General features: G+C 54.5%; 4 protein-coding genes, 3 long non-coding RNA genes and 1 other non-coding gene across 17 annotated transcripts in view; 4 read left to right on the top strand and 4 right to left on the bottom strand.

Moving 5' to 3' along the window:
- The window catches only part of ARSI (arylsulfatase family member I), a 19,524-nt gene extending 6,504 nt beyond the window's left edge, over positions 1-13,020 (top strand). The window contains exons 2-3 of one of the 2 annotated variants that reach the window (XM_060146477.1): positions 6,266-6,544; positions 10,795-13,020. In XM_060146477.1, coding sequence (XP_060002460.1) covers positions 10,913-12,199 — 1,287 coding nt within the window. In that variant the 5' untranslated portion in view covers positions 6,266-6,544; positions 10,795-10,912 and the 3' untranslated portion in view covers positions 12,200-13,020. Of the gene's footprint in view, positions 1-5,683; positions 6,545-10,794 lie in introns of those variants that run through there. The other variant, XM_060146476.1, reaches the window with a different exon arrangement.
- Positions 13,021-39,690: 26,670 nt separating this feature from the next.
- On the top strand, positions 39,691-85,609 carry CAMK2A (calcium/calmodulin dependent protein kinase II alpha). 9 transcript variants are annotated; one of them, XR_009539632.1, is made up of 20 exons: positions 40,999-41,053; positions 44,230-44,289; positions 44,969-45,007; positions 51,013-51,067; positions 51,956-52,021; positions 52,134-52,206; positions 55,385-55,487; positions 56,825-56,908; positions 57,053-57,147; positions 58,211-58,333; positions 58,934-59,017; positions 60,555-60,597; positions 63,167-63,207; positions 67,912-67,944; positions 68,909-68,957; positions 75,475-75,550; positions 78,159-78,253; positions 82,000-82,228; positions 82,491-84,351; positions 84,448-85,609. XR_009539632.1 is itself a non-coding variant. In XM_060143991.1 (19 exons), exons 1-19 carry the CDS (start codon positions 41,014-41,016, stop codon positions 82,492-82,494), a joined length of 1,392 nt encoding a protein of 463 aa, XP_059999974.1. In that variant the 5' UTR covers positions 40,999-41,013; the 3' UTR covers positions 82,495-85,609. The 9 variants fall into 9 exon arrangements, 5 of the variants coding, with proteins under 5 accessions (XP_059999979.1, XP_059999974.1, XP_059999976.1 ...); XR_009539631.1 differs by having other exon boundaries at positions 82,491-84,596; positions 84,929-85,609; XR_009539633.1 differs by lacking the exons at positions 82,491-84,351; positions 84,448-85,609 and adding an exon at positions 75,815-75,960 and having other exon boundaries at positions 40,850-41,053; positions 82,000-82,035.
- Positions 41,453-44,407, bottom strand: LOC132517214 (uncharacterized). Its single transcript, XR_009539636.1, has 3 exons — positions 44,211-44,407; positions 43,677-43,840; positions 41,453-41,977 (listed from the first exon to the last, which is right to left on the bottom strand). It is a non-coding gene; the product is annotated as an uncharacterized LOC132517214 (long non-coding RNA).
- LOC132517213 (uncharacterized) lies at positions 63,215-66,063 on the top strand. The gene is made up of 2 exons (XR_009539635.1): positions 63,215-64,581; positions 65,434-66,063. It is a non-coding gene; the product is annotated as an uncharacterized LOC132517213 (long non-coding RNA).
- A 6,792-nt stretch (positions 85,610-92,401) lies between the features above and the next one.
- LOC132517211 (uncharacterized) lies at positions 92,402-102,685 on the top strand. The gene is made up of 3 exons (XR_009539630.1): positions 92,402-92,480; positions 96,498-96,649; positions 102,501-102,685. It is a non-coding gene; the product is annotated as an uncharacterized LOC132517211 (long non-coding RNA).
- On the bottom strand, positions 92,865-113,179 carry SLC6A7 (solute carrier family 6 member 7). The gene is made up of 14 exons (XM_060143990.1): positions 113,058-113,179; positions 108,206-108,389; positions 106,382-106,513; positions 106,012-106,246; positions 104,200-104,338; positions 102,517-102,651; positions 101,503-101,606; positions 101,256-101,380; positions 100,453-100,565; positions 100,000-100,131; positions 99,412-99,511; positions 99,120-99,220; positions 98,405-98,572; positions 92,865-94,666 (listed from the first exon to the last, which is right to left on the bottom strand). Exons 1-14 carry the CDS (start codon positions 113,088-113,090, stop codon positions 94,457-94,459), a joined length of 1,911 nt encoding a protein of 636 aa, XP_059999973.1. The 5' UTR covers positions 113,091-113,179; the 3' UTR covers positions 92,865-94,456.
- LOC132518945 (U1 spliceosomal RNA) lies at positions 96,495-96,657 on the bottom strand. The gene has a single exon (XR_009540058.1). It is a non-coding gene; the product is annotated as a U1 spliceosomal RNA (small nuclear RNA).
- Positions 113,180-119,308: 6,129 nt separating the features above from the next.
- On the bottom strand, positions 119,309-134,271 carry CDX1 (caudal type homeobox 1). The gene is made up of 3 exons (XM_060146475.1): positions 133,839-134,271; positions 120,072-120,217; positions 119,309-119,515 (listed from the first exon to the last, which is right to left on the bottom strand). Exons 1-3 carry the CDS (start codon positions 134,269-134,271, stop codon positions 119,309-119,311), a joined length of 786 nt encoding a protein of 261 aa, XP_060002458.1.
- Between the last annotated feature and the right edge of the window lie 4,683 nt (positions 134,272-138,954).

The following is a 138,954-nucleotide window of genomic DNA, read 5'->3' as shown; positions in this document are numbered from 1 at the left end:
TTATGCACCAGGCACTGTGCTAAGAGTTTCACTTGCCTTGTCTGCTGTGATCCTGACAACAACCTTATGAGGTGGGTACTATTATTATCTCCATTTTACAAGTAAGAAAACTGGGGTACCAAGAGGTTAACTCAGATAACTAAGTCACACAGCTAGCAAATGGCAGAGCTGGGCTGGAACACAGGCAATCTGGTTCCGACGTCTCACATTTAACCCGAACACTCTTGCCATCTCTGAACCTGCAAGGAACTTGGAGCCCTGGGGTGGGCGGGGGTGGGGTGGGGGTGGGTGGCAGTGCTGGTGCGCAGCCTGCCATTCTCTCTTTTAGGAGCCCCTCCATTTATCTGGATCTCAGTGGCCCCCACTCTCCATCTGATTCTCTGAGATTTCACCTCTTTCTTTGAAAGTCCCATCTGATGTGTGTGTGTGTGTGTGTGTGTGTGCGCGCGCACATATCTGCATGTGTGTGTATGTGTGAGAAAGAGAGAAACTTCAGCTGACCAGTGAGGACAGAAGCCTCTGGACATCAAAGTGGGCAGAGCCTCAGGTAGATGGATGGATGGGCTGGAGGCAAGCCTGGGACACGTTAGGCTAATTCTGCCCAAGGCTGGCAGAGGCCACAGCGGGAACTTCTGAGAAGGCGGAGAACAAGTCCTTTCATATGGCCTCCCTCTAGCGAGCTGGCCTTGAGGTGGGGCCGGGGTCGGGTGGGTGGAGGGTGGATGGTGTGCGGAGAGGGGAGGCTGCAGTCAGGCTGGGCAAACAGATTGGGCAGTGGCTGTGAGCACAGAGCGCCCATTGTGTATCCAGAGCTCTGCTTTCAATAATCTACTCGGAAGAATGTTTCATTGAGCGCCAGAGAAAGGAGCCATTGAAATGCCCAGGGCCAGAGCCCAGTGAAGGGTTAAAGGCAAGGGGCTTTGGGTGCCTGGGCTCTTGCCACTCCAGGCTCAGATGTCTGATATGGGATTCTGACAGACAAGGGGCACTCAGCGAGACCACCAAGAGGGCCTGGAAGCAAGGGTCAGGGGAATGTGTGTCTCCCCTGGAAATGCTAAAGGGGCTGCCCCAGCATCAAGGAGGAAAGCACTTTTCCTCCCAGAACCATTTTGCCCAAATACAGCGATATCCAGCAAGAACCGGGCCTCAGCCTGCCCACTGGGGAGAATGGCTCACCTCGGCAGGCCAGTCTCTACCTGGACTTCTTACATGCACCCTTAACTGGGACCCTGGCAATACATTCTCCATAGGGCAGCCATCCTGGCTTTCTTAAACACTTCTGACCTTACCATTAATCATTAATTAATTATAATGAATGATGCACTAGTCAAGAGCGTGGGGGTTAAGGCGAGAACCAGGGGTTACTAGACGAGGTGAACAAGGGCACCTGTGGAATATTCTCTTGTGGGAGGTCTTTGCTCTTCCATAGGAGGATACAGCCCACCTGTGAGAAAGGGAATTTCTGTGCTCCCACTTGGCATGCTGCTTTCCCAAGTGCCACTTACCCTTTCAAGCTACAGAGGCTTACGGGGCTTGAAGTTCAGGGAACATAATGCTGGCATCTGAGGGCAGTGAGGAGGAGGTAGGAGGTGGATGAGCTAGACCTGTCCCTGGGGAGCATGCTCTATGGTTGCTGAGCCTGACCTCCAGCATCACAGCTGTGCAGGATCCTCCTCGCCACCCCAGAAGCACTGCAGAAGGTACTGCCTCCTGAGCCTGCAAATTCTGGGAGGATGTTCTACAATGGAAGCTGAGCTTACACCATGAACTTGTCATAGTAACCATTTTGGATAGAAAAAATAGTTGATGCCTTCCCCAGTTTTCTTCAAAAGAGGATCCCGAACAGGATTTAAACTCTGGAGGGCGACCCGTCACTCATTTCTATGCTGGGTTGTGATCTGGTGATGCCCTTGGTTCTGTTCGGGTAGATATGGCTCTTTGCTTCTGCATCAAATGGCCCCAAACTCCCAGGCTTTGGGAACTCATCAGTCTGATTTTATGTTTATTCTTTTGTTTCTCCCTAATGTTTTCACTATGAAACTGTATTACTATAAAACAGGCAGGTGCCTCATGCCACCTTCTTATGTATTCCCTCTGAGCTGCTTCCAATATTCTTGGGCTGGCAAATGAAATCATTAGGCTTATAAGAATTGTATATGAAGTAAGAGTCAGTAGGCTTGGAGTGAGGAAGGCCTGAGGAGCTCTACTCTAGGTTAAGGGATTGAACTCTGTGACATTTTTGTCTGTCCAGAGGCCTATGTTTTCTTGTAGCTCCTTGATTTGGTCCAGCATAGACAAATTGACTTCCAGAGGACGACAACATGCATGATCTGTACATAAGATCTTTGCCAACGTCAATTAAGTCAGAAGGAAATAATAACTGTACTAAGATAATTTTACTTCAAAGACGGCCAAACATAACTTACACAGCTGCACACCTACACACCTACACAAGTACACACACACCTACGCACACACAGCCCCCTACACAAATACACACACACATACCACGCACAGCAATGAAAGACAAAGGCACAAAAAAGACTCCCCTGCGTTTCACTTTTATATCTCTGTGTCCTAAAAAAATTGTCTGGGAATAAATAATTAGAATCATAACGTTTTCAAGTTGGAAAGAACTTTCAAAGTCCTTTAGCTTTGCTCCCCATTTTAGTTCAGGAATCTCTCCTATTACCTCCGGGACAGACGGGCACTTTTTCCCCTTCTTGCATAGTTCCAGTAATGAGGAACTCAGTGCTTTTTGAAGCCTGATTTCATCAATGGAAATCTCCAACAGCAAGTAACAACACCAACCCCTGCCACATCTGATCTGCATTTCGTGTGCATGTGTTAAGCTTCTAGTAGGGTTTTCATGTAGGTGTCCTTTGGGGGTTATGGCGTATGTGTGCACCTATGGGAATGGGGGGGTGGAACTTCCCTGTGGATGTTCCTGCTGTCAATCATCTTGGAATCATCTTGGATCCTGAGATAGAAACTGCAAAGGCTGGTTTAGCTGGAGAAGGGACTTCTCTTTCTCTGAGCCTTACTTCTTGGGTCTGAACTGAAGACATCTTGGAGTTCTTGCGATCTACCTGGATGGGGTAGGGCTGATGGACATTGTCCCAGGGAAGAGGACAGGTAGGCACACGGTAGAGAACACAAAGGGAAGATGAGCGAGCCACATTCTGAAAGTGGCATGACCTGGATTCACATTACTCTGTGTGTTTATTTCCCGCTTTGTCATCCCTAAGCCTTTGGAAATGTCTGGCTTCAATGTTGCACCCTGGCCCAGTTGTGTAATGGCATTAAAGGAAGAGTTGAGGGTCAGAGTTTATTTCCCTAGAACATTAGAGGCGGGGGGGGGGGCGGGGAATGGAGCTCTCAGAAGCCACTGTGGGTTTCAGTGATTACTGAGGGACTCTTCAAAGAAATGTGAATATTGGGGAACAAGAGTCCACCCACTCTTCTCCACATGGTGATTCACCCATCACTGCCATCCTTTTATTAAGCAAGCTGCCAGGTTTCCTACACAAGTAATCCCTTAAATTGGCCTGAAATCTGTTTCCCACTAACTTTCACCCACAGGACTCAGTCTTTTCTCTCAGAAGCACAGAGAACAATCATCATAACCACTGACATTCATCAAGTGCTTACTATGTGCTGGGCACTTACTGAGCACTGTGTTGTGTCTCATTTATATTATCACCCCATTTTACAGATGAAGAAATTGAGGCTGAGGGAGGCAAAATAATTTGGCCAAGGCCTGACCTCAAATAAGTGCCAGGATTTGAACTCAAGCAGTCTGATGTCAGAGCCCACGGTCTTGAACTCTCAGAAAGTCTGCTTGTCTTGTCCCTGTGGCAGCTCCACAGAGATCTACAGCCCGTGGGCTGGCCTTCCTGGACCTATTTCTTCAAGTCTGAATCCCCACCCCAACCCCCTCGCTGTTTCTCCTTGTGCCATTTCTCAGGAGGAACTTGGTCAGTTCCTCCTGACCAAGGTCTGGGACAGACAATGCGAAGAATACAAAACCCAAGTCCATCTGACCTCCTGTGACCTGTCCCACTTTGACACCCTGGACAGCCTCAGGCTGAAGCCTCCGGAAGCACCATTTTAGCTGCATTCCCCGCAGGAGGCTGTATTTTTCCTGTCCATCTTCAACATTTCTTCTGCCGGAACAACAGGCTCAGTTTTCCCTTCTGATAAATCTGGTCATCCTAAATCTGGGGCTTTGAGCAAACAGGAGTGGCCAGCCCCACGCAGCCCTCATTTCGAAATGCAGATTCACTTGGGCTGCTATTTTGGAGGTCTGGTTTCTTTCCCCACACACAGTGGTTTTAAAGAAAAGGGAAGGGAACACGGCAGAATATTGGCAGGGGAAAGATGCTGGGAGAGAAGACCCACCTGGGCAGTCTTTGTGTTTCAAAGTTCCCAAAACACGGGCTCTTGGAGAAGCTCTGTGAAAAAGAGGGTCCTCAGTCACATAAAATTGGGAAATACAGTTTTAGCAACCCCTACTTTTGGAGATGAGCATATTAAAGATTGAAGTTCCGGGAGTAAAAAGCCTAACTAGTTTTGTTTAATTCAGTTTTCCCACTAAAAAAATACAGCCTCGTTAAAAATCTGGAAAACAATGATGCAGAGTGGAAGTTGCAAACAGGCGCCCGATGGCCTAAAATATTCCACATATAGGTTTGATTTGGCCTATACAGGGCTTCAATTTACTTTAAATTAGTTACTAGCTCTTAACAATTGGAATATTTCTCATAATAATCTGTATTTGGGTGTTCTCGGGAAAATCAGAAGATCTGGAAACACGGGTCCACATTCTTTCATGAAAACAGTCAGCTGGACACGAGGCTGAGGTCTTTTGCTCCATGCAGTCCCTGCCTTCCTCGGCCAACACGGTGGCCCCTCTGCTTTACTCATTTGTGATACTTGCCTGGCCCAGGAGTTCCCCAACCTTGCTTTCCCTGCTGTGGAGATTTCCCTGGGTGGGTGTTGGCCTGGGCGACCTCTGAGGCCCATTCATCTATCCATCCCTGCAATACGTACTGATCGAGCTTCTGGAGCCTGTGGAGAACAAGATGTATACAACAGCTTCTGTCCTCGGGATTCTAGGGCTGCCAGTCTAAGATTCAAGCTGTCAATTGAAGAACGAGGAGGGGGAGGGGTTGGGGAGAGAGGTAAGCCCCCGGCAAGGCCAGAACCTACTTCTGGTGCTTGCCAAAGTCGGTGCTTGCCAAGTCGTCCCTACTCTCCATTGCTGTCTCTACTGCCACTCAGCCAGCCGCTGTTAGCCCCAAGAGGGAAGAAGCCACCAACTTGCTCGTGATTTAGACGAGTTCCCGGCCATCTCAGGGCCTCAGTTTCACCAGCTGTAGAATGACCGGCTTGGCATAGAAAATTATGCGCCTCCCTTCCAGGACTGGCACTCAGAGAAGCTAAGACTCCACGATCGAGGAATGTCCGACCGGGCCATTCCAGAGCTGTTCCATCGAATTCCGCGCAGCCCCCTCCCTCCTCTCCCCAGTCTGGGCCAGGGCGGAGGCTGGAGCCAGAGGGCCCAGCCGACCCGGGCTTCCCGCCCAGGGGCGGGGCCTCCGCTGGACGCCCCGCCCCTCTACCTGGGGCTCGGCCCCGGCAGATGTTACAACTTTTTCGCATTCTCTCCCGCGGTGTCCCCCACAGACCCGCCCAGCCCGTGCTTCCTCCCCCTTCCCCGCTGGGGTCCTGCCCACCACCCTACGGAGCCGACAGTTCTCCGGTCTCCGGGCGGGGCGAGAGGCTGGGCCAGGGGCTGGAGGGTCGGGAGGAGGAGAAAGGGAAAGCAGAGGCGAGAGAAATTAGGAGACGGGAGAAATCGAGGGCTAGAAGGAAGAGGGGAGTCAGAGGATGGTGGAGAGCACTTTTTGGAAGCCGCCACACCAAGTCTCAGGCTGGCCTGGCTGAACTGGGGGAGAGGGAGCACGGGCGGCGCAGAGCTGGCGCTCAGGCAGCGGGAGGCAGCTCGGCGCGGGCCTGACCTCCCCAGAGCGCCCCGCTGCGGCCGCGCAGGTCCGGCCTCATAGTCCAGACAGTCGCGGACTGGCCGCTGGGCCTCCCCTGGGGACGCTGAGCGCTCTCGCGGTGTCCGGGCGGGCTGGCCGGAGGGCGTGCGGGCCGTGCGCCCTGGGCGCGCGAGGCGGTGAGGCCCTGGGAGCCCTGCGCGCCGGGACGCACGGGCCGGCATGGCGATGCACGCCCTCACCGGCTTCTCTCTGGTCAGCCTGCTCAGCTTCGGCTACCTGTCCTGGGACTGGGCCAAGCCGAGCCTAGTGGCTGACGCGCCCGCGGAGGCCGGCGATCAGCCCTCGGCCGCTCCACGCCAGCCTCCCCACATCATCTTCATCCTCACCGACGACCAGGGCTACCACGACGTGGGCTACCATGGCTCAGATATCGAAACCCCTACGTTGGACCGGCTGGCAGCCGAGGGTGTCAAGTTGGAGAATTATTATATCCAGCCCATCTGCACGCCTTCGCGGAGCCAACTTCTCACGGGCAGGTAGGCATGGCCCAAGCCACTGATGCTGGTGGTTCAAGCCCCAAATAAACCCAACTGTAGGTTTCACTTGTACGACATTACCCCCACCGGGAAGCTCGGGCTCACAGCCAGTTCTGACCCCAATTGGCTGTGATCATTTGTAAGTCCTTTGCCCTTCATGGGCCTCAGTTTCCCTACTGTACGCTGAATGGGTTGGATCATCTTTGGGGTCTTCTCCCCCTGATGTTCTAGGACATTCAAACTCCACGCCATGTGAAGGAGACATCTGGTCATCTCTTTGTTAGAGGGACATGGCAGCCTCTGACACTTAGCATTGAGTACTTCTTCAATTTACACACCCTGAGACTCTGAGCAAATCACTTAACTCCTCCAAGCCTCAGTTTTCTTGTCCATAAAATGGGGTGAACAGTTTTAAATCTTGGAAAGGAGTGGTGAGGATGAAACCAGTTGCATATAGCCTGCTTGGCTATCAATAAATGGCAGCCTCTATGTCACTGGAGGGATTAGGGTCCCCAAATTGTTTGATGACAACATTGGGAGGAAGCCAAGGAGTTGATAGGTGGAGGAGAAAGACACACACAGGATGCAGTGACCTGTGTAGCCTTAGGCTAGTCACTTCATTTCTCAAAGCCTCTGTTTTTTCATCTGCAAAATCCTCCCAAGTTGGCTGGGGGCCCCAAGGAGACGTGCTGCTTTCTCCATAAGGAGTTGTCCACAGGCAAGGTGGTAGGATTACAGGATTAAAAGAGCAGGGAAACAGGAGGCGTGTGTGTGTGTGTGTGTGTGTGTGTGTGTGTGTGTGTGTGTGTGTGTAGAAGGCAAAACGCTGGCCACTTAGGAGAAAACCCTTTGGCACGGCTGAAGCTAATCCTTGGATGGGGCATGCTTTCTCCCAAGTTCTACCCAAAAGCCTCTAGTGTGATCTCAGACACCAGAGCCATAGTCTCCCTGTTTCCTGGATGGGAGACGCTGAGGCACAGAATCAGGGAGGGCCAAACTCGATGCCTGAGCCAAACTTCGGGGTCTGTAGGAGAGAGGACTGAGAGGCCAGGTGCTTTAGAGGGGCCCTGGAGCTGGGAGTCAAAAGGGATGCCTTTTCTTTCTTCCGTCTGCTGCTCAGCATTGAGCTCTAGGAACTGGGAAAGAGAACAGGAAAGAGGAAGGGACACCAGTGTAAGTGTTGAGGGTTGGAGGCTGATGGTAAAGACCAAGTGTTGACCAGCCTCCAGAAGAGGGAGGAGGAATCTGCATTCCTGAGAGCTGTGCACATGTTTGCATTTCTCTCCGAGAGATGACTTTTGGTTTAAGCAGGGGAATGAACAGCATGCAGGGCAGTGTTCCAGCCCCCCCAGCACTTCCCCACCCCCCCGGATCTGCAAAGTTAGCTGAGCGTGGCTGGGCAGCGTCTGCCCTCCGCCCCCTGCAGCTGGCCCCATCTGACTGATGCTGACTACTCTCATTAGTGTTTGTTAGTGCGTCCAGTTGTGTTTGGTAAAGCTGGAGAGACCGTTTCCTGCATTACTCACTTGTAGACAGGCTGTGGTGACTTAGCTGGCCCACTCACTTTATGAACCAATGTTCATGGCGCCCAGCCCCTATGAAGAGAGGCTCGCTGTGACTCAGGGGCCTAGGGTACTTCCTGTATCAAATCTAATCGTTCATTAGCTTGACTGAGGTCTGCAGAGGCCACGTCACTGAGAGATTTTGAGCATGAATCTCAGAGATCTGAGCTCAAGGCCCAGCTCCACTGCTTGCCAGCTGTCTGAACTTGGGCCCGTTGCTGCACTTTTGGGAGTCTCAGTTTTGTCACCTGTAGAATGGAGCTAATAGCAGTCTTCACTGTAGGTTTCTTATGCAAGGTAAGTGAAATAGTGTGTGCGGCATATAGTGTTAAAAATGGCAGTAGTGGGTCTTCCCTGGTGGCGCAGTGGTTAAGAATCCGCCTGCCGATGCAGGGGACACGGGTTCGAGCCGTGGTCCAGGAAGATTCCACAACTAAGCCCATGAGCCACAACTACTGAGCCCGTGTGCCACAACTACTGACGCCCTCCCACCTAGGGCCTGTGCTCCGCAACAAGAGAAGCCACTGCAACGAGAAGCCCACGCACCGCAACAAAGAGTAGCCCCCGCTCGCCATAACTAGAAAAAGCCCATGTGCAGCAAAGAAGACCCAACACAGCCATAAATAAATAAATAAATGGCAGTAGTCGCTAATGATAGCTAACAACCAAAACAGCTTTTTTTTTTGCGGTCACTTTTGGAGAGGGGCACAATTCAACTCACCCCAGCAGTGAAGCAACGGGGCCAACAGGATCCAACTTTTTTTTTTTTTTAATTTATTTTATTATTTTATTTTTTGGCTGCGTTGGCTCTTCGCTGCTGCGCGTGGGCTTTCTCTGGTTGCGGCGAGCGAGGGCTACGCTTCGTTGCAGTGCGCGGGCTTCTCACTGTGGTGGCTTCTCTTGTTGCGGAGCACAGGTTCTAGGCGCGGGGTCTTCGGTAGTTGTGGCGCGGGGGCTTCAGTAGCTGTGGCTCGTGGGCTCTAGAGCACAGGCTCAGTAGTTGTGGCGCACGGGCTTCGTTGCCCCGCGGCATGTGGAATCTTCCTGGACCAGAGCTCAAACCCATGTCCCCTGCGTTGGCAGGCGGATTCTTAACCACTGTGCCACCAGGGAAGCCCAGCAAAACAGCTTTAAAATAAGGAAACCAAAACAGAAAAACCCATCCCAGTGCCTGGCTTAAAGTTGTCAGGAATTTAGGTCTGGGCTTGACTTTGATGCCTGGGAGTGAGGAAAACGTGTGGGGTTCTAATACACGTGTGAAGTTCCAGGCTTCTTATTTAGTTTGGGACTTGTAAGACTTGAGTAAAGGCAAGACACCCTAAGCAGATCACATGGGTGCCTTGACCACAGAAGGAAAGGGATATGAATGAATAAACGAGGAATGCAGAGTCCTGCTAACCATTTGCTCCTGCCTCAGGGTGTTAGCCTGTGTGAGTGACCTGGATCTAGGGGCCACGTAAACTTGTGGGCAGACACATGAGAACTGGTCTCATAAAATTTGGGAACTAGAAGGTTTTTAGAGGTGTCCCATTCCAACCAACTAACTCCTACACATGACAAACTGAGGCCTCAGTGGGGGAAGAGAAGTGGCAGCCTAGTTTGCCAGAAGAGGGTCTGTGCTTGGACTCTGATTGGATTTATGTTCAAGTCCTGGCTCTGCTCCTGACCACTGAGTGACCTTGGGCAAGGTCTTTCCCCTCCTCTGGACCTTAGTTTCTTTTTAAGTTGAGGTGAATAAACTAGAAAATGACTTGGGTCCCTTCTGGCTCTAAAATCCTTTGAGGGCCATTCTTCATTCATTCATTTCGTAATTGAGTGTCCTTGAAACATCACCTGAATGCTAGGAATGCAAGGATGAGTAAGGGACAGTCTCATTAAATATCATCGGGCCCAAGAGCATGTACAGATGACTGAGTAGAATCCTACGGCCAAGTTGGACCAATGAAGATTTGTACTAAATGCTGTGGGAACCCAGAAGCAAAAGTGACTCATTCTTTGAGTGAGAAACTTTACAGTGAGGGTAGCATTTGGGCTGGGCGTTTAAGAGTGAATAGGAGTTTTCTTGGGAGTGTAAGACTTGCTCTAGGCCCCATAGCAAGTTAGTGGCTTAGAGTGTAGGGACTCTGAAACCTGGAGTCAGACTGCTGGGGATACAAATCCCAACTCCAGTTACTAATTGTGTGAATCACTGGACAAATGACTTAATTTACTGAGCCTCAGTTTTCTTATTTGGGAGACGGGAATAATAATAACGATAGGCACCCCCTAGGTTACGGTGAGGATTTAGTGAGATAATTCCTATAAAGGGCTTGGCACAATGCTGAGCATACAGCAAGTGCTTGGTGTCAGCTTTTATTATTGTTGTTGCTATGATTAGCCTGGGTTCAACTCTTAACTCCCCAACTTCCTAGCTGTGTGATACTGCACGGGTGGCTTAACCATTCTGAGCTTTTTCCTCCTCATCTGTAAGATGACAATGAGACCTGCTTCAGCTGATTTTGAGGATTCAATGAGATAATGCATTTGAAGTGCTTGGCACATTTGATAACACCTACTGGTTACTGTTACTTTGCTTACTGGTAGCGCTTGGGTCAGAGCCTACCTCAGGGTGAGTGTTGGGGGTTGGGTGGCCAGAGCAGTGGTTTCTGGCTCACTGGTGCCTTCTGTGTCCTCCCCTCTTCCCACCAGATACCAGATCCACACAGGACTGCAGCATTCCATCATCCGCCCTCGGCAGCCCAACTGCCTGCCCCTGGACCAGGTAACACTGCCCCAGAAGCTGCAGGAGCTGGGTTACTCTACCCACATGGTGGGCAAGTGGCACCTGGGCTTCTACCGGAAGGAGTGCCTGCCCACCCGCCGGGGCTTTGACACCTTTCTGGGCTCTCTCACAGGCAACGTGGACTACTACACCTATGACAACTGCGACGGCCCGGGGGTGTGCGGCTTTGACCTGCACGAGGGCGAGAGTGTGGCCTGGGGGCTCAGCGGCCAGTACTCCACTCTGCTCTATGCCCAGCGCGTCAGCCACATCCTAGCCAGCCACAGCCCCCGGCGGCCTCTCTTCCTCTATGTGGCCTTCCAGGCGGTCCACACACCCCTGCAGTCCCCTCGCGAGTACCTGTACCGCTACCGCACCATGGGCAACGTGGCCCGGCGGAAGTATGCGGCCATGGTGACCTGCATGGATGAGGCCGTGCGCAATATCACCTGGGCCCTCAAGCGCTATGGTTTCTACGACAACAGTGTCATCATCTTCTCCAGTGACAATGGTGGCCAGACCTTCTCGGGGGGCAGCAACTGGCCACTGCGAGGACGCAAGGGCACTTACTGGGAAGGGGGCGTGCGGGGCCTGGGCTTCGTCCACAGCCCCCTGCTCAAGCGAAAGCGATGGACAAGCCGGGCACTCGTGCACATCACTGACTGGTACCCGACCCTGGTGGGTCTGGCGGGTGGCACCGCCTCGGCAGCCGACGGGCTGGACGGCTATGATGCGTGGCCAGCCATCAGCGAGGGCCGGGCCTCGCCACGCACGGAGATCCTGCACAACATTGACCCGCTCTACAACCACGCCCGGCATGGCTCCCTGGAGGGTGGCTTCGGCATCTGGAACACTGCCGTGCAGGCCGCCATCCGTGTGGGCGAGTGGAAGCTGCTGACGGGAGACCCGGGCTACGGCGACTGGATCCCACCCCAGACGCTGGCTGCCTTCCCCGGCAGCTGGTGGAACCTGGAGCGGATGGCCAGCGCCCGCCAGGCTGTGTGGCTCTTCAACATCAGTGCTGACCCCTACGAACGGGAGGACCTCGCTGGCCAGCGGCCGGATGTGGTCCGAGCCCTGCTGGCCCGCTTGGCGGACTATAACCGCACAGCCATCCCCGTGCGCTACCCAGCTGAGAATCCCCGAGCCCATCCTGACTTTAATGGGGGTGCTTGGGGGCCCTGGGCCAGTGATGAGGAAGAAGATGAAGAAGAGGAGGAAAGCAGGGCTCGAAGCCTCTCCCGAGGGCACCGTAAGAAAAAATGCAAGATTTGCAAGCTGCGATCCTTTTTCCGTAAACTCAACACCAGACTGATGTCCCACCGGATCTGATGGGAGGAGGTGAGGTCCTTCCCCGCGCAAGCCTGGCCCTGGTCCTCACCAGCGAGGGGCCCCAGGTCACGTCCTCATCTGCAGGGAAATGGAGGGCGTCGAGCCCCTCATTTGAAGGGTGGGGAGCTCGGTTTAGGAGTCGGGAGAGAATCAACTAGACTGGGATCCCTGGGTCCCAGTCCCACCTCTCCGTTGACTTGCTCTGTGACCTCGAGTGACCTGCATGAGCTCTCTGGGCCTCAGTTTCCTCATCTGGAGAATGAGCTCTAAGAGCTTTGTCGCTCTGTGGTGTGGACCTGGTACCTGGGGCTGTGGTGGAGTTCCCATCAACTTTGTGACCTCCTAGCGCACTTAAGGCCTTGCTCTTGAACCCTGGACCTCTGTGGTACTTCTTGGGTGAGGGACCACCTGGAGGCAGCTCCAGGCCTGGACCTCAGCCGAGGCGTGGTGATGCGGCTGCTCTCTGAAGGGACCTGGGGGTGACCTTCCTGGATCTTCACGTGGCCGGGGCTAGTCCTGGGAACAGACTCGTGGTGGGAGCAGTGGTGGTGAGCTCGTCTTCCTGGGAAGGAAGGGGAGGACTGGGCATGGCTATTAGCTCCTGCAGGATCAAGCTATGAAAAGAGCCGTGCACCCACACTCAGGACATCTGGGTTCTACTCTGACCTTCGGCCCAGTCCTTTTCCCCTGGGCCTCGATTTCCCCACCTGCAATGGGAGTGCTAGCCCTGGCTCTGCCTACCTCACAGGCCTGTAGAGGACTGGCCGAGGTAATGGTTGTGGAGGAACCCGTGAACTTGATTAAAGCGCAGTAACACGGAAGCGAGGGCTGCAGTGCGGTTGCGAGCTCATGTGGGTGTGTGCACGTGCGTCCTGGGCCAGGCGTGAGCTCACTGTTGGTCCAGGGAATGGGAGAGGAGGTGGGCGCCCTGGGCAGGGGCAGAACGTATGGGACTTGGTCACAGAGCCACTGTGGGGCCTCAGCAAATCTCAGGTCCGCTCCGGGCCTCACTGTCCCTGTGTACAGTGGACAAGCTGAGAGCCCTCCCCCTAGGTGTTCTGGGCGCCCCTAGGTGTGTGAGTGTTGGGGGACACAGGCTGGGCGGTGGGGAGAAGAGGCACGGGGGTCTCGGGGCTCGCTGGCTGTGTAGCGGGCCTCTATCCGCACACTGCGTTCTGCATATCTCCCTTCAGCTTCCAGTCGGTGCAGCGTGTGTAGGCGAAAGCCCTGCTGTGAATTTTGAAAATAGTTATTTTTGTCTCTGGCAAAGGAGGCCTGTTAGGACTCGTCAGCATGTGGATGAGCGGGACGGGTGGGGTGGGTGCGGTGCAGTGAGGGGGCTTCGAGAATTGGTTACAGAGCTGCATCCCTCCTGCAGAGGTTGCTGAGCCCAGGAGGGAGGGGCCGGCCTGGGGCTGCGGGGTGGAGGTGACCGTCCATGTCCTGGGGCCCTTCCTCCCGGCCCTGCTCTCTTTACCTCTTAGGGCCTCCCCCCAGCTGGAACCCTTCTCTGTCTCCAGGATGTTGATGCCTGGGTCATGATGGGGCAGGGGCAGGACCAGCTGGGGCCTCTGGGTTCCGGCCACCCCCAGTTCTTCTGCCTGCTCTGGAGGGAAACTCTGAAGTCCCAGGTCTGGCATACCCCAGGGATGGGTTATCCATGGTCTGCCCATGACCCAAGATATTCCAGCTCTGCCGGGTCCTTGTCCCAGCTGCGTGGGCTGGCCCTTCCGGAGTGGCTTGGATTCAGGGCTCCCCTGCCGCTCCAGGCTTACACCAGTTGAGTGGAGGCCTCTCCCGTGTGTGCTGAGTTGTCCCTGCCCAAGGTGGCCCAGCCTCCAGCTCCAGCCCTGCTTCTCTTCCTGGGTCTCTGCCTTTTGGGGCCACAAGTGCAGGACCATAAAAGGCCAGTTTCCGCTCTTCCCTAGGCACCAAGGCCTACCCCCTGTGGCCGATCTGGCCCCCAACATGGAGAGTCCAGCTGGGGCTGGGGGCTAGGGGCTGGTGCCTGCTCCCCATGCCCTGAGAAGGAGGCTTGATCTTATCTTAAACCCAACCTAGAGCTCATCTGCCTGAGTCCTGCCTAACCCAGAACCCAGCTAACAGCCCAGGAGCCCCACTCAAGCTTCAGTCTGTAACCCCATCCACAGCCCAGCAGTCCCCAAGCCTGCCTAACTGGGGCACCGGCAGCTGGCCGGGGCCTGGGATTCGTTGCCCAGGATGAGGGGCAACTCAGGGCTCAGGGCGTTGTGGCGAGAGACTCAGCCTGCTTGCTGTGGCATCTGCTCTGCCCAGCAATTAGCATGGCCCCTGACCCCCTTCTTCCCACCCCCTCTGGCTCCTGCTTTCCCCCCAGCCAGGGCACCTGGGTCTGGACTCTGTGTCAGGCCCCTGAATGGCATCTCCAGGCAGATGCTTGCACCGCCTATGGTGAGGAAGGATGGAAGGAAGGGCAGGACAGAGGCAGCTCTGGCCCCTTAGGGGAGAGGAGCCTGGAGATGCCAGACAGGCCCCCTCTTTCCCCCTTGGCTGATCTGCCAGCCAGATAGGTTAGAGCCAGGGGCGGCCCTGTCGGAGTTGGGCCCTGTCTGTGGGGCCCTGGGCAGGGATGACCAGTCCCCTAGGAGCCAGGAGAGAGCCCTAACCTGGCTGGAGGAGCAGGGCTCTGGGCCCCACCCTGGGCCTTGGCACTATTTCCTCTTCTTGGTAGGTGCCTTTGGGTACCTTGGGACCTAGGCAAGTAGCCCCGAGTTCAGGAAAGAGCGGGGCAGGGAGGGCAAGGGAAGGAGCGCTGCTGGGGGAGTCAGGCATTCTGGCTTGTCATCCTGACTGCCCCGGACTTGTGCGACTGCAGGAGGGCAGCTTCCTCTCTCTGGGCCTCAGTCCCCTGTCTGTAAGGGGCCTGGGCCAAGTGGAGTCCAAGGAACACAGGGTAGGGTGCTGCAGTCAAACAAACCTTATATTGGTTAAGTCCCGCCACATCTCTGCAAAACGGGAGATGATTGTACCTCTCTCACGGACATTTGTTATGAGGTATAAATAGTGCAATATGTAAAGTGCTTAGCACAGGGCTTGGCTCTGAAGTGGAAAGAACTATTTTTCACGTCCTTGGAGTCAGTGAAGGAACATCTTGTCTTTACATTTCTCAGGAAGGAATGGAGGCCCCGCTGGGAAAAAGACCTGCCGTACACACTGACAGCCAATGGCAGGACTTGAACTTGGGTCCTTGAGCTGAAGATTGTGCCATGCAGACATGGGCCCAGTAGCTGTGGTTCTCTGTCCCTTGGCTCCCTGTGTCCCTCTCCCCTGCAAGGAGTGCCACGTATGTGGGACACCTCAGGGGGCTGAGCTGCTCCCTGACCCCTGGCTCCTCTCCCTTCTGAGTGCGAGGCTGGCATGACTTACTGCAAGTAATGAACCAAATCACTCTCCACCTAGACCCTCTGCAGAATCATTTCTCTCTTGGCCCACTTTCCACCGATTCTGCCCCCATGCTCACTGCCCTTAATGGGACAGGCCTCATGGGGACCGTGCAGATGGCACGTGTTCTGTGGTGCCTACCCAGACCCTGCCGGACCCTGAGGCACTCGGGCGTGTGTGTGAGCACACGTGGAGGCTGTGCAAGGTGGGATTTGAGTCGGGTGTCACCCCCTGCTGTGGCTCAGGAACTTGGCCCTGGTCCCCGTTTGTCCCTCTCCAGCTCCATGGGGTACAGCCTGTGTTCCGGTTCCCTGTCCTAGCGTGTCAGAGCCAAGCTCAGTGCCCTCCAGGGCTCCCGCCCCTGGCCACCAGCAAGTGGCAGGCAGGCCTGCTCTTGAGTACGGCACGCAAATTGCAGCTGGGGGCACACGTGCTGGCTCTCCTGCTGCCACATCCCCGGGAAGTGGGGAGTCTGGCAGAAACAGTCCCCCTGCTGCAATCAGCAGCTCGTGCTCTCAGCGCCACCGAGGCAGGGCTGGCTCCTTGCTGCCCGCTGCCACCGGGCACAGCTGCCAGCTTCTCGGGCTCAGGGGAGGCAGTGAATTAGCGGTTGTGCCTCCTTGGCAGGGCAACAGTTACAGTCAGGTTGGGGGTGCCTGTCTGAGGCAGTGCCCACACCCCTGTGCTAGGCTCTCGAAGGTTCGGAGGGGTGTGTGTGTGTGTGTGTGTGTGTGTGTGTGTGTGTGTGTAAGAGGGTTGCCAAAGAGACCTTTTCCTCTTCTCCCTTCTCTTCCTCCCTCTCCATCCTCTCCGGGCATCTCGACACCATCAGGATCCTACAGCCTGGGTCCTGCCCATCCCCCCAGGACCGTGTGCACAGGATCCAGGCCAGCACCGGAAGGGAGAGAAGGATGACTGAGACTGAGAGAAGGAGAGGAGGGAGATAGAAACAAGAAAGGGGATGAAAAGGAATAGGAAGGATAGGGACACCTGAGAAGGAAGAGCTCAAGGGAAGGAAAGGAGGGGTGAGGAGAGGGGAGAGGATGAGGCCAGCTCCAAACCAAGCAGAACTATCACCTCCTTTATTCAGAACATTAGATTCCCATTAATACAGCCTCAGGGCACAGTTGCCTTTTGTCTCATTTGTTAATTTCTAAAGCACCATTAGGTTGACACCTGACAAGCTGAGGCCTTGTGACCCCTGCCTTCTAGCCCCAGTCCTTTGTTCTATGGGAATTCTGCAAACCAGGCCAGGGCAAGGTGATGTTCAAACCATGAGCTCAACTCCAGTGGGGACTCAGAGAATGGTACCCAAAGTGCTGGGACTTGAAGATAGTGATGTGTACTTGCATGATTCAGAGAGAGCAGTGTGAAGACGGAGGGACTTTTCAGTCCCTTAATAAGAATAATTTCCCATCTATTGAGCATTTACAGTGTGTCAGACACGGTGCTCATCTCATTTAATCCTGAGAACAGCCCTGGAGCTACGGAATGTTTTACTCTATTTTGCTGATTAAGAAATTGAGACACAGGGAAGCTAGGATACCCATCCCAAATCACACAGCCTATAGGTCATGGAGTCACTCTAACCACTGCAGAACGCTGCCTCTTCTCTCCTCTGGGCAATGATGCAAGTGGTGACTGAGGACTGTTCCAGTGCTTTCGTGTGTGGTAGCCATCCCCTCCTGGCGACAGGCTAGAGGGTCTGGGACATGGAGGTGGTGGTGCAGCCCTTCCTCCAGTTGTGCGCATTCGCCTCTGGCCTCTAGCGGTATTCTGTGCCCTGCCCGCTGCCCACCGGCTGTGCGGCCCCCCGAGCAAAGGCTTCTCTTCTCTGCCTCTGAATTGCAACGTTGGTGGCAGAAGCAGGAAGCATATTGTGCGCAGAAACAAAACTGAGTGGTTTTTCCCTTTTGTGAAGGTGGTAATGGTGCAATTAGTGGCTAAGCCATTACTCCCTCCTCCCTGGCTCTCCTCCCCTCCTTCCCCTCTGCCTCCCTCCTATTTCTCTCCTGGGAAGAAATGGCTGCATCAGAGTCAACTCCATCTTTCTCTCCCACTCCCAGCTCTCAGGAAGAGGGGCAGAACTGTGGGGGGGTGTACCCAGATTTCTCCAGGGGCTCCTGGACCTAGGGTAGTGAGTCAGGGATCTGCTGGGGTTGGGGATGACCAACAAGCAGACAATGTGTCCAGCAAGTGAGGTGACCGGTAAGGCAATTTGGAGGTTCAGAATGGGTGGGTTAGAAACCCAGAGGGTTTGGATCCTGGATCCTTTTATCCTGTGCTCATTGTGGGCAAGTGCTGGCATGAGACCTCAGCCTGGTGGGCTGTGAAGTGAGCTTGAATGGAGGAGGTGGGTGTGAGGGTCTGAGATTCTGAGTTCAAGCTAGAGCGATGGGGGTGGTCACGGTCTCACTTTAGACCTTCCTTCTCCTCTTCTAGAAACTAAAAAGAGGCCTCACAGTTACATACTCCCCAAAGGCCTCTACAGCCCTCAGCCTGTTCTATCTTCACAGCCTTCCTCTGCAGTGGCAACTTTGTTCTGTTTTGTAGAAAAGGAGCTAGAGGCTCAGAGAGGGGCTGTGACTTTCTCAGCGTCACACAGTTAATATATGTTAGGACTGGAATTGAATTCAGATCTTTAAACGCCAGTCCTTTTCCTTCTTACCCCCCCGGGCCTTGGGGTGAGATCTTGGGGCCATAGATACGGTTATTGCCCTGAAGAGTTGAAGTTGGCCAGGAAAGTGCCCACAAAATTTGGGAATGAGGATTTTAGGGCAGGTCCACGGCCACTCCCCTCCAAGCCAGGCCATGCTCCCCTCCCCACTGCCGCCTCCACCTCTTTCACCTTGACTTGAAGCACAAGCAGAAACTGGGACATGAGCCCCAGGAGATCAGATCTCCATGGCCCCTCTGGCGGCCTGGGGTAACGGAGTGGTTATGGAAGAGACCTCAGGAGGGGACCAATTGTCATGGCTGAGAGGGGTTGGGGTGAGCAGGCAGCCAGGGATATTCCCTCCAGAATCCTGATAGCTTCTGTGCACTTCCCCCTAGCTAGGGTCCCAGTGTGATGGACAAGGTGGCAAAGAACAGAGAGAGAAAGAGAGAGAGAGAGCAAAATAAGAAAGACAGAGGAAGAGGCAAAAAAAAAAAAATTAGAGGGGAGCAGAGAGATAGTTACAGAGGTTACGGTGATCCACTGAGAGAGAGAGATCCCAATGAATTAGCCATCGTTTCCCTGTAAACCTTAGAACCTGGCTGTTGCCAGGGCAACGGGGCAATACCTGTCTCTCCAGAGGAGATGAAGTTGCCAGGGTAACTGCATCCTGTCTTTCCGGGGGACCATCCCAGAATGTGGCACCCACCAGCCGTTACCATGGCAACTGCCTTTTTGCCCCATTTAATCCCATCTTGTCTGTTACAAGGGCCCCACAGTTGGAAGTGGGGGAGGTGGGAAGATTGAAGATTACTTGTGGACTAAGTTTGTTCTCCTTCCCCTCCTCCAACCCCTCCCTTGGTCCATCACCTCGGGGGTGCTGGGTCCGCCCACCCCCGGGTCCACACAGGCCTGCAGTACTGTGTGCAGTAGGGCCAGGGCGCCAGGGAGCAGGTTTTGAAGTGGAAGGCAGGCAGGTGTTGGGGAGGCAGTTACCGGGGCAACGGGAACAGGGCGTTTCGGAGGTGGTTGCCATGGGGACCTGAATGCTGACGAAGACTCGCGAGGCTGTGAGCAGCCACAGTGCTCTGCTCAGAAGCCCCGGGCTCGTCAGTCAAGCCGGTTCTCAGTTTGCACTTGGCAGCACGGGCAGGCGAGTGGCCCCTAGTTCCGGGAACAGAGCAGTGGCATCCCAGTCCTGGTCCTCCAGCCCCAAGCCTCGCCTGCCCACCCAGCGCCAGGATGGCCACCATCACCTGCACCCGCTTCACGGAAGAGTACCAGCTCTTCGAGGAACTGGGAAAGTGAGTTGCACCTCAGAGAGTCCTGGAGGGCTCAGGGAGTCAGTGTCACGGGTGGGGGTGTGCACCTGCAGTGCTTCCAGTGCACACACAGGGAGGAAGGCTGCATGTGTTTGGGGGCACTTGTACATGCAGAGTGCCTAGAGCCAGGTGCGGGCATGTTTGCCAAGATGAGCCAAGGCCAGCCCGGCGAGTGTGTGCGTAGAGGTGAAGGGTTGACAGTGCATGGCAGTGTCTGTGCGTGTACACACACACACACATACACACACAAATGCACATGACCTGGGCACACACAGATTCTTAGAAACAGGATTAAAAAGGGATCTTCCCAGTCAGCTGAGTCTAAGGCTGAATCCCCTGTTGAGTTTCTCTTGAGGTGGCCATCTCCCTCAACTTGGTTACTTCTGGTGACAGAGAGCTCACCACCTCCCAGGTAGTTCCTCCTGCCTTTAGGCACCTACAGCAGCTGTGCAGAGTGGCCAACTTCTCCCTGTAAGCACATCCCCTCCCCACCTCCCCCCTGCCAGCTCCTGCCAGGGGTGAGGGCAACGATACAGCAGGGGTTAATAACGGAGCCACTGGTGAGGCTTCCTAGGTGTTGGGAGGAGGGGAGGGGATGAGGGGAGGGACAATCAGGCGAGCAGTGGGGGGACACTGCTGTTGCAGGGGCTAGTGATGTGAGGGTGCACCAGCTCTGGTCTCTTGGCAAAGTTGTCCAGCCCCAGAGCTCGTTTCCTGCCTCTGATGACTGGTGTAGAGAGAAGGGTGGGAGGATGTAGGGGGTGGAGAGCCCTTTGGGGTAGCCCGATAGATTGTGGAGTGTCAGGGAAGCGTTCCCGGATGCCGCCAGCTAAGTCTGGATCCATGGTAGGGGTACAGTTTAGAGGCAGAGTTTTCCCCGTGGGCAGAGCAGCTCCAGTGCCCTGGGTGGTCCCCACTGTAGCAGCAGGAGTGCAGGGGAGAGGGGCCTTGTGAGCAGGTATGTGCTGCTGTGAGGTCTGGATGTGCACACACAGGGGTGTGCTTTGTTGTGTGTTGCTGCGTGAGGACTGACTCTGGGGTACACTTGCATGCACTGAAAAGGTGTGCATGTGTTCACATGTGTGTGTACCGGAAGGGAGGTGCTGGTGTGTGCTTCATGTGTAAGGCCTAAAAATGCAAGTGTGCCCTGCAGGGGTGGGTGGATGCAAGTGGCACAAGCAGGTCCATTGGCTGGTTTGCAGGGGAATGAAGGTGTGTACATGCGTCACTGTGTGTACACATGTATGGCCGGTCAGAGCTGTATGCACATCAGCTGTGCGTAAATATATGTCTGTGTAAGGATGCACACGTGGGACTTGGGCTCACTGGTGTTCCTGTGAGGTCTGGACCTGCACGTCTGTGAGGAACAGGGGGGCATGTCCACGGGAAGGTTTATGTGTGTGCGTGTGAGGCCTGGGCCCATGGGCTCGGGTGGGAGTGTGGGTGTTGAAGGCGTGTGTGAGCTCAGGCTGGTGTCTGCATATATGTGGGAGGTGGGCCTGTGGCTGTGTACAAGTAGGCTGCCCGCACACACACACACACACACACACACACATGCACTCACACACACACACACACACTCACACAGTTGCACACCAGGCTATCCTGATACCTACAGGCACACACCAGCTCCCTCATACAGACAACACACCCATGTGCAGATGTGTGCTCACTCCTGTCTGCAGACTTCCTGTCTTTCTGAGTGTGTTTTTGTGCTGGGGATGTGGGGGTCTGGACAGCAGGAACGAAACGTTTGGGGCTGCTCTGGAGGACCGAGGCTGTCTGCTGCACTTGTGCAGGGCCCCCTTCTCAGCTGGGTTCTGGCACCCACGGAACCAAGGATTCCCTGATCAGCTGGGAGCTGCCTTTCAGGGTGCGAGCACGCCTCGGTTTCGGGAGGACTGCGTCACAGAGTGCAGTGAGATGGAGTTGAGACATGACTCAGGCGCTCAAAGTGAAAATAAAAGTGATGTTTTGCCCCAAGAGGAGATGGATATCATGCAGACTGGGTGCTGTGGGGGTGACTTGTCAGGGAGAGCCTGCGTGAGCCTTCTCAGCCCCGCTGTCTGCTGGGGCGCTTGGAGGGATTGGGGCAAGGGCAGAATTTCAGGGGACAGGGAGCCCTTTCGTGGCCATGGCAGGAAAACTGAGGGTGGCAGGCATGGCCAGGCCTAATCTGATCAATTTCAGACCTTTTCCTTCCACAACCATCAGCGCTCTTAACCTTTTTAAGGTCACATATTCCTCCAGGTATATGATGAAAGTCTAAGTCTACCTTCCCTAGAAAAACACACAAACTTACGAAATGGTCCAGGCAATGTCAGGACTTGCAGGACATCGGAAAGGCTAAGGATGGGCCTGAGGTTCAGGATGCTTGTATCCGAAAAAAAAAGGAGATGAGGCTCTACACCTCTAATGCCTGGATCTAAAAGGCCTGGGCGCATCACCGAGGAGACAGGGCTTTCATGCTCTGTATGCAGCTTCAGTCCAAGTGCCTAGGGGGACAGGAAGTGGCAGTGCCCACAAGGTCTGGACCTCACCACCCATAGCGCTGTGACCCTGGGCGGGCTATAGCACCTCTTTCCCCCCACCTGTAACCTGGAGATAAAAAAGCGCTGGGAGGATGAAATGAGATGGTTCTCAGAAAGACATAGTGACAAGCCTGGCACACTGGGGTCATTGTTGCCCTCAGACGAACAGGCTGAAGCTGACCTGCCACGTCTTTACCTTTTGTCTGGGGTTTGCCCAGCTTGGCAGAGGGGGCTGGCCAAGCCCTGCCCCCCACCCCCACCCCCAGGCTGGCAGGGATATGCAACAGCTCCTGTTCTGTGGGGATAAGCGGCGAAGGTGCCTGCAGGGCCCATCCTTCAATTGGTGACCCAAGGTCCCTGTCAGCCGGGACACTGCTGTTACCACCCAGAAACCGAGCCCCCATTCTGGGAGCCCACGTCAGATCACTGGCACGGTGACTGCCTGAGGCAGCTGGGCTGGCCCTCCAAGGGGACGTGGGGGTCTTTGGACCTCCTTCTGAAGGGCCCTGGCTGCCCAGCTGGAGAGGAGGACACGTGCCTCTCGAGGGCTTCCTGGCACCCTGCCCAGTGAGGCCTGGCTCCTGCCTGCAGGCCTTTGAACAGCTCGTGGGAGGGCTGGCAGTCCCTCCCCCGCCTGGTGGGCAGCCAGTTGAGGGGCCGTGGGCTGGAATCAGGGCCCTGGGGCCTCTTGATGCCACTAGACGAAGGTCGCACTGCAGCATATGATTCACGTAAGCCAGGAACTTGATTCCAGTCTCCCTAGAGGGTTGAGGTGGGGCTGTCTCTTGGGACCCGGAGACTAGCTCACTCCCTCCTCCCTTGACCCCAATCCTCCTTCCTCCCATGGGAGAGAGAAATGGAAGCCCAGACCTTAGGAGCACAGATGCCTGTTTGGAGGCAAAAGGCAGGCTGCGGCGCCGCCAGCTGCAGGGTCAGAGTGGGCCCGGGCAGTGGGACCAGAGCTCCCCCGCAGACCCAGCCTGCTCGAAGACCAAGATCAGGGGAAGGGGTTGGGTTCCAAGAGGTGGAGAGGAGGATGCCTCCACCGGCCTTTGACACGCTCTGGGCTTTGGATCCCACTCCCAGGAGAGGTTAGTTAGAGAGGCAGAATTACCCTGCAGCCCGTGCAATCACTGGGCTGCACAGAAAGAGGCTCAGGAGGGGATTTTACTTGAGAAAGGGGTGCGGGAGGAGGGAGGGAGGCTGGAGAGCTTGCAACCCACTCTTTCCTCTCTAGAAACAGGGGCCTGAAACTGACTTAAGGACGGTGTTGGGGCTGGGGAGGGGCTGCAGGCGCCAGCAAGTTTGCCCCAAGGAGTGGGGAGAGCTAGCTCCAGAGCCCCCCCAACCCCTCTTACCTCCATGGCTTTGTATCATGAATGGGGCTTAGGCTGGGATGATCAGTGGGGGACACTGGGGACCAGAGGCAGCTCCCTGCGCTGGGCGGGGGTCGGTGGGGGCGAGCCCAGGGTCCTGGGTGCTTAGGTTCTCTCTTGGGACACAAGCTCTAACATCTGCAAAATGTGTTTAGCAATCCCGCCCTTCCCTGGCAGAGCTGTTAGGAGGTTCGATGGTGTAATATTGGAGAGGGAGAAAATACATGGGCATCGATGTACTCCCCCCACCAAAGACCGGTATTGTGCTTTTATTTCGCTTCTAATAACCTCTCACCTTCACAGCATTTTGGGGCCGGTGTGACACTTCTCCACCCATTAGCTCTGAGGGAGGCAGAGAACTTACACGCCCATCTTACAGATGAGGAGACTGAGGCTTGAGAAGGTGGAATGACCAGTTCAGCAGACTGGTGGCAGCTCTCAGGCTTGGGTTTGGGTCTCCAGCACCCTGCATGTGGGGGGAGGGTTGATGAGAGGGGCCGCTTCTGGTGCCCTGTCTGGGGAACACTTCCAGGGAAGAGGGGTGTGGCCTTGTGGGTGAGGGAACTCTGAACTGTCACTTATATATGTCCAATCATGATTCTCCTTCCAATTTGAGGCACCACCCTGGGTGGATTCCTTGTCCTTGGTGTACCTCAGCTTTACCATCTGTGAAATGGGGATCAGAACACTTCTGCAGATGCTGAAATGTGCCGTTAGAGCTGCTACCCTCTTTAGCCTCCGTCTGTGGAAGGCACCCTTGAGGAATTTCAGGCTTCCAGAACACCAGAGCTGGGAGGACCATAGACACTGTCTCTCACAAGCATCAACGGTGGAGCCAACGCCCAGGGAGAGGTGGTTTGCCCAAGGCCACAGGGAGAGGCAGAAGCAGGGCCTGGTAGGGGACCAGATGGTGTGCAGGGGCCAGAGGCCAAGGATGGGAAGTTGGGGGGCAGGTGGGAAGGGGACAGCCTTTCCTCCCTCCTCCTCCGAGCCAGCAGAGCGGAAGGCACGCACATGTTCTGGTGCATGCCGCAGGCCTCCGCCTCCACATAGCCTGAGACACACTGACACTGCCGAGCTTCCCTCCTGCCTGCCTGCCTCCCTGCACAAGCGCGCGGTGACTGCTGCCAGCACCCCTGCAGTCTTGGGCCCCGGTCCTCTCAGTGGAGTGATGGCAGAGCCTTGGAATGCAGCGCCTGCATCCTGTTGCTAGTGCACGAACACACACACACACACACACACACACACACACACACACACACACACGGGTGCATGTGGACATGCAAGTACACAAACACACTAGCTCCAACAGGGCATCGAGCAAGAGTCTTACCTCCCAGTGCAGGGAGAGCAAGATGATGTTGGCTAGGCTTCTGGGCTGTCTCTCTCTCTCTCTCTCTCTCTCTCTGCCCTTGCCTCTCGTCCTTCCCTGTGTCTCTCTGGTCTCTGTTTCTTTCTCTCCCCTTCCTTCTTTTTTGTGCTGGTCCCTTGGCCACAGTCCACCCCTCCTGCACGCATGTTGCCCGTGTCACGGTCTCTTCCGAGCCTCTCTCTGGCACAGTAGGAAGCCTCCCTCCCCAGGCCAGCCTGATGCAGCCCCCCGAGCATGTCACAGCCTGCTGACATCCAGCCCAGGCACTAGATCTAGGTCCTCGTGGGGCTTAGCTGCCCACCAAGGCGTCAGGTGGGCCTGTAAGGCCGGTGGGACTTTCTGTGCTGGAAAACGCTGACAGCCTTGGTGTCTTGGCATCACATAAAAGGAGGAACACTTCTGTGACTCTTGCATCCACGCAACAAGTATTTCCTGACAACAGACTCTGTTCCCAGCCCCAGGCTGAGCCCAGCAGATACCACATGCCAGACTTATGTCATCTCTGCCCCTTTGGGGCTTATGGATTAGTGAGAATCTGACATTAATTAAATCACTTCAGATATTATTATTTAAATGCAGCTGGTTAAGGGCTCTGAGCACAAACATGGGGCTACGAGCTGCAAAGAGACCTCAACTAGTTGGAATGAGGGAGGTATCAGGGAAGGCTCCCCTGAGGAGGTGACACTGGGGAGCTGGAAGCTGAATAAGAGTCAGTCAGAGGGAAGAGGGTGGAATAGTGTTCCTCAGAGTGGGAACAGCACAGGCAAAGGCTTTGAGGTGTATATTTTGATGGAGCATGTCAGCCCCAGGGAGGTTGGTGGACCTACTCTTCTTAGGCCTGCTCAACTTGCCTCCAACTTTTGGATGCCTGGGTACTAAAAGGAATATTAAAAACCTATAGAATGTCTAGAAGAGGGGGCCTAGGCAGGGTGGCCAAGGTCTGGAAGCCAAATTAAGTGAGAGAGGGCTGAGAAGCTGGGGGAATTTAGCAGGGAGAAAAGACCCCTCGGGGGTGTGTCCTCTCCCCTCATCTCTGCAGGGACATCATGTGGCCCCAGAGATGAGACAAGGCTGCTCTGTATGGCCCTGGAGGGCAGAGCAGGACCAAACGTGTAGAGTAACAAGGAGGTGGGTTTCAGCTCAACGTAAGGAAGAACTTTCCAATGGGCAGAACTGCCCTTCTACCGCCCAGACGGACATGGCCTTGGGAGATAGTGAGCACCCTGCTAGCAGAGATATGCATGCACTTCCACAGCCCTCTTCTCACCCCGTGCCTCCAGTTCCCTCCTGCCCTGCATCCCTGTCCTCGCCTGGTGAGATGCCGTGCTGCAAGCACGAAGTGGGCGACGGTTTCGGGGCCAGAATAGCCTCAGTTCTGCACAGAATACCAAAATGAAGAGTGCTCCCTTGTCTTAGGGACGGGGAAATAAGGCCCAGAGAGGGTCAGGGCCTTGCCTGAGGTCACACCAGCCAGTGACACTTGAGGTTTGGGTGCTCCAGCCTCCTTCCAGTCCAGTGCTTGGCTTTTTACCCCTTGGAACCTCTCTCTCTGAAGCTCTGAAAGTCTTTGCTGTGTACGTGTCGATGGAGCCAGGCCAGGAGGCCCTTGGAGCCTGGGGAGAAAGCAGACCCTCAGCCTTTTTCCTGCTTTGCCTGCTCTGATCCTGTCACCAAGCTCTGTGGAGATATATATATATATATATATATATATATATATATATATATATATATATATTTACACAGCAGGTTCTTATTAGTTATCCATTTTATACATATTAGTGTATATATGTCAATCCCAATCTCCCAATTCATCACACCACCACCTGTGGATTTTTTTTTTTTTTTTTTTTTTTTTTTTTTGCGGTCCGCGGGCCTCTCACTGCTGTGGCCTCTCCCGTTGCGGAGCACAGGCTCCGGACACGCAGGCTCAGCGGCCATGGCTCACGGGCCCAGCCGCTCCGTGGCATGTGGGATCTTCCCAGACCGGGGCACGAACCCGTGTCCCCTGCATCGGCAGGCGGACTCTCAACCACTGCGCCACCAGGGAAGCCGGATTTTTTTTTTTTTTTCCTTTTTGTAACCCATTCAAGAAAACCCAGGCATAGCCCAAACAAGGAATATGTTGGAATTTTTGTTGGTTCAATGTTCCCTGCAGCAAAGAGACTCTTCTGGTTCCCAGGCCTTCTGTGTCCCCCACAAGACTTCTGCTGGGTTGGCGCACGGCAGGCCTGGGGGGGTGTGCAGGATAGCTTGAAGACACTCTGTCCCTGCAGGATCTTTTGGAGTCTGGAAGTGGGCGGCTGCAGCGGCTTGGGGAGGGATGTGTGGTTAAAGAAAAAGGTCCTAGGATTTTCTGGCTCTCAAATGCTAGTTTGCGGAGTTTAGGGCAGAACTGCCATGCTGAGCTGGGGAGAAGAGAGAGAAAAAGAAGTGGAAGGGGTCCTGAGCTGCCAGCCCCTACCATCTCAGCTTTATTTGCTGTCTGGTGACCTGCATAGCTGTGTTTTGTTTGTTTGTTCTTAAGAAATGACACTATTGGGCTTCCCTTGTGGCGCAGTGGTTGAGAGCCCGCCTGCCGATGCAGGGGACACGGGTTCGTGCCGCGGTCCGGGAGGATCCCACATGCCGCGGAGCAACTGGGCCCGTGAGCCATGGCCGCTGAGCCTGCGCGTCCAGAGCCTGTGCTCCGCAATGGGAGAGGCCACAGCAGTGAGAGGCCCGCGAACCCAAAAAAAAAAAAAAAAAAAAAGATGATACTATTGCTTCAAACGAAAAAAATAAAGAGGGCTTAAAAATGATCAACAGTTGATTTCACAGATGGGTAAACTGAGGTCCCCCCAAAAGTGAAGGGAATTGCTTAAAGTATGTAGAGGTGGGTGTTTTGGAAACCAAGATGTTCATTTCATTTCTGAACAAATCTGATCCCAGATTTTTAACTGTTTGAGGAATCTAGGAGCCTTCAGAGAATCTCATATGAGCCACAGTCACCCCTGAAAACACACACTCACTCCAACACACAGAATGTTGTATAATATTTCCCACAGATCCCCCCACCCTAACGCCCATCTATGGACCCCAAGTTAGGGCCCTCTGATCCGAGAGTATGGGGTATTGGAAAGAGCAAAAGACGATGAGTCAGGAGTCCTGGGTTCAAGGTCTTGGCCTCAGTTTTTTTATCTGTAGAATGGGGAGAGAATGGATCTCAATGGCAAGATACTATTGCAGCTTCCAATGTAGCCACATGTGGCCCACGCTCTGACCCCTGCGGTGGAGCTGCTCTGGTGGCCAACCCCAGCTCTGTCCCTTCCCCCAGCCATTCAAACTCCATCTGCTCTGGGTTCCGTGCCCCCAGGGCTTGCTCTTTGCCAAGTGATCAGATCAGCTAACCTGGGCTGTAAGTTACTGACCACCAAGAGGTATTGGAAGCTAATCCTCTCACAGATAACAGGTCCGTATACATTTGAGCAGGAACGTTCCTTTTTTTTTTTTTTTGGCCACGTGATGCACCATGTGGCATTTGGGATCTTAGTTGCACAGCTAGGGATTGAACCTGTGCCCCCTGCATTAGGAGCACAGAATCTTACTACCGGACCACCAGGGAAGTCCCGAGCAGGAACTTTCTGAAGTCACCCCAGCTTGTCTCAGAGAGGTAGAATGCTTAGGTATATTAACCCAGAGTGGGGAGATCTGGGGGAGGAGAGTGGACTTTGATTAAGAGGTGCCTATCACATAGCATCCAGGCAAGATGGTGAGTAGCTAGAAATTTGGGACTAGCATTCTGAAGAGAGGAGGGGCGGTATAGAAGAAGATTTCAACCTTGGGTGATAGTCAGTGGTTTTCATCATTTTGGGGGGGACGGGTGTCAGAGAATCCTCTGTCAAGCTAATGAAAAATATACATCCTCTGCCCAGAACAATGCACAGACATAGAATAAATTTGTTCAAGTTTTAGGTGTGTTCGTGAACGCCCAGAGCCTCCCCAGAAATCCCAGCTGATGGTCCTGGGTAGAAGGGATGGAGGGGGAAGAGGTAAGAATGGGTGGAGAGCGAGCAGGGAGCAGCAATGCTATGGGGAGGAGGGATGAAGAAGTGAAAGCACTGTCAGCAAGTGGCGGGGGCTGTCCAGGGAGAGTGTGGCAGAAAGAAGAGGGAAGCTAGGTCTCAAAGCTGGGTGGTGAGTGGGGCAATCAGGCAGATCAATCAGGTCTAGTGGGGGATGCCGGGGCTGGCAGGGGGCTGGGGGGACGGGCCTGGCACAACTTTTCTTCCAGGGAGTCCGGAGGTGGGAACCAGATTGTGGTGGGTTCATGGAGTGTGGGAGGTGGGAAGAGGAGGCGGTGGATGTCGGACACTTGTTCTGGAAGTTTGGCAGCAACAAAGGGAGGAAGGAAGTGGCCCAGGTTGCTGGGTCGAGAGAAACACTCTTGCTTTTTTTTCAATTTTTTAAGTTTGGGAGAAGGAAGGTTGTTTATTGTTGCAGAATGTGGGAGACCTGGGTGTGTTTGAGGAAGCAGCCAATGAAGGGAAGACCCTAGAGATTGTCAGGACTCCTGCTCATCAGACCCCCAAGGAGGGCAGAGTGGAGAGGGGGTTCGGTGACTGAAGCCCCGTAAGCAGTGTCCCCGTCTGCTGACACCCACAGGCAAATGCCGTGGGCTCTGGGAGGCTCCGGCATAAAGGAGGGGAGGGTTCCTTTAGGGGAAGTTGGCAGTAACCAGTCTTGGGTATCAGGAACCTCTTCTTATCACTACGTAGCAGACACTTCTCACAGCTGGCCCAGGAGGAAATGGGGCTGGGGCTCCTCATCTCCATTTTTCAAATGGAAGTATAAGCAAGTTGGCAGCCAAGGACCCAGGCCTCCTGAGTCCCCATCTAATGTTCCTGGTGCCGCCTCTGCAGCCATGTCAGCATTTTGGGGTGTTTTAGGCCAGAGAGGGTGATGAGCCTGCTGTGGGTGGCAGCCAGCAGCTCCCAGGACACTCTGCTTACCAGGCAGCTGAGAAGCAATCTCCCAGTGCGACTCTTGCTTCTCACGGCCCATTAGCACGTCCGCACATTCTCAGCCACACTGGACCCACTATCACGGCAACCTCCCCATCCGTCAGTCGGAGACCCAGGTGCGGCCTCCCTGCCTGCTCATATCCAGGGACAGGCTGCTGGGCCCTGGGGAGCACCCCACCCCCTCACCATGGCCTCCCCACACCTCCTGTCCTGGCTTGCTCCTTCCCCGAGCTTGGCAGACAAGGTCCAATTTGCCTCTGATGATGCTGGCTGTTCTCATCACTTCGGAGATCATGATGCCTATAAAAGGTGTTGTTTCTTGAGCATTTACTATACTCCAGGGACTGGGCTAAACCCACTGCATACCTTACTCTCTCACTGGATCCTTGAAACAGCTGCTCAGGGTGGGTACTATTCTCACTTACATTTTACAGGGGAGGAAATAGTCTTACCAAGGTTAAATAACTTGCTGGTAAGAGGCTGAACCACGATTTGAACTCTGGTTTGCCTGGTTCAGGAGCGCCTGTTCTTATCCACATAAAACCTCACTATCCAATATGGTGTTCACTAGCCACTTATAATGATTTAAATGAAATAAAATTAAAAATTCAGTGCTTCAGTCCCACTAGCCACACTTCAAATGCTCTATAGCCATATGAGGCTAGTGCCTGTCACAATGGACAACACAGAGTATTTCCATCATCACAGAAAGTTCTGTTGGACAGCTCGCTACAGAATATTGAAGGTGGAAAGGCCTGTGTACCTTTTAGCCCCACGCCCACCCCACCCCCCAAGTTGCAGATGAAGAATTTGATGCCCACGCTGGGCCGGACCCCTGCCCAAGACCTCCCAGCAGGGCTGAGAGCTGAGGTCTCGTCCCTCCAGTGTCTATCTGACACACACACCCCTCCCTGCCCACATTCTGTGACCCTCTCCTAACATGGGTACTTACCCAGGGTGACGCACGTGTGCTTTGTCACACCCAGAGCCTCTTGACATCACATACACAAGGGCACTGATGGGCTGCTGACACACACCTGTGGGCAGACACCCCCCCCCCCGAACACTTTGCACCCAGGAACGCTGTCACAGGCACTCCCAGTACCCCCCATGGACATCCCCCACTCACGTAGGGCCCTCGCTTGCAGGCCTCATCCCTTCCTCTTGGGACCCCTGGTCGCTCCCTCCCACCCTGCCCTCCCCACCTTGGCCTCCTCCCCTTTTCCACCCTGTCCTGTTTCCAGGCTCCTACCCACCCACCCACTGGCCACCTGCTCAGCTCAGGGCCGTGGGAGGAGTGGGTTGGCTCTTCCTTTTGCCAAGGCTGCTGGGCTGTGGCCACTGGCTCATGCGGGACGAGAATGCAGAAACATGCCTTTTTTAAACAAAAGATAAAAAAGAGAGGAAGTTACGGCTGCGAGCTTGCTGCCCACACTCTCATTTTGCTGCAGATTCTCCTCTGCCCCTCCTCTCCCTGATCCCCAGCACCGGGACAGGCAGGGAGGAGCCCTTCCACTTGTGGATGGAGACCTGAGGCTGTGTGGGTAGAAAGAGGGGCTCCTTGGCCCAGACCCTTTCCTCGCCCCATTCAGGCATTTGTGTACCTGGCACTGTGCCCAGTGTTTTGCATGTGTTACCTCCCTTAACCTCCCCAACAAACCCAGGAAGGAGATATTATTATAGACCACATTTTATAGGAGGAAACAGACAGTTGAAGGGCCAAGTTCAATATCACACAGTCGGGGCTCAGTCACGATCAGATCACAGGGCTTTGTGAGCCCAGAGCCCCTGCTTTTTAGGGTCACACTCTCTTGCCTTTGGTGGAGTCAGAAGAACAAGGGCAGGTGACCTGGATTCTCTTCACAGCCTCGACAGGATTATGCCTGCTCCCTTAAGGCTTCAGTTTCCTGATCTGTGAAATAGGGGATCATAATTCCAACTTCACAGGGTTGCTGTGAGGGCCAAGGAGCTCAGTGGTGAATGTGCATTTGAAGGGAGGACATCTTCTGGGTATGTGAGAGGCTGGTGTTCTCTGGATCAGTAGCCCTGAACTGGATTTGATAAACTCCTCGCTCTGAGAATCTGCTAAAAGCTATGCATTCTTGCCCCAGAAAAAAATGCATATGCCTACGTTTCAGAGACACAGGGTTCCTCCGCTGCTCCGCCCTTGGCCTGGACCCCTAGTTAGAGCCTGGGATTTACACAAATCTTGGTGCTGTGTTTTGAGGAGGAAGTTCAGCAAGCCTGCCTTCTCTTGTTTTATAGACATGGCTCTTAGGTCCTCAGCTCCTGGGGCAGAGCCCAGGGTCATAGAGACTCTTGAGCCTCTCTGCACAGAGCCCCATGTGATGGCCCATCAATGCTGATTTCTAGGGGGACCGGGCATTTAGCAGGACTTCCCCAGAAGGCGGGCAGGGCAGTGCCAAGCTGGCTGGGGAACAATCACTTGGGCAGCCTGTTAACTGAAAATACTGATTTCTGGGCCTGCATCTGAAGGTTCTGATTTGGTAGGTCTGGGAGATGCCTTGGAATATGTTTTTTTGTTTGTTTTTTTGAAATTTATTTTTGGCTGCATTGGGTCTTCGTGGCTGCGTGCGGGCTTTCTCTAGTTGCCGCGAGCGGGGACTACTCTTCGTTGCGGTGCGTGGACTTCTCATTGCGGTGGCTTCTCTTGCTGCAGAGCACGGGCTCTAGGCGTGTGGGCTTCAGTAGTTGTGGCATGCGGGCTCAGTAGCTGTGGCTCGCGGCTCTAGAGCGCAGGCTCGGTAGTTGTGGCTCACGGGCTTAGTTGCTCCACGGCATGTGGGATCTTCCCGGACCAGGGCTCGAACCCGTGTCCCCTGCATTGGCAGGCGGATTCTTAACCACTGCACCACCAGGGAAGTCCGGGAATCTTTTAAAAAGAGATGGCGCATTGGTTAAGAATCCACCTGCCAATGCAGGGGACACGAGTTCGAGCCCTGGTCCGGGAAGATCCCACATGCCACGGAGCAACTAAGCCCGTGCACCACAACTACCGAGCCTGCGCTCTAGGGCCGCGAGCCACAGCTACTGAGCCCACGCTCAGCAACTGCTGAAGCCCGTACGCCTAGAGCCCATGCTCTGCAGCAAGAGAAGCCACGGCAATGAGAAGCCCACGCACCGCAACGAAGAGTAGCCCCTGCTCGCCGCAACTAGAGAAAGCCCGCACGCAGCCACAAAGACCCAATGCAGCAAAAAAAAAAAAAAGATTCCCAAGGCATTCTGAAACAGTCAGTTTGATAACCATCGATCTAATGTCTTTATCTAGAATGGAGTTTTGTTTCTCTAGTGGAGAAATTATATTTCTCCCTCCCTGCCTCACATCCTCCCTTTCTCCCTCACTCTATCCATCCATCCCTCCATCCAAGTTAATTAAACTCCAACTCTGGCCCAAGCATGAGCTAGATGCTGGTGAGTGAGACAAGCCCTCCTTCTCTGCTCCTCCTCTCCCTGGAGTTCGCAAAACCTTTCCCAGAAGTGACCCCTTGAAACATTCTCTCTCCTGGGGCTTCTGAGAATCATGGCCTCCCGCTGGGCAGAAACCTCCCTGTTTGGGTAGGGTGGGCACCTTTGAGAGACCAGTGTGCGCACCCTCCTCAGATGGCTGTTCCTATTCCTAAAACCCCAGACTGAAATCTCCTCCCCGTCTCATTTCAGAACCTCTCACCTAAATCTGCCTCCTGTTCCTAGAGTAACATTTATGGAGGCCCTGTTGGTAGGTAGCATTGGGTACCTGTGCATGGGTGTGGAGAACATTCCAGTCCTGGCCCTCAGGAACCCTCCGTCTGGTGGACAGACAAGCTGAACGAGCAAGCCCAGTCCTAGGCTAGATGGGGAGGTGTGGGGTGCTCTGGGAGCACAAACAACGGGACATGTCGCCAGGAGGCTTCTCAGGGAGGGGCACCCGGTCTGCTGCTCTCTCCAGGTGGAGGACAGGCAGGGCTGCACACCTCACGGGCGGTCTGTTGCTGTGCCCATGAATTCTGGCCTTCCTCAGCTTTCCTACGAGGTCATATTTCCTGGTCTCTAGCCCTCCTCCCAGATCTTTCTTACTTATCCTTCGCCGCAGTTTCCCACCCATTCCCTTCATGCTGCCCGGACACGAAGAAGCCAGTGACACAACGCCCAGGGGTGTGTGTAGGGCAAGCATCTCCGCCAGCCTGTGGGCTTTCCCGGTGCCTGCCAGCGTCCGCCCCAGCTCCCATCAGCCTCATTTTTGTGGCTTGGACCTGCCTGTGTGCTTAGGAGAGGGGATCAAAGTTTGGAGGATATGGTGGGGTGAGGCCATTTCAGGAACCTGGGCATTCAGGCCAGCAAGCAGCAGGCTCCCTGGGTGGAAGAGAAGCCAAAAACCTGGGGGAGGAAATACCTGAGTTCTAGACATGACCTGGCCTGTGTGACCTTGAGCAATCAATCTACCCTGAGCTACACTGAAGCTCAAAATCTGGGGCTCCGCCTCAGACTTAAGGAATCAGAATCTGCCTTTTAAACAAGATGCCTGGGTAATTCCTATGCACATTAAAACTGGGGAAGGCTGCCCAGGAGACTTGCTTCTTGACATTAGCCTGTGGTTAAGGTGGTAATGGTGGTGACCACAGGTAGTGTCTGGCCCGTTAGGGGGCCTCCTCTGTGATGTGAAGGGGTTGGACCAGCTGACCTTTGTGGTGGAGGGTATAACATGGCACCTAGATGACGGATCTAGCCCTCAAACTAGTTTTGTTTGGCAAAATACTGTGTTTAAATTTTTTGGAATAAGGTACCAGTATTTAGAAATTGGGAAATGTCACGAAAATACCCAGACTTCCAGTTTTTCTCGAAAAATCAAACAATCTGGGAAATGGGCCACATTCCACATGGCAACAATGTCTTCTATGAGCAGTGAAACCCACAGCCCTTGCTCCAAGTTCTCCCAGCCATGAATACGTTGAAGATAAAAACCCAGGAGTCTCTTAAAACATGAAAAACTGCTCAGCTTCGCTCTTGATATGAAAATTCCAAATCAAATCTACACTGAGTCACCACGTTCCACATCTCACTAGCAAAGATATGAAAGTTTGATAACACGTTGTGTTGACAAGGGTGGAGGAAAATGGTCCCCTCACATCCTAGTACGAAAGTAAGTTGGTACACCTCTAAGATGGATCATCTCTCATTATCTATCAGAATTACCACACAACACCTACCCTTTGACCAAATAATACCAGTTCTAGAAGTTTAGTCGAAGACACTTGTACACATGGGGAATGTAATTGTAATGCACGCATACAAGATTAGTCATTGCAGCACTGTTTGTAATAGCTATAGATCAGAAGTAACCTAATTGCCCATCGACAGGGGACTGGCTAGGTAAGTTATAGGACAGCCACATGATTAAATGAGGAACTTTTTTTAAAAAACATATATTTATTTTTAAATTTTTATTGGAGTAGAGTTGATTTACAATAGGAACTCTTTATGTTATAATACAGAAGAAGGATCTCTAAAAAATTTCTGGGGCTTCCCTGGTGGCGCAGTTGTTGACAGTCTGCCTGCCGATGCAGGGGACACGAGTTTGTGCCCTGGTCCGGGAAGATCCCACATGCCGCGTTGCGGCTGGGCCCGTGAACAATGGCTGCTGAGCCTGCACATCCTGCGCGTCCGGAGCCTGTGCTCCGCGGCGGGAGAGGTCACGGCAGTGAGAGGCCCGCGTACCGCCAAAAAAAAAAAAAAAAAAAAAAAAAAATTTCTGAGAAAGAGGAGAATGTAGAACAGCATGCAAGGTCCAGTATCCAGTATTGGGGAGAGTATCTGTGGAAAGATGCTCTGGTAACACTGGCCATCTCTTGGGAGGGGACTTTGGAGACTAGTGTACAGGGATGGGGAGGACCCTTTTAACTATCTACACTTTTGTACCTTTTGAACTTTGAACCATGTCAATGTGTTACCTACTCAAAGAATAAAAAACTGAAAATTTCCAGGGACCTAGATTCTGTGATTCTAACACTGCATGATTCTAATGTTTTAGAATTTGGTGAACCTAACTTATTAGGACTCTACAAGTCTCATGTCTCATGAGGCCAAGCTCCTAAAGATTTACTACCAGTGGTTCGCCTGGGTCTCCGGGCCTGCTCCGTCCCTGAATCGGGCCCCAGCAGCCCCTACGAGCCCAAGCAGCACTGAGCGAGGGCTCCCTCCCAGCACGGTGCAGCTGCAGGAACTGTGGTGTCTCTTGGGAACGCAGCCCTTGGGCCCTCCCTCACCCTCTTTGCCTTCTCTGTCCTAGGGGAGCCTTCTCAGTGGTGCGCAGGTGTGTGAAGGTGCTGGCTGGCCAGGAATATGCTGCCAAGATCATCAACACTAAGAAGCTCTCGGCCAGAGGTAGGCGGTGGATCTGTGCCTGGCCTGCCCTCCGGGGCTCTCCTCCCTTCAGCCCTCCCTCTACCCCTTGGGTTAGAACCAGGATCTGGGTCTGTCCGCCTGGATGTTGCTGCTGTCAGAGGTGGGGGCTCTTCTTCCTGTGGGTATGATGAGAATAGACACCTCCATATTCCTTCCTTAGAGGGTCTGGGCTGGAGGCCACAGCCTCTCCCACAAGCCAGGCTCTCTGCCCCTCATCCACCCGTGCAGGTAAAGACTAAGGTGCTCGGTAGGCCTTCCTTTCCCTGCTTTTCTGCCGCTTGCCTCCATTCTCACCGCCAGACCTCTGTACCTACCTTTCTCTCTACCTGGATGCTCTTACCTGGCTCCTTACAAGGATAGCTCTTTCTCAACCTTCAGGTCTCAGTTCAATGTCACATCCTTTGAGAGACTTCCCTGACCCCCAGACCTGAGGGGGACTTCCCCATTTTATATCTCTCATTACTGTTTCCTCTCTGTGTGGCTTTCTATCAACCTGGAGCTATCCCATTGACTGGCTTGGTGCCTTGTTTAATATCTATGTTCCCTCATGACCATGAGCACCAAGAAGGTGGGAGTGGGTCTCATTCCCTACATACGCCCAGCACCTAGGACGGCGCCTGACGCGTCTGGGGGCTCAACCAGTGTCCCGTGAACTCCAAGTGCACTCGGCTTCAACCAAACCAGTCCACCCTCTGGTCCCTATATACTCCCTTGGACGGTGGCTTACAAGCCTGGAATCCCCTGGAGAGCTTCAAACACTCCTGATGCTTGGATCCCGCAGGTTGCGATTTAATTAGTCTGGGCTGTGGCTTGGGTTTTGGAAATGATCCCCAGGTAATTCTAATTAGGAAGTGGTCCTAAACCAGTAACATCAGCATCACCAGGAGACTGTTAGGAATGCAAATTCATGATTCCAGATATAAGGAATCATAACCGCATTTTTTTTTGTTTTGTTTTGGTTTTTGTTTGGTTTTTTTTGCGGTATGCGGGCCTCTCACCGCCGCGGACCCCACCCCGCTGTGGAGCACAGTCTCCGGACGCGCAGGCTCAGCGGCCATGGCTCACGGGCACAGCCGCTCCGCGGCATGTGGGATCCTCCCGGACCGGGGCACGAACCCGTGTCCCCCGCATCGGCAGGTGGACTCCCAACCACTGCGCCACCAGGGAAGCCCCAGAACCGCATTTTAACAAGACACTGGTGATTTGTATGGACGTTAAAACTTGGAACGCCTGCACAGAAGCTTTGCTTCTTGCCCTTAGCATGTGGTTAGGGCGGTAATGGTGGTGACCATAGTCAGCGCGTTGGGGAGGATTATCTTCAAAGATTTCCGCGCTAGGGCTTCCATGATGGCGCAGTGGTTGAGGGTCCGCCTGCCGATGCAGGGGACATGGGTTCGTGCCCCGGTCCTGGAGGATCCCACATGCCGCGGAGCGGCTGGGCCCGAGCCATGGCCGCTGAGCCTGCGCGTCCCGAGCCTGTGCTCTGCAACGGGAGAGGCCACAACGGTGAGAGGCCCACGTACCGGAAAAAAAAGATCTCCGCTCTGAATGGTGGGTCTTTGCTGCTTTGGGGACCCCCCAGTGGGTGGAGGACGTTCTGTTGGGTGAGGCGGGTACAGGCGCGGTCTGTGCAGCCCATGGCTTGTGCAGTGTGGAAGACATCGTGTGAGGGATTGGTGAAGTGTCCAGGTGTTTGCCTGGCATAGTGGCAGCTGTGTCTGGGCCAGGGCCCAGCAGGTGTGGATTTCACAGAGGCTGGCACAGGATGCACATTGTCCCCCGCAGACCTCCCAGCATGTTCCGTGTTGGACTGTGTGCTGCTGCCTTTCATCTCTCTGGCTCAGTGTTGCTGGGAGTCCAGTGCTTTCTCCTAGTTACTGAACCCCCCCCATAGGCAGACCAGTGTCCTTCAGGGAGGAGAGGCTGGCCTGGGGGTGGGGATGGTGCTCTGAAGACCAGGGCCCGCCGTGCCACACAGTCCGCATGAACGCTGGCGTGGAAGGGCGAGACCTGTGGAAGGTCAAGGGCCAGAGCCGGGGGCAGGGAGCCAGGGCTGGCAGGAAGGCCAGTAGGAGGGCTGCCTCACCCAATTGCTGGGACTTGCCTTGCCGTTGCTGTGTGATTAGTGGCTGTCTGGTGCCCTCTCTGTGCTTTACATCACTATTGATCAAGGGAGATGTCCCAATCCCTGAGATACAGAGGGGGCGGGACTAGAGCCACGGCTTGGGGTGATTGGTTGGGTTGCCCCCAAAATGAGGGAGGGTCAGAAACCAAGGTCTTGGGACTTCCCTGGTGGTCCAGTGGTTAAGGCACTCCTGCCTTCCAATGCAGGGGGTGCAGGTTCAATCCCTGGTAGGGGAGCTAAGATCCCACGTGCCTTGTGGCCAAAAAACCAAAATATAAAACAGAAGCAATATTGTAACAAATTCAATACAGACTTTAAAAATGGTCCACATCAAAAACATCTCAAAAAAAAAAAAAAAAAAGAAAGAAACCAAGGTCCTCCCTGGATTCTGGGGAATCTTGGGCCAGTTCACCACATTCTCAGAGCCGCATCCACACAAGCACACGACAGAAAGAGACAAATGCATATGGGGGGCATGGAGGGAGCATTGCCTATTTTCTGGAAGGTGACTAAGCGTTCCAGGGACAGTGTAGACTCTGGGCTGTGCAGTAACTGCCCCCTCTCTGGATCTGAGGGGCCTATGAGCTCCTGGGAGGAAGGCGCTCAGGCCTAGGTGAATGTGAAGGGTGGGAGTGGGGAGCTTCTGAGAGAACCTTCCCAAAGAAGTCTGCCAACTGCCAACGCGTTTCTCCCCAGCAGGAGATGAGGGGCAGAGCTTCTTTTAGCAGGTTTCTTTGTTTGCCGCTCACAGTGCCTGGGGTGGGGACTGGTTTGATGCTGAATATTTGCCAACACGTTCCAAGCTTCTCCTGCTGGCACTCCCCCCACCCCCCGCACCCCCGTGACTTTGGCAGTTCCCAGAGGGGGGGCACGCCCCCGTGGGGTGTCGGTTCACTCCCCAGGGAGCTGTGTCTTCCCCTTCTCCACGGGGTCAGCCTCTTCTATCAAGCGTTTCCCAAACCCCGGAGAGAATTTTTGTGTCTATTTTTAAACTACTCTTTTATATAAAATGCTCATAGTATAAACAATTCGAGGAAGCCATAAAGACATAAAATGAAGGTAAAAATATTTTCCTGTCCCAGTCCCTGCCAAATCCCCCTGGGGGCCTTTTGAAAAATACAGCTGCCCCAGTTCCACCCCTGAGGGTGTGGGATTCAGGAGGTGAGGCCCAAGCTCTTGCATTTAAAAAGTCCTAAAAAAAATAAAATATAAAAAAATAAAAAGTCCTGTCAGCAGTGACAACAGCCAGTACATGCTCAGCGCCAGCTCCCTGCCAGGGGCTCTGGAAGCTTCCTAGCTATAGCCTCGCCAGGCAGGCACACACAGAATTCATCAACCTTTTAGGGCACGCTGGGCAAGCGGATGTGGCTGGTGCCGCCAGAGGTGACTGGCCCTCATACAGCGACCTCCGTTAGCCCCACTGTCCACCTGAGCGTTGAGGGGTCACTTCCTCGGCTCCCCGGCCATCAGTCCCAGGACGCTGGGTGGGAAGCACGGGGTGAGATCATTCAGGCTGCCCCTGAGCTTCAGGTCCATGCAAGGGAGCCTTCGAAGAGGCAGTAAGACACATCTTTCCGGTCTCTCTCATCTCCTTCCCCACCCCTACCCGGCACTCCTGGCCCTCGGGGTTATTTCTCCAACCTCTTAGGATCTGGAGGCTTGTTGAAGTCCTGTGGGGGGAGGGAACATTTTCTGTTCCGAGACTCAGAGGTCTATTTTCTGCCCTGGTTCCTGTGCCTCTAGCCAGAATCCCGCTGCCCACCTGCCTGCTAGAGCCCACCCCCTCTGCAGGCAGAGCCCTCAGGCTGCCTGACTGCATTTCCCGGGGCTCTGCTTTCCCCCGCTCTGCCCTGCTGGTACTGTCTGGCCCCAGGAACCTCTCCCCAGAGTTTCCACCCACCTGCTGCCTGCCGAGCTCTGGGCAGGGCTGGCCCCCTTAACCCCAATATCTTGCCCCCAGGCCTGCCCCAAGGGACAGAGGGAGAAGATTCACAAAGCGTTTATCATAATGGGCATTGGGAGCAAGTCTTCCTGGTACCCAGGCAGGAGGCTGCAGACTAGCTTCTCTCAGACCCCTCACCGTCATGGGCCTCTACTGAGCTGGATGGATTAATTTATCAATTATGAGAATGGGAGACAATATAGTACAGTAATTATGAACATGGGTTGAAATCCCAACTCTGCCACTTCTTGGCTATGGGAACTTGGACAAGCTGCTGTGTGGCTCTAGGCCCTGGGAACAAGGCAGAGACCCACAGACAAAGTCTTGCTCTCATTGCACCTGTTTTCTACAGGAGGGAGACTGAAAAGAACATTAAACACACAAGTAAGCTGGGTAATTTCAGGTAGCAATGAGTGTTACAAAGAAAATAAGACAGGGTAATGGGGAAGCGATGGGGCTGGAGGGACATTCAGAAAAGGCAGCCGGGGAAGCTCTCTGAGGAGGTGACATTGTGCTGGGACCTGCCTGAAAAGGAGGCAGCCATGAGAAGACCCAGGAGAAGAGTGTTCCAGGCAGAGGGCGCATCAGGTGCAAAGGCCCTGAGGTGGGAAGGGGCTTGCAGTGCCTGAGGCCGCAAAGGAGGCCAGTGTGGCTGGAGCTTCAAGGCCAAGATGAGGTCGGACCCAGCACCCAGCAGTCTTCCTGGATGTGGTGAGGAGTTTGGATTGTATTTTAAGTACATTAGGAAGCTGTTGGCAAGTTTGAAGTCAGTATCTAATTTATATTTTAATAAGAGGTCTGTGGCTGCCCAGGACTATTGGCTGGGGGTTGGGGGGGAGTGTTCAGGAGTAGTTTCTCAGAGCTCTGAGTTGTAATAAGGCTTGATCACCTTGATGACCACCTTGATTTTGATAAAGAGACTGCTCCTTTAGCACTGGGCCTCAGTTTCCCCATCTGCCTAATGGAGCAAGGCCTCAGAGGTCAAGAGGAACTCAGTCCCTACGTTTCTTGAGGTTCCCTACATATTAGAAAATGAAAACATTTCAGAGTTACAAAAGTTATTGTATAAAGTACATGTTTACATTCAACAAATTAATGATTTTAGCGCTGAAATTTGCAATGCAGTGTAATTGTACTATGCACAAGATGATTACAAGATTTATAAAAAGAATTAGTTCCTAGCTTTTCCAGCAGTGAGGTCTGGTAACCAGGCACATTTTCTTTTTTTAAAAAATAAATTTATTTATTTATTTATTTTTGGCTGCATTGGGTCTCCGTTGCTGTGTGTGGGCTTTCTCTAGTTGCGGCGAGCGGGGGCTACTCTTCGATGCGGTGCGCGGGCTTCTCATTGCAGTGGCTTCGCTTGCTGCAGAGCACGGGCTCTAGGCGCACTGGCTTCAGTAGTTGTGGCTCGTGGGCTCCAGAGCACAGGCTCGGTAGTTGTGGCTCACTGACTTAGCTGCTCCACAGCATGTGGGATCTTCCCAGGCCATGGCTCGAACCCGTGTCCCCTGCTTTGGCAGGCGGATTCTTAACCACTGAGCCACCAGGGAAGTCCCCAGGCACACATTTGAAGCTGTGTGACGAACATTTTCTTCTTTCAATCCTGTCAGTGTAGCTCTGCTCCCGGGTGACCTCGCGTGGAGAAAAACATCAGAATTCTGGATTTAGATCCTTTATCCCTTGAATGTGTAGCCTGGGTCAGGAGGCCCCCAGCCCCCACTGATAGGCCCCACTTTGAGCTGCCTGGTTTCTGGTTCTGCTGGGGATGGGTGGGTGGGGGGGCAGGGTTTGGAGCTGGGGAGGGTCCAGCCTTCCTCAGCTCAGGGATGGACCTTGACCAGCCCTGGATGGGGATCCCCCTCCTTTGCCTGGGAATCAGCTTTCCTCCCCCCGCCCTGGAGGATATGGAAGGATGCAGAGAGGGAAGAGGAACCGGGGGATACCCCTAAGCCTGGACCAGCCTCCCCTCCCCTAGCCTGTAGCCGCCTTTAGCTGGGGAGTGGAGCTTCCACTCTATGGAAGAAGGATTGGTCTTAATTGCTTTGCTGATGGAAAAGCCACATGTTAGTATTGATCTTGGTTTCTGCAGCCCTTGGAGGACGGCTGGTGATTCCTCTAATGGAGGGGGAAGGGGAGAGGGAAGCTGGCTGCCTGGAGACAGGGCTGGGACTTTCTCCATCCTCATCATCCTCCTTGGTGCCCACCTGCTTTGGAGGGGCCATTCAGAGACAGGGGTTCTAGTCCTGGCTCCGCTTCTGAGTGTCTGTGTGAGTTCCCTCCTCTGGGCCTCAATTTTCCCATTTGGGAATAGGGGGCAGGTGGAGGAGGTGGTGATGAGTCAGGGTGTGGAAAATGGGACAGCACCGGGTTGTTTTTTGTTGTTGTTGTTGTTTTGTTTTGTTTTTTGCCGTGACACACGGCTTGCGGGATCTCAGTTCTCTGACCAGGGACTGAACCTGGGCCACGGCAGTGAAGGCCCGGAATCCTAACCACCAGGCCACCAGGGAACTCCCTGACTTAAGGTTTTAAAGCTTACGCCTGGAGCCTGACTGCCTGAGTACAAAGCGTGCGGCCACTGCTCACCACAGTGTGGCCTTGGGCCAGATACTTAATCTCTCTGAACCTCTGTTCCCTCCTCTGTAAAGCCAGCACAGTGGTAGCGCCATCCTCAGAGGACTGTCATGAGGGCTTACATAGTCTACATTTGCGACTGGCTCCTTTTATATACTGTTTTGTTTTTTAAAATTAAGGCATTAAATACCAAATTGGAGAAAAGCACCAAAAAGGAAATTGCAAAATGCTTAAAACGGGGACAGTGATGCCCATCGCCCAGGGCTGTTGGGAGGACTGAGTGGGGTCACGTGTGTGCTTGCTCTCAGCAGCCTCAGTATCAGGGACCACAGGTGCAGACCCCAAGCAAGGCCTCTCTCCCAGGTGGGCAGGGAAATCCAGGGGATTTGGACAAAAGTCCTGAGAAGCAGGTGGGAGATCTCTGAGTAAGCCCTGAGGCTGCCATGGCCAAGTTCTACCTGCAGATTCTTTGGGGCTCTCTGTGTCCCTGGTCCCAGCTCCTCTCACGGGAGGCGGCTTCTGTGAATTAATATGGCCCTTCTCCTGCAGAGAATTCCCACTCCCTTAGAAAGTTTCGTTCATTCAGTCGTTTGTTCTTTCATTCAGTTATTCCTTGAGCACCTACTATGGGCCAGGCATTTGGGTAGATGCCACAGGCACAACAGAGACCAAGTCCTCGTCCTCAAGGACAGCGATCTCCCTGAGACAGAATGGGACGTGCTGTCCAGGGGCCCCGAGAGCACAGAGGAGGAGCCCCTACCAGCTGGTAGTCGGGGCAGGCTGCCAGGAAAGGGCGACATCGAAGGATGGGTAGGAGTGAATGACAGCCGGTGAGGAACAGGTGGGAGGCCGAGAGGGAGCTTTCCAAGCTGAGAGAACCGCGTGTGCGAAGGCTCCAGAGTGGGAGGGCTGAGCAGCGCGTGCCTGGAGAGGTGAAGTTCAGCAGTGCAGTCCGTCTGGGGTGTAGTGTGAGGGGCAGGGCTGGAGGAGGGGCAGCTGGAGCCTGTTGTGGGAGTGGGGATGTTCCAGGCTGCCTGGAGATTGGCTCTGATACAGGAAAGAGATGCCCCTCGTTTGAGAGCCCTGAAAGCCAAGGGAGGGGAAGGGACTTCTGCGTCACTGCAAACCCAGCCTCTCTCTCTTTCGCTGCATCCCACTGCCTTCCTGGAGGACCCAGAGGCTCTGCCCAAAAGGCGGACGAGCTTGCCTGGGGCCCAGGTGCTGCCCTGGGAGGTGGAGGCTGTGAGGAGGGAGAGATGGGATGGGTGGAGGCTCCTCCCTCACCTGGACTCACCTGGGCATCTGTGTTTCAGACCACCAGAAGCTGGAGCGTGAAGCCCGCATCTGCCGCCTGCTGAAGCACCCCAACATTGGTGAGCATGGGGGATGGGTGAGGGGTACAGGTGGGGCCTGGCCCAGCTCCCCTGCCTGCCCTGGTAGGTGTTTGTTGAGGGGAGCGGGTAGCTGCTCTCTTCTCGGGGACTGAGGCGATAGAGGTGGGAAAGGGTGTGTCTTGGTTTCCGCACTCCTCGGAGAGCAGCTTGGTTGGGGGGGGGAAGGTGAAGAAGGGGCCCTTCCTTCCAGCCCACACTGCCAGCAGCCTCCTTCAGAAAAGCTGTTTCAGGAAAACTCCCCAAGCTCTGAGAGAGACGAAAATAGGCCAAGCTTGGCCTTGACCGGTGCAGCCCACTCCCCAAACCTACCCCCACGCTGAGTCAGCCTGGCTCCGTGGCCCTGCCCACCTGCATAGACCTGCAGCGCCGGCCTCTCCGAGGCCAGCCCCAACGTGGCCCCTGCCCAGGGTGGACTGAACGCAGGCTGCATGGAGCGGCTGAGCCCAGGGCGGGCAGGATGGCGCTGAAAGAGCACATCGCTACCTGACCTCCCCTCCCCCACCCCTGCACAACTTGGGGGCTGCGTCCCAGCCTGGCAGCGTTTTGGGTCATGGAGGGGAGGGAGTGCAGAGTCTAGATATAGTTCTGTCAGGGAACAGCTGTGTGACTTTGGGTAGGAGCACTACCCTCTCTGAGCCACTTCTCCCATCTTCACAAGGAGGGGACTGTCTGGACCAGCTGGGCATCTTGTTAAAAGGTAGATTCTGGTTGAGTGGGTCTGGATGGGGCCTGAGGTTTTGCATTCCTAACACACTGCAAGGTGATGCCACGGCTGCTGGCTTACCAACCACACTTGAGGAACAAGGTCTAGGTGCTCTGTAAGGAACATTCCAGCTCTGACAGCTACCAAGCCTTCTCCCTCAGGAGGCAAGCATCTCTCTATGTCCAGGGCCCCAAGGGTTAACTTCCTTGATGAAGAGAAGCATCTCCATCTGCTATTTATACCCAGAAGGCACCTCCCCTTTCCCAGTGCCTGGGAAAAGGAGCAGAGCTGTACACACAGCAGCTGGAGGTTCCAGGGCTAGAATCGGAGAAGGGGTGGCAAGGTGGCTGGCGGGGAGCAACCCTGGTTGGATCCTGGCCCCTGACCTGTTTATGACCGTGGGCAGCTCCTACCCTCTCTGGGCCTCCAGCTCCCCAACTGTACAATGGAGGGGGTCATGAGTGGTCTCTGACTATATAATCCCATGGTGCTTAGAAAGGCCATCAGTCCTGGAGGAAGGAGGTGGGGAGTGTATGTGCGCGCACGCGTGCGCCACTACACAGTTGCAGCTGTCTCAGGTCAACACTGCCTCCTCCTTCGCCCGCTCATTCCCAGCTCTAAAGGGGAGGAGTAAGTTATGGGCTCTGGGGCTGACAGACTGCAGCTCAAATCCTGGGTTTGCTGCTTAATTGCTGTGTGATCCATGACATGTTGTTTAACTGCTCTGAAGCTCAATTTTCTCATCTGGAAAATGGAAATGATACATAGCTTGTAGGATTATGATGATCACATAGAGCATAGTACAATAACAACCCCCCGTAAGTGCTTTATTATCATTAAGCTGCTCCACTTTTTCTCAGTCTATACCCTCCCACAGAGCAACCTTACCTGGAGTCTTGCCTCTTGCCTAAATCTTCATATGATTCTCATTCCTTTGAGCCATGAAGATTTTGAGTCGTCAGTTTGGGGCATTATATATAACACAGTGGTTTAGAGAATGGAGGTTGTAGTCAGACACACCTGGATTCAAATCCCAGCTCTGCCTTTTAAAAAATTTATTTATTTTATTTATTTATTTTTGGCTGCGTTGGGTCTTCGTTGCTGTGTGCAGGCTTTCTCTAGTTGTGGTGAGCGGGGGCCGCTCTTTGTTGTGGTGCACGGACTTCTTATTGCAGTGGCTTCTCTTGTTGCAGTGCACGGGCTCTAGGCACACGGGCTTCAGTAGTTGCAGCACGTGGGCTCAGTAGTTGTGGCTCACGGGCTCTAGAGCACAGGCTCCGTAGTTGTGGTGCACGGACTTCGTTGCTCCGTGGCTTGTGGGATCTTCCCGGACCAGGGCTCGAACCCATGTCCCCTGCATTGGCAGGTGGATTCTTAACCACTGCACCACCAAGGAAGTCCCCCAGCTCTACCTTTTATATGGTGTTTGAATTTGGGCAGGCTATGAAGCTCTCAGACTCAGTACCCTTCTCTGTGAAATGAGGATAATCATGCTACTCACTTTCTAGAAGTGTTGTGAGGGTTAAGTGAGATATTGTAAGTCAAGCACTTAGCACAAGCCTGGCAGGTGGTAAAATCTCAGAAATGGCAGCTATCATCTTCATCATCGTCACTGAGTCATTTACTCCATTTGTTTACCTGATGTCAAGGGCATCCGAGGCCCCACCATGTGCCAAGGCCTCTGCTAGTCTCTGCGGAAGAAATGAGGATGGGGGCAATTGCCCTGGCGGTCCAGTGGTTAGGACTCCTTGCTTCCACTGCAGGGGTTCCGGGTTCAATCCCTGGTCAGGGAACTAAGATCCCGCAAGCCGTGTGGTGCAGCCAAAGGGAAAAAAAAAAAGAAACGGTGGGGAGGGGGTGGGGGTGGCTGATGGACAGGGACGTGGAGAGCAGAGCTGAGATCCAGAACAGGAAGACACTCAGAGGAACTTGAAGCTATTGTTAGGGCTGGAAGTGTCCTTGGAGGGTACCACTTCCTGAGCCTCCAAGCATCTCAGTTCAAAGTAGATTGGAATCTGCCCAAAGAAGTGCAAAGAGGTCCAGATGTGGATGCAGAACCTGAGAAGTGGGTCCGTGCCCAGAGAAACTAGGCTGAGTCCTATTCAGGCTGCTTGGTGAGTCCAGCCAAGGTCACTGGCTGCTGCCTGCGTATGGCCACTGCCCAGCCACACACAGGGCACTGGGTCAGGGAGGTCCCTGGCTCAGCACAGGTGGGTCCAGCTGTGCTACGCACAAAGCATTTACCTCCTAGCTCCTGCTTCGGGGAGGACAATACTCTATTCTCTGTACCATTAGCACCTGCTGTTGAGGCAGACCCGCCCCTGAACCCCAAAGGCCGCCCCAGGGAGCAGGAGACAACATGAGAGTTTAGCAGGTGATTTGGGGTGGCCAAGGGAAGTGAGGTTAGTCAGTGATGAAGATGATGATGTCTTCATTTATTAAGTTCTTCCTAGTGCCAGGCACTGTGTTGAGTGCTGTACGAACATCACTGCATTAACTCCCCACACCAGTCCAGTGCAGTGGTATTAGCACTGCTGCTAGAAGAGGAGGCTCAGAGAGGTTATGTAATTTGCCCAAAGTTACACAACTTCTAAGAGGTGGAGCTGGAAGGCAAACCCAGAGAGTCTGACTGCAGAGCCCATGTTCTCAGTCCTTCTGTGACTATCAGGTGCTATCAGGAGTGTGCTGTTGGGGGGCGGGGCAGTGGCCAGGGGGTCAAATAGACCCTTCAGTTTCAAAGAAAACAATGGTAACTGTTGGAAATAGGACAGGAGTGTCAGAAGTTCATGAATCCAGCTACACAAATGAAAACTAGGTTACAGATTTGTTTGCTCTTTGACAAGCAGTGACAGCATAAATCAATGAGCACACACATGCCAGTCTCCCCACCAGGAGATGGGACTGTCACATAGGCCATGGCCCTTGAATCCTTGCCTCTCTTGGGCTCTGGGTTGAGTTTTCCCTGAGGACAGCTTCCATCCACGGGAGGCGAGGTTTTGTGTGTGAAAACAGCACTGAAATGAGGAGTCCTGTCTCCTGAGCTCTGAGCCGTGATGCAGCCATCTCTCGGGGATTGAAGCCAACGCCAGTATCATCCCGCAGGTGGAGGCCGGAATCCAGCCCATATCCCCCTCGCCTGGCTGAGCAGAGGGCCAGCCTTTTACAATCAGCACAAAGGCACCATCTGAGCTACAGGCAGCTCTGGATACGCCCCTCGCCCCCGCATTCTGTCCATTTCCCTGAGCCCTGAGGACCTTCTCTAAAAGGGGCTGAGGCTCCTGGCCAGAGGGTAGATCTGGAACCCCAGTCTTCTTGGAGCTCCTCCGAAATGGCTGTTGACCCAGTTCTAAAAGCTCTTTTTGAGACGGTTCTGGATGTAGCTTGGCTTCTCAGAGCTTCTCACACTCAGGAAAGAGGAGTTAAAACACCTGAGCAGAGTAGACGGGAAGGAGTCTGCTGCCCAAGAATCCTCTTGGAGGAAAGGGTGTTTTTCAAAACTTTGCCCTGATACACTGTTAATGCAAGTTAATGGTAGATGAATGAGAAGACTAATAATTTTAGATGTATCTCCTATAACCTCAGCATCTAGAGCTAACATTGATGATATAGGCTTCCATGTAATATCTGATATCTGTACCTTCTCAAGTACATCTAAACATATTACCTCAGGTCAGGTTTCTTAGAAGCAGAGCCTGAGGCAGGGATTCAGGTGCGTGTGGTTTACTGAGGGTGTGCTCCCAGGGGAAGCCTGTAAGGGATGGGGTGAAGCAGGATGGAGGGAGGGGAGGGAACTGAGCAGAAACGTGGCCTCAGGTCAAGTCTAACTCTGACCTGGTCCCAGGTGGAGGGTGCAGTGGGGAGGCCTCTGGAACATAAACATCTGGAGTTGTCCCTCCTTGAGGAAAGGAGACTGGCCCTTTGCACAGACTCTGCCTCCCCACATTAGTCCATCATTGGCTGAAGGCTATAGGTAACCATGTGGGCAAGGTGGCTCCGTCAGCAGTGCGCTATTCTCCAGAGAAGGAGGGCAACTGTGAGTGGTAAGCCAACCCACTGCAGCTGCAGGATGGCTGCACCATCTTACTAAAGGGGGTCTGGGCAGGGCACCAATGTACAGTTGTCAGATTCTGCACTCAGAAAATACAGGATGCTCAGTTCAAAACACATACATTTCAAAAGTCAAGCCTATCTTTGCTTTGAAATGCATTAACAAATTGAAATAGGTTAAAGGATGAAGGGATAGATAGAAATATAATAAAGTAAGTATAATAAGACATTAATGATAGAACCCAGGTGGTGGGTACTTGGGTATTCACTTGACTCTCTTTGAAATTTTTTTTTTTTTTTCTGTACGCGGGCCTCTCTCTGTTGTGGCCTCTCCCATCACGGAGCACAGCCTCCGGATGCGCAGGCTCAGCGGCCATGGCTCACGGGCCCAGCCGCTCCGCGGCATGTGGAATCTTCCCGGACCGGGGCACGAACCCGTGTCCCCTGCATCGGCAGGCAGACTCTCAACCACTGGGCCACCAGGGAAGCCCTGTTTGAAATTTTTTATAATAAAATGTTGATAAATAATTAAAGCAGGATTATATTATATGTACTCTCAGGCTACCTACTTTTTAGTTTTGCCTTAAGGTAGTTTAAAAACATTTTTCAGGTGCTCGCTTCGGCAGCACATATACTAAAAACATCTTTCAGTCATTATTTATAAATATATATCATTTAAGATTTTTAAAAGACATTTTATTTAAATTTGTGTCCCCTTCATCCTCCATCTCTGATCCTCCTCTCTGTAGACACACTCTGGGGTATTTAATGCCTGCTTCTCCAAACTTTATGTGCCAATGTGAGGGCCACAAGCTCTTTCGGGGGCTCGGTATTGAGTCAGAAATACACGTACATGGCAGGAATTCAGATGGCACTGGGGCTTACAGAGAAAAGTCACAACGACCCACAACCCCAGCTGTCCCAATTCCCCTCCTCAAGGCACCCTCAGCGCCCACATCTCTGTATCCTTCCAGAGAGACTTATGCCGTACGCAAGCTGAAATACATCCTTTCAGAAAAGGACTATGCATACTGCTTTGCTCTTTGCTTTTTCACCAAACAGCATAATTTAGAGACGATTCCACACCAGCGGATACGTAACTGCCGCATTATTTTAACAGCTGTGTAATTTTCCATTGTGCAATGTACTGTAATTCTTTGAGCCCACACCCCCCTCCACGGCCATTTTTAAGTTGTGGTGCAGGGAAGGACATGAACTTGTCCTGGGAGAACTTGTCCTTGGCTGGCAGGGTGTGGGACCCTGACCACAGAGTCAGCCCCCCAGGCCTTGGGCCCCCTTTTTTTTTCCCAGAAGCTCAGGGGGTAATTTGGAAGCTCTGGGCTCCTGGGAGCTCTGCCTTTGTTCTTGGTAAATGAGGTATGAAGAGATGTCAGTTTCTCAGCAGCCAGAACTGAGGGACCAATGTCATTCCCCCCTCCACCAGCTCTGCTGTCACCTCAGACCCGGAAGCAGAGCAGGGCCATTAGCACAGGGCCAGCACTGAGTAAACATCGATTGTGTGCCTCGTGGAATTCTCACAAGAAGGCTGCGAGTCCAGGGGTTTCATTCTCATTGTCCAGGCAAGGAAAGAGAGGCTCAGAAAGGGATAGCAATTTGGCCAAACTCACACAGCTAGCATAGTGGCAGAGATTTGAGCCACAGGTCTTTCCATGACACTGGCCTTCCCAGCAGGGAAACTGAAGGTTGCAGTGGGAAGGGGACCAAACTTTGACCAAAGCAGGAGTCTTTAGTCTTTAAGCCCAGGCATCTTTTGGGGATGCCTGATGTCAGTGACCCTTTGTTCATATGTATTTGTCAAGGCACCTGGCAACTGGCTTGTGCTCCGTGACTTTCGGAGAAACTGAAATGTTGGCTATTTGAGGGGTGAGAGGGAGGCTGGGGGTGGGAAGCCCTGTGTCCTGCGTAACCAGCTGCCTTGGCCCCTCCTACAGTCCGGCTCCACGACAGCATCTCCGAGGAGGGACACCATTACCTGATCTTTGACCTGTGAGTCTGGCCCCATCCTGGGATGTAGAGTGGGGATGGGGACAGCCTTGGCAGGGATGACCTCACTGGGTCTCTTGGCCTGAAGAGTCCACATGCCTCCTAGGTTGGGCTGAATTACCTCTTCTGATACAGAGTTTCCCCAAACACGGTAGGCCTGTCACCTGAGCAGTGCAGGCTGGTTTTCCTGACACACCAACAAACACTTTTAACTTCCATCATCATATATTTAGTTTCGTTTCTATTTGTGGCCAGTGATGCTGGTCTTCCATTTCTAGTGGTGATATAAAGTTTCCTTTTGGAATAAATTTAAAGTTTTTAAAGCCAGTCAATTGAATGAAAAGCAAACATGAACTGAGAGGTCTCAGTGGCTCCCGGTCTCATGGGTAAAGGACAATACTTGAGACAATGGGGGAGTCTGTGCATGTCAGGGTGGGGGGATGTGCAGCGGGGCTATAGGAAATCTCTGTACCTACTGCTCAACTTTGATGTGAACCAAAAAATTCGTTCACAAAAAATTTCACCACGTTCACCAAAAATTTAGCTACCCGCTCCCCCAAAAACTAGTCTATTAAAAAACAAAAAAGCTCCAGTCATTGGGTTTCCAAGAGCCTAATGAGTCATAATGACGTGTTCTGAGTGTCTCACCCCCAGTTCTAACCTCAGCCTGGCTCTCCCCGAGGGTGGATGGGAGAGAGGTCAGTGGAAGGGTGGGCTGGAAGTCAGGAAGGGGGTTGTAGTGGGGAGCACCCCTGTGGCTTCTGGGGCCCCTCCCTTTGGGCCAGAGGTTCTGAGGTCCCTGGGCCCCACTCTTAGCTTCCTGGAGACTTTTCCAAAAGACGTGGCACCTGGGGCCTCTGTGGGTGAGTGACTCTGTGCCTGTCTCTGCAGCGTCACCGGCGGGGAGCTGTTTGAAGACATCGTGGCCCGGGAGTATTACAGTGAGGCAGATGCCAGGTGAGTGCCAGGTGCAGCCTGGCAATGGTGCCTGGGGGCAGGGCACTCCCTCCTGCTGGCTCCCCAGGGGAGGCCCGCCCTCACGCCCTGCCCCCTTCCTCTCTCTCTTCAGTCACTGTATCCAGCAGATCCTGGAGGCCGTGCTGCACTGCCACCAGATGGGGGTGGTACACCGGGACTTGAAGGTGAGCGACCCACCTGAGGGTGCGGCTCACCGGGAGCCTGCCCCTCCATCCCCTGCCCTTCCCTCCACCTGCAGAGCCAGGGGTACTATCAGAACCCCGTTAGCTTCCCTGGATTGGGCTGGGTGGGGAATATCTCCCCCACTCTTCAGATGAGGAAACCGGGCTCAGGGAGGTGGAGCATCTGGGCTGGGGACCCAGGTTTCCCGATTCCCAGCCTCAGGTGCTTTGTGCCAGGTGAGAGGCAGCTAGGCCACCAAGGCTGGCTCTGGTGGAGTCCAAATCCCAGCTGGGCCACTTTCTAGCTGCACTGCCTCAGCTTCCTTATGGTGGGGGTTGTCATAGCAACCTCATTACAGGGTTGCTGAGGATGTCAAAGGAGACAGCACAGGGCTTCCCTGGTGGCGCAGTGGTTGAGAGTCCACCTGCCGATGCAGGGGACACGGGTTCGTGCCCCGGTCCGGGAAGATCCCACATGCCGCAGAGCGGCTGGGCCCGTGAGCCATGGCCGAAGCCTGTGCTCCACAACGGGAGAGGCCACAACAGTGAGAGGCCCGCGTACCGCCAAAAAAAAAAGGAGACAGCACAGTGCCTGGTACACAGACACGTTATCAGTCTTGCTTCTGGGCCTCTGAGGGGAGTGGTGAGGTAGGAAAACAGGCTTTGGGGCCCTCCACGTCCTCCCTCTTCCCACTTGAAGGAGATGGACTGGACTAAGCAGATGTGGAGTCTAAGCTTGGCACCAGCTTCACGGCCTCGCCCGGTCAGCACATGCTTCACGGTGCTCCTCTGCTGGGCTTCAGGGCATCAGTGTGCGGTAGCTGCATAACACCACCCCCATTTTGCAGAGCAGGAAACTAAGGCCTAAAGAATCCAGGGGATTTGCCCGAGAACAGGCAGTTCAGTTGTGCCTGAGCTAGGGCTGGAGCCCTGGGCTTCTGACCCCAGATCCCATGCTCCCGGTGGGCTGGGACCAAAACGCCACTCACTGCACCTCCTGCTTCTGCAGGTTGCCTAACCCTTCTAGGTGACTCTGCCAGGTGTCCATGAAACCTCTGCTTTTTGACTTTCAGTGACTATGAATTCACTTCTTATGGGGTAGCCCCTTGAACTACTAGGAAATGCTCCTTCAATCTTTCCCACTGTGGGGCTTCGCCTGTGAACCCCAGGTCTACCCTTTGGGGCCACACAGAGGTCAGGCCTCCAGCTCAGAGCACCCTGGAGGCACGTGAGTGGCTTTGTAGCAGCTCCTCAGGCTTCTGCGGGCTGTTCTCCTCCATTCCCCCCTAGGATGGGATTTCCAGGCCTTCCTCATCCCGGGTACCCTCTCTGGGCATCCTGCAGTCAGTCCAGGTCCCTCTTTGGGGTGCAGTGCTCTGACCAGAACCCCTGCTCACCTCTGACTGTCACGAGCCATCTGTGGCTCTGCACCTGAGCCCAGGTGAGCTCCCAGTGTCTCAGTCTAGACCCGCAGGCAAGTGTGCACGCAAAGAGAGTCTCTGGTCAGACTGCAGGGCAGGTTTCCCCGAGGGCCTGTTCCCATTATAACCATAGCCCCTGCACGAGAGGAGGAACAGGGAGAGGCAGCACAAATTTAGGCCATTCCGGATAGATTAATTAGTGGCGCATTCATCAAATCAGGGCAGGACAGCTACTGAGACCCAGGACGTGTTGGGAACACTGTCCCCAGAGGACCAAAGAGGCCTTAACGAGGGGCAGAAGGAGCTCTACTTGTTTGCATCCTGCCTAGTTTGGGGCAGTGAAAGGTCAGGTGTGGGACTCCTCGGAATTCCCAGTAGGGAAGGGGGTCAGAAGAAACTAGTTGTCTTCAGGGACTCGGAGCCCCCGCTCTTCCTCCCCAAACAAAAAATATGAGCACTGATACTTATCAAGCATTTGTAGTCCGCTGCGAAGGGCTTTACAGGGACTATCGTAGTTAATCCATATGCCACCCCACGAGGTAAGCATTATCCCCACTTTTTGGAGAGGAGACTCAAGCTCAGAGAGGTGAAAGAATTTGCCTAAGTTCCACAGCATAGAAGTGGCAGCACTGGGAACAGAAGCTAGGGCTTTCTAACCGAAAAGTTCCTACTTTTAATACCTCTCTGCCCTGAGGAGGGGGATTTCCTGTCTTCCAGACCCAGCAGAAGATGACAGCCTTCATGCCCCACAGGCCAGGTGGCACATAGGAGGCCCCACATCTCTCAGTCTAGAGTGGTTCAGAGCACGGCTCTGGAGCCAGACTATGCCTCGATCTGGTTCTATCGGTTACTAGCTGTGTGATCTCAGTCAAGTCACTTAACCTCTCTGAACCTCAGTTTCCTCATCTTTATACATGTGATAAATACTTAAGTGCCTGCTATGTGCCGCCCACTGTTTTAGGTGCTGGTGATACATTGGTGGACAGAACACATAAGAAACTCATATTGTACAGAGGTGACGGATAATGAACAAGCACATAGACAGATGGGAAAACACATTAGAAATTGTGATGAGATCTATGAAGGTAACAACAAGGAGCTAAGACAGAAGATACCTGGGGACTCCTCCTTTAGATAGAGTAGTCATGGAGGGCTTCTTGGAGGGGGTGACATGAAGGTGAGAGCTGGATGATGAGAAGGAGCCAAACCTGTGACGCACGGAGGGAGAGCAAATCAGGCAGGGGGAGCAGGAAGTGCAAAGGCCCTGAGGTGGGAACAAGCGTGGCTGTTTCAGGGGATGTAAGAAGGCCACTGTGGATAATGGAGATAATAATGCTTACCCCAGAGGGTTGTTGAGATAATAAATGGAATGATGTATGCAAAACCCTGAGCCCAGGGGCTGGCACATAGTGGAAGCACAATAAATTTTGCTTCTTTTTCCTTATTGTGGTGATGGCTGTTTCCCCGCTGCCCCACCCCCACCTCAGCCCCAGAACCAAACTCTGAGGGAAGGGGAAGGAGGGGTTGGCAGGTTGAAGAAGGGTCTTCCTATTGCAGAAGGTGGAGGGCTACAGTGGGGTAGTCCCCTCTCTGGGAAGCTCAGGGTTCTGTGTTTGGGGCTGGGGGTGGGGGGTGGGCGGTGTGCCTCTGGGTCGCTCAGCTGCTCCTCCTGTAAGCCCAGAGCTGCAGAGGTGAGGTTCTGAATCCGTCCTCTGGCTTTTTCCTCTCCCCCTTTCCCTCTTTTCTCTGGTCCTGGGAAGCCGGAGAATCTGTTGCTTGCCTCCAAGCTCAAGGGCGCTGCAGTGAAGCTGGCGGACTTTGGCCTGGCCATAGAGGTGGAGGGGGAACAGCAGGCATGGTTTGGTGAGTAGGGGCAGGGGATGTCAGGGGTATTGGGGGCCAGCCTTGAGTTGACACGTCAGCCGCTAGGAAGCCTCTACCCCAGCAGAGGAGGTGGCTATTGTCCCATCTGGGGCTCAGGGAGCAGAGCCCCCCTCCCTGCAGCTTCTGAGTCAGTGGGGGTCACCCACCCTAGCTCCCTGGGGGCCTGATGCAGGGACATGGTTGTCATTAAAACAGTATGTGAAAAAAAAAAAAAAAAAACAGTATGTGACTTCTTCACACGCACATCCGGCACTGTTGGCTAGGGGCTTCCGTGAGTTCCCCTAACAGCCTGGGGGCTAGATTATTATCCTGATTTTACAGATGAGGAACAGAGGCTAAGAAACTAAGAAAAGTTGTCAAGGGAGATGAAAAGGGGTAGAGCCAGGATTTAAGCTCAGACGATCCAGTGTGCTCTGAGATTTTGGCATAATTGAGTCCTTTCAGCTATCTGGGGTTACTTTTTAGTGGGCAATGTTGATCAGTGGTTAAGAGCCAGAGCTCTGGGTTCAAATCCTGACTCTGTTACTTACAAGGTATATGATTTTGGGTGAGTCATTTCACCTCCCTGAGCCTTTGTTTCTTTATCTATAAAATGGGGATAATAATAGTATGTTCCTTGGGGTGGTGTGAGGATTAAATGAGATCAGGCGTAGAAAGTTCTCAGCCCTGCTGAGCACACACACTCATTAAATAGGAACTATTCTCACAATGACTCGTTAAAGCATTTTGGGTGTCCATGATTTCAACGAATCCTCCCAACAGTGCTGGGAGGTGTTTAAGATAGGAATCCCTAATCCGTTATTCATGGATGAGGAAACTGAGGCTCAAAAGAAAAAGAGACCTACTTAAGTGACTTAGGGCAAAGCCAATGTTGGGGACAGGCCTTCTGCCATCCCAGGACCAGCTCCTGGAAGGGGTGGGGAGTGCATGAGGGTTCAGCTCAGCCTGGACCTGACAGGCAAGGACATTTCACCTCTAGAGCCACCAGCAATTGATTGGTAGTGGTTGCCAGGAGCGTTGTGCTAGACGTTTGTGACTCTGAGGCAGGACCCTGGGATGGATCAATGACTCTGCCGTGAGGCTCTCGGTGCTGGGGGTGCGTGGTGACAGGTATACTCCGTCCTCGTCCACCTTGGTCTAGAGTCGTTGGTATCTTACCAGGCCAGGGCTCCCAGCCTTTGGCCGGCTCTGGGGGCAGGGGCCATTTTCCCCATCTCCAGGGCAACCTCATCCCTCTTCCAGCAGGATCTTGTTCCGGGTTACTTACTTGCCAACCTCTCTGTGTATGTCTGCCTGTCTGTGTGTCTGGGGAGCAGGGTTCGCAGGAACACCCGGATACCTCTCCCCAGAAGTGCTGCGGAAGGACCCGTACGGGAAGCCTGTGGATCTGTGGGCCTGTGGTGAGTCCATCCAAAGGCCCCTTAGTCCTCCTGGCTGCCTGACCCTCTGGTGCCCTGTCTCTCCTTTCCCATCGTTCTCCTCCCCACCGCCCGCCCCCATCACTACTCCTCATGAGGCTGAAGGTCTACTGGTTCTCTCCTCAGGGGTCATCCTGTACATCCTGCTGGTTGGGTATCCCCCATTCTGGGATGAGGACCAGCACCGCCTGTACCAGCAGATCAAAGCTGGCGCCTATGATGTGAGTGTTGCTCCTGTCTCCAGCCTCCCTGTCATCCCCTGGGCCTCATCCAGTGAGAGCCAATGTCCAGTGAGGCCAGAGACCCGAGGATGACCCTGTCCCACCCTCCCAGCCCATTTAGGCCTCCTGCCACTCTCTAGCTACGGGGTGGCGATGGGGTGAACAGCAGGTGGACCTGAGGGCTGACTGGGGCCAGGCCATGAGCTGGCAGTGCCTAATGACTTGGGCATCTATGGGATGGGATTTAGTCCATGGGGCCCCAGAGAGCAGAAGCAGCACCAACGTGGTGTGAGAGGTCAGGGGGCAGGCCCCAGGAGCCAGGTTCTCTCTCTATGTATAGATAGATAGATACATACATACATATATAGATATATGTACACACACATACACACACATTATATATTGTATATACAAATAGTAATAATAACTAACACATATAGCAGTCTTCTAAATGCTTTCTATATATTACTCCAGTTAATCCTCACACCAGTCATGACACAGGTACTATTGTTACCCCCATTTTACAGATAGGGAAACTGAGGCACAAAGAGGTTAAATAAATGCCCAGACCACTTAGCTAAGAAACGGTAGAGCTGGGATTTAAACCCGGGCAGTCTGGCTCTAGTGTCCATGCTTCTAACAACCCAGCTGTACTGCTTTTCTGCATGGCTGATGTCTATTGAGCTATATGCTACGTGTTCTATATCGTATTCAATCCTCACAACATCTCTCGGGGTCACATGACTTGCCCAAGCTCACACAGCCCAGGAGGCAGAGCCAGGACTTGAACCCAAACTTCTGATTTTGAAGTCTGGGCTCTAACCACTGTCTGGCTGCTTTGCACAGAAGGCACAGCTCCAGAAGGGCAGAGGGAGGCCTCCTTTCCCCGGCCGTTGTTCTGATTTGTCCTGGGGTCAGGGGACCCTGCGCCATTTCCTGGTTGTGGACGCCCGAGTAGAAGGACACTAGGACCCCTGCCTGCTCCCCTGCCAGTCAGGGGCTGGGGGATCGCAGGGGTGGCCTGGGGTAGGCTGGGCAAACCTGGCCCCTCTGCCCCTTCCAGTTCCCGTCACCAGAATGGGACACCGTCACCCCGGAAGCCAAGGATCTGATCAACAAGATGCTGACCATCAACCCATCCAAACGCATCACGGCCGCCGAGGCCCTCAAGCACCCCTGGATCTCGGTGAGCTTCCTCAGCAAGGCCGCTCCTGGGAGCCCCTCCAGACCTCAGGAATAAGGCCCCTGTGAAGGCCTGGCCCCTGCCTCTGGGCCTGAGGGCCCAGCACGGGGCCGACGGAGCTTAATCCAAGAGACACCGGCCCCACTGTTGTTCTCAGGGGCAGAGTGGCAAGTGGGAGGTCTTTTGGGTTGGCACAATGACTGGGGGTGTTACTGGCTTTGAATGTCCATTGCCAGGATTTTTTTTTTTTTTTTTTTTTTTTTTTGCGGTACGCGGGCCTCTTACTGCTGTGGCCTCTCCCGTGGCGGAGCAAAGGCTCCGGACGCGCAGGCTCAGCGGCCATGGCTCACGGGCTCAGCCGCTGTGCGGCACGTGGGATCCTCCTGGACCGGGGCACAAATCCGCGTCCCCTGCATCGGCAGGCGGACTCTCAACCACTGCGCCACCAGGGAAGCGCCACCAGGGAAGCCCCGCCAGGATGTTTATAACATCCCCTAAAACAGAAAATCATCCCCCCAAGATGGCAACCACATCCATAGGATACTCTGGAGGGGGAGGGAGGGCTTGCCTTCCGCTCACAGACCTCTCCCCCACTCCCTTCAGCACCGGTCCACCGTGGCCTCCTGCATGCACAGACAGGAGACCGTGGACTGCCTGAAGAAGTTCAACGCCAGGAGAAAACTGAAGGTAACAGCAGGTCCTCACCCTCCATGCCCCCCGGCTGTGGGAGTAGCTTGGCCTGGGTCTCTGCAGTGGCCAAGAGACCCGCTCACTAGTTCTTTCCTTTGTTGAGTCAACAAGTGTTATTGAACGCCGGCTGCCTGGGCTGGGCAGTGAGCAGCGGTGAGGACAGACGAGTGATGGAGACGTTATGGGGCAGTGGTGAGTGCTGTGACCACATGCCCTGAGGCTGTGGGAGTGCATAGCAGGGCCATGGAGCAGGCCATGGGAAGGATCCCAGAAGCCTTCCTGGGCAAGTGTCATTTCAGCTGAGATCCCGAAGGATAAGCAGGTATTAACAGTATAGAGACAGATTGGGCAGATGTTCTAGACACAGAGAAAAGCCTGTGCAGAAGTCTGGAGGCGTGAGCATGACCCCTTAGGGGGACTGCAAGTGCTTCGGCGTGGCTGGGAGAGGTTTCCGGGGGTGACATGGGACTGGGCAGGAGACCGTGGTGGGGGTGAGAGACCCAGCTGCCAAGCACTGGAGAGGAGTGGCCGAGGGACTAGACAGGGGTTGTGGCTCCAAGGAGGCCACAGTGTGGCCCAGGTGGGCCCTAAGTTGCCAGCCTCTCAGCAGGTCTGTGTATCCTCAGGGCCGTGACACCTCCTGGCCTAGACCTTGCCAGGGACCCCGTGAGCAGGTAGGAAGGGCAACTAAGAGGTCCCCAGCTGGTCGGAACAGAAAAGCCATCCACAGGCTGAGTGACAGATGCTGAGGCCCTGGCTGCTTCGGAACCTCCTCACCAACCGCTCCCAGGCCTGGCGTGGTGGCTCAGGACGGCGACATGGGCCAATGGGGTGCTGGCCAGCATGATGCCAGGAGAATTGTGTCTCACCCCCAGCCCCGCAGTGGGAGCTGTCACAGAAGAAGTCTCAAAATGTCAGAGTCAGGGAGTCTTAAAATCATGGACTGTCAGACCCAGAGAGTGTTCAAATCAGACAGCAATTAGAACCAGGAGGGCCACTGGTCCCCAGCCCCTCCATTGACAGAGGAGGGTTTTTCCTCATTAACCCAGGGTTCTAAACCCAGGAGCCACAGAGGGACGAGCTAGTACTGGAGTGAGGAGCTGAGTGCCCTAGGCAGAGGGTGGAGAGAGGGGGGGGACCAAGGGGTGCAGAGTCTACTGTCCTTGCCCCGTCAGGAAACTTCCTTGGCCTTTAGAAGCCCCACCGACAGGTGTCCCGGACACAGCCACCAGCTCTGGCCAGGCCGGTGGAATCTATTAATATCTACTCCTAGGATGGCCGTGTACCCAGAGCAGTGCCAGCTAAGGCCTAGCTCACCCCTGCCTCACCCTTCTCCAGGGAGTTGGGGGTGGTCTCGGGGCTGTGGGGTGAGAGAAATGGAGGAATGGACGGCAGGGGGCAGAAGGCTTTGGCTTTGTGTCTGAAAGTAGCACCTGCCTCTCCTTCCCCACTCCACTCCCATCTCTCTGTCTCTCCTCTCCGCCCTCACCTCCGGCCTCCTCTCCCCCAAACCCCCTCCTCTTATCTGTTGCAGGGAGCTATCCTCACCACTATGCTGGCCACCAGGAACTTCTCCGGTAGGTGCTAGGACCTCAGATTTCCAAATACATCCTGCAGGAGGTAGGGGCATTGCCGTATGGGGTATCTGGTGCCCTCAGGCCAGAGGGCCTGGGGAGAGGGGGGCTGTAGGGGACCCCGTGACTGGGGACTTAGCTCACCTGATGCAAACCTGCAGAAGTAGATAAAGGTCAAAGGTCATCAAGCCAAGGGCCCACCAGGAAAGGTTAGAGGTTAAGTCTGGCTCCCCCACCTCACAGCAGTGCTGGGGTTCTCAGGCTGGGCCGGCCAGAGGGGAGGGCCTCACAGATGTCAGGGTACAGGTCCAGGAGGGACTGGCCCAGGCCCAGGGAGTAGCAGTATTCCTGTTCCCCACAGTTATGAAGCAGTGCCCGTGCTTTCACTCACGTGGTCTTTGTGACAAGGTGATCGCCATCCCTGTTTTCTGAGTGAGGAAACAGAGGATCAGGAAGGTACACTCTGACTTGCCCCAGGTCACACTGTTAGAGGGAGGCTTTCAGTGCAGTTGTGACCAGACCCAGAGCAAGTGCCTTACCAGGCTGGGTCACCAAGGAGTCCAGGGTAGGAGGCTTTGGCCTCGGCCTGGGCTGGTTCAGGCGGGAAATGCCCAGTGACCTGTGGCATGTGGCCCCAAAGACAGAAGGGGAGGGGATTAGCATCAGGGCTTAGCAAGAAGCTCCCCTGGGCATGTTAGAGAGTGCCACGGCCCGCGTCCGCCAGAGGCTGCTCTCTGGGGAGCCCGGGGCGGCGGATGGGGCAGTTGAGCAGATACAGCAAGGCTCACCCGAGGGACCCTCTTGTTGGGGCAGCTGGAGCTGCTGCGGCACGTGGCTGGCTCCACCGCAAGGGGTCGGCTCTGGGAAACTACAGCCCTGGCATTGCTGAGAGGGTCCACCTGCACATTTAACCAGCTGGGAGAATGAGACCCAGGGCTGGGAAGACCCTGCAGCTTCAGATTCAGGCTTTCCCTACCACACAGGACTGCCTTCCCACGCTCTCCCCAGACAAGGATCCTGCAGTTCCTTAAACTGAAAGCTGAGCCGCCCAGGCAGTCAGAGTCTTTTTTTAACAACTGAAGTGCCCCTAGGGCACTCTAGTCCTGAGCTCACAAAACGGAGCCCATGGGTTAGTCTCTCTCTCTCTCTCTCTCTCCTCTCTCTCTCTTCTCTCTCTCTCTCTCTCTCTCTCTCTCTCTCTCTCAATGTGCTTGGGGGCACCAGTGGTGTTTAACACATTTTTTCTGGCAAGAGTTTCCAGCACTTAAAAACCAGGAGATTTCATAGCAAATCCCAGATTACTGACTTCTTTTGAAAATCAGAATATGTGGCTTCACGGGACCCACAGTCCCGTAATAGTGGGCTGGAGCTGAGAGGGGCCTCCTTGGAGGCTTGGGGGGCAAGTCCTCTCCCTGCTGCTGTGCATCCTGGTCTAGCTCACAAAGCCCACGATGATGGCTGGCCATTCGTCTCGGCTTTGGGATCCAGAGGTACTCCCCCAACCCTACCACTGCCTGGCTTTGCAAGAGGGAAATTTTGCAAGAGGGAAAAGTTGCATGAGAGCCTGAGAGGGGTCATAGGTGGAAATGTGAGGATGACTGGGGAGCTGGAGCAGCCGTGAGCCCCAACCCGCCAAGCCTCTGGGGCATCGATGTCCAGTACCACCCCTCCTCCCCAGCTCGCTCTCTCCAGGCCACCAGGAAAAGGACTTACAGTGGCTACCGTTTACTGAGCATCTACTGCATACCCATCAAGTGCTGTGCTAAGCACTTTATAGATACTGTCTGCTTTAACTTAAGGCCATTTGCTTGAGGTTTGAAGCAGCCAGGTGTCAGGCTGCACAGGGCTGGTCATCGAGCCCATTTCCTGACTGATGCCCTCTCCAAGGGCTCTGACCAAGAGGTGAGAAGGAAGGGAATGGGAAATGACAGGTGGGGCCTCCCTGAGAGCTGTTGCTCTGCTTTTCCCAGCCACCAGGGACACAGCCAGCCCCAGTGTGGGGCTCTGGTGTTTGAGGGTAGGGAGGCCTCTGCAGGGGATGGGTGCTCTGGCGGGGGTGGGCCCCAGAGCGGGGGCATCTGCTTCTTATCACCAGCAAAATGCAGCTTCGCAGCTGTCCGGAGTGAGTAGGCAGGGCTGACACATGACCTCCGCGGCAGCATGGGGCTAAAATTAGAGCCGGCTGGGGCGGGGAGGGAGCGTCCAGCCCCGGGCTGGGCAGCCGGGCCTCCAGGTTGGCCACCACTAGCACGGGTGGTGACCAGGATCTGGAGGGAATCCCCAGACTGAAACAGCAATCCCACGGTCCTGGGACACATCGGGCACCTCCCTCGACCCATGGAGCCAGAGGGTCACACTTGAGACTGCTGAGAACCCAGGCCCACTCCCACCCAGCGGGCCACCGGCAGACCCAGGGCCGCCCAGGAAGGAAGAGGAGGGAGGGGAGGAGGTCTCCCCACGTCGCTGCTCCGGCTCTGTGCCCTCCGCTGCCCGTGGATGTTGCTCTTCCTCGCCCTGTGGGCCCTGGTGCCCTGCCTGGTGTTGGTAACCCTCTACTTTTTCTCCTCTGCAGGCGGGAAGAGTGGAGGAAACAAGAAGAACGATGGTGTGAAGGTAAGTCCCGGCCAGCACGGCAGGGTCTGCCTCTGACAGCGTTTCCACCCACAGGGCCCGGCTTGCAGGGCTGGGACAAGAGGCCAGGCCTTACCGATGGTGTTCTGGGCAGATGTGCTCACCCGTGCAGCCTGGCATCCCCAGACCCGGACCTGGGCTACGGTGCCCACCCTCCCACCAGGATTGGCGGGGGGCAGGCGGGGGAGGGGAGGGTTGAAAGAGGGTGGGAGAGGCAGGTGGCCTGGGGTTGGGGTGGGCATGAGGGCCGGTCAAAGGAGATTTCTGCGGTTCTGGAGGACTGGTGAGTGAGTGGGTGCAAAGAAGGAACAGAGATGTCATGAGGGGTGACCTCCTCCTTCCCGAGTGTAGGCTGGCTGGAATGGGCCCCTGACCCAGTGCACGCCCCAGTCCAGCCTACAAAGCCTGCAGGGGATGGACAGCCAATCCTCTCGGCTTTGACACCCAGAGGTACCCAGCCCCATCAAGGCCTGCGGTTCAGTGCTAAGAATCCCCTCCTCTGCCGACCCAGGCCTGCCCTGTCCCCACCCCTGACGCCCGAGCTGCTTTCCTCCACACCCCACCGACCCCTCCCTCCCTCCTCTCTCTTCTCCCTCTGCTCTCTGGGGCCTTGTCCCCTACTTTCTGCCTTGTCCCCTACTCTCTGCAGCTCCCTCCTCCCCTGCCACTGGCTCGCCTTGCGGACTCTCCTCTCTCGAGACCCTGCCTTTTTCTGGGCTCAGAGCCCTGCCTGGCCAGGGCCCCAGGGCTGGGCTGTGCCCAGGACACTGGAAGGTGTGGGATGCTTTCCAAACACAGCCACCCAGATGGGCTGGTGGCTTCACGGCTTGGTTTGTAGTGGCATTTAGGGTCTCAGGCCCCTGGCTTTGGTCTGCCGGTGGGGGGGTGGTATGGGAGGGGATCTGGGCTGTCTGCCTGAGGCCAGGATATGGCCCTCCTCTCTGCCCTTGGCCCTCTGGGGGCTTGAGTTTCCCCATAGGTACAGTGGGAGGGGGGAGGGCTGTGAACGCCATGATTTCCAAGATTTCCACTTTAAAAACAAACAAACAAGAAAAAATCATTTTCCCTTCTCATCTTGGGTGCTTGAGGAATATGTAATTATTTGGTTATCAGTCAAAGCCAGTGGTTTACAAATGGAACTCCTTGGAGCCCAAAGGTTCTGGGGAGGTACCTCTGGCAGCAGATGGGGAGGGATTGGAAGGGGGAGGCCAAGCAGAGAGGATTGGGGGCTTCTCACACCCACTTCAGCCTGAACAGCTCCATGGACCAGCCATCGCAGTGGTTGAGAGAGCCTGGGTGAACTTTCAGCCCATTATTTGAATCTCCTGAGCCTGTGTTTCCTCATTCAAGCAACGGGTGAGCCGGGTTTCCCACCTCCCAGGGCTGTCTGTGAGGATGAACTAAGATACTGTGCATTGAGGACTTAGCATGGTGCTGGCGTGCGATACATGCTCATGAGATGCTAGTCAGTAGTAGTATCTTTTCTGCTTTATGTGTTGGACTTTCGGGTAAGATTTCTCTTGAAGTTTGCTCGAGAAAATACTTGGAAAACACAGATCTAAAGCCAGCCCAGTTTATGCAGTTGACACACATCCATCCCCAGTGCTGTAATGGAATCCAGAATTGAGTTTTGGCTTACCTGCTGTTTTGGGTTACCCATGAGTCACCCCCCTCCCCTCCCAATTTGTAAGGGTGATGGAGGGATGTGCAACTTGTGGGGGAGGGGGGTAGGCTTGGAGCAGCTGGGGCTCAATCTGGCCCTAGTGTGTAGACACTGGGGGTACTGGGTCCCCTGGGGAGAATCATATTTGGGGGATATGGGGCAGAGGTCACAGGCGCTAGTGGGCTGGGGCCCAGGTAGGTGGAGGAGGAGGGGCTGCGAGAGGGCTGCCGCCGTCTGCTTGGCGCTCGGGTGTAGCCCTGGCAAAGCCCTGGTCAGGGCCTCCCTCAGGCTGGGTCGTGGGACGAAGCTCTTGTCTGGCTCCTCTCTGGGCAAGGCCAGGAGGCGGAGGCTGTCTGAGGGCAAGGGCATCTTGTAGCGTGGCAGGGCTCTGGCTGGTCACTGCAGGGCCTTCCAGTGGGCACAGCTGAAGAAACTGCTGCTGCTTCCTGTAGGACAGGACAGACCCTGAGTGACTTCTCAGGGTGGCCTGGGTGTGGAGGAAGAGACACTCAAAGGCTATTCCTGGCCCGACCCTTTCTCTGCAGCTCAACCTCCTCCCCTTCCTTGGGATGGAGGAGCGGGGACATCCAGCCGGAAGACGGGAGTAACCCAGGGGGATTTGCCCAGGATTTGGGGAGCCCGGCCTGCAAGAGGAGGGAGGTCCATTCATGTTTTTACTATGACTGAAACTGGACCTCAAGTCAAGAAGCCAGGGGTTTGAGCCTGGGCCCCACTGTTCCCTCCCTTGGGGACCTGGGCCATCAGTTCCGTCATCTGTGCAAGAGGAGAAGCACTGTGTTCAGGGAGGCTGGTGAGAGGCTCCCGCCTGGGTGGGCCTGGTGGAGTCGCACCGTGATGCTCCCGTAGCCAACATGTGCTCGGCCAAAGCAGGAACTACAACTTGGTCCCTAGAGACAGACCACTGATTCCACCTGGGGCTTGACTGAAGAAGCAGTGATCGGTTCCAACGCTGGAGGAAAAACTGGCGGGTTGGAGTTCAAGATATGACACAATACTGTACTGTATGGGCTTTTAAGGGCTTTTCAAGGCTAACTTTGACCATCCTCTGTTTCTACCGTCCCTGCCCACCTTAGAACCATGCTCTTCACGTGGTTCTAAGAGATGTGACTCTCCTTTTGGTGACAGTTCACTTTCTAAATGAAACTAACACGCTGGTCGGTGTAGGGTTCTTAGTATCATCATCATTTTGTGATTCAGGAAAATCGAGTCTTTCTATTACCAAGAAGCGATGCCCCCGGTCCCAGCCACTCCTAGGCCTCTACTTTCATGAAGAGGGGCTGACCGCTCCCACCCCTCAACCCCACTCACTGCCCCCTGTTGGTGTCCCATCCGTGCGTCCTGACCCCTCTCCCCCATGTCCCATCCTGTCACTGTGCGTCCGAATTTGATGCAGTCTCTGCTCTGTGTTGCCTCCTCGTGTCCCGCCTGGAAACTCCTGGCCCTCACGCTGCTCCTCAGGTTTCCGCTGACAGCCGAGCTGTGTGGGCCTGTCCCCTCCAACACACACTGTGCCTGGCCCGGCTCCAGCCAGGAGTGAGGCCAACGCTAGGAGGACAGGGCAGGGAAGGAGGGGCTGGCTGCAGGCTGCTGCCTTGCCGAAGTCACACTGCCTGGGCCAGCTGGGGCAGAGGCAGGGGCTGTGAGCACTTACACTGGAAATGCCCAGTGAGCCACCTCCATGCAGAGGCCCTGGATGGAGAGGACAGGATAGGATCTAAGGCTCCTGGCGCTCAGAGGCTCCTGGATCTTGGAGTCAGAAAGCCCAGACTTAGACCTGAGGACACTTGGAGAATATCCAGTGCCTCCCACTGGCAAAGGCCTGCCCGGAGGCATCTCAGGTCTCCCCTCTGCTCCCCACACAGAGCAGCAAGGGGAGAGCCTCCTGGCCTCTCAGATGTAAGTGCTTCCAGGATAAGCCTTTGAAGAGCCGTCAGGCTGTGGGTACCTGGACAGAGGAGAGGGCCTGCACTGGGGGTTCCAGCCTCTTCTTTGCTAGTAGCTAGCTGAGCGACCTTGGGTGGATCGCTGCCCGTCTCTGGACCCCAGGTTCTTGTCTGCTCAATGCAGGTGTCGGTCTTGGCCTGTAACCTTCTGAGTGTGAGTCTTTAAGACTCCAGGCTTAGAGCTGAAAGAAGGAGAAGACAGTCTACATGTTCCTCTCTCCTTCCCTTGGTTCCACAGTTGATTATACAGGGGAAATGACAAATCCCCCCAAAGCTAGAATAGGCTGAATGGCAAGGCCCAAAGACTCGAATTCTGGGCTCAGCTGTGCGTCTGCCTTTGCCGCAGTCTCTCTATCAGCATAAAGGAGCCGAATAGGCCAGTCACTGGGAAGCTGTGGGCACAACCAGGACTTCTGAGGCCACTTAGAGGAGTGGTTCCCACACCTGTCTCTGCTTTGGAATCACCTGGGGATAGTGTTTAAAATAAAGACGCCCAGGCCCCAGCCCAGACCTAGTTATCAGACTCCTTACAGGGGGTCTGGTTATGTATATTTTGGACAAGTTTCCTGAGTGACTGTGACACTCAACCAAACTAGGAGTGGGGTCTTTCCAGCAGAGACACAAGAGGAGTCTGGGAGGAGACATTGGGCCTCATCTCCAGACCCGAGCACCTTGTTGTCCTTCAAGAGCTTAGGATTCTGGAGGCCTTAGGCACCGGGTATCTGAGACCCAGGATTTGCCTCCTCCATCTGAACTTGGCATAGGGCGAGCCCTGATCCAAGAGAGGCTTAGCCCGCAGCTCGATGGTTGGATTGTTGAGACCCAGGCAGCTGTGCACGAGGCCCCAGAACGCTAGGCTGAGAGAGGCCTGGCCCTGCCAGGTCAGCTGCTGCTGGTGGCCCTGACTCCTTGTCCCAATGCCATTGCTGGCAAGGGACCACAGAGGATGACCCCGAGGCCCATCCTCCTTCCACCCCTCCCCTGTCGTTCGTTCCTCTGCTCCCTGCCGTTTTCACGCTGTGTCTTTTCCTGTCCCATCTCTTCTCCTTGTTTTTCCAGAAAAGAAAGTCCAGTTCCAGCGTTCAGTTAATGGTGAGTGTCTGCCGTCTCCCAAACGCCGGTAAATCCTGGGCCTCGAACCCTCGCTCCTGCCTCGCTCCTGCAGGCTACACTGGGAACCCGGGCGGGGAGAGGGTGCTCAGGGTGTGCTTGGTACGTGTGCCTCGTGTGACAATATGTGTGTTGTGTGTGCGTGTTGTTGGCGTGTTTCTGTTGACACCTCCAACTCCATGACCCAGGCCAGCAGCCTGATGGTAGACCTGAGAACTCCCTCCCCTGTGAAGGTTGATTTGAAGCCCATCCCACATCCAGCCCGTGGCTTCTCGCTTCGCCTTGCCCTCTGCTCTGGAACTCAGCTCAGGACTTGGTTTGTGTCAGTTGTGGCCACTGGGGGGCTTGGTTTGGCCGAAGTAGCGGGCGCCGTAGAGGCCCTTCTTGAGCTTCTGTGAGGCTACCCAGGGCCTGCCGGTGGCAGAGGAGCCACCAGCCCCTGCCACCGTCTAGGGGTTCCTGCGGTGGCATGGTGGCCCACGTCCCTCTTCTTCTGATTCCATTGCTGTCTCCCTCAGTTGTGTGGTTTTTCTCCCCCTGGAAAGCCCAGCCTCTGTCACACTGGGCCTCCCCCCGTCTCTCTCTTCCTCTCCTGCCAGTGTGTGTACTCCTTCCCCGTCCTGTGGCCACCATGTGCCTCTCTGCCCTCCACACCCCCTCTCTGCTCCCTCAAGCAGACAGGGCTCAGGACCCCCTTCCAGAAAGGCCAGGGCTCTCCACACATCCACCCCTTCATTGACAGCCCCGTCCCCGCCACCAGCCACCAGCCACCTGCTTAGTTGGGCCCGTCCCCTCCTTAGGCTTGGAAGTCTGACAGGGTTTTCAGTGCAGCATCTGGATGGCAGAGCCCATGAGGCTTACGGCAACGGGGCCGCAGCATCAGGCAGACCACACCTCTTCCCGCTTGGCAAGCGGGCCTCACCACCTCCCGTGTTCTCTTTGGCAGGAATCTTCAGAGAGCACCAACACCACCATTGAGGATGAAGACACCAAAGGTAGGAGGGGTCTTGCCTTCAGCATCTGGGCCCCCGGGCCTCCTGGCAGGCCCCCTTCGCCGACAGTCTCCGGCCTGAAGGGACCGCAAGGCCAGCTTTGTGTCCTGTTTCTCTACAGAGAGCCTCGCTTTGGCTCCTTATAGGCTGGGTACACAGCGGGGTGCCATTTCCCTGTGTGAGGTGCCTGGATGGACTTTTCTCATGGTAGCAGTTATGTGTTGACTTTAACACGTATTAGAAAAAATTAACATAGTCAAGTCATAAATGTATCATAGTAGTATACATTTTCCTTTGGCAGTGTTTTTGGATTTTAAAAAAAAACCACAAGTTGATTTTAAAAACTTGAAGTAATTATAGTAAGGGAAGGGAAAGCAAAAATGTATCAATAGGAAATTCAACAAACTGGAATATGGGAAACACTGCCTAAGACCGACCCAAACTGCGGGGGCTACTGTAGCCAGTGGCTAATAGTCTTCACAAGCCCTCGGATGAAAGGGGGAGCAAGACCCCAGATAACGGTGATCTGATAGTAAGAGAGGAAATAATAGGATGGTAACAGGAATAATGGCTGCCTTTTATGGGGTACTTGCTGCATGCTAGACCTATTCCAAGTGCTTGGTACTCACCTGAGCTTTACAACAAGCTAAGAAGTAGGTACTGTGATTAACCCCATCCGACAGCCCAGAAACTCAGGGGTTGAGTCAATTGGCCCAAGGTCCCAGAGCTCGTAAAGGGGACAGTTAGGATATGAACCCAGGCAGTGTGGCTCCAGGGCCTGGCTCAGCTGAGGAGGCCTTGGCATGTGGAAAGATGCTTGGAGCTTGGAGGAGGGAGGATGGAGCGCTGGCTTCCGCCCAGGGGACACCAGATCCTTGGACGAGTTAGTGACATCCTGCTGTTCTGCCTGTACCCAGCCCTTCTTCTTCCCCCAGGACAGGGAGATCAGCAAGGGAGGGGGTTCTCACACTCCGGTGTGTGTCAGAGATGCCTGGGGAGTCTCTGAAATCTAGAAAAACAGCATTGACCTGGAGAGATCACAGCTGTGCCGGTTGAGATATTTTCAGGAGTTTAGATGATTTGCTTCTAAAAGAATATACAATGATGGGGACAAGAACATTCTGTTATGTAATAAATATTTTTGCACAGTTGCCATTCGGGCTTATTTAAGGCAGTTTTGACACACTAAACGCCGTTGACTGCCTCCTGACTCTGCCACGATGTTTGGAAGACAAGCCCCACCCTATGTGTGTCCCTCTCCGGTCATTCCCAGCTGGGGCAAAGCAGGGGCAGGAGATGGTCACTCCATCACCATAGCCTGGTGCTAGAGCAAATCAAGCGTCTATGAAAGCACCAGGGACAACCTTCAAAATGCATTATCTCGAAGAATTCCCTTGGGATCAGGTCAGCATTCTAAGTCCCTCAAGTATGATTTTTAACCATATTCCTGGCCCTGCTCCAGTGGAATCTGATTCCATAGGTTTATGGTGGGCCGAGATAGGTTGTTTCTGAGACATTCACCATATCTGAGGCTCATTGTAAGGTGCTGGGAGTTTTGAGGAGACTTGTTGTGGCCTCATAATCCTGGTCTCAGAGCAGACAGGGTCTGTGGAGGCAAACTGGCTCTGTGATTCTTCATTGGAGTCCATCTGCTGGGTGACCTTAGACAACTTACTGAAACTCTCTGAGCCTCAGTTTCCTTAACAGTAAAGAGATGATAATAGTATCAAGCTCAGAGGATTGCTGTGCAGATGAGATGACAGGCTGTGTCTAAAGTGCCTACACAGTGTTTGGCATATGGCCACTGTTTAATAAGTCTTAATTTCTCTTCTTTCAAACTGGAGCTTATGGTTGAATGACAGGAAGCCATGTGACGTTTTCTTGGAGCGTCAGTTTTACTCAAAGATTATTTTAAGACAAATATTTATACGTTCAACAGACAGAGAAATGTTTGGAATAGAATGTAAAATTTGTGTGCGCTGTTAATGTAAAATGTGACCCGTTAAAGACATTTTCCACCTGGGGTAACGGCTCTGGGTTACATCCCTGAGGCCTGACATTTACAATCATTATCCTCTGCTTTAGAGATATCAGGATGGGAACATTTGCGAAGTCTTGAATTTTAGTTCACTTACGCCCCTTTTAAAGAGGGGAGGATGGGACTTCCATGGCGGTCCAGTGGTTAAGACTCTGCGCTTCCACTGTAGGGGGCACGGGTTTGATCCCTGGTCGGGGAACTAAGATCCCACATGCTGTGCAGCATAGCCAAAAAAAATAAAATTTAATTTAAAAATAAAATAAAGAGGGGAGGCTGAGGCCTAGCGAAGAGAAAGGGCATGTCAATGTTACTAATGGTAAAACTGGGACCCCGTTCCCTGCCTCAGTTTCCACACATGTAAAAGGCCATGTCTGATGGAAGAGTTGCTGGCTCAGCCAGGAGCTCCTCCCCCTGTTTGGCAGGAGAGAGGAACTCTGTGCCTCCCCCAGCTTCTCCAGGCCTCAGAGAAAGTTTCCAGAGAACCATTTTCTGGTGTTAATTTGTTAAGTCTTCTTACTAAGTGAGAATAGCAGCTGGTGGGGTGGATTCTGACCTAACATTAAAGTTAATTAGAAATGTCATCCTCCAGGGAACATTCTCCCCTCAGCAAAGAAAGGGACATTAATATTTCAGAGCCCCTCAGGCTTTATACACAGGCTTCTCACCCTCTGAGCTGCACGGGGTTCTGCCAGACATCCTCCCCACCGCCCTATCTCCTCCTGGTCAGCTCCTTGAAAATTCAATTTCCTCTCCAACCCAAAGAGCTGCCTTAGAATCTGGGCAGAGACATTCTAGGAACTATCAGTCAGGAATGCTGATCCCGTCTCAGCCTCCTCATCCTGTGTGACCTTGAGAGAGTGCCTTAACCTCTCTGGAGCTTCAGCTTTCCCATCTAGAGCGGAGCCCTCCTGGTTGTCTGGGTGAACACCTGGCAGATGAGAAATGCCAGAGGGTGCCACTGAGCAGCTGCTGGATGAATCTTTCGTAGAGCAATAGGTCTGCCAAGGGCATGGGAGGGGCTCAGAACCAGAGTGAATTCCTCCAGATTTAAGGAGCACCAGACCCCCAGATCTTTGGTCCCAGAGAATGAAGCTAGGGAGAGTCCTGCCTGCTAGGCTTCAATTGTCGGCAAACTTGGTGTCCTGAGTGGCTGGAGGCCAAGTTAGGCACTGTCTCAGGCTGCATTCATAGAGGTGTAGTGTCCAGAATTGGGGAGGGGGTAGAGAGTGCTACCCTAGACCTGATATTCTGCAACATTCAAGCCACATCAGGGATAGTGTGCTCACACTCAGAGAGGCAACTAAGCAGCTTAAGTACCCTCGAAAATAGATGGCCAGCTGGAGCCAGATCCTGCGAACCACATGCGGGAGGCCTTCAGCCCTGAGAAGAAAAGACTGGTGGGGGAAGGCACCTGGAGAAGCAGGTACACACTGAAGGATCCCAGAAGGCAGACCAGAACTATAACTGGGGGCTTTTAGGGGGAGACTGCAACTTGAAAGAAGGAGGTGGATGCAAATGGCAAAAGCCGTTCAGCAGTGCGGTGGCCTGCCCGGCAGGCTGCAAGCCCCAAAGTTCCAACCGAAACTGAACCATCATATATCAGGCTGCTGGGAAGTGTCCCTGCCCGGGTTAGAGGCTAGAGACCGTCCTCAGGGAGAACTTCCAATTCAGAGCTTTCCAGTGATGGTGATCACAGCGCTTGCTTATGGAGGGCCAGGCAGTTCTCTCAGTGCTTTACATAATGCATCATATTTACATAAGTGAGTCGATATAAAGGGCTTGGAACAGTAGCTGGTTCTGAGTGAGGACCATATGTGTGTTAGTTATTTTTATTGATATATTCTTAACTCAATCCTCAGAACCACCCTATGAGGTAAGTACTATTAGTAGCTCCATTATACATATGGGAAACTGAGGTAGGAGGAAGTATCTTGCCCAAGGGAACACAGTTACTAAGTAGCAGAGCCAGGATCCAAACTCAGGGGGTCTGGCTCCAGAATCCATGCCCTTGACCGCTTGAGTAGCCTGTCTGAGATGGTGGTGAGAAGCGGCCCACGGGAGACAGGGCATTAAGCACGGGCTCGTGGAATGTCAAGTGGGAAGGGTTCTTAAAGCATGTGGAGTCGCTGTGCATCATCACCCTGATTTCATGTGGGAGCAGCTGGAACGAGGTGTCTCCTGGTGGAGGTGGGTTTCTCCCCATCCTCAATCCCCCAGCTTCCACGAAGGAGGTCAGAGTTGACCAGGAGGCCGGGCTGTTGGGCTCCTAGGGACAGAGGCCACAAGGCAACTTGGGCAATTCCAGGGAACAGGGCAAGGCCAGCAGCCCCAGACCCTGATTTGGTCCATCTGCTCGTTCATTCATTCAAGCTGCCTCCGCCTGAGCCCGAGGCAAGACCCCAGAGTCACCCGGCTGACCTCATGGTCTAAGACAGACCCGTTCCCAGCCCTGGCGATTCTTTGCAGAGCCAGGAGATAAAGAATTAGCGGCTCACTGTGGTGACTGACATTGGAGATAGTAACTTCAGTGATGTTACGTCTACTGAGCGCCCACCACGTGCTAAGAGCTGCGCTGGGCACCGGGCCCTGCCCTGAGGGGGCAGGTGCGGGGGGAGAGGGAGATGGGCTTTGGAGCTGCACAGTCTGCTCAGGGCGGTTGGTCCACTGGGGCAGACTATTTCACCTTTTGCCTCCACGGTGACGGGAGCTTGTCTCTGACCGGGAGGAGAGAACCGCATGAAATTGTGCTGGGAGGCTTCAAAGATTCGCAGCTTAAACACTGGCGCAGTCACTCACTCCATAATGAATGCCTGGCCAGGCCTGCTCCAGGCTCCAGGGATCAGCGAGCCTCCATGGAGCTCATATTTGAGCTGGGGAAGAGACAAGCATGTGGGCCCAACACATCACGGAACGCATTGGAGCTCCTGGGTCCTGTGGAAAAGGCCCTGGGCTGGGAGCCAAACTCTGCACCCAAAATGTTCTATGTCCTTGGGCAAGTCACACCCCTTACCAAGCTTCTGTTTCCCCAATGTTGGATGAGCAGGCTGAGTCCCTGGTCCCCAAGCGTTCTTGCGGCCTGGGTGTCCTGCGATTCTTTATCCTCTGGGCCTGAGGTGAGCTCCTCAGTGTGAGGAGGGATGGGATGGCACCAGCAATTGGTGAGGAAAGGGGCAGGGACAAGGCCTCCTCCAGGAGCCGTCTCCCTCCCATGCTCCCAGCCTGAGAAATGGGCAACATGTCCACCCATCTCACCTGAGACTGCTCTAGCAGGCCAGCTCACTGACCGGCTTGGAGGTTAAGCTTGAGCCTGTGGGAGGAAGGGAAGCAGGCCTGGCCCTGGGAAACACGCCTGAGGCTTCTGGGTGCATAGCCCTGCTGGGAGCCAGAACACTTGGCTGCAAATTCCTTCATTGCTGAGGCTCGGTCTCCTCATGTGTCAGATGGGGGGAAACTGGCTTCGCCTCCCCCTACCCCCCAGGCTGTGAGGAGCAGATGCAGTAATGAGCAGATGCAGGAGGCAGCACTTGCAGTGTATACCTACTGTGTGCCAGGCTCTGGTCCAAGTGCCTCAGGCACATCATCTCATCCCATGCTCATAACAACTCCGGGACGAGGGCATTGTCATCTCCATACGAGGGACCAGAAAACAACCTCGTGCCCCACGGCTGCACAGCTTGTAAAGACCTGGGGTGGGGTTTAGAAGAAGCCTGTCTGGTGCTGAAGCCTGGGTTCTTTACACAACTTGTTCAGCACTGAACGTATGAGAGGTGATGGTGTCCCCATTTTACAGATGGGAAAACTGGGGCTCAGAACATCACACACCTGATAAGAAAACTGATGTCTAATCCTCTACCAGGAAGACAGCAGCTGTTCGTGGTGTTTCAGTGGTGGACAGGGGAGGCCAGGTGTCAGCAACTGGGATTCATTCTGCCTAGAAAGTTCTGGAAGGCTCAGTGCCTGATTCCTATAGGCACCCAAATGGAACAAAAACTGACTCAGACCTAAGGGATGAGTAAGCCCTAAGCCCGCCCTTAGTGGCCCCAGTTTGGACCATGGGGGAGCCCCTGGTTTATGGTTGCTGGTGACAACCTCCACAGGTGACCTTGCTTGGATTCAGGTGGCAAAACAAGGTAATGGAGAAGCATATTTTGGACTCGAGACCTGGGTTCAAATCAGGCCTAGAGCCAGAATCATGCATGCTGTTTCGAGGCAGAGGCTGCCAACTAAGACACTGGCTCTGCCCATTGTATTTGAGGGAAATTTCACACTTTTTTCTTCACCTTTCTGGGCCTCAGTTTCTTCTTCCATGAAATGGGAGTAATGATACCCAGGGACAGTGTGAGGATAAATGAGACAATCTCTCTGAGGCCCTCAGGTGCCAGGACAGGGTCTGGCGCATGTTAGGGGCTCAGGAAGCTGTGGTTGGCGCTGCATCCCAATCACTATCGCTATTATTTCTCTGTGTTCCCTCCTGCCTTACAGTGCGGAAACAAGAAATTATAAAAGTGACAGAACAGCTGATTGAAGCCATAAGCAATGGAGATTTTGAGTCCTACACGTGAGTCGGCTGGGTCCATTCTGCATGTCCCGCCTGGATTGTTGATCAGGGGGTGCTGATGGCTACCTTTGGGGGTCCTTGTCTCTGACCCTCATTTACTCACTCTGCATGTGCTGTGAATCAGGCTGAACTCATATTTCTGGTTTGCCTTCAGACTTCACGCTTTCATTAAGCTTTCTGTTCACAATACTTGTCTATATCTCAGTCCTGCTCCTATCTTGTTCCCCAGGAGGAACTCCAACAAAACTCTTTTGCTTCCCCAAGGACAGAGTGGGTGGGTCTCCACCACAACATGGACCTCCTCAGGAGATGAGCTGGGTCCTGCCACATGGGCCTGGGGCCTCACCCTGGACCTCCTATGACCTCAGATGAGAAGAAGCAGGCAGGAACCCATAGCGTTTGTACATCCAGTGAGTAGGGGTGAGCAAAAGAACCTCCAGAAGGAATCTTACATCCTCTGGGGATAAGGCAGAGTGCACAAAAATAGCATGATATGAAACAGGTGGTATGAGACATCCTCTACACACCTGATCAGCTGTTGGAGGGGCAGCTATGTGCAAAGGCTGGGCTGGAGCGCCCCCTGGTGGCCACCCTCAGCCTTGCTGGTCTGGCCTGGAAGCAGGCCTTCCGCTGGCCCCCAGGAGAGCCAGGATTCTGGGCTGAGGCCTCAACATCTTGGCCAGAGCTAACGAGGCCTGGGCCTGAAGACCCCACATATGCTTTTTGGTGGACGAAAGCTGCCAACTAAGGGCAGAATGACCTTTGCTTATTGGGTTCAGGTGAGATGGGAATAACTGGGCTGGGCTTTGCTCCTCGGGCAGCCTGATCTTGGTTACCACTATGTCCAGGAGCTGAAGTTTGTCTCTCAAAGGCTTGGCAGTCCAGGCACATCCTAACTGTGGGAGGGTTTCAGCAGCAGCGGGTGGCAAAGCCCCAGCCATCTACTGATTGTCTCTGGAGGAACAAGGATCTTGGAAGGTGCAGGTGTGAGACGGAGGCCGCTTGTACATGTGAGTGTGATGCAGTTGCCCACACATGCACGTTTGTGACTGCGTGCACAAGGGGTGTGCACGGGTGTGTGTGCACATGTGCCCCTGCGGGTTGCATAAAAGCATGGAAATGCGCTGTTGAACGGGTTTTGCATCCGGTCCTAGAAAGAATTAAGTCAGCGATGGGAGAGCCCGAGAGTGGCTCTGGAAGGACACAGCCAGGGAGAAAGGGAAAGAGAGGTGGCCCCTATGGACCCCAAGCCTCCCACCTCTGTGATGTCACTTCCTCTGGCATCTGCAGCCCAATCTAGGTTCTGACCACTTGCCATGACCTCTGAGGCCTATGGTGCCGAGTCTGGCCCTGTGTCACCCTGGATAAGCCCCTTCGTCTCACTGAGCCTCAGTTTCCCTACACGTACAATGGAATTGGAGCAGAGGGTCCTTCAGAGGCAGGGACACCCAGAGACCCTCTGGAGAAGGGCTCCTCTTGGCCAGGGGGTGCTTAGTCTTCCAGACGGTCAGGGCTCAGACCCCCAGCCTTAGAGGATTCTGGCTCTGGAAGGGTCCTGAGCGTCCCATATGGTCTGAGCACAACCTCCAGCTCCATCTGGAGAATGTGAGGTCCTGAGTGGAGAAGCGAGTTGTCTGGAGTCACAGAGACAGGGCAGTCAGGGCAGAGCAAGGGCAGAGCGCCCTGCTCTCCCCACGGCGTCCAGCTCAGACGATGCTGGCCCAGTGCCCTCCTCCACTGTTTTCAGTCCCTCCCCGTGTCAGGATCTTTGATTGGCCTGGGGTGCTTCCTGTCCCTGGCTTCATTGTCATCATCACAGGGGTCCGTGTTGTGTTACAGAAGATCCCAGAGACCTAGGGGTGGGGGAGACAGTTTTTTCCTTCCTCCGTCTGGCTGTCAGGGTCTCCCAGAAAACAGACCTGGGTGGGAGCACCGAGCCGAAAATGCAGAGCAGTGGGCCTCCTCGGCCATGCCCTGCGCTCCTTCCTCCCAGGCATCACTTCTTGGAATGCTGTTTTCCTCATCTTACAGAAGAGGAAAGTGTGGCTCACCAGGAGGGCTGCTGCCAACAATAGGGCAACTTTGTTTAAAGTAGCAGAACGCACTCCCTCCAGGGACACACCTGCTTGGTGAACAGAAGTTGCTTCACTTTAGTGAAGGAAAATGTCTCCCCGCCCAAGGGAGACCATTTAGGAAAAGCCCTCTCTGGATGGATCTGCTGCCCTGGGCGGGGGATGTAATTTGGAGAGGAGCGTACAGGCTGAATTATCCCCGCCGGCGCCTTGGGGCAGCGTACCATGCACAACATTCATGGTGCTCTTGCTTAGAGAGGTTAAGCCCCTTGCTGGGGGTCTCATAACCTGTAAGTGGCAGAGCCACGACCTGTACCCAGGCTTCCCAGTTCTCAGTGGCACTAGCCAGTCAGCAATGCCCCACACCGTAACTGGACCAGCCCTGTCCCATCCGCCAACCTCACTGATCCTGTGAGGTGGGTGCAGTCACTTTTATTTCACAGGCTTGCCTTCCCGGGGTCCAGGCCCCTGGAATTTAGAGGGGGGCACCCGAGAGGCCACCCTAGCCCATCTTTCCTCTGACTTCCTCCCCCCAGGAAGATGTGTGACCCCGGGATGACAGCCTTCGAACCCGAGGCCCTAGGGAACCTGGTCGAGGGCCTGGACTTCCATCGATTCTATTTTGAAAACCGTGAGCAATCCCTTCCCTCTGGGCTGCCTGTTGTCTGCTCTTTTCCGTGTCCTGCCAGATGGCACAGCAGGGTGACGGGCAGGGCCCCCGGGGCAGCTCAGGAGGCAGCGAAGAGGAAGGTCCTGTGTGGACAGGGGTTGGTACCATCTTGGCTCCCTCTCCGAACCCTGGACCGTCCGACGCCAGTGGCTGCGGATGGGGACTTGGGATGAGCGTGACAAGCTCTCCCAGCCCTCGCCTGCCCATGACCCTGGTAGGGCCTGGGGAAGACCATTCTTCCCTTTCTACAGATAAGGGAGCCTTCCCACCAGGGCACACCCCCAAGTTACAGTCACCTGAATGCCTGCAGCCACCCCAGCTGCCCAGCTGGTCGCAAGCTGGCATATGGGCTGTTGTTGTGCAGGTGCCCCCGTGGGTGGGCAGTCTGGGGAAGGAGAGGACAAAGCTCACACTGCTGTGCCCTGCCTATTTGTCTAGGTCTCTGTCCGCATGTCTGTCCTTCCCGGGCCTCTCCTTTGCAGGAGAGACCCTGGCAGCTTTGCAACCCGGGGCTGTCAGGGGGCTGAGGCTGGGCCTGACCTAGGGCGCTTTCTGCCTGTGTCTGTGTCTCACCTTGGCCAGGGGTCAGATGGGGACGAACCAAAGCACACGCAGGTTAGACTCCTGCAGCTCAGGACCCGGAGGGAGGCCCTGAGAAGTGGCACATCCAGGGTCCCCCAGAGGGAAGGCACGTACCACCAAGGCTATGCTAGGTGATTTCCGGTGCATGTGGACACCAGTTGAAACAGCATTGGTTCACACAGTGAGAAAGTTTGTCCCTATCTAAATTCTCTTTCGGTACATCCGGCTCCGCCAAGAGGAAAGGGTCAGTTTAACGCTAGTCTGTCCTAAGCACCTAATGCTTTCTAACTCACCTCATTATCAGAAAGAGAGTGGTCTCAGGCTCAGATCCCTTGCAGGCAAGAGCATGGAGCTAGGATTACATAACTTGGTTTTATTTTAACTGGACTTATTATTAAAATTGTATTCTATGAGACTGGTTATTCATTAATGATTGTACTAGAAAGCTTTCTTTTAAAATAAACTCATATAAATTAATAAAGTGAATCAATTTAAGGAAATATTTTCATAAAGTAAGTACAGGTAGATGGTAAAAATAAAGGTGATACCTAAGCAACTGAAGTTGGATCTAGTCCAACTCTTCATTGTACAGAGGTCCAGAGAAGGGAATGACTTGTCCAAAGGAACCCAGAAAGTTGGCGGCAGAACCCGGTCCTGATTCTCTCCAGCGCCTCCTTCCTTCCCTGTGCTCCCCCCTCACCCGGGCGTTAGTGTCCCCTAGATGAACACTCCTCTCCTGCCTGCACGCAGTCTGATGGAATCTTGTAGAGTATGAGGGCTTAAGGGCATCCCCAAAAAGCCGTGAAGAAGGAAGTTGCATTTTCCTTTGACACATCAAACTCTGATTTTCTAAGGCTAGCAATGGAGATAGAATGTGAGGAGAAGTGGCTGGACCCCACCGTCCCCATCACCCTGGAGTTCCCTAGCTGATCACCATGGCCACCTATATACTCGTCTGTCCTGGGGGGTGGGGGGCACTGGTTCCCCAGAGAATTCCACAATCCCCACAGAGCAGAGCAGAGACCAGGCTGAACCGGCTCTGAAGACTGAGGGATGGCAAAAGGGAAAAAAAACACAGACGGCTGTGCTAGCCCTTGATCTGCATCCTGGCAGCGAGCCCCATCACAGCACCAGACCCCTGGACTCTGGGCTTGGACACCTGGTCACATCAAAGGACCCACAAGACCAAGACCCAGAGTAACTGCCTGCCCTGGGGCAAGTCCCACCCTCCTGCCTGCTTTATCCTGCGGGAGGACCTGGCCCTTTCTCCCATTCTATCCATGAGGATAGAAAATGGAAGCCTAGAGTCTGTTCAGAAGATACCACATGAGGGTGGCCATTGCTCTACAAATGACCCTCAGGACCCTCGCCCTGGCAGACAACAGTAAGGCCCAGTGCCCTCAACAATACTAAGCTCTGTTTGTCCCTTTGGAGATTGTTCTAGATTGTCCTAATTTAGACCCACCTCGAGACCGACTTCTTTTAGGTTCTACTGCATTTCTTTCAGAAACTGGCCTAGCTTTGGACAAGTCCGATTGCTTCTCTGGACCTCAGTTTCCAGGTCTGCTAAATGGATGCATTGAACTAGACGGTGTTGAGTGCCTCCAGCCCCAGATGCTGTCAAGGCTGCTTATGGAGGCCTCCTTGCATTTTGTGGGAGGGCCATGGGGTGACCTCTGACCTCTGACCTTGAGGTCACCCCCAAGCCTATATAACACAAAAGCTCTGCACTCTCTCTGTCCAAGGTCCCAGAACTGTAAAAGTCTCTTAGTCTACATATGTAAGACTTAGTGATTTTGAGTCATTTATCCAAAGCCTGGGTATAGTGTGATTGGAATATTTAGGGGTGGATACTATTGGATGCTTTCTGAAGTCCTGGAAAAAAAAAATTTTTTTTAACATTTTTCAGGAAATCAGTGGCTCACAAACCTGTCTGGGCATCAGAATCAGAGGATGGGGGAGGGAGCGGGGAGAGGGAGCTTTTTAATATTATAGATTCCTGAACTGGCATCTTGAAGGGTGGGGCTGGGCAGTCTATATTTTAAATCAGCTCTCCATGGATTCGGATACGTTTGGGCTGCACTAAGAAAAGGCATGAGGGTTCCTCTGAAGCCAAGATCCTGGTGATCCCTGTCCAGCCCCTCCCTAGGTCATCGTCTTTCTGTGCTTTTGTTTTCTATCTTGCTGAAAACATTAAGAGTTCCTAGAACCAAGATGATGATGATAGTGGTGATGATGATAATAATAATAGTAATATTTCACATAGAGAGAGCCGGTTTCTGGTACTTTTGTCAGTTCTGCCATGATTACAAGAGCTATGCATTGCCCTCTAACGCTGAAAAGTTCCACGACTTCACCCCATCACCACCAACACCATCCTTATAATTCCAAGATTCTAAGATTATACAATTTTAATATTCTTCAAGTTTCCATCATTCTACATGTTGAGAATAGAGGTGGCAAATGAGGGACCCACAAGCCATAGCTGGACTACACATGTTTCATGGGGTCTGTATGATGTTTTAAATTTGAATTTGATGCCAATAATTAAACATGAGGCATTCGACATAAAAATCCAGATTTCTAGATTCTCTTGAAAAATCAGGTGTGGCAACACGGGTCCCACTTACATAGCAAACACCAGGGAAGCTGTGTGCAGGGCACCTCCATAGAAGGGACACGGTGTCCTATTCACCACAGTCTCCACCACTCCCTATTGTCCCCCTGGCCCAGAGACGAAGGGTCCGTTGTCATTTAGCATCTTATATCCAGTTCAGCCTCCTTGTTAATGTACTCTCCTGGCCTCTACAGGGATCTGGGTTGAGGCTCTGGTGTAAGCTCACCTGGTTCCCCATTCACCTGCGTGTCTGAGACACTATGATTTGAAAATTCCATTCCCCTGCATTTGAAGAATTCAGCTTGTTTTGAAGTCCACTGTATCTCAGCTGGGATATGAGCTTGACTCCCAGGGAGCTGAGCCCTGTCACAGAGCCCCACTCTTCGGGAAGCGAGGCAGGCAGAGGTGCCTCTTGCCGAGAGGGTTGCTGAGAATTGGGGAAGTGAAGGAAGCGAGGCAGGAGGCCCCCAGGTGCGACCCCTCTGCCCCCTCCCATCCCCGCCTGCAGTGTGGTCCCGGAACAGCAAGCCTGTGCACACCACCATCCTGAATCCCCACATTCACCTGATGGGTGACGAGGCGGCCTGCATCGCCTACATCCGCATCACGCAGTACCTGGATGCCGGCGGCATCCCCCGCACGGCCCAGTCGGAAGAGACCCGCGTCTGGCACCGCCGGGATGGCAAATGGCAGATCATCCACTTCCACAGATCTGGGGCGCCCTCCGTCCTGCCCCAGTAAGAGCCCCTCCTTCCTGCCATCTGTTATTCAGGATAATCTAAAGGAACGGGGTGGTGCCTGTCTGGAGACGGTACACGTTGGGGAACCCGGCGGCTGGGAAGACCACAGGGAGGAGATCAGGCCTGGAGGCCCCAGGGGGTGAGGGGGAAGAGCTGGGGGGACCCACAGGAGGCAGCTTGAACTCCATCCAAGGAGGTGGGCAGGCTGGGTGCCCTCGGAAGCACCCACGTTACGCACCACACATACCATGTCTTACAGCTGAAGGACCAGGCTGGGGGCACTGTACCGCAGAGATCCACCGTTCGTCCGTGGAATGTGGCTGCTGGTTCTCCCACTTGGATTTAGCTGGAATTCCCCCAATCACATCATCCCATCACCACCACCATCACCATCACCTTCATACCTGTGTCAAGAAAACCTGCCTGTTCGCAAAAGCCATCATGACTTCAGAGCAAATGGCGACATCTCCCCGTCACCACCCGTCCCCTGCCAGGGCAGGGCTTCCTCAGGCCCACGTGCCCTGGGTGCTGGACCCGAGGACCCCCCCCCTCCCCTCAGCTGTCATTGGCCTGGTCTTGCCTTGGCCGGAAGCCACAGTGCCCAGCTGTGTATTCATCCAGGGGCTGGGGAGGAGGGGTGGAGCTGGGAGGAGTGTGGCAACCTCCAGATCCTCTCCCTGATCTCGCCTCTCCCGGGCTCCTCTAGGGAAGGGCAGAAGAACGCCCAGTCCCCCGAGCCAACCTCCCCCGGGGGAGAGGGGGAGAGAGGAGCAGATGCCAGGAGCCTCCCGCCTCAAACTGCCTTCCTAACTCTTCTCCCATCCTGTCCTGCTCTCCTGCTCTCCAGCCGACCCTCCTCCCTCAGTGTGGGGAGCGCAATCCTCTCAGGGTGCCCCCACTTCTTTCCTTCCTCCTCCTGCTGACATTTACTTCCAACACTAATGGCGCATTCCATCCTTCCATCAGGCCCGGAGAATTCCAGCTTCATCACATCCAAGGGAGAGAATCTGATTGCTTTTGGGGGACGAAAGAAAACAGCGTTTAGGTATCACTTCTACTTGGACCGCATGCCTTTTTATAGCCAAACTTCTGTGTTTCGTAAATGGATTTTGCGTTAATGGATATTTATGTAATAACTAGACCTCTCAAATTGGTGAGAAGGTCTGGGTTGGGAAGGGAGGTGGGAAGAGGGCTGAGGGGTATTTTTTTCTGTTCTTGGTCTTTTTTTTTTTTTTTTTGGTCATCGCTGAGATGGACTTTGTCACTTGTGGTTATCTGGGGCTGAGATGGACTCAGCCCCCGGGGGAAGGATCTCTCTGACATTTCAGTCCCCAGCTTCCCTCGCGGACTGGAGAAGCATCAGGTGTTAGAAACAGCAAATCAGGGCAGAGAGAGTGGGGGAAGCTGTCAGGGTGGCAGTACCTGGACTTTACCTTGCTTGCCTCCCAAACTGGGGTCCTTACTACCGTGCTTCCCAGGATTTCATCCCCCACATCTGCACACCCCCCCTCAGCGCCCCCCACCCAGCTCTGGGGGGTTCACGAGCATGTGTCTTCATGCGGGTCCAAAAAGAGCGCTGGGATTTCTCCTCTTCACACCTCCTCCTGCAGCTGTGGGTTTGCATCTCTTTCTTCCTTTCTCTTTCCCTCTTCCCTTGGGATTGACTCTGATGTGGAATGCCTTGGTACCTCCACCAGGATCTACTGTCTGCACTGTTTTTCTTTGCATGACTTTATATGCAGTAAGTATGTTGAAAAAAAAAAAAAGAAAAGAAGAAAAAACACTCAGCAAAACCAACCTACATGTTTTGGACAAAAAAAAAATAGAGGTTGTATTCTCAGTGTCCGACTCGGAATTATGTTGCTGCCTCTCTGTGCTTTTGGCCTCTGTGTGGCCGTGTTTTGCCAGGATGAGATACTTTCCCCTCTGGAGGATTTTAGGGGAGGAAGAGCCACATCCCCAAAGATTTGGGGGAGTCTCTGATTCCCCCAAACCTCTGGGGAATCCTGGGTGTTGAGTGGAGCCGGACTAGTGGGGATGTGACCCAGGACTTTCTGAGTTTTCCCCTATCATGAGCTGTCCGCTGGGCCCATTCTCAAGAGTTCCTGCCCGCGGGACAGGTGAGGCAGGCTGGGTGGGGGCCGTAGGCCAGGAGAGAGGCTGCCCAGCCCTCCTGGTCTCCAAACTGGTCGATCACTGGACTCTGTCCTTGGCAGAGACCCTGCTGCCAAGGCCCAGGCGGCATTTGGCCTGCCCCAGGTCCAGAAGGCTTCCCAGTAAGGCCCAATGAGCCCAGCGCTCCAGCAGCCAAACCGCCTGCCTCCCTTGCTGTCTGCCAGCTCCCACAGCCATCCCCAAGCCAAAGGTGAGCGGTTGCTGCCATTACCAAGGCAAAGTCTGGTCCTTCCTTCAGCCTCAGTTTCCCCCTCCGTTAAAGGGGTTAAATATTCCCGCCCAGCCTATGTGGCAGGGCTGATGCGGGATCAAACAGGATGGTGAGGTGAAGCCCAATACGCCCATGAGAATTGACAGTGTGAGTCACTGGCTGGACTCCTGTTCTTTTCTGGGCCTGGCCAGTCCCTCCTCCCTCCCCCGCCTGCCCCTCATCCCCCTCTTTGGTGCCTGTCCTCTGCTAATCAGCAGGGGACTGCGGGGGAAAGAGCCACAGTTTGGGGGTGATTAGAATTCCATTCCCAGCTCTGACCAGACTTGCTGTGTGACCTTGGGAAAGTCCTTTCCCCTCTCTCCCCTCGGTTCCCCACCAGAGGGAGCTGAGCTGGAGGACACCAATGTCCTGCCTTTCATCTGCTGACGCACCTCCTGTCCACTGTGCCCCTCTCTGGGTGCCAGAGAAGTGGAGGCCGGTCCCTACCCCAGGCCAAGATGGCCCCACTGCGAGGGCCAAGCCTGTGGGTGCGCAGCCAGCCGGTGTGGACCACAGGGCACCGGTGTGATCCCAAAGGGGAGACTGGCAGACAAAGCGCGGCCCAGAGCCCAACCCCACCAGACAGTCAAACGTCCTGCAGATGCAAAAAATCCACACCGAAGACAAGTCCTAGGCTCCAGCATGCAAACACGTTAACGGGAAAGCATTCTCCCGCGCGTGCGCCCAGCAAGCGCTGATCCTGACCCCTGGCCTCCTGTCTCCCGTCAAAGGGAGACCCTTTTGGGGATGTATTTGCCAGACTCCCTGTGCTGGTTTCTTTGTTACTATTTATTTGGGGTTTTGTTTCCGTTCTTCCTTTTTTAAAATATGTGGCTGTGAACTTGAATGACCACTGCTCAAACTTTCTGCTATTGTGGGGTTGGGGGGAAGAAGGGGTGTCTGTTTTATTCTTGGTGTTTTCAGTGCAATAAATAGCTACAAACTTCTGTGCACTGGCTGTCTCTGTCTTGGTCAAGCAGGGCACTGGGAGAGTTTGTCAGTTTCCGGTTCTAGTTCTTGGCATTTGCAAAATGAAGGCCCAGGTCTTCATTCTGATTGGACTAACGTGGTCACGTGCTTAAGTCTGAGCCAATCACTGTGGGATTATGCCTGGACCACGTGCCCCAGCCTTAGAGCCTGGGATGGGGTTGGCTCCCTCTCAGGCACGTGGAGTGCCCTTAACAAGAGCAATGGGTAGGCGTGAGTTGCCTCCAGTGGCCAACAGCAGAGTCTCCCTCGGGGAGCCTGGGGCCAGGCTCTTCTCCTCTGGGCCTTGGTTTCCTTGTATAATGAGGAGGTTGTTCCAGAAGAAGTCCCTCCCCACCCATTCCTTTGCCTCCTGCCCAACCTCACAGGCAAGCCCCCAGGCCTCAGAGCCCCTGGAGAGGGGTTTGGAGAATGTCAGAGGGGGAGGAAGGGTCTCTTTACCCACAAACTATCTGTGAAACTAGTGTCGGGGGCAGTTTCACCTGTGCTGGGGCTGTTGCGAGGGGTGGTGGGCTGGCTTTACTGGAAGAAGGGAGGCCACTGCTGCATTAGAGGCCAGTGTGGTTCCCTGAGCCCAAGCTGCTCAGGCTGGGCCAGGGTGGTGATGCAGAGGCTTTGGCCCCCTCAGGCCATGACAGGGTGACCAACCATCCCGTTTGCTGACATGGAATTTTCAGTGCGAAACCCGAAGTGCCAGGCATAACAGATGAGTTGCTCACTGTAAGCCATGCCCCACACCCTACCTAAGAGGCCTGGTTCCACAAGATTGGGGGGTTGTGACTTTTGGAGCCTATGGTCCTCTCCAGACCACGCTACGGGTGTCTGGGCTCCAGAATTCCCACGCCAGCTGCTTTCTGGGTCTGTCCTGCCTGCTGGCCTGTGAGGCGGCCAGGGGGGCGTGTCTATGGGGCATGTGCCCCTCACACACGTGAGGACCTTGGCAGTAAGGCTGAAAAGCACAAGGAAGAGGGCCGCAGGGGGACCTAAGGCTTTCATCTGCACTCTTGCCCTGGAGCCTGGCACGGCAGCGCCAGGACTGCTTGGACCTGAGCCTTCAGGCGCCTTGGATCTCCCGCCTGGGCAGCAGGAAGGACTTGAGAGCTTGGGCTGCCATTGCAGGCACTTGCCGGCAGGTGGCAGCCTAGGAGCAGGTTACAGGAGGTCCGGGGTTCTGTGTGCCTGCGAAGCTCTGGGAGCTTCCAGTAGACCTCAGGAAGTATCCTTTACCTCGCAAAGTACCAGCTCCACTTAAAGCACTATTATTATCTACAGAGGCATGATCCTTTACAGTTCACAAAGTGCTTTCACACCTCTTGTCCCAGTTACAACAGCCCTATTTTGAAGATGAAGAAAAGGAGGCTCAGAGGCAAAGAGGCTTCTTGCAAGACAGAGAGCCGGGACTCAAACACGCAGAGCTCTGTTCTCTCCAGGCCCCTGGTCTGTGTTTCTCCATCTGTGGATGGCCAGCAAACAGTGGCTGGGATTCTCAGGAACCCCATCTCTTTGACCCCTATCCCTTCCACCTGCTGCCTCATCTCTTAGTGGTCTACACCTGTAGTCTCCACCTGTTCACTGCCCATTTACGCCAGAACTCACTGCAGAGGGCTGGTTTCCCTCTTATTCCTTGCTCGGTGCATAGCAATGCCTCCGCACCCTTCAGGACACAGCTGCGGTACCTTCTCCGGGAAGGCCCCGCCTCCTTCCCAGCATGCACTGTGTTAGGTCCCTCCATGAGCTCCGCGACCTCCTCTACCCACCTCGCCAGAGCATGCTGGTTTGAAGTCACCTGAGCAAGTGTCTACATAACGTGTGCTCCTTGAAGGCGGTCAGCACTTGGTCCACGCTCAGGATGCACGCAGCAGGTATCATCATCCTTGCCCCGGGGTAGACCCCTGACAAATGTGTGCTGCTGGAATGTGTGCACACCTGACCTCCTTTATATGTGCTCTCACAACCCTCAGTTCACCCCCCTGCTGGGCACTACTATTCTCTTCATTCCACGAACAAGGGGACGCGGTGGTGCAGAAAGTGAAGGCAGCACTTGCCCAAAATGGCCCAGGGAGGGAGGGAGGTGAGACTCGGAATAGGAACCACTCTGAACAACTGCTAGGGCATGCGGCAGACAGGCTGGGCTCTGAGGGGGACCCAGAGATGAGCTAGCTTGTCTCCTGTCCCCAGGAATCCCTGATGCCACCCCAGAATGTGAGAACCGGCATTCAGGGTGGGCTGGGTTGAGGGCTGGCCCTGGTGTGAAGGTTGTGGGAGCTCTAGAAGAAAGAGTAGGAGGGGCGTGGCAGTGACTGGGGGTTCTGGAGGGGATTTGAGTGGATGATCAGAAGATTGAGATGTGGCGGAAGAATGCAGGCAAGAGCCAGGCTGAGAGCCCAGAACAGTGGGTCAGGTAGCGGGGAGAAGGGGGTCAGAGGTGTCAGAAGGCCGAGAGGGCCCCGAACCTACCGTGCTGGAGGTGTGCCTTTCCAGGGCATGGGTGGGTCCCCAGCAATGGAAATGGCCTTTCCCAGACCAGGACCATAGTATACCTTCTAGGGAACATCCCCCAGCAGGTGCTGGGAGTGTTTGCAGAGGGCAAGGTGGGGCAGGTCCAGTCCTGTGGAAATGGACGCCCACCTTGTCCTTCCTCCTGGGATGAGCCCCACCCTCCCTTCTCCACCTGGGCCCGCAAAGGTCTCAGAGGCCACTTCCCTCTGGGCGGCCATCCCTTCCAGGGCCTTGGGCCACAGCAGATGGTGAATGGAGTTATCTAGAAGTGGACTATCTCGTCCCGCAAGAAAAAGGAGGGGATTATCATCATTCTCTCCTGGTGTGACCTTGGGCGTGTTACTTTCCCTCTCTGGACCTCAGTTTCCTCATCATTACAGCAACAGGGGTGAACCCGTGGGCCCCAAATATATATGGGAGCTCGGCTGGCTGCTCAGAATCACCCGGGAAGTTTGCTAAAAATACAGATACTTCAGGCTCCACCCGCAGGGATTAGGAAACGCTGGACTGGGCAGGGCTCCAGGCGGCTGTAGTCTTAGCAAGAGCCCAGTTTGGGAATTCTGTGTTGAGCACCCCCTTCCCCGGTTCCCACAGTCACACTGGCAGCTGGAAGATCCAGTTATCGGCAGGCCCCACCCCAGCCTTCCCGCTTCCCCATCCTGCTCCCCTGACTCAGCTAGATCAATATTGACCATCGGCCCCTCCCCTGGCTCTGACTCCCGTCACCCCAAGCCCCCAAACTCTCTGAGACCCTGAACCCGCTCAGCAGAATCAAGGTCAAAGCAAGGCTTTTGGCCCGGAGGATTTTATTCCTGTCCCACTCCCCCCAGCCCCACACCACATCCTCCACCTCTGACTGGTTTGGCAGGCAGGGCATCCTAGCTCACTGCAGAAACCATCAGGGCTCCTACTCACAACTCCATCCTGCAAGAGGGGACAAGCCCTGAATCTGGCTCCAGAGAGGTGGTGCTCCCCCTGTAGCTCTCCACCGCACGGTCACTGGCAAAAGCCTGAATTGGGCAGGCAGGGGCACAGAGCTCCCCTCTGCCCACAGCTCTCCCTCCAGCCACCTCTGTGGGGCACAACACGGTTCCTGTCCAACCCATTCATCTTACTGATGGGGACGCTGGTCTAGCCTCCACGGCACTTGCCATGGAGCTGGAAGGTGCAAGCCATGGGCTCCGCTTGGCCTGTCTCTGGCTCCAAGCACACCACCCCCGCCCTCCTTCCCCCAGGTTGGTTGGTTGAAGGAGCGAGCTAGGCCTGTTTCTTTATTTGTGCAAGGGAGAGCAGGCTCTTGAGAACCATGACACCTGGAGAGAATTTCTACATGCCACGTTTTAGGTTAAGCATTCTGATTTTTTTTTTTAGTAGGCATCAAGCAGCTATATTACCTCATTTAATCCCCTGCCAGGGGAAAGTTATTCTCCCCATTTGACATCTGAGGACACCTGGGTTCAGAGAAGGGCAGTAGATTCAGCTGGTCACACAGCCAGTGAGCAATGGAGTCGGGATTGGGCTCTGACCAGTGGATGTCCAAGTCCTCCTGGGCTGCTACCCACTCCAATACTCGAAGGGATACAGCTCACAGATGCTGTGGGCTTTAGTGGGAAAATTCCCCCAGATGAAAAGTGATCCTGGATGGGGGTGCCGGGGGGAGGCCTCCATGTGGCCAGAGGGGGCGGGCTGCTGCTCAGTCCTGGGGGAGAAGGTCAGGCAGCAGGAAGTCAGGCAGACGTGCTGTAGGGGTGCTGACCAAGGCTCCACGGGTAGGAGGCGGCTCTGGATGCCCTTCCAGGGCAAGACCAGCGTCAGCGAGGCCTCAGGCCCCAGAGGGAGTGGTCTGGAGCTCAAGGAGCCAAACTTTCCATGAGCCATTAGCAAAAAATGAGTCTGGAGAACGGTGTCCACCGCAGACCCGGAGGCTCTGCAACCCGGGTCACGTGGAATTCGGAGGGGCTGGGACTGTCTTAACTCTTCGCTCGCTGTCCCCAGAGCCACCAAGAAACTGCTTTTAGATTGATGCTGCGCCCATCGTGCAAAGCCGTGACTGGCACTGTGGGTCCCCAAGGCCACACAGCCAGGAGGGGCGGAGCAGGGAACGACCCCAGGTCTGTGTGGCTGAGAAGCACACCCGCCCCCCCCATGGTGCCCTACTGCTGCCCCAAGTACTCTGGGGTCCAAAGAGCGTGATGTAAGGGTCTTAACTGCACGGAAATTAAGTGGGTTGTCTCAGAACACCGTGAGTGCTCTGTGCAGGCTGGACTGGGCAGGGCTCACCAGATGTAGGGCTGAGCCAGCCCCCCTGAAGATCCCAGGAGTCCATACGTGGGGGTGATAAAGACTGTATGGAGGTGGGACCTGAAAGGATGGACAGGATTCCAATGGGTAGATGGAGAAGGCACTGGGTCAGGGAACCTGGGCCTATTCAGGGAACCATGCAGAGATGAACTTGGCGGGGGTGGTGGAGGGGGCAGGGCCTACTGAGGACCAAACAGCAAGATAACCAGCGGACCCCCGGTGTTATCTGTTGACCCTAACTTGACCTTGGGAATATGGCTGCCCTAATGGTGTGGCCTCTCTCTCCTCTGCCCCACCCCCACCCCCATTTGCTCTCACAGATCATAGGCTGGAAGTCACGGCAGATGGTCCACGGCCCCATCTCAGTGCCTCTCGGTCTCTGATGACTCCCAGAACAGGAATGGAGGGCCCCAGGTCACCCCTCCACCACACCCCAGCCAGGCACATCCACTGCCTCCCGGGGCCCCCCATCAGCCTCCCAGGGTCAGGGGTCCATGGACACAGAGATTAGCGAAGCAGGAAGCAGAGCACTGAGCAGGGGTGGGGAGCCCTGGACCTGGCTTCAGCTCTAGGCCACTCTCACCGTGGATTCCCAGGCAAGCCCTGCCTCTCCGACTGCTAAGGCCCTAATTCTGCTGAGCTGTCGGCGTGCACTGAGAGGCTGACAGGAGGCCCTAACTGAGCTGTGCTCTTTTACACGTTCTGAATCAGTTTCCCACATTTAAAAATGGGAAATGTCTCGTGAAAATCCAGATTTCCCTCTTCTCTTAAAAAGCCAGGCTATCTGGAGACCTGGGCCCACACTTCTGAGGTAGCTCCCCCTTAAGAGAGGCATCATACCTTCTTCTCCAGTTCATCACAGTCCCCACCAGGCCCTCTTGTCTCTCCAATAGTCACTAAGGGTCAGATGCCACTTACTCTCCCACTTACACCCACAGCTTTGCTCGCCGGGGTTCCCTGCCTGGCCCGGTAGGCACTTGGGTTTGGCACCTGCTGGGACATTCTAGGATTCCAGGCTGGGCTTCTACTCCAGACAGGGCTGATGTCTCCTGTCCGATGTGTACTGTGCTGTCAGGGATGCCTCCAGCTGTGGGTCCCTGGTCCTTAACCAGCTCCCACTGCGATCGGGGCCTGGCTGGCATCTGGTATGAGGCAGGGAGATCTGAAGTCAATATGGAGATCAGGACGGGAGCAGTAGGGAGATGGCATGAGCAGCAGAGGAAGCAGAAGCCTGGGGCAGCTGGAAAGGCTGTCGGAGCAGCGGAAATGGGAAAAGCAGGACAGACTGGAAGACTGGGCCAGGGAGGACAGTCCAGGAACCGCAGCGGCAGGGCGGTGACCAGGAAGAGCGGAGGCAGGAGGAAAGCAGGGCAAGGGAGGTGAGGCTGGAGGAGCTGAGGCTGGTGGAGTCCGTAGATGCCTAGAATCCTCCAACTGCAGACTCGGGAATCTGGGAAAAGAAAAGCCTAGACGCCTAGGACCCTCCACTCCTGACTTCCAAGATGCAGGGCTACAGCCAAGGGGCTGGGTGAGGAGTACTCACGAGCCACGCTCAGTCCTAGAGCTCAGGCTCTGTCCTGGAGCAAGCCTGGAGAGCGCCTCCTTCCGGGCCAGAGGTGGCTGTGGGGGTGCTGAGAGGGCCGGGCGCCAGGGGCTTTGTGAGCAAGGCTGGAGCCCGCCCCCAGGGTGTGAGAAGAAGCATTGTGAACTGTGAAGGCCATTCCTGCATCCTCTGCAAATTAGCAAACCCATCTCTCTTCCCCCACCCAGAGCCCCAAACAAAGAGGGGGCAGGAGGGGGCCCTGGCCCTTTGTTAGGGGAAATTTATTAATATCCGAAGTATGCAGCAGCCCTTCCTCTCCACCCGCATTCAAAGCCTTTGCAAACACCTGGGCCTCGCATTTGAAAGGCACTGGGGCCCTTTTATATTGGCAAGGTCCTGCCAGGTGGGGGTGGGTAGAACCAGGAAATTCTTCCGGCCTGGGAAAGTCGTGGCTCCTCCCAATTCTACTCTTGGAGCTCCAGCTGCAACTGCAGGTAAGGCTGGGAAAGAGCTGGGGAGGGAAGGAGGGCAGCTGGCCAGGGAAAGGAGATGGCTGACAGGCCCTGGTTTGTCCCCAGCTCTGCCTGTCTCTGCTGGGTAACCTTGAGCAGGTCTCTTCCCCTCGGTGGGCCTCGGTTTGTCCGTATGTATAATGGGAGACTAGGTGGTCTTTAAGGGCCTTCCTCATCTTCATCATCCTTCCTAAGCCCCACCCACCGACCACTGCCACGGAGAAATGGCAAAGCTAGGGTCAGAAGCCAGGTGGGCCAGGAAAGGAGGCAGCTGAGCCTCAGTTCCCTTCTCTGTCTGATGGGAACCAGAAAGTTCTGTGCTGTCCACCTCGTGGCTCTCAGCAGTAAGGAGACAGGGTAAGGAAGATGACTTCATTGGTGTTTATTAACAGAACACAGATGGGTTGGGGAAACACCAGCAGAGAGGGCACAGGGGTTGGCACAGATGCACCAGGCCACCCTGCCCCACTGGAGGATGCCATGTGCAAGGGACCTGATCAGGCGTTTTCTCACCCCACCCTCATCTCTCAGGGAAGGAGGGACCCCAGGGCAGCCCCTCCCAAGCCTGGGGATTGAAGATGCCAAGGTCTCTGGCTACAGGCCTGGGGTGCCGCCCGCCCTCTGCTCTCTGCCTCCACTCGGGTGTCCGTGCCCAGGGACCCGTGTGCTGAGGCAGAGTCGGCGGCACTGGGACCAGACAGCCATAGGTGTGGACCACCTCCCAAGGCTCTTAGTGGCCTGGTCGTCTACAGCCAAGGCCCATTCCCCAGCAGTGCCTGGAGCTAGAGGAAACAGTGAGGGCCGCCAGGACAAGGGAGAAGGGAAGAGAGGGGCCCCTCGTTCCCACCTCCACAGTGCAGGTCAGGCACCTCCCTCCCTTCCCCGGTTCTAATCATGCCCAGGGCTCCCCACACTAGAGGGCATGGGGTGCAGAGAGGGAAGCTCTGGGGTCCTCCTTCTTTCCCTCCCTCCACCCTCCTAATACCCAAGCTCAGGCACTAGCCCCTCTGGCCTCTCCTCTGCAGGCTTCCCGCCTCTACCCCATCCCCTCTATTCCACCTTGCACACTGAGCCAGAAGGATATTCTATCTAAAGCACGTGATCCTGCAAATCCCCTGCCCGCCCGCGTCCCTGGCTCACCCTCTCCAACAATCTGCATTCCCACTTGAATCCTGTTGTAAGCTGGTAACACCTGCTTCTCCCACCACTCTCCCGCTCTCCTCGCTCCCTCACCCTTGGTCTCTCCCTAGGCCACCTCCTGGCCCCAGGGGAGGAGAAGGGGGCTATATTCTGACCCCCACACCTTGGCTGGATCAACGCCTTGGCCAGAGGCCCTCCCTACCCTGCCGTCCTCTTCCTCTCTCTCTCTCTCCAAACTTGCCCATCCTCCAGGGCCCTCAGGTCCCACCTCCTTCAGGAAACCTGGCCTGCACACGTGAACCCACAGGGATCTTTCTCCCACTTGACTTGATAACCCTTGATGCCCGGGGGCCTCGTGGGCCTCGAGACAACCTGAGTGTCCTTGCCCAGCTCAAGATTCTGATTCGTTGAAGTGTATGGGGCACGCTCCCCAAGAGAAGAGAAGGGACTGGGCCCTGAACAGAGATGAGAGGGTGGTCCCAGCTACCACATGAGAAAGGGAGCTGGCCGGTCAGGAGGCCTGGGGTCCAGTCCCTTCTGTCATGTGACCTTGGGCCTCAGTCTGTCCATCTGTGAAGTAAGGGCTGAGCTGGCTCATTTTCAGCTTTGAGTGTGTGCGTGTGCGTTTGTGTGTGCGCGTGCATGTGTGTTAGGAGTAGACAGAGGTTTTAGGAGAGGCAGAGGCCACAAAAAGGGACTTGCTCTGGGGACCGGCATCACCATGGCAACCTCCCGCAGCCTCAGGCCTCTCAGAACCCCAGAGGGTGTGTGGCAACGCTTGGGAGCTGGCAGGGCCTCCTGTCTGCCTGCTTCCCATCTCACATCATGGATTCCTCCTCCTCTGCAATCTCTCGGTCCACCTCGATGGCTGTGTTCTCGAAGCTGGTGATGCCCCCGTACTTGCGCATGTGCACCATCAGTGGCTTGGGGGACTGGCTCCCGGCCAGCGTGGCCACGTACATGCCTGTCCGGTTCTCCTCCAGTGACGGGCCCCAATCTAGGGCTGGCCGGCTGGCCTGCTGGAGCCGCTGCAGCAGAGCAACCACAGGGCTGAGAACCAGGGCTCAGGGACTGCTTCCAGGGTCACCGGCAAAACACTTACCGCGTCACCTGGATTAGTCTGTGCAACAACCCGGGGAAAGGGCGGGGGCACTGTCACTTCCCCAAGGGAGTGAGTCACATGCCTGGGGAGAATTCTGCCCTGCCACTCACAAGTTGGGTGGCCTTTGGGCATGGAATTTAAGCTCTGCTTCCAGCATCTGTAACTTGGGAATCATGATGCCTTCAAAGGGTGGTTAGGAAGGCATTGCTGAGCAGGGTGCTGGGAACAGAGTAAGGCCCAGTAAATGGTGGCTGTTGTTATGGTTACATGGCAGGCAGTCCAGGAGTCCACTCTGGGTCCCTCCCCTAAATGCTGAGTCCTGAAGAGCTGGGAGCTTTGGGGAGAGAGCCATGCACTGGGAAGATGGAGACAGAGTGGCCATGGTCAGTCTGACTCAGATGTCTGACCTTTCCCTCTCCAAGCTCCAGTTTCCATAGAAGGAGGGAGCTAAGGTGATGACTAAGCCTGGACATTCTAGGGTTCTGTCTTCCTCAGACCAAATTCCCAAAGCCCTCTGCCTGCCCTGCCAGGGAGAAGAGCCCCAGACTCTTCAATGAAGGGAGACAACCAACATTAAGTGGAGCCTACTGGGTGTAGATTCCAAGGGAGATAATGTGTGCCATGCCCTTAGCGTGGGGCCTAGCACAGCTCTATACGCAAAGCACAGTGATGCCCATTAAAATGCATTGACAGTAATGTTACCCCACCACTCAGGAACCTGCCAAAGGCTTGTCATCTCACTTGGAATGAAATCCAAAGTGCTCTCATGGCCGCCCCGTCCTGACCCCTGTCTACCTTCGTGATCTTGGTTCCCGCCACTCTCTCTCCACCTCCTCTGATCCAGTCTCGCTGACCTCGAACGTGCCGGCCCCTCCTGCCTCAGGGCCTTTGCACTGACTGTCCTTCTGCCGGGAATGCTCTCCCCTTAGACATCTAAACCAATCACCTTGGCGATTTCGTCAGATCTCTGTCACCTCCTCAGAGAGGTCTCCCCTGGTCACCCTGGCCAGAACACCGTCCTCCATCACTCTCTGTTCCTGTACTCTGGCTTTGTTAGGTTTTGTTTTGTTTTTAAGTATTGCACTTACCACTGCCTTCATGTGTTTGTTTGTTTATTGTCCGTCTCCCGCATTAAAATACAAGCTCCCTGAGTTTAAGGACTTAGATTTGTTTCCAGCTGCACACTAGTGCCTAAACCAAGGTTTCTCCACCTGAGAGCATCACTGACATTGTGGCCTAGGAGGTGTTCTGCACATTGAACCCTGTGTAGCAGGATCCCTGACCTCTAGATGCCAGTAGCATTCCCCCTCCAATCCCACCCTCTCAGGACAATCAAAAATGTCTCCAGACATTGCCAAGGGTCCCCTGAGGGCAAAATCACCCCTGATTTTGAGGTGAGGCGCCCCCAGCTTAGAACTGAGCACTCACCGGGTCCCAGCTCTGTGCTGAGTATGGGCTTATTTAATCCTCACACTATCCCTATGAGAGGAGTATTATTATTACCTCCAGCCCCCCCCCCTCACAGATACTGTCTGGAAGTACGGTTCAGAGACATTAGTTAAGTTGGCCAAGGTCACACCGGTGGGAAGCGGTGGTGTGGCATTTGAACCCAGGCAGTCTTGACCCCATCCTGAACTTTAAAAATACCCTGCTTTTCTGCCTATCACAGTACTGACTTCATTGATGAGCTTTTTTTCTTTTCACAGCAACCGTATGGGCAGTTATCACTATACTTATTTTTTATTTTTTTTTTTTAGGGGAAAGCACAAACGCAGTCCCCCACTGCTACAAATTCTGCAGTCGAGTTTCCCACGTTTGGGGAAATCGCAGGGATCAGCACATCCGGAGTGCAATGGATGAGCCGTGCACTGCAGAACCACCTTTGTGATCACGGTATCTCCCCTGACAGGTAAGGATCACTGTCCTAATTTTAAGGACTGAGAAAGCAAGGTTCAGAGAGGTGCGTTCACTTGCTTAGGGTCACAAAGCTGGCAAGTGGCAGACCCAGGATTCCGATCCTAGTGGGTCAGTGCTGGGAAGCTTGGTCTCTGAAGGTGGCATGCCTGAGCGGGGCAATGACTTCTCTGTGGGGCTCTCCGATCCCCCAACAACCTGTCCCCTCCGCCTGGCTGTGGGCAGCGGTGGCAGCAGGACAGGAGGGAGGCAAAGCTAGGCTTGGGAACCATGAGCTTCCTGGGAGCTGGAGCCCTCCTCCTTCCCTTCGCAGACACCCTGGCTCTCAACAAGGAGACAATTTTCCTTTAGCAGCACAGGTGGGGCTTCTGAGGTTCAGAAAAGGAAAGGGCTTTGCCTCAAAGTCATACAGCAGTTGGAGGCAGAGCAGTGGCTGGACTCCTGGACTCCCCTGTGATCTGCGCAGTGTGACCGCAGCCCACTTCTGCCAGGGAAGGGCTCTGAGCCTCCCTCCAGAAGCTGGAAGATGGGGCAAGGGACAGCCAAGGAACAGTGGAGGTATGTGAGGTAGGGGGGTGGGCAGTAGTGAGCTGGTTAGCAGGCTGGGGAGGGGGGGAGGGGCACAGGAGCCCTGATTTGTAGCCAATCTCACTGTTGTAATTATCCCCACACTTGTCAATTTCAAGCTCTCAATGGTTTACAACTGGGTCAGCGTACTCCTGAATATTTAACAATTAGCTCTCATGAAGCAGTACTATTGGCTCCAGCACACCTCTGATGGTGTGTGTGTGTGTCCCAAGGCTGTCTCTGGGCCCTGGCAGGCTCACTCAGCTCCACTCACTATGACAGCCTCTTGCCACCAGAGGACTCCACACCCACGGCCTCAGAAGCGGAGGGCTCAGACACGGATGTAGAGAACAAATGTATGGACACCAAGGAGGGAAAGTGGGGGGCGGGGGGTGGTGGTAGTGGGATGAATTGGGAGATTGGGATTGACGTATGTACGCGAATAGGTATAAAATAGATAACTAATAAGAACCTGCTCTATAAAAGATAAATAAAATTAGATTAAAAAATTTAAAAAAAAAAGAAGTGGAGGGCTCAGTGTGCAGAGGGCACCTGAGGCTCAGAGAGGGGCGGGATCTCCAGCAGCTGCACAGCATCCCAGCATGTCCACTGGCCCACAAAGGGTCCCTATTCCCCTCTTCCGAGCCTGCAGAATCCCATACCAAACAGCTTGCACTCTGTATGCTTTCTGGGTCTCTCCACAAAGCCCTGGCCATGGGCAGGGCTCCCCGTCACCGGAGGAGGGTGACAGCCCACCCCTGGGGTCCTTCAATGTTGCCTCTGACCCTGAGTTCCACAGGGAAGCTAGCAACCTGAGTTCAAGTCCTGACCCCTGCCCAACTCACCATGGACCTTGGATAAGACCCTTGTCCTTTCAGGTTCCCCCAAGACACGTGGGCAGTGGCCAGTATCCGTGGTCTGTGCCCCTCCCTTGCCAGGGGCCCCAGGTGGTGGGAGGGGCCACAGGATAGGACTCTGGCCCCAGAGCCTGCCACAGACCAAGCAGATCTGAGCTGATTCATAGCCCAGGCTACTGGTTCGAAAAAAATGCTCTTCCCGGTTAAAAGAATCCTGCAGGCTCTGGAAAAGGTGTTGGAGCAGACGTTTTCTCTTCTGGAGGTTGGGCCCAGGGCAGGGCCACAGGTCAGGGGGCTGGGAGCAGGCAGGGGTGGGGCAGACTCACCTCCCAGAGCGAGCCCTCCTCTCGAAGCACAGCCACCAGCATGCCGGCTGGGATCATGAGGCAGGACAGCAGGCCCATCAGGATGCCCAGCAGCTCCGCCCAGGCTGGGAAGCGGTAGCTACCATATTCTGAGGGCTGGTACTTGACGATGCTATACACCAGCAGGGCCTGCAGGTGGGGGGCTCCCAGCATCAACGTGGGCCTCGGGCATGGCCCAGGGCTTGGGATAGCCCAGGTCTGAGCTACCTTAAAGCCTGAGATAGCTCAGCCCAGAACCACCCAGTTTCTGAGACAGCCCAGTCCTAAGCTGTACCAGAACCTAGATGGTCCCTCTTTGGAGCCTTTGCAAGTCCTCAGACAGCCCTGCCCCAAGCTGACCCAACGCCAAGGCCTGAGACAACCCAGCTCTGAGGCGCCCTAATTCCTGAGACGGCCTACCCCTGAGCTGCTCTGACCCCAGCCTTAAGGCTCTGAGGCCTGAGAAAGCCCCACTCATTTTGCCAACCAAACGCAGGACCAGCCTCAGCACAGCTACAAAAGCTGGGGGCATCAAGGGGGAGGGGAGTAGACCAGGATCCCGGTGCCCGCCCCACCTCTCAGCCCTGACAGAGGCCCACTATGGGCCAGGGCAGTCCTACCAGACTGAACGCCCAGAGGGGCCCTGCTCTCAGCCCTGAGTCCCCAGCCAGCAGCCCTCCCTCCCACCCCCGGTTACCAGGAGCGTGGCCGGGGACAGGAACAGCCAGCAGGCCCTGAAGTAGAGGCCCGGCTTGAAGCCCAGCATCATGTGGATATCCCGGCAGAACCTCTGGATGCCTGCACAGGGGAGGGAGGAGCGTGGTCCCACCCGCAGCCCCACAGGCGCCAGCAGCCCCTCCTCCACTCCAGCTGCCCCCACTGGAAACCCTGGCCCTCGGGACCGGGAACCCAGTGCAGGGGGGCTCCAGGGTAGACTCCCGCTCTCCCACGGTGGGGAGCCTGACTCCACCTCCCATGGCCCCTCTCACCATACACCCGGGTGACAGCAAGGCACGTGGTGATCACCGCCACCATTAGCCCGAAGCTGGCGCTGTAGTCGTCCAGAAGGACCAGCCAGTACATGCCCCCCTGGAACACAAGTCGCAGCTCTGGGGTCCCCTTATCCCAGCCTCTCTCCCTGATGCCACCCCTTCCCCAGGCAGGAAGTGAGCAGGAAGCAGCCAGACCGGCGGGGAGGGCAAGACGATGACAGCGTGACTGCTGTCTGCCTACCGAGCCCTTTATACACATCATCTGATTTGAGTCTCACAAGCCTAGATGTAGACCCCATTTTATCAGTGGGAAAACAGCCTCAGGGGGGTGAAACCACTTGTCCTGAGGTCGCTTAGCAAATGCAGGAGCGAGGCTTGAACCCAGGTCTTTCAGACTCCAAAGTCAGGACTCTGGGTCACAGGCCAAGCTGCCCCTGGGAGAGAGGGCCTGGGGTGGACTAGGTTCCTCCCAAGGAGGAAGAAGCAGGTAGTTCAGGGCGTGCTTGGCCTGGCCGCAGACAGTGCCGCAGGTGTCTGCCCCAGCCTTGCCCACCAGCTGCCCGCCCACCCCGCAGCGCCACTCACATCCGTGGTGAGGACCAGCCCCATCAGGTACATGGCCACACAGATGAGCCCTGAGAACACAGCCTTCTTGGGCCGCAGGTAATACGGAAACTCATCTGTAACAGCTGTCACAATGGTCTCCAGGAAGGCAAACTGGGGGGGGAGAATGGGGGGGTCAGAGTTCTTTCCCCCCCCCACACATACAAACACACACAGATACACATCTCACAGGCACAGATACACACACGCCACACATACACACACAGGTACACACATAGATATACACAGACACATCACACAGATCCACGTCACACACATGCCATACACACAGACACAATACACGAAGACATACACAGTCATGCATCTCACACACGCACAGACACACATAGAGATACACACATCACACACACATACACACGCACAGAGACACAGACACACACCACAAGGTGCACCCACTGGCGTGGAGCAGCTCACCTGGCTGTCCAAGCCAAGAGTCAGCAGCATGAAGAAGAAGAGGAAGGACCAGAAAGGCGATAGAGGCAGCATGGTCATGGCCTGTGGATAGACGACAAAGGCCAGGCCAGGGCCTGGGCCAAGGGCACACGGCGTCAGCAGTCTGGGGAACGCGGGGGTCCCACATACGTACTCAGACGCACATGGTCACTCACACCCACTTGGGCACACTTGGTTCAGCCAGACTCAGAGACGTACACTCACTGCACACTTCCAACACTTTCTTAATTTTTAGGATACAGGCCAGCACACTGTCAGTGCTCCATAAACACAGGTTGATAAAATAAATGAATTAATAATGAGTACACGAGAAAACACAAGACCAAATAGAAAACCTCATTTGAATACACTTATGTACACAATCATTTGCACAAACAGTTCCATGAACACACATACTCAGACACTCCCATTGGCACAAGACACTGCTTCACATCATTCAAAGCCTCAGTTAACTTGCGCAGCCAACTGCACGCAGGTTGTGACTCATCTGGACAAGCAAGGCAAGTTCCTAAGATGCGGCAAAACAAGACAATCTCCTACAGAAAGTCACTTATCTCCAGACACAGGTTGACACATACTCATTTGTACATTCATCCCTTTGCTCTAGGACACCCAGAGAGCAGCTAAGACACATTCATTCGTGTGCACGCACACGCACACGACATACCCATCCACAACCTTGCTGGGCCACATGTATGTTAACTTGCCCAGCCCAGCTGTCCGCGACACACCCTCCACCCACCAGGGCTGGGCAGCCTGCTCACCTGCTTTGGCTACTTGGTCCACAGGCACACCCAGCTCCTGAGACATGTAGCCCAGCACGGAGAAGATGGCAAAGCCAGCCAGGATGCTGGTGATGGCGTTGCCCAGGGTGACGATGAAGGTGTCTCTGCCGGGAGAAGTCCAGGCCCAGGCCAGGGTGAGCGGGCCACGCCTTCACCCACGAGGCCCTCCCCAGCCAGCCACTCTCCTCCCCACTCCAGCCCCTGGGATCTGGGAGGCAGCCCTGACCTATAGATGTTCTGGTGAAACGTGTTGTAGGATGCAAAGGTGAGGAGCCCCCCGAAGCCCACACCCAGGGAGTAGAAGATCTGAAGAGCAGCTTCGATCCACACCTGTGGCAGGAAAGGATGCAGATGGAGGGCAGAGAGAAGGGGCTGGCACACCATGGGGTCCAGAGGAGGAAGGAGGCGGGGCAAGAGCCAGCCGACAGGTCCAGGGATGCTGTGGTGAAGAGCCTGGCTCACGAGTGACACCGGCAGGAAGTAAGCCCTGCTCCAACACTTACACTGCAGGACCTGGGCAAATCCCTTCCCCTCTCTGGGCCTCAGTTTCCCCATCCAGGATCTAGGAGATACTCTCTAAGCTTGGTCCGGTTTTGAAGGAATTAGTGCCTCGTGTAAATTTTCAGTAGATGCCTACTGACAATAAGCCCCTGTAACCCCTTTACTTCCTCCCTAGAGTTGGAGGGACCTGAATTGGAATCCCAGCTCTACCATTTTTTATCTGTGTAACCTGGCCAGGCCATATCACCTCTCCAGGCCTCAGGACCCTCGTCTGTACTGAGGGGATAGGAACAGTACCTCCCTCAGGGTGGTGGTAAGGATTCTGTAACTACATACATGCAAAGTGCTAGAGCAGGGCCAGGCACAGTCATCCACCAACACATAAGAAACGTTAGGTGTCAGGACCATTGCTGTTTCTATTATTATTACAATGCCCTCCTTGGGGTTTGGAGTCAGACAGATCAGGGTGGAAATCCCAGCTCTGCCACCCCCTAGTCGTGTGACCTTAAGCGTATCACCAACACTTTTGCGCCTCAGCTTCTTCATCTGTAAAATGAGAGAATAATGCCTACTGCATAGGATTGTGAATAATAATCAAGGAAAGTGCCAAGCACAGCGCCTGGTACACGGGGCTCCCCATGTGGAAGATTCTTCCCCCCACCCCCTCTTTTCCCAGGGACCCCTCTTTCCTCTCCCCAGCCTGACTCTTCCCTCTGCACGCAGGCTTTGAGGGCCTCACCTTGGAAGACAACAGGTGGTGGAACTGAGGGGTGAGATAGAACTGGATGCCCTTCCAGGCCCCTGGGAGGGTGACTCCACGGACCAGCAGCATGAGCAGGATGAGGTAGGGGAACGTGGCCGTGAAATACACCACCTGAGAGACAGTAAGGGGGTTGACCTTCTCTCTCCTTTGCTCCTCTCAGAAATCCCCACCTGGGCTTCCCTGGTGGCGCAGTGGTTGAGAGTCCTCCTGCTGAGGCAGGGGACACGGGTTCGTGCCCCGGTCCGGGAGGATCCCATGTGCCGCGGAGCGGCTGGGCCCGTGAACCATGGCCGCTGAGCCTGCGCGTCCGGAGCCTGTGCTCCGCAATGGGAGAGGCCACCGCAGTGAGAGGCCCGCGTACCGCAAAAAAAAAAAAAAAAATCCCCACCTTACTAACTCACCTATGCAGCCTAAGCTGGGAGCAGTCCCTCACTCCCTCCACACATCACTGCTTTCCAAGGCTGTTCCCAACCGTCCACTCTCTCTAGCTCCACTGCACCCTGGTCCAGGCCCCCTGCAAACCAGCCTGCGTGGTCATCAGACGCTGGACATGCCCAAACTCCCCTCTGCCCGTCTGTGCCTGTTCCCAGACCTCCAGCCTTGCCCTCAGCAAACACCATCAAGTCTCAAGCCCCTCGCTGCCAGCCCCTTCTCTCTGCCCTCCATCTGCATCCTTTCCTGCCACGATGACCTCTCCTGGCTTTCTAGTGGTCTCTACACTGTCTTTCTAATCTTTCTTTTAGTGGTTCTCTTCCTCGTGGACAACGTCTCCCAGCCCTTTGCAGAGGGACAAGTTCTAATTTATAAATGATTGATTAAACCACTCAGAAGGTTTCCAAGTCCTTCTGAAACAGCGTTATGGTCCTTCCTTCCCTTCATAACCTAAAACGGGCATCTGCAGCTTTGTCTTCCCAGCATCTAGCTGGCCTTCTTCAGATAACAGTCGCCTGACTTTCCCACCTGGCGCTGACTCCATTCCCAGCCCCAGCCAAGCTGAGCACTCCACCCTCCTGCCCACGGTGACTGGTTCAGGGATGGGTATCAGACCTATGTATCCAGTGAGACTCAGTTCTAGGATTTTTGAAACTTGGGACAAGGGAGAATACTAAGCAGGTAAGATGTAAGCCTAGAGCTGCTAGGGGCAACCTCATGAAAAACGTAGCCTGAGAAGGAAGCCAATCTGGAGGAAACTACTGCTGAGACACCAAGAGAACGACATTCCTGATAACTCCAACTGAACCTCTAGATCCAGCCATGCCTGAAGCAGACCCTCTAGACTTTCCAATTGAGTGTGACAACTGGGTGTTCTAGTGCTTGCATTTCAAAGAGCCGTCACTCATACCCACCCTCCAAGCACTCAATGAACACTTGCTGAGGTTCTTCAAAGCGCCAAGCACTAGGTTAGGAAAGAAGCTTGAATAACAGATAGGTCCCGCTCTCGGCGTGTTTCTAGTCTAGCGAGCCAGCCTAGCCACCATCCAGGCTCACCCCCACATCTTCCTTCAGGCAGTGCCTCCCTCCCCCAGTCTCAATGCACTCTCCCTCCCCCTCTTCCCAGTTGAAGTCCATCCATCCTCTCAGGCTCAGTCCACACCCTGCCTCCTCAGGAAGACCTCACCCTTCCCAGCCTCTCAAGCCTCCGGGGCCTCCCAGCTTCACCTTGCCCGAGGACTTCACACCCTTGAGGATACAGAGGAACACGATGACCCAGGCAAGCAGCAGGCAAAGGCAGAGTTTCCAGCGGATCTGCCCAGGACTTCCGATGCCCCGGCTGCCTTGGATGTGGAGGACGTAGCGGCTGTGGGAGACAAGGTCTGAATGTCCTCTGGTGACCCTGCCACGTTCCACAGACATGGAGTAAAGCTGTGGCCGGCCTGCGAGACTATCCTGGCTTTTTTCTATTTGATTCCTCTCCATCCTTCTCTGACCAGCTCAGCAGCCACGAGGTGGGCCTCTACCGACCCCATCACGCAGGCTGCTTTCCTCTTCAATTTCCATCTGGGTCTGGCTAATGGGAGGCAAGAGCAGGAGACTGGATGATGGGTTGGGGTATTTGCACACACATGTGTACACATGTACACGCATACATGCACGCACACCATCAGAGGGTCTGGCTGTGACTGCCTTCTTCTATAGCACAGCTTTTGTTGGGCAGCCCTTCCTCCAAGGCTTCAAATTTTCCCTGGTTCCGGTAACACTGCCTCCTTGCCTCAGGGGTGGTATGGCTGTCCCTCTGGCTGGTGCCTCACCTTTCCATGTGGATCCCCTCTGTAAAGTCCCTCCACTCACTCAGCTCCCTTCAGCCCTGTGAGAGTGCCAATTGGCTTCCTGCCTGCTCCCCCCAGCTGATGCAGTGGGCCATGGCGTTGCCATGGAGACCCCTGGCCGCTGCCAGTGACCATGTCATGTTCTTTGGCTTTTAGCTGCAGACCCAAGCCCTTCCCCACTGGTCAGACATACTCCTCAGCAGGTGCAGACACTTTGGATGGACTTTAAATGGATAAACGGATGGACCATGTAATATGTGTGGGTTGGAGATTAAAACATTTCAAGACATGCGGCTCATTTGGGGGAAGATTCCTAAGAGTAGCCTTTTGCTACTAGGTAAAGGGTTGGGGGTATCTGGTCTGTGTCCTCTGGTTAACCAATGGTCCCTACCTAGGAACAAGGCTACTCTGGAATGTTCCAGAACAAGATCAGGGATCAGGAGGCCTTGGTTCCAGTACTGCCTCTGCCAGTAGGTACTGAGCAAGCCTCTGGGCCTTGTTTTCTCAGCTATAAAGTGGGACTTTGGGACAGGCCAATGGGCAGCGATGCCCTTTTGATACCCACCATTCACAGGGGCTTGCAATGTGCCGGGCACTGTGTTAAGGGTTTTACCTGCATTACCTGCATAATTCGCATAGCAACCCCTTACTCTCTCCTACAGTCTTCTTTCTACTGTTAGACTAACCTGAGATGGTCCTGTAGGATCATGGCCTCTGCTAAGTGCCTTACCCACTAGGACAGTCGGTACTCAATAAATACAGACTGAAAGAACGAATGAGTGAGTGACTGACTGATACCATCCTATGAAGCAGGGACTCTTATTACCCCCTTGAGCAGAGGAGGAAACTGAGGCTCTAAAAGTTGACGATTACCATTACCGTCGGCATCATTGCCATCAGCTAGCTCTTACTGGGCACTCACAGTCCACCAGGCTGGGCAGCACAATTTATAAGCTTTCTTTCCTTGAATCCTCACAGTAACCTTCCAATACTATTAGCACACCCACTTCCAAGATAAAGCAAAGGAAACTGTTCACGGTCACACAGCTGGCCAGGTGAAGAGCTGGGATTAGAACCCAGGGTCCACCTAACACGAGCGCCTGAGCTTGGCCTTTGAGGTGCGTATGCTGAGCCCCTTGGGGACACGGGCACACTGATGCCTTCTGTCCCTCCCTGACTGTTGCTGGGCCGGCGGGGGCCTGACCTCCAGTACTCCTCGCTGGGGCTGACGGTGCTGGTGAGGTTGAGGGGCAGGGCCCCGTTGCCGTCCTTGGAGCCTCTGTGCTCGAGGCAGAGGTCCGTGTTCCACCAGTTGCCACAGTGCTCCCAGGGCAGGTTGCTGGTGAGGGAGGCGAAGAGGTAGAAGAGGACGTAGGCGATGATCATGTTGTAGTAGATGGCCACCAGACCCACGATGAGCAGCATGGCCGCGCCGGCACCTGGGCGGGGGAGCGGGCGGCCTTCAGGCCAAGGAAGCCATCCCCTTTCTGGGTTTCACCTCCCTCTCTGCCTACAGGCTGTGGCGGGAACCTCCCCGCCTCCCTCAGGCTCAGAGCACCCCACTGAAGCCTCACCTTTGAAGAGGGGGCTGATTTTCCAGACAGCCAGGGGTCCCAGGCTGGAGAACTGGCCCAGAGAGAGCTCGAGGAAGAAGAGGGGGATGCCGCAGATGGCCAGCATGAGGAAGTAGGGCACAAGGAAGGCGCCTGCGAGGAGGAGAAGGGAGGGCGGGGAGGGTCTGGGGCTGGGCTCGCCCTAAAGCCCAGCTCGAGCCCCGCCCCACCCCTCCCCTGACTGGCAGACACCACCACTTCTCACGTGGATTAGGGCTGGGCACTACAAGACTGTCTTCTCTTATGCTAGGAGATCACTGAGGGCCAAGGGGTCGTGGGGGGGGGCGGGGGGGGGCGGGATTTACTCACCTCTGTAGCCCCAGCGCCCAGGCCAGGACTGGGCTCAGAGCAGACATTGCGTGAATGAATGAACAAATGAGTGAATGAATAAGTGCATTCCCCGCCAGAGGAAGTACAAACCCCTCAGTACAGAAATCGGTGCCCTGCAGAACATGGCTCCAGTCTACTGCCCCTCCCCTCTCCCCAGCGCCACCTCCGAGGCTTGTGGCTGCCTCCTGCGGTCCCGTGTGCCCAGCATCCCTTCCCCTTTTCTTCTCATGTCAGCAGCCAGCTCCTTTACAGGACTGCCCACCACCATATGGCTCTGGAAGTGCTGCCAGTTACACCAGCCAACCCCTGCCCACCCCTTCCTGGGCACATATCCCAAGGCAGGCCAATTAGATACCTTCCCTGCAATTCTATATAGATTCATTCAGAGAGAGCAGTGCTGGGAAGGAAGTCATTCCAGAGCTGTCTGTGGCCACCCCCGACCCACCTGTAAGGAGGAAGCCTGGTCCAGGGAAAAAGGAGGTCAGCACACAGAGAGGGAAGAAGCATCAGAACCAGGGAGAGGGAGGACAGAGACAACTATGGACATCCCTGAGTTCCTGGAGCTTTGGAGGTCGGCACTCGTCCCACACTTCCCAGTCATCCCAATTCATCTCGTCCTTGCTTCATCTAGTTCTACTTGGATTTCTGTCGCTCTGCCAATATGCGCTTCTTTAAGGAGTTTGGTAGAGTTGGGAGGAGACACAGTGCTGGTGGGAGCACATTGGCTCTGGAGACGATAGCCCTGGGGTGGAATGGTGGATCCCCATCGTGTGACCTTGGGCAAGGAACTTGGCCTCTCCAAGCACTGCGGCCTCATCAAGATGGTGCCCACCCAGGTGGTTGTCATCAGGGTTAAATGAGACAGGCCTGGAGAGCACTGAGCCTGGGGCCTGGCCGATGGTGAGTGCTAACCCCAGCTATTGTTAATGAGACTTAGAACAGCCACTTGATGGAGAGGCAGGGACAGAGAATTTGTTTAAGATGAAAGAGATGCTGGGCTTGCAGCGTGAATGGAAGGAACAAGAGAGGAGGCTAGATTGAAGATTCAAGAGCAGGAATGACTGATTGAAGGAGCGAGGTTCCGGAGGAGGTGAGGTGGGAGAGGAGGGTCGGGGAGAAGACAGAGCACAGTGATCACTGACAGGCACACACAGCCCTTCATCACCAAGTAGAGGCAGCCCCCTCTGCCCATCACTCACGGCCTAGGAAGCGCCAGGGCTTGTCAAGAGAACCGAGTGTGTATCCATGCTGGGGATGAGCCAGGAAGGAGGGGACTGGGAGAGGAAAAGGGACACGGCAGGGTGAGCTCCCCCTTCCAGCCCCAGGTCACCGCTTTCAACTAATTCAGCCCAAGGTCACATAGCAGACAGTGGCCAAGGCCACTTAACACCTCACTCCACCCTGAGCCTTGGCCCATTGGACTAGATGCCCCTCATGCAGGCATCAGGCCCATACCTCCTCCGTTGGTGTAGGCTCGATAGGGGAAACGCCAGACGTTCCCCAGGCCTACACAGTAGCCGATGCAGGACAGCAGGAAGTCCAGCTTGCCTGTCCAGTTCCCCCGGTCTGCGGCAAAGTCCACGTCCAGGTCTACATTGCCCTGGTCACTGGGGGTCATCAGCAGGTCTGGGGTGATGGGCTGCCAGTAAGAGAGACCAAAGGGGTGAGGGAGAAGGTGAGGCCAGGTTGAACTGGAACCCTCAAAATAAGAATGTGGAATCAAACAGGGCTAAGTGCCAAGAACTCTATTGGTTCAGATAATCAACGGGTCTCACCTGGGCTGACAGGTTAGTAGGCAGGAGCTCCTTGGGGTTTCAGGGGACTACAAACTTTTGAGACTAGCAGGGTGGCTCAGGCACTAAGAAAGCCACCTTCATCTTAGTTTGGCTAACACAGGGGTCCAATGAAGGGATGGTCCTATTTTGATGACGACGACGATGACGATCTTAATAACAGTCACCATGTGTGAGCACTTACCACGCACTCGCTGCACTAAACATTTCACTCACATTACCTGATTTCATTCCCAGAACAACTCTATGAGCTAAGTACTCATCTGAGGGAAACGGAGGCTCAAAGAGGTATGATGACACACCCACAGTTTTTGCAAGGCTGGCTAGCGGGAGAACTAGGTTTCCAGCCCAGAGCTTCCTGATGCTGGAGCCCAGGTCTTCAACCACCCAGTGCTGGGGTTCTGCTACTCCATTCTGGGCACCATATTTTAAGAAAGACAGTGGCAGTTTGGAGCATGTGCAGCTGACTAGATTGGAGTGTATTCAGGAAAGGCAGTTACAGGAGGACAAGAGGAAGAATTGGGGCCCCTTAGCATAGAAAGGACGGGGCATGGAGAGAATGTGGGCTCCCCTGGGCTTAGATTTATGCTGTGTGGCTCAAGAAGGCCTACTGAGGACTGTGAATTTTAGCTCACAAGCAGGAAGAAGCTACTGAAGCCCCAGTCTGCCTCAGAAAGTTGTAGTCTTCCTGTCTCTGGAGGAAAGATGCATGCACAGAGGGGAATGGCAACCAGCTGTCCCTAAAGTCCCCTCCTGTGATTTAAGGAGGGCAGGGAAGTCCACTGGGTGTTCTCCCTTCAGGCTGGGGCTGGGCGATGGAGGCCTTCCTCCAGGTGCTTGGAACCCTGGCCCGAGAGATGAGTTAGTGTGTCCATGAGCCGTCCAGGCTTAGGGCCAGGAAGGAAGCCCAAAGTTACCAGGATGACTATCTAAAATTCAGACAGCAGTTCCCAGAAGTGACTCCAGGAATGGGGCAGGAGAAAGGGGCAGCTACACCTTTTCTGCTTGCCTCTGAAAGCCATGCCCCATGGCAGAGGAGGACGGAGCTGCAAAGAAGGCCCATTATCAAATAATGTTCATGGTTTTCAGAGAGGAGAAAGGACCCTCCTGCTTCCTGCTGAGGAACAACCGTGGGGAAACAGTGATTCCACTGGACTGGGCGTCAGGAGACCACGATTCTCATCCCAGGTCTGTGCCAATTCACTGTGCAACTTTAGGAAAGACACTTTTGAGCCTTGGTTTCCCCATATGGACACTGAGGGGATTGGATAGATCACTAATTCCAAAAACACATCACTTGAAATGTTTGTAGATGTTGGGTGGAACAAAGGATTCTTGAATTTAAAAGTTTGGGGAAAGCTGGGTTATCACAAGGTAAAACAGGTTGCTTTGCTGCAGGACTTGTCAGATCCTTTAATGGACCAATATGCACTGTGACTCTCCAAGTAGAGACTAGAACAGACAGTATTCTCCAATTCTACTTAAGAAAAGGGTCTCAAGGAGCTAGCATGTCAGGATATACTTGGCAGAAATGCAAGTCTAGATAATCTTTAGCTAATAGTCTTCTGGCTCTGATGATCTGTGAGGCAAGATTCATCAAGGAGACTTCACCACAGTGGTCGAGGACCAGATCAGATCCCAGCACAGGGACTCAGCAAATAGCTACTACCCAATTTGCTTTATCCCCTAAAATTGCCCTTCCTGGCACCAGCTCAAGTAGGTGTCTACACACAAATCAGGTGACAGAGGAAACCTTGCTGGGATGAGGATGGTGAAAGGAGAGTCCGAGTGTCACGGGACTGGAGGTGCCTGGCTGCAATGACACGGTTAGGGCAACGGGCTCAGGTGGCAGAAATGTGGTAACAGCATTGGGCTCTCAGTGATAGTGACAGCCATGGTGGTGATCCCGCCTGAGGCTGGCTATTGGCCAGAGGGGCAGTGGTGATGGAGGCAGCCTGGCATGATTATGGGTGATGCTGACAATGATGAAAAGCATGAAAAAGCTGCTTTTCAAGTAACTGGGCTCCAGGGGTTGAAACAAATATGTTGCTGGTGGTTCTTTAGCTGTGATCTCAGACATGCTGGGGTGAGGATAGCAGCAGCTCCTAGATCTGTATGAAACCCACCCCTTCCCTCGGGTGCCCCTTTCCCCAAGTCTTCCTCTCCAGCTGCGTGAGCATCAGCCCTCTGGAACCACTCCCTCCCAGGTGAACTCCAAGAGGGATGGGGTAGCAGCCAGTTGACACTGGCCCCTAGTATTGGGTGAGGAGGCAGACCTGTCACCCTGTGACCCCCCCACCTCAGGCCAGCTGGCAGGAGGCCCTGATAATGAGGCTCCTCTGATCCCTCCTGAGAAGTTGCTGCCCTTTCTACGTTCACAGAGCAGTCCAGGCTCTCTGTTTCCATGGTGACAAGAGTTCCAAGAGCAGGATGCTGCCAGCTCTTCCGTCCCCTCCTCCCCCAATCAGAGAGAAGCCTGCTCCTGCTCCAGGAACAGGGGATGGGGTCCTCCAAAGCTGAGCCAGTCCAAAGCCCACGTGGAGCCTCCAACCCCACCACGCGGTAAATCCCAGGAGGCTGGCACAGAGAGGACAGAACTGAGAGGCCGAGGAAAGCAACAAGATCAGCGGGGTAGGGCTGGGAGCTGGATGAGTTGCTTCACACTTCTGCCTGGGTGTGAGGCTCCCACCCCTGATCCGCCACTCTCCACCCAGAGTCACACAGGCACACACATCTGAGTTTGCCAGACCACACCCCCTCTTTTAGGGGCCAACAGAGGTAGGTCACCAGCAGTGTCGGGGCTGAGAGAGGTACGACTTCCCAAGCCAAGGCTTTCATACCTCCTTCAGGATGAGAGAGACAGTAGGAATCTGGAGTCTGACTTCATTATTGTGCAGATCAGGAAAGTGAGTTTCAGAGGAGAAGGGGCGAGCCCAAGGTCAAACAGCAAGTTAAGGGCAGAGCAAAGCCAGGACTCAGACCCCTGACCCTCAGTCCCGTGCTCATCTCTGAATAACGCTGCCATAGCTGGCACTCCCTCACTCCCCGACCCCCTTCTCCTGGAGACCAAGGGAGGGGACACTGAGGCCAGGGGTCCCACCCTACCCTGCTGGCCCTAGGTGGTTCAGCCCACCTTCGGGAAAGCAGTAACCTGCACCCCTCAGTTTCCTTGTCTGTACATTGGGGATAATAAGACTTAGGGCCAGGATTGTTGGAGGATTACTTGAGCTCAGGCTTCATACAACATGGCTATTTACATAATGAGTAGCCCTGTGCCAGTGAGGGGCGGGGGCTCTTGTGAGAAGAGAGAGGAAGGAGGAGAGAGTAGGATGGAAAAGAACAGGGGCTGGACTCAAGAAGACCCAAAAGACCCACAAATGACGCCAGCAAGTCACTTATGTCAGGAAACAAAAAGGACCCACTTATCACAGTGGTTCCACGCTCAGCTGCCCAAGGGCAGAGAGCTTGAACGAGTGTATGGTGGCGGTGGGTCTTGCGGGAGAGGGGACCATCCACCACACCAGCAGCTGGGAGTTCACAGTATCCACCCCCCAGGACTGTGGGACCAGCTTTGGTGCCGCACGCTGGGGACGGACCAGTGATGGTCCAGGCTAGAACACAGACTTGCCCCAAGTCACAGGGTAAGCGGCATCCGTAGAAACAGTACCCAGGCGTTCTGACTCCTTGGCTAAGACTGGTACTCTCAAGCCCAAAACTAGAAAACTTCCCCTGAGACTCTCCCTCCCCACATACATGTGACTTGGCTGGCAGGTCCAATCCCACAGGACAAGGTGGGGCGGGGCTGAGGTCTGGGCCCAGGGCTCCAGGAACACACAGACTTGGCTTTCTCTCTCATGCCAGCTTCCACCCCACCTCTACAGCCCTTGGGTCTCCCATTTCCTCCCTGCTTGTCTTTGCCTCCCTCTGGCCCTGCTGAGGGGCAGCCTGGGGTCTTATCAGGGAAGCCAAAGCTGCCAGGAGAATGAAGGGGGTGGGGAGGAAGCAGGAGGTGGGCACTGCAGGGCAGGAGCACTGGTAGGAAACCAGGGCTCAGCTGCTGGCTCACGGAGGCTGCTTCAGCGCAGAGTGCACAGGTGAGGACCTGCTCCAAGCCCCCACCCCCGACCAGTCCTGCTCAAGGCTGTCTCAGCTATTCTAACATCTCCCACCCCCCCAAATCAGCCCCTGGGGGAAATGGACCCGGGTACTGGGGAGGGGCGGGTGCCTGGCCCCAGCACCCCTACCTCGTGCCTCCTGTGGCTTGAGACACCTGTTCGCAGGACCTGGCCCAGTGAACCCCAGGCCATCACACTGCATCCGGATCCCCAGAAGGGGAAGGCCACTCTCCACCCCGTGCAGGCTGTGACCCCTCCCCTCCCTGCAATCCAGCTCTGCCGGCCTCCTCCGGAGCCCTGAGCCGGTTGCAGGTGCCTTCTCCCACCCTCCCAGGGGGCTCGAGAGGGGGCGGGCCTCCGCACCCCTCCCTCAGGTGCGCCCCTGCCCTCGTGCCCTACCTTGCTGAGGTGAGCTCCCTGGAGCTTCTTCATCTTGGAGGGCGGGTCTCTGGGGCTTCCCGGCTGGGCTTTTCCTGAGCGCAGAGAGCGAGCGAGGGAGCAAGAGATCTCGCCGCCGGCCGGCTGCCGCGCCCTGGCCTCCGCGACTCCGGCGCACCGGCTGGGGAGCCGCGGGCGCAGGCGCTGCCGTCCGTGGGCTGCAGGGCGCTGCCTATCCCTGCGCAGCGCCCTAGGCTGGGGAGGGGTGCACCGCTGCGTCCGCGTAGACAGACGGGCTGACTGACAGCAGGGGGATGCGCGCCCCCGCACGCAGAGCTGCCGATTGGAGGGGCCCGAGCGCGTGGGGAGGGGGGTCCACAACGGAAACCCTCAGAGGTCTCCAGGCCTCCGCCACCATCCCCTGCGTGACCTTGGGCAAGTAACCTGCCCTCTCTGGGCCTCCCTTTCCCTAGCTGGGCAATGAGGGAGGCAGGCCATGCACATGGACAGTAACAGCCCTGCCTTGGGTTCCAGCATCTCTGTACCTCCTCTTTGTTCTGTGACCCTGCCCACGTTACTTAAACTCCCTGTGCTGCCATTCTCTGTCTAGAAAGTGGGGACAAGAATCTTACCTCCCTTATAAGGATGTGAGGAATCCAGGAAGATTGTGCATAGAAAACATTTAGCACAGAGCCTGGCACATCATAGGAGCTCAGTTAACATTTATGGACCCACTGTGTGTTGTCCACTCTTGCCAACAAATGAACAGCCGATAGTCAGATATTTATTAAATCACCCAATCTACCAATACTTACTGAGCACCTAAAGTGTGCCGGATCCTGGGCTAGGTCTTATTTTTCTCAACACAGTGACCTGGAGAAGATGTTATTATCCCTGTTTTACAGAAGAGGAAACCAAAGCACAGAGAGGTTGAATCACTCACTCAAGGTCACAGAGCTAGCGAGTGACACTAGTGACAGAGTCAGGCTCATGGACCTTCCGGGCCAGTAGTGGTGCTGAACAGGCCTGTTTCCTTGGGATGAAAGTGAAACAGGGAATTTGGGGTGAGGAGGAGGGACAGGGCAAGTGCCACTGTATGGTTGTGATGGTTTGTGACTTAGATCCTGTCCACCCACAGTATGACCTTGGGAATGTTGACGGTTTCCTGTCTGTAAAGTGGGCCATCCGCCAGTTGGGGCCAGAGAGTTGTAAGGGTACAGTGAGTCCGCAGCTAGGATGGGAAATTATTAGCTAGAGTGATCATATGCGTTGGTTTGTGGAACTGAACGAGTATTTGCTAGTGGGCCCAGCATATACATTACAAATCATGCTCCTTTCACTCTCAAAAGTGTCCCGGTTCAGACACTCATAGCATTGCCCTACCAGCAGCCAACATGGGGAGGCCTTTGGGGAGGATGTGATCAAGTGTCTGCTGCCCCTCCCATCCCTGGAGCAGGAGGCAGGAAGGCTCTAAATCAGAGCACAGGCTTGGATAAAGGGCCTGGCTGGGTCCCAGGCCCACCTCTCCTCCCCAGGTCCCACCTAGCTGTTCCTTCCTTTAAGCCTGGCCTCACAGGGCAGGCAGGGACTCTCCAGACCCAGGAGGAAGGAGCCCCTTGGCCATGAATGTAAACGGAAGGGGCGTTCATTGAGCCCTACTGTGTGCATTAGATGAGCTCATATCCAGTATCTAAGTTTTAGCTCTTTCCAGCAGCTGGAAAGACAAGTTTGTGCATCCCCATTTTGTACCTAAGGAAACTGTCTTGAAGGAGTGAAGTTGTGTGCCCAAGGTCACAAATCACTGAATCTCTGAACTTTGGAGATAAAGTGAGGAGGGCCTCAGGGCCGTGCCTGGGGAGAGGCAAAAACTAAGAGGCCCAGGCAGGACCCACCTCTCCTCTCCCCGAGGGCGTGTCACCACACTTCTTACAGGCAGCTGTGCTGAACCACTCCCTCTCGTTGGCTTGTGGGTTTCATTAGATGCTAAGGAAGGAAGAGAGAACCATGGGAACAGGGAGTAGAGGTGAGGCATTGGCTCAGGAGCCCTGGAAGACTAGCCTCCTTGTGGCCTCTTCCCAGCAGCACCTGCTCCCCGAGATCCAGCCCTGGAGGGAGCCAACCCTAGGCAAAGGGAAGGGAGCAGGGCTGGGACTTTAGCCTTTCTCAGACACGTCATGGGGTGACCACTGAACATCAGCAGCAGTCACTGGGGCTCTGAATACAAATGGGTCTAGGTCCATGCCTTTCAGAAGGGGAAACTGAGGCCCAGACGAGGCAGGACTTGGAAAATCACCCTGTGAAGTAGAGGCAGGGTGACACCTGGAGTCTAGGAGTCTGACCCCACCTAGGCCCTGCCCTCCATATCACACCTTCTGCCATCCCCTCCCCCATCACCACAGCACTTGTTGGAAAACTCTATACTTCATACAATAAACAACCCCCCACCATTTTTTAGAAGAGATTGTCCACATGAGTCAGTCTACCCTCTGAAACCCCAGTTTTATGATCATACAACTGGCTGTGAGTTCAGCTGCAGAGCACATCTGACAATTGCTCTCAATACCACCCCATCTCCCCCATCCCAGAGGAAGTTTGGGTACCACTTGGCAAAATAACTAGTTAGAAATTCAAACCTAGTAAATAATCTATTTCCCTTTCCCTCTCCCCTCCCTCTATTTCTCTTGGTCTCACAACAAACCAGAAGAATGGGGATGCGTGCTGATTTAAAGAAAATGTGAGATGAAAATGTACTTCCTTTTATTATATAGGGAGATATTTTTAAATGCATATAAATAAACATTTTTAATTTGCTTAAACGCTCCGACTTTATCGCTGAAGAGCATGTGTTTTGTTACACCGGCGTGGCGACTGTGAAAGATGAGGATCCAGACCGCTAATCCCTCTGGTGAGAAAGCGGTTCTGGAGCAGCCGTGAGGGGACAGGCTTGCCCTCCCAAGCCGCCCTGTCCCACACCTGCTCTGCTCCCAGCTTCTGTGTCCCACTGGCTGGGCATCTCATCCACCCTGGGCCAGGCTGGTTTCCTTGCTAGAGACCTCCTCTGTGAGGCCACTCTACTCCCAACCCTGACGCCTTCCCTAGTCTTGAGCTGTGGCCCTCTCCACTCAGCCCACACCAGTCTCTTGGCAGTCCGTGTTGGGAGTCTTATCCTCAAAACTCAGATTCTCAATTTGGTGTCAGGGGTCGATAGAAACGTAGCGCTGACGCACACGTTTCTGGTTTGCTAGAGGTCACGACCAGGCCCTGGGCCTTCCACAGCCAGGCCAGGCCAGATAGTTTTGCCTGGACGCCCCCCTCCCACCTTCCATCCCCCATCTCTAGGGCCTGCCACCCAGCTCAGGGCCTGCCACCCAGCAGGGGGGAAGCATAAACTCACTATATGCAAAGCAGAAGCAGCATCGGCCGTTCCTGATAGGAAAGCTGGAACACCTCTTAGCACTGGGGTGGACGCCGGGTCTGACAGGACGTAACGGGTCCTTTTCCCTGAGCCATTACAACACCCCTGCCTCTGGTGGAACTCTCTGGGTGGCAGGGAATGCATTACTTCACACCGCAGCTCAAGACACTGCTTGGAAGTTGTCTTAGATAAAAGTTTCCTTTTCCACGGAGCTCAAACACCAGTTGACAGGTGATGGCCAGTCCAACCTGTGGGGCCCACCCAAGGCCCTGACCGCCCACGTAGACAGCAACTGCAGCTCACCCAGCCTGCTCGGCCTGGCGACTGACCTCCAACCAGGCAGAGGTTTTCCTGTGGCTGGGGGCGGCCTTGTCCTGCCTCAGATCTTCCCAGCCACCATCTGTCCTCAGTACTGGGGGTGGGGGTAGTTAGAACATCAGTCAGGCCTGCCAGCATCACCCTAGGATGCAGCAGCCCAGGGGGCAGGTGGCTAAAACCCGGAACTTACTGTGTGCCGGGCCCTGTGCTAAACATAATTCTGAGATAGCTTAGATAGCTTAGAGTATTTTATTTCCATTTGACAAATGGGGATGCTGAGGCTCAGAGAAGCTAAGTAACTTGCCTGAAGTCCCATAGCTTGGAAGTAGTCAAGCTGGAATCCAGGCCATGTGACAACAAAATCTGCTACTAAACACTGACTGAGTCACAGCTGAAGTGTGGCCCTCCAGCCCACAGCGTTCCCACACTCCAGAGCGGTGTTCACTGGGGTGCTGGTAGGTGCTGGTAGCGGGCTCCTGGGTAGTGAAGCATGCGGAATGCTGGATAAAAGAAAATTCAAGGGTTTTCTTTGCTGTGGGACTTGTCAGAGCCTTTGATGTGTTAAGGCACCAGTGTGACTCTCCCAGAAGGGTTGAGTCTGCAGGACTTCTCAAACTGATTTGACCAGAGTCATCTCTTCTTGGTAAACAAGCTCCCCAGTCTTACAGATGGGGAAATGAGGCTCAGAGGGGGGAAGCAATTACCCCAGGGTCACACAGCAAACGCTTTTGACGATCAGAAACCTATATTCACTCACCGCTAGCCACCCTGCCACCAACCCTCTTCCTCTGCTCCTGGAACCCTGGTCCTCTCCCCTGGTACCACCTGGTTCCCATGCCTTAGATGTCCACCATCCTCAGTGAAGCCATGATGTCTCCCAGGCCAACAGGAGGAGGAGGAGAGAGAAGTACCTCTGCTCTTCAGGGGCTCACGTGGGGACTGGATCCAGCTCGTGCATTGTGGTCATGTGCCCCAGGAGCAAAGGGCAGGCAGGCAGGCTCATACACTTTTTATGGCTAGGCCACCTCCCAGAACAGTAAACAGAGGGGCAGGCAGCTGGCACCAGAGCCCTCTAGGGAGTGAAGGCCCCAGGGCGCAGTCTCCTGCCCACCTCTGGAAGGGAGTTCAAAATAGCAGCTTTTCTCAGGAGTTTTTAAAAAGTGTATTTCAAGTTCACATTCCTCTTAATCTTTTTTTACTATTCCTCCTTCTTGGCCTGACAGCACCTACTAGTCCTTTGGGTAGGCCTCAGTTTAAAATCACCTCCTCCAGGAAGCCTTCCAGACCCTCCAGGATAAGCTGGGAGCTCGCTCTGGACTCCCTGGATGCTCTGCTACCCTGATACCTAGAGCACAGATCAGACTGGGAACTTCTGGGTGGCAAGGACTGTACATTCCCTGGGCCCAGCCATGCCTGGCATACGGGGTGCCCAACGAATGTCATCTGTTGAAAGAAAACCCTGAGTTGAAAGTATTTGAAAAATTCAAAAGACTGAAATATTGAATCTGATGATTCTGCTTACAAAATGGACTTAAAATTTAACAGTGTCATAGCCTTCCTCTAATGAGGTCGTGTTTTGATCTTTCAGAAGTATTTTAAAGGTGACCTTGGGGTAGGCCTACAGAGACTAGGAGAGACGATGCAGTTGCTGAGAAGGGCGAGGATGATTTACACTTCTTTAACATTTTCCTTTCATGCTATGTATAATGATTTTCATACATTTTTAAAAAGAGAAAAAAAATTTTATTCTTGAAGCTGCATTCAAGAGATTCCACTCTCCGGGCAGCCCCTTGCCCAGCTGTGAGTCTGCTTGGTCCAGAGAAAGTTCTCTGGGGGCTCCTTGCTGGGCCCTGAGGGACAGCCTGGTGGGGTGGTAGAGACTCGGCAGGATGGACTCTGCCCCTCTGTCCCCGTTCAGAGGCCTTCCCCACAACCTGGAATCTCCACTGAGAATTTGAGTGAGGGAATATGGCTCTGTAGCCCAGAGCCTCTTGCTCAGGTCCAATCCTGTGGGCTTTGCGCTTTGCATCCAGCCTGGAGAGGGTTTGGTGCATGTTACGCCGGGGCGGGGGGGTGGGGGGGGCAGGTAGAGGTGAGGCTGCAGGAACAGGCAGGTGTGAGCTGACACCCTCCCCCCTCCCCCCCTCAGGTCACGGTCTGCAAGCCTTCCATCTTCTCCTGGTTCCATCTCCTTTCTCCAGGAGTCTAGTCCCTACAGCAGCCTCCCACCTTTGAGCCTCTGGAGGAGGAGCTGGGTGGCCCCCTCACCTAGCCCCCTGGGGATTAAGACCTCCCACCCCAGGCTCCCTTGTCCGCCTGAGGCCTAGATCACCAGAGCTGGAAAAGGTCCTCATCCAGCAGTCTCGCTGCACAGATGGGCCCAGGGGATGCAGGGGCTGCGTGGGTGGTTGGTCCAAGGTTACTCAGCAGGTCAGTGGCAGGGCTTGGGACTCAGACTAGGCCTCCTGGGCCCCCACAGGAGCCACATTCCTAGCCCCTGAGTCCTCAAGGCCCCCAGCCCACAAGGCTGGTCGGGGGGCTACGGCAGGTACTCCTCCTTGACAGGCATTGGGGAGGAGGTGCCCAGGAGGCTGGCGGAGCTGGGGCACAGGCCCCCCAGAGGTGGCCCAGCTGGAGTGGTGGTGACATCGTGGGCGGGCGGGGGTGGCTGTGAAGGCTGCTGCTGTTGCTTCTTCTTGTTCACTTTGCGCTCCTTTGCCCGCCGGTTTTGGAACCAGATCTTTACCTGTGGGGTCAGAGAAGAGAGATGGGGTGGGCGGTGGGGAGACCGAATGACAGAACAAGAGGAAAAGAGGAAGGGCAGTGGAGCTCTTGTTTTTCGATGTGGCGCTTGGGGCTTCCCACTTGCTCCGGCTACCCCAACTGTTCATGGACCCTGAACACGTTCTCCCCCTCTGGAACTTGCTCCCCTACTCTTAAGACAACTTCCTCTGTAACCCTCTTCCTCTCCATCTTCCAAAGCCATGCTGTAACACCCCTCCTCCAGGAAGCCTTCCCTGTTCTCCCTGTGACCGCTCCCTCCTCTGGATTTAAACAGCACTGATCAAAGCCCGCTGTAGCCTATAGCTAATCAGGCCCCCATGCTCCTTTTGGTGGTCAGGGATATTGGGTTTAATTGGCCGGGGGATTGGCAGCAGCTCAGTTTCTATTGTGTTGTATGACCATGGCTGGGAGACAACCTCTCTGTTCTCCTCCCTCGACTGAGCTCCATAATCTGCCTGGCAGCCTGGAGGCCAGACTCCCGGGACTGCTCCTGTGGCTGAGGTGGGAGCCCCACACACCTGACGTTCAGTGAGTCCCAGATTGGCAGCCAGCTCTGACTTCCGCCGTATGGTGATGTAACGGCTGTAGTGGAATTCCTTCTCCAGCTCCAGGCGCTGGTGGTCGGTGTAGACCACGCGGTATTTGTCCTTGGTCCGGGTCTTACCTAAGAAGCAGAGGTGCCAGGAGGAGAGGTGAGTGGGGAGGGGAGCTTGCAAAAGGCCAAGGCAGGGCTCCCGGGGGAAGAACAATCCAGGGCCGCTGAAGAAGGACCTTGAGGGAGTAACAGTCATTCTCCCAGGCTCAGGCTTCGAGACTCTCGACCTAGGAGGCAAGCACTGTTCTCATGCCCATCTGGGGGGCCCTAAGGCTCAGAGAGGGGAAGCAACTTGCCCAGGGTTACCCAGCAAGCAGCGGGTGGAGTTGGGGGTTTCAGCCCAAGTCTCCTGACCCAGAGCCCTACTCTGATTGCCAGGCCCACCCGCTCTCGTGCAACAGTTCCCAGGTGTGGCCACAGAAGAGACATGCGGGGAGCTTGTGAAAAACACAGCTTCCGGCGTGTCACCGAGAACGTGAAGTAGAAAGCCTTGGCGTGGAGTCTCCATTTTTACAAGCTCCCAGGTGGTTCCAATTTGGGGATCCTCAGACCGCAGGTCTGAGCACTAGAGACTTGGAGGAAGGAACACCTGGCAGCAAGGGTAGCTTGAGATAACGAGACGTCAGCTGCTCCTCTCTCCTGTGCGCAAGGAGAGCAGGAAGGGCCGTCACAGCCGGAGGCCGAAGCGGGAAGCTTGCAGGAACCGCCCTGGGGTATCTGCTCCTCAGTTCCTGTCAAATGCCTGGTGGTTGGTGGCCGCACAATCAAACAGAAAGGACTGGGGCTGCCGGTGGCTCCCCAGGACCTGTCAGGCTCCTCAGAAGGCCCTGGTTCTAGGCGCCAAGCCCTGAGCTGGGGCTGCACCAGCGGCTGGGGACCGCTCTGCCCGGAGCCATCTACACTCCAGCCTGTGCCCAGGCACAGAGCAGGAGTACTCAGATCAGCCCACAAATATTTACTGAGTTCCCGCTGTGGCCAAGTGCTGGGTGCAGCAGTGAGCAAAACAAAAAGTCCCTGCCCTCGTGAAGCTTAGGTTCTAGTGGAGGGAGATGGGCAAAAATAAAATAAATATGGAAATTATTTGATATGTTGATTGATGATAAGTATTTCAGAGACAAAGAAGGACTGGGAATTAAGGAAGGAGTGAGGCTGTGATTTTAAATACAGTGGTCCATGAAGGCCTTACCTTGAAGGGGAACTTAAGCAAAGATCTAAAGGAGGTGAGGGAAAGAGCAATGCAGCTGTCTGGGGAAGAGGTTCCCAGGCGGAGGGAACAGTAGGTGCAAAGGCCCTGATGGGGGGCATGCCTGCCGCGTGAAGAGTAAGGAACAGTGAGGAGGCTGGTGCGCCCGGGGTGCCGTGAGCCAAGGGAGCGGACAGGTCGAGCTGGGCCTACGAGCCCCGGGAGGGACTCTTGGTTTTAGTCCGTCTGGGACAGGAGCCATTGCAGGGTTCTGAGCAGAGGAGACAAGAGGTCTGATGGAGGATTTAAGATTACTCTGGCTGCTGCATGGAGAACAGATTGGTGAGAAGGGGGACGTGTGGGGAGACCTGCCATAACCCAGGCAGGGCTGGCTTGACTTCCACACAAGGCTCAGCCTGGGGCCCGGAAGTGGGTTTGAGGACCGACTGGGTTAATGTCAGGGATCTCTTTCGGGCTGGGATCAGAGGTCCGTCTGGAGAGGATATTAAGAGTCATGCTTGGCCTGGGCTGCTGTGGGGGCCGGACTCAACACCAGTTTCCTTGTAAGAAGCTGAGCCTGTGGTAAACAGGAGGCAGGCGCAAGCACTTTTTAGACCCACCCATGTGTCCCACCAGGGCATGGCAGGTCTGCATAACCATCGAACCCATCCCACTTCAGCCAAGGGCCCCCGCAGCAACCTGGCCTTCGCCTCCCTGGCCCCAGCTCTGGGCCTGCCCGCTCCTCGGCACCCCTGCGCTAACCTCCCCCCGCCACCAGCGCCGGTCCAGCCCACACAGCTTGGCAGGCTAGTGCTGGGCTCCTCAGAGCCAAAGGGCTTGTGGAGAACAGGAGACAGCACATGTTTCTCGGCTCTTTTCCCTGGGCTTCCTGCCAGAGCAGCAGAACCACACTGGAGTCTTCCACAACCACTGACCTCAGCCCACTGCCCGACGCAGCACAGGACAGCCTCGGCCCTTGGCCAGGCCTAGCCCAGGAAAGGGACAAGGGGGTGGCTGCCGAGGCCTTGGCTCCAGATGGGGCCCCTCCATGACCTAGAAAATTCAACGCTGGCTCAAAAACTGTTCTGCCTAATGCACCACCACTGAAACCCAGCAGAGCTCTGAACCCACAACCCCACTGGGTTCGCTGGGCTGAAGCCAGAAGGGGTCATGGGAGTTTAGTCTCCTCCCACTTTATAGATGAAGAGACTGACGTTCAGGATGGTTATACAGCGTCCAGAGGTCCAAATAAGAGAGGCCTTGTGAGTCCTTCTAGTCCAACCTCCCCGTACAGTCAGGGTCATTGAAGCCCCAGGGTGCCGTGGACTTGCCCAAGGCCATTTCACCAGGCCTGCAGGTCTCCCTCCTGCTCTAGTGCACAGCTCCTCACCCCACCAGATTCAGGGTCCACAGAGACTGCTATAGGGCCCTCTAAGCATTGGCAGCAGAAGCTCAAACAACAGACCACCCATCTACTTGTATTTCTGGGAAGAGTGCGTTCAGACCATGGTGAGGGCAGATTCCTGAAAGCCCTGGGCTGGGGCTGGATGGCCCACAGGTTGAAAATGCCTAGAAGATTCACAGCCTGAGGTAGGGGGAGGAGGCTCCCTGCCCACCCAAACCTCAGCCTGAGAGATTATAAAGACACCCCCCCCCTTCCCTCAGGCACCCAACCCTCGGTCCCATCCTTCCTGACGAGCAAATGGGGATCCACTGCACCCGTTTCATAGTTGGGAGAAACTGAGGCTCAGAAAAGGGCATTTGCGGAGGGCCATCCTTTCTGGTGGTGGTACAAACCTGGGCTCAGGTTTCCTGATCTCCAGCCAGGCTCTTCTGGGTTGGGGGATGGAGGGAATTAGATGAGAGATGGGACTCTAGCTGCATAGTTACTCCTCTCTGCGTAGTTGCAGACTCTAGCAAGGCTGCCAGTGAAGACCCAGCCTACAGGCCCTGTCACCCCCTCCCTGGACCCAAGAGAAGGGCTGGTGGGCTCAGGAACACATCGGCCACTTCCATCTGGTGGAGTTGCTCAAAGCACACAATTTTATTGCTAAGAAAATGGCTCTGCCCAAAACCAAAATGTTTGATATCGCACTGTGTGGTCCAGGGAGTCCCACCTGCCGTCCAGAAGGTGATAATAGGAACATCCTCCTTGGGGCCCAACTTGGTGATCTCAGCCTCATTTAACATGCACATGCCCTTTGACTCATTAATCCCACTTCTAGGGATCAATCCCACAGAAAAATGCCCAAAGAGGTAGCTGTTTCAAATAGCACAGAACTAAGGGCAATGTACATGTCTATGAGTCAGGACTGGTTAATAAGATAAGAGATGGTACATCCACGGAGAGGAGCACTACACAGTCACTAAAAAGAAATTCTAAAGCTCCGTAGGTGCCAATATGGAGCAATTTCTAAAAATATATTGTTAAGTTTAAAAAAAGGCAAAATGTTGTCAATAGTATGTTGCTATTTTTGTATAAAAATGGAATACACACACACACACACACACACACACACACACACTCAAACATGTTTGTGGCCCGAGTTCTTTCTGAAAGAATACACAAGAAACCAGTAATGGGGGTTGGCATGCCTTGGAGAGGGGACTAGAGGCTGGGGAGCCATAGGTAGGAGGGAGTCTTTGGGATGTTTAAATTTTTACCATGTGCGGATGTGAATTTGTATTTTTAATGACAGTCAGGAGCCCTGGGCTCCAGTCCCAGCTCTGGGCCAGAACTCCCCACTGCCATGAGCAAACCTCCTTTCCCCTCCTGCGAACACCTGTGCCACCCTGGGGACCCAGGAGAGAGGGGGCAGGGAGAGCGCCCAGGATGAATGATTTACAGGCCCTTGGGACACTGGGCCTAAGAGGGAAGTCCGGGCTCCTGTAACAGGTGTCTGATGGGAGCCAGGCCACTCCCAGCCACCTAATGAATAACCCTCTGGGCCAGATGCCAGTGCGAGTAGGTGGGAGGGAGGGTGGGAGCCCCCCTAGCAGCTCTTAGGGGTGAAGCATGGGGAGAGAAGAGCCTTGGATAACTGCGCAGATGAGAGGCTTTCTCTCCGCTCTGGCTGTGGGTTGTGAGGAATGGCCCGTCCATATGCTCAGGCTGCCATGGAGGTAGCAAACTTCCCATCCCTAAAGCACGCACAGCAGAGGTCCTGGGAAGCGCCAGGCTAATGGTTCTAAATACCTGACCAGCAGCCTCAGAATTGCCTGGGGAGCTTTTTAAAAGCACAGATTCTGGCCCGGAAGTTCAGACTCAATGGGACTGAAGTGGGCCTCTGGGATTTGATACTTGAATAGCTCTCCAGGTGACCCTGACATGTGGTTGTTTGGGCAAGTAGACCTCCAGGGCTGCGCCATGCAGCTTCTCAATGGCTGGGTGATCTAGGACACCTCACCTCTCTGAGCCTCAAATTCTGTATCTATAAAATGGGGATAATTATTATTCTAATAATGGTCATATTATGTCCATGTGTCAGGCACTTTGCATCCATCTCTCAAAAACCTACGAAGCTGTGCAACTGTTATCCCTAGTTTACAGATGAGAAAACTGATTTTCAGCAAGGTCTGCACATCCGGAAGGTGGGATTTAGCCCAGGTCTGTCTAGACTCAGAAATAGCATTAGAACCTATGGCCCAGTGTAAGGTCTCCCATAATGATCTCCAACCCTCGGGTGTACAGGGGATCACTTGAGATGGATGGATGAATGATGCCTGGCACAGTACCTGGCACACAGTAGGTACACAGGGCAAGGTAGATCTTATTCATTTCCATGGTGGGATAACCACAGGACAGGGATCCTGGGAAACGGATCTGAGCAATGGGCTGTGTGTTGGATGAGACTGTTTATTTATAAGGTCCCTTCCAACTTGGAAACATGAAGCTACTAATGTTTGTTGATGCTCTGATTATATTTGTTATTATTGCTGAAAGAAGTCTAAGACTGATTTCCCTGTCTGAGAGTCTAGAAACTGGGCCTGCCCAGCTGGAGGATAGAGGGCAGGAGCCTGGCGGTCTGCAGTGGGGCCTCCCCATCTCTCCTGGACCAGAGTTCAGCCTCTGCCCCCAGCGCGGGTTAGGTGGCTCCAGGAAAATTGAGTGGCCTCTGGGTCAGCATTTCCTTTGACCTCTTCCTGCTGGGTTTGTGGCCCTGAGGGATGACACTGCCAGCTCTGGCCCTAGGGCTTGGAACACAGATCCATGACCCCTCTCTGTGTGGTCCAGCCCCACTGGCTGTAAATCAAAATCCCCACAACCTCGACCGACACACATACACACACACACACACACACACACACACAAAGGAATGCACATATGCATGCGTGGATGCTTGTTAAAAATACATATTCCCAAGCTCTCAGATCTATTGCATCCTGGTCTCCCTGCCATCTTTAACAAGCCTACCAGAGGGGATTCTGAACCACCAGCTCCCAGTTCTGTGCCATCTGTGTGGCCTTAAATAAGTCCCTTCTCCTCTCTGGGCCTCAGTTTCTCCTGTGCATCAGAAGAAGGTTTGGTGTCAGCTCCGAGGACCCTGTAGATTCTGAACTTCTGTGTAGCTCTGAGTCATCCCTTAAGGACCTGGGCCCAGGTCTGCATCCTTAGCTAAAGGACTTGACAGGTGATTGAATTTCTCTGGGCTTTCCTTCCCTCAGGGAACAGAATGGGTGTGAAAGCAGTTTGCAAAGGGCAAAGAGCTATGGACACGACAAGGAAAACTGAGCTATTTGCACAAGTGCCTGTGGGAGGGATCCCTTGGGAGAGGTAGGAATGCTGCCTGATGGGGAGCCGCAGGGCAAAGAACATAGGCCTAGGGGCGGGGAGGTCTGGCCAGGCCACCAGCCGGACATGTGATGTTCAGCTTGGACCCACTTCCTCAACCGTACTACAAGTGGGTGGGACTTCTGCTGCAGCAGCCCTGACCCACCCAGTTCAATGGTGGACGGATATCCTCCCTGGGCAATGAGGCTCTCTACTGGGCCCATGACTGGTCCTTGTTCTGGCTGGTTTGCCAGTCCCAGGCTGCTCTAGCACAGTTCCTCATTCACCCCTGCTCATTCCTGGAGCAGGGGCGAGGCTGGCATGGGGGCAGGGGTGCGATGAGAGGAGGATAGGCAGGCCAGCCACACTCAGGGGCCCTGTAGCCTTAGGCAAGTTTCTCCACCCCACTGTCACCCTCCTTCCTAGTCACGGCACTCAGTCAGCACCGCCCCCTCCTCCTCCCAGGCCTCTACCCCTCTCCTGTCTTCTCAAGGAGGTCCACGATCTGACTTGGCTACGAGAAGCAGTGAAGAGGACAGAAACTTCAGAGTCAGATAGACGCAGTGGTTCTAACCCAGTCAGGCCAGGTGCCAGCAGTGGGAACCCAGGCAAGTCACTGAACCTCTCTGAATCCCAGTTTACTCATCTGTCAAATGAGGACATGAATGCCTCCTTTAGACATGGTAGCTGTGGAGATGAGATGTGATCATTTCTTTAACAAGGTAGTTAGTAATAAAAGCTATCTGTGACAATGATGAAGAAAAAGGAAGAGGAGGAGGAAGAAGAAGGAGAAGATGATGACTGCAGAGACAAAAGAGGCAAGAGAGATTCCTCAGTGGAGAATAAGGAGCCCATCTGGAATGGATTACACTCTAGAAACTCTCGAGAGGGATTTTCCTGCACTGTGCTGTATGACAGCTACTAGCCACGTGTGGCTATTTAAATTAAAATTAATTAAATGGAATTAAAAATTCAGCTCTTTAGTCACACTAACCATATAGCAAGGGCTCAATAGACACGTGTAGCTAGTGGCTAGCACACTGAACAGCATAGATATAGAGCTATAGAAATTTCTATTGGACAACACGGCTAGACCAAACTCCCAGCCAGGGCCAGATGCTCACACCGCACAGCATACGTAACCAGACTGCTTGGACTATCTACAAAGCAGCCTGTTCTTGCATCCGTCACCCATCTATATTCTTCCCAGGATTTTCCACAAGGGGCACCAGAAATAAGGGGCACCCTTGGCCTAGAACAGCCCTTCTAAGAGTTGCAAGCAGCAACTGCATCCCTTCACATCTTCTTCCGGGCTGAACAACTTGAGGGCACCAGCTGTTTCCTGGTGGAGTTTCCAGGCCTCTGCCCTACCCTAGCCATCCTCCTCTGGTCTGGAGTTGAAGTTCCTGACTAATCATCCACAGGCGTGGGACGTGAAGAGTCACATTTGGGGCGGAGGTGCAGGACGGGGCTCTGGACTCCAGCCCTTCTCTAGCTCATTGAGGAACCTTGGCAAATCCCCTCCCCTTGGTTCCTGGCTCCCTGAATGCTCTGCGAGGGGAGAGACCATGCCACCTTGCTCATTTGGTTCCACAACAGTGCCAGACACACACAGCGAGTACTTGATGAATCCTTGTTAAACCTAACACAGACCTACCGCTTCCTGGTCTCCCCGCAGTAAATGGCCCCCATCCTCAGGCCACTCAGGCCAAAAGCCTAGGTGGCCCTTCCCCCGCTTCCCACATCCAATCCATCAGCTGGTGGCTCAACCTCTAAAGGACATCCTTCTGTCCAGCTCCACTGCTCCCACAGCCTTAGTCAACGTCACTAATCTAATGGAGAAATGTGCTGTTCTGGGGTCGAAAATACCTGCACTTGAAAAAATAGCGAGTGCTCAATAGATGCTAGTTCATTTTATTATTACTGTGGGAGGTGCTCGGTACTTATTTGTTAAACAGTTCATTCCTGTTTTTCATGGGTGGGGGGGTAGATTAAAAACAAACAAATGAAACAATGACGAACTGTGATTAGTGTGAAGGAAAGCAACGGAGCTGAGAGCTAGATTAAGTGGCGGGAGGCGGTGGGGGAGGGAACCTACTTTATTTAGCTTGGGGCAGCTAAATGTCACCTCCTGGAGGAGGTGACATTTAAGCCAAGATATGATGGTTGAGCAGGAGGTTTCCATGTCACCAATGGGGAAGAATATCCCAGGAAGACAGAACAGCATGTGCAAATGCCCTGAGGCAGAGAGCAGCAACAGAGGACCAGCTCTGTGAGGGACCCTGTCTGCTTGTTCTGGCAGGAATCTCTAGCACCTAGCAGAATGTTTGGCACAGAAGAGAGACTCAGAGACTATTACCGCCTGCCTGCCTACGTGACTGAATGAAAGAGGCATGTGATGAGCCTGGAGAGGCTAGCAGGGCTTTGAGCCCTGGGGTGAGGGGTTTGGATTTGATTTCAAGAGAAATGGGAAGACATCAGAGGGGGTTGAGCCTGGAGTGTCAGTCTCGGCTTTCACCAACACCTGCTCCCTCTCTCTGGTGATGCTGAGGGATCTATGTGGCACATCCCTATAAGGTTGATGGGCAAGTATGGCAGGGGGGAGGGCTTAGCATGTGAACAGCGTGCTGGACCTGACTCCAGATGTAAATGTTTCCAAATCCCAAGAGCTCCAGGACAGAACCTTGAGGGGTCATCTCATTAAGATAATTCCTCATTGACAAGCCAGGCTTGCTGCTACCAAAGCTGTTTTGGACCTTCAGAACAGCTGCCCAAGCTCTCCGCAGCAATATGTGCCTAAGTGTGCGTGTGGGGGAACACCCAACCGAAAAAAGCCTTCTGCCACCTTCTAACTGGGTCACTCCCCGCTTCCCAGGTACATCTGAGAGATGAGGTGTCAAATGGAGTTTCTGCCTTGAGAACCAGTTTTAAACAGCCCGGCACCTGCTGTGCCCATCCTCCCCCTCCAGCCTCTTATAGCTCATCTCTGACTGGCCTCCTTTTCCCCACCTAGACGGGAATGCACATGGGGAGGGGTCTTGGGCTCCCATTCTGAGTGCGTTGCTTTATTTGATAGATGCTCATTAGGCCGTAGAGTCTAGGTTTGAACCCTGTGCAGCAGCATCCCGGCTGTGTGAGCTTGGGCAAGCCACCTCACCCTCTCTGAGCTTCATTAACTTTATCTGTAAAATGAAGCTAATAATAGCTCCTCACACCTCTTAGAGTTGTTATGAGACGTAAGTGAGTGCCTAGCACATGGTAAAGACTCAGCTGATGCCACAGTTATTAGCTTTAGCGTGAGCTCCTACAATGTGCAAGGTATGGTGAGAAGGACAGGACCGATTAGCACTGCTCCTTGAGGGGATAACAGATGGTAGATGGCAGGGATCAACAAGACAGTCAGTGATAAATGTTGTTCAAAACAAGGGCCCGGTACAGTGTGTGTAGGGGAGGGAACCAAGGAGGGCTTCCTAGAGGAGGTGGCCTTGGAGAAGAAGCAGCATTTGACCTGGTAAACAGGTAGGAGAGGGAAGGGAGGGCAGTTCAGGTCAAGGGACCCATAATAGAGAGGCAGGGAGTGTGAGCTGTGTGCTCGCGTGCACCTGCTAAGGACTGGTAGAGATGGTCCCAGGCACCAGTGCACTGAGCGCCTACTGTATGCCAGGGTCAGGGCTATGCTCTGCTGGCACCATTGCTTCAAGGTGTAATCTTATTAATGTTACAGTGGAAGAAGCTGAGACTCAGAGAAATGATCCAAATTAACTCGCCTGTGGCTAATGCAGCTTCTGACAGAAATGCAATCCCAGGCCTGAGGCTCCCAAGCCGGACTCTTAACTGTCCCAGGTAAGCATTTCTGTATCTCGGCAAACTAACGGGAGAGTGGCTTCAAGAGTGGGTTGGGGCCAGTTCTCAAGAGGGCTCTGAAATGGAGCTGGATTTTACAGCAATGAAACGGCATAAAATGAAGTGGCAATTCCATGGCAGTGGGGAGCCATGGTTTAGAGGGCGGCTAGGGCATCAGAGAGAGGCTGAAGGTGAGAGGCCAGGTTGGTGACTGTGGCAATGGGCCAAGGGAGAGGGTCTAGGATGTGGTGGGGAGAGGAGGGTTCATCCCCTCCACGGGCCTCAGTTTCTCTATCTGAAAGCTGATGGGGATGGACCAAGATCTAAACCTTGCTGCAAGAGTCTCATCATCTGAGCGGACATCTCCCGACTTGTATGCAACCTCAGCCACCCCAATGGGCCATTAACCTGTGAAAAACTATTCACAAGGAATTGGAGGCTGAGCCTTCAGCAGAAGGATAATTTAGAACCTTCCTAAGGAAAATGCTGATATTTATAGATGCAAACGGGGAAGACAGAAAAAAAAAAAAATAGAGCCCCTTGTAGTCATTTCCTATCCTGGCCTCAGTCAAGTGAAAGTCATCACTCAGAACTGGTTAATGGACAACATAACAGCCTCTCCCACATCTTCCCCATCTTCCCTGCCCCCTCCTTAGGGAAAGCTGGCATCTTAGTCCCAGCCTCAGCAACGCCAATTCCCCAGGTGAGGATGGAGTACTGTCCCATCCATGGAGTAGGGAGAAGGGGGCAACCAGGCTTCCACCACTGGCATGAGCTGCTCGGCTGGACAGTTATGGGTCCCATCTCCAGGTTGAGATCTCATCTCTCCCCTCTTCTCCCAGAGCTGTCTTACTGTTCCTCACACTTGCCCTGTTCTTTCATTCAACAAAACGTATCGAGCACCTACTAAATGCCACACACTGAGCTGGGTGCCTGGAATGTAGCCATGGGTCAAATAGACATGGTTCTGGACTTCATAGGAGTTTACCTTGTCAGTGGGTGTGGGAATAGACAACACACAAACTCACAAATAAGTAAGTTAGTGCTCTGAAGGAAACATGGCAAAGATGATCAATGGGTATTGGTGGGGGTTGCCTACTTTGGAACATCATGGAGGACCTCTCTGAGGAGGTGGCCATTAAGCTAAGACCTGAATGGTGAGAAAGAGCCTGCAAAGAGTCTGGGGAAAGAGTTTTCCAGGGAGAGGGAACAGTATGTGTACAAGACCTGCCTGCAGTAGCACATACAGCTTTGTAGACCTCAGGAAGGAGTGTAGATTTTGCCCTAAATATAATGGGAAGCCACTGGAAAATTTTAAACTGACTCATCCAACATATATCCCAGCCCTGCCTCCACTTGTGTGAAACTGGAACATGCCTTAAAATCTCCAGGCTTCAGTTTCCCATCTGTATGTCTGTTCTCTAACTGTCCAGTTCAGATATTCTAGAATGCTAGAGGCACAGAAGAGGGAAGAAGGGGCAAGAAGGGTACAATAAGAACAGGTGACCAGCAACACCTGGGGAGATGGCATGCACTGACCTTCCCTCTGCTGTCCCAGACAACAGCCTTACCCGGGAAACACCCCCAGAGACCCTGTATCTTCATTGCCCAGAAGGAGAAACTGAGGCCAAAGAGGAGAGGGGCTTGGCCTCTCTCTCACGGAGGGTCTGTAACCCCACCCCAATTCTGACCCCACCTCAAGAGTCAGAGTCAGATGCTGCCTGAGTGGACAGGTAGCAGCTTCTACCTTCGAAAAGGCAGAACGGCTCTCACCTGGCTCCTGGGGTGGCCACTTTCCTCCGGAGCTCCCAAACTTCCCTTGGCCCTTCATTTTAGTTTCTGGGAGTGAAGGTGGAAAGGACTTTTGCCTTTGGGCAGAGTTACTCCTAGGCCCCCTATGTGCCCAGGGACAAGTGTTTCCAAATGACTTCTGAGACCAGAGGTGAACTGAGTTCGGCAGCTCCAGTGCCCAGAGGGACGTGACTTGCCTGACATCACACAGCCTGGAAGCTCCCCAGGGTTCCTGCCAGTCCTCTGACCCCCACCCACTGACCCACTCTCTCCCCCTCACACAGTGCTGGCCTCTCTCCAAGTCCCCGCCCCTGGGGAACCTCCCCATCCATCTCCAAAGTCGCCTGATCAGCAGGAAGTAACAACCAGAATAAAGGAGCAGGAAAAGTGGGCTTCCTTCTTCAGGGAACAGACACAGAACTGCAGGACCCTGAGGGTCAGTGGTCCCAGACGCTTCCTCTCATATAATCTAATACAAAATTCTCAACCGAGGTTTATGGGTAAAGCTTCTGGGGGCCTTTAGAACCCCTGAAATTGTTTGCCCGATTAGGAAACACTTTGTTTTTCTAGGGAGAACATTTATACTTCCCATCAGATTTCACAAAGGGGTCCTTTTGTAACTCAAACAAAGGTACAAGACCCTTCCCTCTCATGGGATGGTGAAACTGACACTCAGAAAAGATGGCTGGTTTAAGAGACGCTGTTCAGAGGAGTAGAGCACCGGCTTGGTCATATCCCAGCCCCACCATGTACTGCTTATGTAGGTATAACTATACTTGCACAGCTCTGTAACCTCTCTACGCCATAGTTTCTTCCTCTTGAAGACGGGGGTGATAATAGCACCTATGATAAAGTTATAAGAATTAAAAGATATCAGGTCAGTGCTCGCTCCGTTAGTAAGTGTTCCATAAACATTAGCTGTTATTATTTAGCCAAGGCCACAGAGACAAGTGGCACAGCTGGGACAGAAACCCCAGTCCTCTGAGGCCTCCGGAGGCAGACAGAAGGTTCTGTGTCCCTGGGACTCCCAAGGAGGTGGTACAAATACAGCCAAACCTGTAGCTGCTGATCAGCCCTCCCCAGCATCTGCTGGGAGTGTGTGGGGACATGGAGGTGAAGAGAGAGAGGAGGTGGGGGATGTCCTAGGCTCGCTCCCAGCTGGGGGAAAGGGAGGAGGGGCTGGACATCAAAGGGTGGGCAGGCCAACTTCCCGCCCCTAAGGCCAGGTGGCCTTTGTCAGGACAGGCCGGACACAGTGGGGACAATGGGTATCATGTTCACTTTCTGGCCGACAGGAGTCACTACCGAGCCAAGGCCCAGCCTGTTACATGACAAAGGGGGGACCTATGAAGGAGGTCAGGCCGCCCCTCATTAAAGCTGAGCCTTTGTCCTGCCCCCTCCCCTGCCTTTGAAGAGGGTGGATCCAGGAGGCCTGCCTGGGGGCAGAAGGTTCACAGGCTCAGGAGCCAAACAGTAGCCACCTTCCCAACTGCTCCTACTTTCCCCTCCCCCAGGGTCAAGAGTTCAGGGCGAGCCCTGGGATGGTAAGGTAGGGACCCTTCACCACCACCAATCTAACCAAAGAGGGCTCTTTTTTAGTCCAAATGATATGACCCACCGATCTCTTCGTTGTATGGATGGGGGACTGAGACCTGGAAAGGAAAGTGACTTACGGGTGTTCACATAATCGGTGCATGTCCTTTGGGGGTTTGCAGCCCCTCTTTGGGGCTGGGATAGGGGTGCATGAAACGGATGACCACCAGGGCCAGTGTTGCTAAAAGTTTACCCTGGGATAAAGGTCTGGGGACCTGTGTCTAGTTCCGGCCTTGCCACGCAACCACAAGGCGTCGTTCTTCATGGCTGGGGTCTCAGTCTCCCTGTCTACAGGGAAAGACAGCGTGTGCTTCCCAAGGCTCCAGGATTCAGAAGGGGGAAGCTGAGAGAACAGCCCGCAGGGACAGAGTCGGGGGTGGCGGGCACACTCTGGAACCCAAGCAGGGCCGGGGCAGAGGTCAGACAGGGGGCGGCCGGGGCCTCGCTCTAGCACCTGCCGGCGCCCAGGGGAACCGTCCAGAGGCGCAGGGTGAGGGAGGGGTGCTTACCGCTGCCACCGCCACCTCCGGCCGCCACGCTGCGCCGCATCCACTCGTAGGGCGTCCGCCTTTGCGCTCCGGGCGAGGACGGTGCGCCTGGGCCGCTGAGGGGCTGCGCCAGGAGACCCGGCCCAGGCCCCGGGGGCGCGGGCACCGCGCTAAAGTCCGGAGGGGGCCCGAATGCCAGCGGGGCCGGGCTGGCAGTGGAGGCCGCGGGGCCCGGACTGTAGGCGGCGGCCCATTCGTCCTTGGGCGCAGAGAAGGGCGTGCTCCAGGCCGCAGGGGGCACGGGGCCCGGCTCCACGTGAGAGTAGCCGGTGAAGTCGGGGTACTGCGGAGGCGGCGGGGGACCGTAGGCTTGCGGGCCCAGGCCGAGACTGGTGGGCCTGGCGGGGCCGGGGTACACGGGGGATTCCTTGTCCAGCACATAGCCCACGTACATGGTGGCCGCGGGGCCCCCCGCGCATGCTGGGCCCTGGAGCCGCCGCAGCCGGCCGCCCCGACGAGCAACTGCTCACCTGAACTCCCAGCCCTGCCGCCGCCGCCGCCCCACCCAGGCCTTTTATAGCTCCGGGCCGGCACGGCCCCAGCCGAGGCGGGTTTGCATTTCAAAGCGGGGGGAGCCTCCAGGCCGCGAATCAAAGGGGGAAACCCGTCGGGGGCGGGGGGTTCAAAAGGAGACAAATTGCCGCCCCAAGCGGGAGGTGGACGCCGGGGCCAAGGGGGGTGGGGGGCGCGGAGGGCGCATCCTGAGCGAGCATCGAGGCATCGCTAGGTGTAGGAGTCTCCTGCGAGGCCCCAGCCTAACCGCCCGAACACCTCGACCGCCCCGCAACCCCCTTTTACAGGTGGAGAGAAGGGATCCGTGGGGTTCAGGGGCTCCAGGCCAGCGTCACGCAGCCACACCGGGCCTGTGGCGCAGTCCGCAGGGACCAGTTGGAGGTGAAGGGGAGGAAACGCTGACTTCAAACCGGGTTCCCGTCTTTAAGGTAGCGGGTCCTTAATCTTTTGCGGGGGCAGGGGGGAGAGGAGGGGTCACGACCCCTCTGAGTGTCTCATGAAAGCTGTGGATGTTTTTTCCCGGGGGGGGAAAATGCACATATGCACATACACGAGTCTGCAAACAATTGGGGAGTTCACCTGAGTTAGCTCTCTAGAGAAAGTTCTTAGAGAGGTGGCGTAGCGACATTCTTTTAGAGACATTCTAGCGAACTTCTCACAATTCTCTTGGCAACGCCCCTACCCGCGCCCTCACTCCCACCTTTATTTTAATGAGACGTTTCAAACATACACAAAAGTAGAATTGTAGAGTGAATCACTATATACCCATCGCCAGTTTCAACCGTTATCAAGATTTTGCCACACTTATTTAACTGGCTCGCTTCCCTTTTTTTTGCTAAAGTATTTAAAAAGAAATTTCAAACGTCATGTCATTCTATCCCTACTTACTTCAGCATGCATCTCTAAAACACATGGACATTTTCTTACATAATATGCCATTATCACACCTAACAAAATTAACACAGATTCCTGGATCTAGAGACTGTCATATGGAGTGAAGTTAAGTCAGAAAGAGAAAAGCAGATATCGTATATTAACGCATATATGTGGAACCTAGAAAAATGGTACAGATGAACCGGTTTGCAGGGCAGAAATAGAGACACGGAAGTAGAGAACAGATGTATGGACACCAAGGGGGGAAAGTGGTGTTGGTGTTGGTGTGATGAATTGGAAGATTGGGATTGACATGTATACACTAATAGGTATAAAACAGATAACTAATAAGAAACTGTTCTATAAAAAAATAAATAAAATAAAATTCCAAAAAAATTAACACAAAGTCCTGGGTATTATCTAATACCCAGTTCATATTCAAAGTGTTTCATTTGATTCAAAGATGTCTTTTTAAAGCCCTGATCTATCTATTATTGTTGGGGCTCTCTTGTATTTTAAATGTATCATGCATCTCCCCGCACCTTGCCCAATTAAAGACTGCCAAACATTTCACAGCTACTGGGGTTGGGGGGTGTTAAATAGTTGAGAGACCATCAGTGAACCGGGAGTGGCGAGCATAGTAGAGGGATTTGGGGAAGGATTCATGAAGGACAGGGCTTTGGATCAGAAGGCCTGTGGGAGATGCGTTCCCTCCCCACAGGAGGTTCAGGGCCAAGGAGCTGCACAGAAGCCCCCTATGGGATTTGATCCTCCAGCGTTTCCTGGGAGCCCCCTAAATGTTCAGGGACATGTGGCCCCCAAAAGTTGGGCAGAATCAGGGTCTTATCTATTTAAGCTGTCCGTCCCTTGGGTCACCACCTTGGCTAGGGCAGGTCAGCATCATCTCAGGGCTAGACAGATGTGTCAGGATCAGGACACAATTTACAGGGCCCAATGCAAAATGGCAACGTGAGATCCCTTCAAAAATTATTATAAATTTCAAGATGGCAACCGGTAGAGCATTCAACCAAGCATGGGGCCCTTCTAAACACTGGGCCCTGTGTGACTGCACAGCTGACTCACCCATGAAGCTGGTCTTGGTCAGAATCTTGTTCTTCTGCAGCTCTGACAGCTACTATAGCAGAGTGAGGGACATTTTGCCCAGGGTGCCCCTTCCTGCTTGGAGGAACTCTTTTCATTGCACAGATGGAAGCAGTAAGACCCCGAAAGGAAAGGGGTTATATCCAAGTTTATGCAGCAAAATGAAGGTTGTTCATGGGAGGAGGGAAAGAGGGCTGCCTGGGTTGTGGCTGACGTGGATGAGCTCATGACTGCCTTAGCAGGGAAGGTCAGGAAGTGGATGTGTTGGTGAAAGTTTGCTCAGCAAGTCCTCTGGAGTGCTGGGCTCTGCCCAGGACCCAATTTTTCAAGGGGTCAGTGAGAAACTGGGAAGTATACAGAGAAGGGAGGAGAGACCCAAGAGAACTGGGCCCTACTCTCTGAGTTGATGTAACCAGGACTGCTCAGAATGGAGGAAGAAAGGACCTGGAGAGTGACTCGAAGGTCTGAGTTTGGGGCAGGGGACAGGGCAGACCTAAGACCTGAGAGAGAAAGCTGCAGGCACAGAAATGGATTCCAACCCACCCATAGTGAAGTGCTCTCTAGAGGGCGGTCGTGAAGGAGAGAGTGAGCTCACCATCACAGAAGGTATGCAGGTGACTGCTGGAGGTCCCCAGTCAGGGATGCTGCTGAAAGGATGCCTATCCCAGGGAGTGAGAAAGTTGGGGCCCTCTAGGTGCCCCCTGATTCCAAGAATATGCTACATCAGACCTAGATGGAAGGCTTAAAGTTTGGGACTAGGTATAGGAATTCATTTGTTCATGTGTTCATATGTTTGACAAACGTGTATTAACATTCCTCCTTTGTGCTGACCCTGTGTCAGGTACTGAGCGAGGCTCTGCACTTGGGGTGCTTACAGAAGGGGAAGGGGGAGAAGCAGGTACGAATCAAATGATCACAAATAGGGGCAAAATTACATCTCGGTGAGGGCCGGGAATCCGGAGAGTTCTCCCAAAGGGAGGAGACATGGACGTCTTGCAAGAGGAAGTGACATATGAATCAAGGCCCTGGGGAGCAGGGAGGGACACTGTGGGCAGAGGGACAGTGTGAACAGAGGGGTTGAGGCTGGAGGGGACACGTGGTCCTCCAGAACTGAAAGACCAATTTGGAGTTTAGTGATGGGGGGCGCACAAGACGGGGGCAGGAGAGGAGTGTGGAGAGAGACAGAGCAAGGCCTGGCAGGACAGACCTGATGAGGGGTATGGGAGGTTGTTATCAAGGGTTTTGCGTGGTGGGAAGGGGGCTGTGGCTGGTGTGTGGAGGATGAGCCAGAGGAGAGGTGGGAAGCCTGAAAGCTGCAAGGAAGCTGGGCAGGGGTCCAGGAGTGATGAAGACAGTGTCCAGAGCTTGGGTGGTGGCTGAGGGATGGGGGACTTTCCAGGCAAAGCAGGGACTCTTTCCCTAGCCAGGGAGAGAGCAGAGTTAGGGAGGCCTAAGGCCTGGGGGCCCATCCCAGCTGCTCCGTGGTACCCTCAGTGCTGTCCTCTCCCAGGGTGGAGGCAGGAGGCGCCTGCCGCTCCACAGACACCTCCTGGGGCCGGCCTCCACCCACCCCCACCCCACCTTGGGCCTGCTCTTTCCTGAGCCTTGGGTACTGGGAAAGGTGGGACAAACTGGCCCCATTTGCTGGATGAGGAAAGGAAGCAGGAAGCACAGAGAGGTCTAGGTGCCTGGCCAAGGTCACAGAGGCACAGAGCTGGGCACAGAAGCTAGGTGTCCTGACCCCACTGGCCTTTCTCGCTGCCCAGCCAGAGCGCCCAAGGGGTCCTCAGCCAGCCCTGCTGATCCTCCAAACGGCACCCCTGGTCCATGTAGTGTAGGAGTGCAAGGCTATCATACATTTCGTAGCATCCTGATCATACAAGACCCTTAGAGAGTCAACCCACTCATTTTACAGGTAGGGAAACTGAGGGCCAGAAGCCTCAAGAAAGAAAGGATTTTTTTCCAAGTTCCCACAGCAGGTCAGTTCTGTACTGGAATCAGACCCAGGTCTTCTGATGTCCAGCTCGGCGCCCTTTCACTGCATCTCTCTGAGATTGCAGGGTTTGCCCTTTTACCTGTGCTGAAATAATAACAAGAGCACCATTATTTATTGAGCATTTACTAAGTGCCAGGCATCATGCCAAGTTGTTTGCATGTGTTAATCTCATTTCATCCTCAGCCAGGTGAGGTCGGGTCATTGTTATCCCTGTTTTGCAGGTGAAGCTGCTAGAGCTCAGAGAAGTGAAGTTACCTGCCTGAGGCCACACAGCAGGTGAGTGGCCTGTATGGAAGTTTTTCTTTCCTCTCCAGCTGAGCCACCTGGAAGGATAGTGAGCCTGGATGTGCCTCTCCCCTCACCCCAGGGTTTTTCTTAAACAAATACCTGATTCCTCTTCCTCCTTTAGCTTCCTCAGGCAAAAGAGCCTCAGCTCCCCCCTCACCCTCACCTTTAGATGGACCCCTCAGTCAGAGACCTGAACTACCCCTCATGTGACACCTCTGAGGACACTGTAACCTTGTTGAAAAATTTCAAGCTAGGCGTCTGAAATCGCAGGTCTTCCCCCACCTTGGCCTCTGACTCGCCATGTGA

This window comes from Lagenorhynchus albirostris, chromosome 3 (assembly GCF_949774975.1).
Source record: "Lagenorhynchus albirostris chromosome 3, mLagAlb1.1, whole genome shotgun sequence".
Lineage (NCBI taxonomy): Eukaryota > Metazoa > Chordata > Mammalia > Artiodactyla > Delphinidae > Lagenorhynchus > Lagenorhynchus albirostris.
Note: the sequence above shows the minus strand (reverse complement) of the source record. Positions and strands in the feature narration are given on the sequence as shown.

What these genes read in the sequence shown, in the direction of transcription:
- CDX1 (XM_060146475.1), bottom strand. Translation starts at nt 134,271, where the DNA reads ATGTACGTGGGCTATGTGCTGGACAAGGAATCCCCCGTGTACCCCGGC. An exon ending in CGGAGGTGGCGGTGGCAGCG is followed by an intron (nt 120,218 to 133,838) that starts GTAAGCACCCCT and finishes TCTGCTTCTTAG; the next exon opens with GTAAGACCCGGACCAAGGAC. An exon ending in TGGGACTCACTGAACGTCAG is followed by an intron (nt 119,516 to 120,071) that starts GTGTGTGGGGCT and finishes CTGACCCCACAG; the next exon opens with GTAAAGATCTGGTTCCAAAA.
- SLC6A7 (XM_060143990.1), bottom strand. Translation starts at nt 113,090, where the DNA reads ATGAAGAAGCTCCAGGGAGCTCACCTCAGCAAG. An exon ending in ACCACCTGTTGTCTTCCAAG is followed by an intron (nt 101,607 to 102,516) that starts GTGAGGCCCTCA and finishes TTCCTGCCACAG; the next exon opens with GTGTGGATCGAAGCTGCTCT. An exon ending in CTCTTGGCTTGGACAGCCAG is followed by an intron (nt 100,132 to 100,452) that starts GTGAGCTGCTCC and finishes CTCCCCCCCCAG; the next exon opens with TTTGCCTTCCTGGAGACCAT.
- CAMK2A (XM_060143991.1), top strand. Translation starts at nt 41,014, where the DNA reads ATGAGGTCGGACCCAGCACCCAGCAGTCTTCCTGGATGTG. An exon ending in TGTGGATCTGTGGGCCTGTG is followed by an intron (nt 56,909 to 57,052) that starts GTGAGTCCATCC and finishes TTCTCTCCTCAG; the next exon opens with GGGTCATCCTGTACATCCTG. An exon ending in GGCCACCAGGAACTTCTCCG is followed by an intron (nt 60,598 to 63,166) that starts GTAGGTGCTAGG and finishes TCTCCTCTGCAG; the next exon opens with GCGGGAAGAGTGGAGGAAAC.